Source organism: Nomascus leucogenys, chromosome 8, assembly GCF_006542625.1.
Source record: "Nomascus leucogenys isolate Asia chromosome 8, Asia_NLE_v1, whole genome shotgun sequence".
In the NCBI taxonomy this organism is placed as follows: Eukaryota; Metazoa; Chordata; class Mammalia; order Primates; family Hylobatidae; genus Nomascus; species Nomascus leucogenys.
The window spans coordinates 80,003,990-80,131,810 of NC_044388.1; the positions used below are offsets into that span (position 1 = coordinate 80,003,990).

Consider the following 127,821-nt stretch of genomic DNA (forward strand, 5'->3'; position numbering starts at 1 on the left):
CCTCGCAAATTTTTTGAACTAAAACTTTTTTCTGCTCTGCATATGTTTTGCCACCATTAGTTGCAACACAATTTAATAGATTCCACTTCTGGTTGTACTGAACTAGTGTTTTCTCAACTTCTTTGAAAATATTTTCACCTGTAATTGTTTCATGCAGACTATTCATAGAGGCTAATTTACTTACTTCATATTCATCATTGAATTGTTGAATAAAAAACAACTTAACAGTACTGGTAACATGCATTCATCAAGAGCAAAGAAATCCACTTCAAATCATTGCTTTTTTTTTTTTTTTTTTTTTTTTTTGAGATGGAGAGTCACTCACTCTATCACCTAAGCTGGAGTGCAATCGCAGGATCTCAGCTCACTGCAACCTCCACCTCCCGGGTTCAAGTGATTCTCCTGCCTCAGCCTCCTGAGTAGCTGGGATTACAGGTGCCCGCCACCATGCCCGGCTAATTTTTGTATTTTTAGTAGAGATGCGGTTTCACCATGTTGGCCAGGCTGGTCTTGCACTCCTGACCTCAAGTGATCCACCTGTCTCAGCCTCCCAAAGTGCTGGGATTACAGGTGACTTCTTTTTTTTTTGCACACAAAACAATAAACGTTTTATAAAAGTACATACAAACAAAAAGATGCATATCAAACATATTAGGAAGGTTGCACATGGGAAGACGGGGAATAGAAATGGGGGGTGGGAATTAAAGAAAATAAATGAGAGAGGGACTTTGTATGGATCAATGATAATAACTCAATCCTCTATTTGACAAAGAAGAAGGAGAAGGAAGAGGAAGAAAAAGAAAGTGGGATAAAGGATCAGAAAGGGAGGAAAATAGAAAAAATTAGAGTATGACTCCCGGGTAGACCTGTTTTGTTGTCGCTTGGTTGGTTGGTTGGTTTGTCAGTTGTATTTTTCATATGTTTCGTCATGTTGGCCAGGCTGGTCTCGAACTCAGCCTCAAGTGATCAACCTGCCTCGGCCTCCCAGAGTACTGGGACTACAGGCGTGAGCCACCACGTCCAGCCCCCACATTGCTTCTGGCCTCTGTGGTAGACCTCCCAGACGGGGCAGCCGGGCAGAGGCGCTCCCCACATCCCAGAGGGGACGGCCAGGCAGAGACGCTCCTCACTTCCTAGACGGGGTGGCGGCCAGGCAGAGGCGCTCCTCACATCCCAGACGGGGCGGCCGGGCAGAGGCGCTCCTTGCTTCCCAGACGGGACGGCCGGGCAGAGGTGCTCCTCACTTCTTCCCAGACTGGGAGGCCGGGCAGAGATGCTCCTCACTTCCTAGACGGGGTGGTGGCCGGGCAGAGGCGCTCCTCACATCCCAGACGATGGGTGGCTGGGCAGAGGCGCTCCTCACTTCCCAGACGGGGCGGCCGGGCGACTTCTTTTTTAATGGACTATTGTGTTGCTCTTGGGGAAATGAAATAATCCTGCTGCAAAAAGATTCCTCCCTGTCAATATAGATGAGTGAGTGATTACATGCATGTAAGGTAGCCTGAAAATGACTACAAGGTTAAGACAAAATTGCACATAACTTATACATCAAAGCAGAAGAAAAGAACAATATCTCCTCAAGGGACAAAGGACTGCGCCTCCTGAAAAATCTCCTGTGCGTCCTGCAAAAGACCCTTGTTTACATATCTAGAGGTCATTTGGCACACAACCTTGGAGTTATATCCGTATTGTAAAAACTGGAGTCTAGGCTTAATCCCTAGACAGATTCCAAATATTAGAGTAAGGACCCAAATTTATTTTATATCCAAGGAGTAACTCTAAGAACTCTAAGAGAGGAGGCTGGGTGCAGTGGCTCAGGCCTGTAATCCCAACACTTTGGGAGGCTGAGCCCAGGAGTTTGAGACCAGCCCTGGGCAACATGGTGAGACCCCATCTCTACAAATTTTTTTTTTTTTTTTGAGACCAAGTCTCGGTTTGTCGCCCAGGCTGGAGTGCAGTGGTGCGATCGCAGCTCAAGGCAATCTCTGCCTCCTGGGTTCAAGTAATTCCCCTGCCTCAGCCTCCCAAGTTGCTGGGATTACAGGCACGCACCATCATGCCCAGCTAATTTTTGTATTTTTAGTAGAGATGGGGTTTCACCGTGTTGGCCAGGCTGGTCTTAAACTCCTGATTTCAAGTGATCCGCCTGCCTTGGCCTCCCAAAGTGTTGGGATTACAGGCACGAGCCACTGCACCCAGCCAAAAAATAAATATATATTTTTTTAATTAGCTGGGCGTAGTGGTAGTGACACAGGGCTATCATCCCAGCTATTCAGGAAGCCTAGCCAAGTGGATCCCTTGAGCCTGGGAGGTTGAGGCTGCAGTGAGCCATGATTGTGCCACTGCACTCCAGTCTGGGTGACAGAGCAGGATGCTGACTCAAAAAAAAAAAAAAAAAAAGGAAAGAAAAGGAGAAAAAATGAAAGGAGAGAAGGGAAATGGTTTATTTGCCCTTTATAAATGAAGAAAATAACTTTTATTTATCCTTACACTCCCAACGTCCTCAGCTCTACAAGCAACTTTTATCACCAAAAGGCAAATTGTCTTAAGCAAGCTTATTTTCCTTGGACACATTTTGTTGGCTGCTACAATCAATAATATAGGCCGGGCGCGGTGGCTCACGCCTGTAATCCCAGCACTTTGGGAGGCCGAGGCAGGCGGATCACGAGGTCAGGAGATCCAGACCACGGTGAAACCCCGTCTCTGCTGAAAAAATACAAAAAAATTAGCTGGGCGCGGTGGCAGGCGCCTGTAGTCCCAGCTACTCTGGAGGCTGGGGCAGGAGAATGGTGTGAACCCTGGAGGCGGAGCTTGCAGCGAGCTGAGATTGCGCCACTGCACTCCAGCCTGAGCGACAGAGCAAGACTCCGTCTCAAAAAAAAATCAATAATGTATTTGGGGCTAGGGTACCAACAAACATTAAGATGGGATTCTTTAATTGCTCAAACCATTCTGGACGCTAAACTGGTGTTCACTGGCGTTTGGAATGAACAGATACAAAGGGTATGCTTGCACTTTGCAGCCTAGTACCTGTAGGCTAGTGGCCTGTAATTCCAAATCATGAGAGGGTGCAACAGGGCAGGTATCAAGTGTTCTTATGCCTTTTACAGCCTTTCCTGAGGCAAAATTGAGGCCTCTCCTTAGTGACATATATTTATAATTCTGCTCCATTTGAAATACAGCCTCCCAAGTAGATGGGACTACAGGTGCGTGCAACCATGCAGCTAATTTTTAAATTTTTTTTATAGAGATGAGGTCTCACTATATTGCCCAAGCTGGTCTCAAACTCCTGGGCTCAGGTAACCCTCCCACTTCAGCCTCCCAAAGTGCTGGGATTACAGTTGTCAACCATCCTGCCCAGCAAAAGTGACCCTTTTTGATATGCAAGTATAACTCCTAGAAGAAATGTGTGTGGAGAAATTACTTGGTGTGATTAAGTACTGGGAATAGAGAGATGTGGGTGAGAATAATAAGAAAAGGGGTAAAAAATATTAAAACCGCCTTTGCAAAATTATGACACACATTGAAAGAGACCGAACTTGGCCGGGCGCAGTGGCTCACGCTTGTAATCCCAGCACTTTGGGAGGCCGAGGCGGGCGGATCACGAGGTCAGGAGATCGAGATCACGGTGAAACCCTGTCTCTACTAAAAATACAAAAAAATTAGCCGGGCGTGGTGGCGGGCGCCTGTAGTCCCAGCTACTCGGAGAGGCTGAGGCAGGAGAATGGCGTGAACCCGGGAGGCGGAGCTTGCAGTGAGCCGAGATGGCGCCACTGCACTCCAGCCTGGGCGACAGCGAGACTCCTGTCTCAAAAAAAAAAAAGAGACCGAACTTAACCGACTCCATCTTGCTTCTAACCTCCAAGCTGTCCTTGTTCATTCCTGGGTGTAGGCTGAACTAACTTTGAGAGAAACTTAGTTTATAGTTTAAAACAAAGATGGTAACAGCCCTTTCCCAAAGCAGACCTCCTTCTTGCTTGGGGACTAGATTGCCTTTGTAGGACTAACATTAGCCACAAGATTAGAAATTATGGTTTAGGAGTCATGCAGCTGGAGATTAAAAGATTCTGACCCTCCCTAAACTGCTCCTAGTATCAGTGCTTGAGATATTTTGCAGACCGTGCACGTGATGGATCAGCTGGCACCACCCAGATGAATAAACTGGCTCATCTCATCTTGTGGCTCCACCCAGGAACTGACTCAGTGCAAGAAGTCAGCTTTGACTCCCTATGATTTCATGCCTGACCAATCAGCACACCCAGCTCACTGGCTTCCCCCTGCCCACCAAGTTGTCCTTAAAACTCTGCTCCCAGCCGGGCGCGGTGGCTCACGCCTGTAATCCCAGCACTTTGGGAGGCCGAGGCGGGCGGATCACAAGGTCAGGAGATAGAGACCATCCTGGCTAACATGGTGAAACCCCGTCTCTACTGAAAATACAAAAAAAATTAGCCAGGCATGGTGGCGGGCGCCTGTAGTCCCAGCTACTCGGGAGGCTGAGGCAAGAGAATGGCGTGAGCCCGGGAGGCGGAGTTTGCAGTGAGCCGAGGTCACGCCACTGCACTCCAGCCTGGGTGACAGAGCTAGACTCCGTCTCAAAAAAAAACAACAACAACAAAAAAAAAAACTGTGCTCCTAGAATGTCTGGGGAGACTGATTTGAGTAATAATAAAACTCGTTTCCCACACAGCTGGCTCTGTGTGAATTACTCTTTCTCTATTGCAGTTCCCCTGTTTTGAGAAATCCGCTCTGTCCAGGCAGCGGGCAAGGAGAACCTCTTGGGCAGTTATATTATGGGATGGCTGAAGGACTTTAAAAAATATTTAAAGAGACTGGGCACCGTGGCTCATGCCTATAATCCCAGCACTTTGGGAGGCCAAGGCAGGCGGATCACGAGGTCAGGAGTTCGAGACCAATCTGGCCAACATGGTGAAACCCTGTCTCTACTAAAAATACAAAAATTAGCTGGGCGTGGTGGCGGACACCTGTAATCCCAGCTACTTGGGAGGCTGAGGCAGGAGAATTGCTTGAACTCAGGAGGCAGAGGTTGCAGTGAGCCTAGATCGTGCCACTGCACTCCAGCCTGGGTGACAGAGCAAGACTGTCTCGGAAAACAAACAAACAAAGAAACAAATAAAATATATTTAAAGAATGGCCGGGTGCAGTGTCTCACGCCTGTAATCCTAGCACTTTGAGAGGTCTAGGTGGGTGGAACACTGAGGCCAGGAGTTCGAGACCAGCCTGGCCAACATGGCGAAACCCCATCTCTACTAAAAACACAAAAAATTAGCCGGGTGTGGTGGTGTGCACCTGTAATCCTATCTATTCAGGAGGCTGAGGCAGAAGAATCACTTGAACCCAGAAGGCGGGGGTTGCAGTGAGCTGGGATCACACCACTGTACTCCAACCTAGGCAACAGAGCGTGATTCTGTCTCAAAAAAAAAAGTATTATATATATACACATACACATATTTAAAGAACATTGATGTCCAAATATTCAATTTTGAGTTGTTTATATAGGTATGTTTTTTTCCTTATATTACCCCAAATATTTGGTAATGCCTGCTACTTATACAGATGCCTTCCATAAGAAGTTTGGGGAGGGTAGGAAATAAAGAAATAATTATATTTCTAGGCTAGAGAGAAAAAAAAAAGAAAGGGGCCAGGTGCAGTGGCTCACACCTGTCACCTCACCATTTAGGGAGGCAAAGGCAAGAAGATCATTTGAGGCCAGGAGTTCAAGACCAGCTTGGCCAATATAGTGAGGCCTCATTTTTACAAAAAAAAAACAGAAAAACTTAGCAGGGCAGGGTGGTACATGTCTGTTATCCCACCTAGTTGGGAGGTGGTGGTGGAGGATTACTTGAGCCCAGGAATTCAAGGCTGTGGTGAGCCATGATTGTGCCACTGCACTCCAGCCTTGGTGACAGAGCAAGACCCTGACTCAAAAAATCAAAAAGAAAGCGAGAAAGAACAGCTGCAGGGGGTGAAACCAGTGAATTGTAAATTCAGCAAGGGCCAGCAAGGATGGTCAACAGTCAAGAGGAATCAAGCTCCTTCTCAATCCTAGAATTCACAAAAGGATCTATGATGACACTGGACTTCCCATTTAATGTGAGGTAAAACATTATATGCAATTTTATTTAATCTCAAAAAGAAAGGGTAACCCCAACTGACATTTTAGTTAGAATATGTGAAAATAAGTAATTCAAAATCTAAGTGTCTCACGCGTCCGTGTGAAGAGACCACCAAACAGGCTTTGTGTGAGCAACAAGGCTGTTTATTTCACCTGGGTGCAGGCAGGCTGAGTCCAAAAAAGGAGTCAGCAAAGGGTGGTGGGATTATCATTAGTTCTTACAGGTTTTGCGATAGGTGGTGGAGTTAGGAGCAATGTTTTGCGGGCAGAGGGTGGATCTCACAAAGTACATTCTCAAGGGTGGGGAGAATTACAAAGAAACTTCTTAAGGGTGGGAGAGATTACAAAGTACATTGATCAGTTAGGGTGGGGCAGAAACAAATCACAATGGTGGAATGTCATCAGTTAAGGCTATTTTCACTTGTTTTGTGGATCTTCAGTTCCTTCAGGTGATCTGGAAGTATACGTGCAGGTCACAGGGGATATGATGGCTTAGCTTGGGCTCAGGCCTGACAGTAACAATCTCTTTGGGAAACATATTTGGAAAACAATCTCTTTCCAAACATATTTGGAAAACATACACATGACTAGTAGCTCAGCAATTCGATTCCTAGGTATATACCCAGTAGAAATACATGTACATCAATCATAGTTGTTGTTGTTTGTTTGTTTTTGTTTTGTTTTGTTTTGTTTTTGAGACGAAGTCTCGGTCTTGTCCACCAGGCTGGAGTGCGATGGCGTGATCTCGGCTCACTGCAACCTCCACCTCCCGGGTTCAAGCGATTCCCCTGCCTCGGCCCCCACTATGCCCAGTAGGTGGGATTACAGGTGCCTGCCACCACGCCAGGCTAATTTTTGTATTTATTTTAGTAGAGACGGGGTTTCACCATGTTGGCCAGGCTGGTCTAGAACTCCTGACCTCAGGTGATCCACCTGCCTCGGCCTCCCAAAGTGCTGGGATTATAGGCATAAGCCACCGTGACCGGCCTAGTTTTTTTTTAATAGGAAAAATAAATATCAATTTGGGATAGTAGTCAACTCTGGGAACAAAAGGTGAAGAGGGAGGAAGAGAAGGGAATGAGATTAGGGAGGAGTATGTGAGGGCTACAACTTTATTTGAAATACTAATTTCTTTAACACAGAATTTGAAGTAAATGTAAAATATTAACATTTGGTAAAGCTATGTGATAAAAATATGGTTTTTTTTTGTTTTTTTTTTTTTGGAAACAGGGTCTCGCTCTGTTACCTAGGCTGGAGTGCAGTGGAGCAATCTCTGCTCACAGCAATTTCTGCCTCCCAGGCTCAACCAATTCTCACACCTCAGCCTCCCGAGTAGCTGGGACTACAGGGATGTGCCACAACACCCAGCTAATTTTTGTATTTTTAGTAGAGACGGGGTTTCACCATGTTGGCCAGGCTGGTCTCGAACTCATGACCACAAGTGATCCACCTGCTTCAGCCTCCCAAAGTGTTGGGATTACAGGTGTGAGGCACCACACCTGGCCAGAATATGGGTATTTGTTATAATATTCTTTAGAGCTTCCTGTATGCCTCAAGTATTTCATAAAGAAGTTCTAAAAATCTTGTGGAAAAATAAAGACTCAGACTGCTTAGCTACCACTGTTGTTTTTTTTTTTTTTTTAAAGACTGCAATATGATGCCAGGTGCTCTGGCTCACAGTTGTAATCCCAGAACTTTGGGAAGCTGAGGCAGGAGGATAACTTGAGGCCAGGAGTTGTAGACCAGTATGGGCAACATAGCAAGCCCTATCTCTACAATAAAAGATTAAAGGACAGGCACTGGTGGCTCACGCCTATAATCCCAGCACTTTGGGAGGCCGAGGTAGGTGGATCACTTGAGGACAGGAGTTTGAGACCAGCCTGGCTGGTATGGTAAAACCCTGTCTCTACTAAATATTCAAAAATTAATTAGCCAGGTGTGATGGTTTACGCCTGTAATCCCACTACTCAGGAGGCTGAGGCAGGAGAATCACTTGAACCCGGGAGGCAGAGGTTGCAATGAGCTGAGATCGCACCATTGTACTCCAGCCTGAGTGACAGAGCGAGACTCCGTCTCAAATAAAATAAAATATAATAAAAAATTTTAAAAAAATTAAAATTTTTTTTCTTTTTTTGGTAGCATGTGTTTGTAGTCCTAGCTACTCTGGAGGCTGAGGCAGGAGTATCACTTGAGCCCAGGAGCTCAAAGTTATAAGGGCTATGATTGCACCACTGCACTTCAGCCTGGGTGACAGAATGAGACCCTGTCTCTTAAAAAACAAAACTAGGCCAGGAGTGGTGGCTCACGCCTGTAATCCCAGCACTTTGGAAGGCCAAGGCGGGCGGATCACCTGAGGTTGGGAGTTCGAGATCAGCCATGACCAACATGGAGAAACCCTCGTCTCTACAAAAAATACAAAATTAGCCAGGTGTGGTGGCACATGCCTGTAATCCCAGGTACTCGGAAGGCTGAGGCAGGAGAATTGCTTGAACCCGGGAGGCGGAGGTTGCAGTGAGCCAAGATTGCGCCATTGCACTCCAGCCTGGGCAACAAGAGCAAAACTCTCTCAAAAACAAAACAAAACAACAACGACAACAACAACCAAAAAAAAAAAACGGCCGGGCACAGTGGCTCATGCCTGTAATCCCAACAGTTTGGGAGGCTGAGGCGGGTGGGTCACGAGGTCAGGAGATCAAGACCATCCGGGGCAACATGGTGAAACCCTGTCTCTACTATAAATACAAAAATTAGCTGGGTGTGGTGGTATGCGCCTGTAGTCCCATCTACTCAGGAGGCTGAGGCAGGAGAATCGCTTGAATCCAGGAGGCAGAGATCGCAGTGAGCCGAGATCGTGCCACTGCACTCCAGCCTGGGCGAAAGAGCAAGACTCTGTCTCAAAATAAAACAAAACAAAAGCTGTTAAGGTCATCAAAAACAAAGAAGTTTGAGAAACTGTCACAGCCAAGAGGAGCCAAAGGAGACATGATGTCTAAATGTAATGTTCCAGCTTAGGTTAGATCTTGGCACAGAAAAAGGACATAAGGTAAAAACTAAGAAAATCAGAATAGGCCGGGCGTAGTGGCTCACACCTGTAATTCCAGCACTTTGAGAGGCCAAGGCAGGTGGATCACCTGAGGTTGGGAGTTCGAGATCAGCCTGACCAACATGGAGAAACCCTGTCTCTACTAAAAATACAAAATTAGCCAGGCGTGGTGGCACATGCCTGTAATCCCAGCTACTCGGGAGGCTGAGGCAGGACAATCTCTTGAAACCGGAAAGTGGAGGTTGCAGTGAGCCGAGATCACGCCACTGCACTCCAGCCTGGGTGAAAGAGCGACAACTCCGTCTCAAAAAAACAAAAAGAAAATCATAATAAAGTGTGGGTTTTAGTTATTGTTAATGTATCAATATTGGCTCATTAATTGTAATAAATGAACCATATAAGGAAAGATGTTAATAATAGGAGAAACTAGGTGTAGGGTATATATGAAAACTCTTTGCACTATTTTTACAAGTTTTCTGTAAATCTAAAATTGTTCTAAAATAAATTTTTTTAAGTCAAGTAATTTACCTAAATCTATACAGCTAGTAAATACTCAAAGGTATGAGACAAACTCATAAGTTGAACCCATAAGTTGAAGTTTGAAGTTGAAGTTGAAGAAGTTTAGATAACTTCAAACTCTGTGGTTTGCCCACTACACAAAACCTTTCTTAGTTTACCCTTCTGGGATTATGTAGGCATTTGTATCACTGTCTAAACAATAAGTCCCTTATGGGCAGAAAAAATACTTTTTTCTTTCTTTTATTTGCGCCTTCCACACCACTGACGTTGAGTAAACCAGTTTAAGTTAACTACTGACAAAGTCACAGAGCCTAAAGAATCGGAGATTTGGCCAGGTGCTGTGGCTCACGCCAGCAATCTCAGCACTTTGGGCAGCCGAGGCGGGCGGATCACTTGAGGTCAGGAATTTGAGACCAGCCTGGCCAACATAGTGAAACCTGTCTCTACCAAAAATACGAAAATTAGCCCGGCCTGGTGGCGCGCGCCTGTAATCCCAGCTACTCTGAAGGCTGAGGCAGGAGAATTGCTTGAACCCAGTAGGCGGAGGTTGCAGTGAGCCGAGATCGCACCACTGCACTCCAGTTTGGGCGAAAGAGCGAGACACCGTCTCAAAAAAATAAAAATAAAAAAGAATGTGACTTTTGTAGAACTTGATCAAATCAGACCCAAACGGTCCGCTCCTCGGAGAGGCCACAGATTGGCGCTGAGCTGGGCTCTCTCAGTTCTGCAAGTGTCCTGTGCTGCCATCTACCGGTGTCTGGGAAGCGTCGCCCTCCCTTATTTTATCTCCTGGGGAGAGGTTGGAGAGAAGAGACTCAAGCGCCACTTAAATTGCAGAACATATGTAACTGTCATGCAGTTCATTCGACACCTGTACAAGGGAAAGGCCCCACTTTTCTCCAGCAATTGCAGGCCCTCCTAACTCCATATCAACACTCATGTCGTAAAATTCACAGATCTCGCTGACCTGCCTCAATAGGTACAGATCTGACTCCTACTGTCCATCCCATCCCAGAACCCACACCTGCCTTCACAGCATAGGCTTCAGAAACTGCTCAACCTCGCAAACCTGAATCCCACCGCCCAGATTCCCTCATTTTCACAGACCCCTGAGATTCTCTGCACTACCTTGCAATCCCTACGTACCTCCCCTATTAGTGCAAATGCACGCGCCCACCCAGACATCCCTACAAAGAGGTTCGAGTTCCGGCGGCAGCTCACACCGGTGCAAAAGCAGCGAGATAGCCCCAACCCGGCTCAGAGCCCTCAGGCTTGTGGCTTTGGCCCTGGCTCCGTCTCCCAACCTCCGCCCTGATCCGCTCCGCTCAGGCTAGCAGCCTGCCGGCCGAGGCCCCGCCCCTCTAGACCTGTCATCACAGAAGCCGCACGTGGCCGGGGTGGGACCTCAGGCGACCTACGGCCATCACTTTGTCTCCTCCTTCATCCATTGGGGCCGCCACCGCCAATCAGAGCCAGCGGATCCTGGTTGGAGTGCGACCGCCCGGGTGAGACGTGAGGGAGAAGGGGCGGAAGGAGGAGGGGCTCTGAGATGGGAGGGGGATCGTGGTGGAAGAGGGCCTGGCGCGACTTCTGCCAGGCTGGAATCCGAGGGGGCGGGTCCTGATGAAAGGCGGAGAGACCGAGAGGAGGCGGGGATAGAGGGTGGGGCCTGGGAAAAGCTGAGGATCCTGGGGAAATGCAAAGAAAACGCGAAGGAGGTTCGGGGTTAGAGGGGGGCGGGGCCCAGGCTACAGGGGAGGAGCTCGAGAAATTAAAAGAGGAAAGGGACAAGTCCAGAGAAGGTGGAAGGTGGGACAAGGGAGAGGGTGGGCCCGGGCGTTGCGGGGGCGGGGCTCGGACCGAAGGGGCGAGGTTTGCAGGCCGAGGCTACAGCTAGGGCTGCTCAGTAACTGCCCCAACCACTACCACGTCCCCAAGTGCAACGGGACCCACGGAACTACAGGTGTGGGGCAGGGTGAGCGTGGAAGAAGGGACGCGGATGAGGGTGCGCTTTGCAGACAATCTGGAGACTGCTGTGTGTTGAGGGAAGATACGAAGTCGCGGGAGCAGTTGGGGACTCAATGTGTGGGCAACAAGGTGCATTCTCCAGTGGCCTGTATGGGGGAAGGGCGGGAGGGCTTTGTTGTGGGGGGGGTTGCGAGGTGCACTGTGAGGGGGCTGTCTCTGTCTGATGTGGGGGGTTGGAGGAGGTACATGAGGGGCAGGGGACATGGAGGCGCTTTGAAGGAAGGGGGACTGTTTAATGGAGAAGGAGTGTAGCGGCGTCGGAGGGTCTGCGGGCACTATCTAGGGGAAGGGGTTGTAGGCCCCAGTTGAGGCAGGAGAACAGAACCCCCAGTACTTTGAGAAAGTAACAGTTTAGGGCATTGTAGTAACTCCAGGAAGACACTTGTGTTCTGGGTTCTAAGAGCAAGGGTGTTGGGGTTAGAGGGGTGAAGAGGTCAATCTGTTGCACTCCTGTCTGCTCAGCTTTTAACTCCACCTTCTGGCCTGGGCACTCAGAGAGGAGTCAGACCCTGCTTGTCACTAGGCCTTGTGTGACTGTCTCCTCAGTCTATTTTGGATCTGTCCAGCTGAGACTGGGGTTTTTTCCCCAAGCTGAGGTCCCGGGGGACCCTTCCCCCACTGGGTTCCTGTCAACCCCCCATCCTAGTTCCTGTTCCTCCCAGAGCCGGCCTTGGTCTCTGTCTCCCCCCTCCCCCGCCCTGCCCTGCCCTTATGCTCTGGGTGTGCTCATTTCCCACTTCCTTCCTTGCCCCAGGGCCTGGCCTGGCCCTTGCCCATCTAGGAGCTGTGCCCTGCCCGGTACTTTGTATTCAATGACTAGAGACCCTGGTAACCAGCGGCAGGGCTCAGACCCCACCCCCACCACTATCACCCAGGTCTCTTGCATAGACCCGTAAGTGACTGGTAGCCACATTTAACCACTTGCCACAAACAGATTTTTCCCACCCTTATCCTTCTGGCTGGGGAACGCTAGGGCTTCTGTGGGACGGGGGAAGTGGTGAGGAGTATTGAGGGTCTTCTGTCTGTTTTGAGAGGTGGGCCACGACTGTAAGCTGAACCCAGTAAGGGTTGGGAGGTTCCAGCCTCAGCTAGGGGAGGAAGAGGGAGTGGCTCCCCACACTCCAGGCTTGGAAGCACTATCAGAACCAAGACTAGGACGTAGTTCTCTTGAGGGCTCCTCTGCTTCCCTGAGGGGATTTGATGGAGTGCTGGAGTTCTTTTTGCTCCTGGGCTCGCTGGGAGAGGGTGGGAAAGGCTTGAGTTCCACACAGTGGCTGAATGAGTGTGACAGTGTTGCTAAAAGGGGCCCCAAGCCAGCCTCTTCACACAACCACCCAGGAGCTGAGAGACTGGCTGGGGAGGGGGGTGGGTATGCTGAGGACAGACAAAGCCCTGGGGTAGGGTGGGGTAAAAAAGGGCAGGCTGAAGCCTTTTGAGGAGGAGCTGATTGCTATGGCAACACTGCTTCCCAGACAGTCTCTCAGAGAGGGCGGGCCTAGGGCAGACTCTCTCTAGCTTCCTCAGGACTGGGGCGGTTTGCGTGAGTGGGTGGGGCATGAAGAGAAAGGGCATCAGTTTGCTGTGCTGAGACTGGAGGATATAGCCTTTCTGCTTTGGTACAAGGCAGCAGAGCATTTGAATGCCTGGAGCTATCCTCTGATATGGATATGAGTGAACCACAGTCATTAGAATTGTAGAGCTGCAGAGGCCCTCAGCAGTCATTGTTTATACAACCACCTCATTTTACAGGTTTGGAAATTTATGGCTAAAGAGACTGTGATTCCCCAGACGTCACAGTGAAAGGGCAGAAGATAGGATCCAGATCGCCAGATTGCTGTTCACTCAGCCCAGTCCTGTTGTTTCCTTCAGTCGATGTTTATTGAACATTGCCAGGGACTAATGTTGGCTCTGGGAATATGAGCATGAACGAAACAAAGTTGCTGCTCTCATGGAGCTTCCATTCTAGTAAGGGGAGAAAGAAATTGTGGAAGGGGAGGGAGAAGTCAAGTAGTGATAACCGCTATATAAAAAAAAAATAAAGCAGGGTAAATTTAGGGCAGGAAGGTAAGGCCTATTTATTTATTTATTTATTTATTTTTGAGACGGAGTCTCACTCACTCTGTCGCCCAGGCTGGAGTGCAGTGGCGTGATCTCGGCTCACTGCAACCTCCGCCTCCTGGGTTCAAGTGATTCTCCACCCTCAGCCTCCTGAGTAGCTGGGATTACAGGTGTGCACCACCACACCCAGCTAATTTTTGTATTTTTAGTAGAGATGGGGTTTCACCATGTTAGTCAGGTTGGTCTCGAACTCCTGACCTTGTGATCTGCCCACTTTGGCCTCCCAAAGTGCTGGGATTACAGGCGTGAGCCACCGTGCCTGGTGGTAAGTCCTCTTGGTTGTACCCTGCTGCTTTCCCAGGGTACACTGAGGCCTGGAACATCTTTGGTCCTTCACCCTGAACTATTGTCCTCTGACCTTTGTAGGTAACCAAGGCCTGGCCTATGGTAGTGGCAGAAAGATAAAATAAGGTGGAGTTGCTAAGGGATTATTTTTTTCCTACAGTGTTCTATGTCTCTGTTTTCCTAGTAAGTTTTTATTAAGGCAAGTAGGCTCTTACGTTGATACACTGTAATTTTGACAAGGGCGTTGAAAATTTCCTTAATCCTGTTCCTTACACTAGGGAACCAGCAAGGAAGTCAGTCCAAGGGAACTGGGTTCTTATTCAGGGTTTTCCTCTTGAAAAGGGTGGTCTAGGGTGAGGTAGGGAGAAGGGAGCTTAGAGGGACTGTTACTTGCTTGTGTCTCCCAAGTCTAGGACTGAGGGACTAGGGGGAAGAGGAAGGAGCCTCTTTTTACTATCTACTGATATAACCTCAGGGCCCTGGGGGCTCCACAACACAGGCAAGGCAGAAACGAGGACCTTGGGCTCTCTGTGGCCTCTGAACTGTAGAATAATGGACTTTCCCTCTTTGGCTCTGGTGTTTGCCTCCTGCTTCTGTGAAGGACTGGGAGAAAAAGCCTCCTAAGTCCCAAATTGTCTGACTTGCTGACAAGTGCAGAGGGCAGGGTAGACGGGACTATTGATTTTCTTAGGTTACCTCTAGAGTGTCCTCTAGAAAGTGTCTTTGAATGCTCAATCCTTGCAAAGGTTTCCATCCTGGTCATTTAAAGAATAGGAGGACAAAGGTTAGGGATGCTGGTTCTGCTGCCATTTGATTTGACTGGGTCTGAACTGGGCTAGGGCCCAGTGACTCAGTGGGAGGGTGGATAGTTTTGAGGGAGCTGTGAGTCATGGGGTTGAGCTCCATCACAAGAGTTGGGCTTATTTCCCCCATTCTGGGCAGAAGCCCTCCTATCCTACTTCCCTGTATGCTCTGTCTCCTTGAACATGGGCCTGTGAGTAGAAAGAATGCTGGCAGAAGGGATGGGACAGCCTGATCTCAGAAAGGGAGTTCAGAGGCACAAAGAGTAATGCTGGTCCCTGAAATTAAAATGTATCCCTATCTTAGGAATCCGTGGGGCTCCTCTAAAGAAGGCAAAAGAACATCAATTTAAGAGTAAGAGAGGGAAAAGTACCACTTCTTAGCATGGAAGGAGATAAGGTCCCACCTCAGGCCTTTTTCTTCTCTGGCATGGAGGAAGCTTCCTGGGCTTCACTAGTTCTCCAGGTCTGAAGCTTTGGTTTGGAAGATGGGGAAAGACAAATGGAAGTGAGGTATTTGGGGTCTGAGGTCTGGTATAGACAGCAGGCAGACTTAGAGGGTTGTCAAACTAGCTTTAAAGCCCTCGTGCTTCCTATTAATCGGCCTGGAAGGAGGAAGGGTGGGGGAGTAGGGTGGAGGGGTAAGATGTGGAAGGCCTACGCCTTTGAAAGGGTTAAATGGCAGGGCAGGGTGTTGCTTTGGACTCCGGCAGCTGACGGGTTAAGGAGAAGGGCGGAGCGACCTTGGGTAGGCCTACCCCCCTTGTGGACCAATAGGCGTGTGCCTCTTGGAGGGGGCGTGCCTCGCACTTGAGGTCGCGGGGAGGTTGGCTTCCTATGGACCAATGAGCATGGTCGCTTTCCAGGGAGGGCGTAGCCTGGGGGGGGCGTGGCGGCCGTGGCCGCCGCGGCGCGGGTGGTGGGGCGCTGGGCGGGGCGGGCGGCCCCATCAGCTGGTAGGAAATGGCCTGTGAGTCAGAGGGGCAGCGGAGTCGGCGGCGCGGAGCCGGGGCGGCCCCGGGGAGGGACCGTCGCAGGGAGGGGCGCGGCAGCGGCTGGGGGGCTGCGGGCGCCAGGGCCCGCTAGTGTGGCACACGAAGCTGAACAGCGAAGAGCCTAGCAGAGCAGGGCTCAGCCTGAGCCACCCTTTGTCTGGGTTGGGGGCCCGTGGCAGGGAGGACCGGGGATCCACAGGGAGGGACCGGGACGGGACGGAAGGGCCCGGAGCAGCAGCCACCTCAGCGGAGCCAATTTGGGAGCGGGGTGAGTGTGCTAGAGGAAAAGAGCAAATCTCCGAAGCTCCAGTATAGTATGGGGCCTGTCCCAGGCTGTGGGGAGGAGAGGAGTGAGAAAGGACCTGGGAGGCTGCGCAGGGGGTAAGGGATCGTCCAGAACAAGGAGTCCAGGAGTCAGGAGAGCCTGCCCGGCTTAGTTTAAAGAGGCTGCTAAGGTCTGCTCCTCCCCTCTGAAGGTAGAGGGCTCTAGGCTGGGGGTCGAGGGGTTGGTAAGAGAGAAGAGGTCGACCTTCCCACCCACAGTGGTGGTCCGTGGGAACAGCCACCCTAGCTTGTGTGGATGTATGTAGGGACAAAATAGAGAGCAGCTGGCAGCAGTTCTCTCTGCACAGGATGAAGGTGGAAAGCACATGGATAGGAATTCTTCCTGTCACTCTCCTTGATCATGGTAGAAATGGAAATCTTTAATACTGAAGGGAAGGGGAGAATGAGCCTCGAAGCTGATACCTATACCAATACCCACCTCACCCACCTCCCAGGCCTCAAAAGTGTCTAAGGGTACAGACGTATTCTGGGACTTGTTGTTTTTGCTGGCCTTGCTCCCTTGGCATGTTGGGAGCTGTAGTCCTTGCCAGCCACAGCCTGGCACAGCTGTTTGATGCCAGCTGCTGCCCACCCCCTGCACGAAGAGTGAGGCTTGGCCTACTCTGCCCTGCCCCCCTCCCCTGCAGTCCTGCCCCATGAGTCAGCTTGAAGCCATGGTCTAGAGCCAGACTGGCTGGGTGGCAGGGGAGTGAATCTAAGAGCGTCTTGTTGACAGAGTGGGAACTGAGAGGGCTCTGGGGTTAATGAGCAGATGCCAGGTATGCTGGGGTCAAGTAGGGCATCATGTCATCCCCTGGCTTCCCCAGGGCAAGGGGTCAAGAGGGCAACTGGGATGACCAGGAAGTGGTGGTGCTAAGGAAAAGGCCCCTCCTGCATCTGTGTGGTTTGAGTGGAGGAAATAAGGGTAGAAATTAGTGCAGGTTGTACCTTCTGACAAGGTTGGTTGCAGGTAGGATAGTGCAGGTTGCCATTGGTGTTCTGCCCTTTCCAGCCATCCCGCCCACCATAGGGAACCAGGATTTTCTTAGGGATCCTAATTCTTAGGAGAATTTGGTGAAATAGGATAGTGGGGTACAATGATGGGAACTTGGTGTAGGAGAGCTTTTCAGTCCCTGGGTACAAATCTCTCCTTTCTGCGTGCTCCCTACCCCCACCTCTGTTCCTGATTCTCCCTTGTACAATTAATCTCTCTGCTTCTCTCATCTGGGAAATTTTTCTCTCCACTGTCAGGACTGCTGCCCAGATCTCTGGGACTTGCATTCTACTTTTTTTGAGCCCTGCTGTGTGCTTACCCCTGTACTTGGGGTGGGATGGAGGGGTGGGACACAGATCTGTCCTCAGGAACTCTGTGGTCAGTCTAGAAGATGCTTTACCCACAGGAGTGAGCAGAACTGTTAGTGAGCTTACAGGAAGTAGTAACACTGCCATTGGTGAGGTCTCAGAGAAGGGAGAGATGCTTATGGTCTGGGGTGGACAGAGCAGACTTTCTGGAGGAGATGGCATTTGACCTATCCAAGGAGGAAGAGTCTTGGGTAGGCATTCAAAGGGCACTCCTTAAAGGAGAAAGGGCACTGTGAATGTCAGACAGCAAAGGAGAAGGCTGACCCTGGGGGCAGTTGGCTTTCAACTGGACATTCCCCTCATCCTACTATGGGCTGGAATAGTTAGTGAAGACCATCTTATGCACCAGTGGTTTGGGGTTTTGGTGCTGGGTGTGTGAGCATTGGGGGAGGGGCATGGAGAGGTACTCCCTAGTTGCTTCCAGCTGACTGACTGCTGCGGCCTTATCTCTAGTTTGCAGGGCCTTGCGGGAGGGCCCTAGAAAGTGCCTTCTGGCAGTGACCCCTTCCCCTTCCCCTTCTTGTTTTTGGTCGGATTTGTTGCTTCTTGTTAAAAAGAGACAGGCTGCTGGAGGCAATTTGGAGTTCAGGGCTGAAGGGCCAGCTCTGAGCTGACTTGAGCTTTGTACCTCTGAGGACCGCTGATGGGGTGTAACTGTGTGTGAGACCTCTGCCCTTAGTGCCCTAGGATGGTAGTTGTCCCTTTGGAGACAGACATATAAGAAGGAGTTGTGCAATTTGGTGGCTTTGAGTAAGAGAGCTGAATTCTTCCCCGGCCGCCTCTCAGCTGGCATGGTCTCTTGGATCTTGGGGGTCTCTCATCCCTTCCTCCATGTAGGGCAGGAGTCCTCAAATGGTGGCCCTGACAAGTAGTTATTCTACCTCAACTCACTTGTCACATCCTTATTATACTGAGCCAAGACCTGCCTCTTTGACTCCTTAGGTAGCCCAACTCTGCCATATGGGCCCTGGACCCCAAGCCTACCCTTTCTGTTCCTGAAGAGCCTCTCACATGGGAGAAGGATGTCCTGGGGTGTACTATATTAGCCTATAATTGGTGACAGGCCTTACCGCTGGCTCCAGTGATCCTGGCTTATGTCTGTTCTTCTCTCCTCAGGGTCCTGCTGAGCTCAGGAGCTGCACGGAATGGTGGCAGTCACCTTGCCAGTGCAGCAGGCATGGATCAGACTGCAAGCTAGGGACACAAGGCATCAGTTGGGAAGAGGGGACGCACAGCTAGGCTTGAGGCCTCTTCATCGGGGTAAGTACCAGGGAGAAGGGGGGGAAGCGCGTCCAGTAAGAAGCCTGAGCTAAACCTGTCACCCTCTCAGGAGTTCTGAGAGTGGTCGCTATATTCCGTTAGTCCATCCAGGGATTTGTACACATTCATCCCTGGGAACCCATCAAAATCACCCCTTTAGGCAAGGAGAGGGTCTGAAACTCAGCTGGAAGGAAGAAGACTCATTGATTCCCCTGACCACCTTTTCTTCTCTTCTCTTACACAGATGTCCCCAGGCCCCCCAGCCCAGGCCCAGCATAAAGGCCGTGTTGGGGGGCCCCCCTGACCCAAGGGGGGCTTCATGCGCCACGTGCAGGCGGAGCCGTCTCCATCCTCAGAGCCGGAGGCTGGCCCTTCACAGCCTCCAGTCAGGCAGGGGGCCCTCCAGGGTGGCCTGCTCATGGGCTACAGCCCAGCAGGGGGGGCGACATCCCCCGGGGTCTACCAGGTATCCATCTTTTCCCCTCCGGCTGGTACCTCTGAGCCTCATAGGGCCCTGAAACGACAAGCCCCACCCACTGAGGGTCCCCGGGAGCTGAAGAGAGGCCCTGGGCTGGGGGCCAGAGAGGGACTACCCCCTGAAGAACCATCTACTGTGGGGCTCTTGGGCCCAGAGGGACTGGGGCTGGGACTAGGTGTGGCCAGCCAGCATTTCTCCCACCATGGCCTCTGTGTTGTGGAACAGAGAAGTAGTGTCACCTCATCTTGGACTTCAGGGGCCTGGAGTCCCCCCTGCCCCCCATCAAATGCTTCCTGCAATACTTTGCACACCAGAGACTGGGCCTCCCCAGGTCCAGGGGGACAGGGGTCCCTGGGGGAGTCCCCAGGGCCAGCCCCTCCAGGCCAGCTGCACACACTTGACACTGATTTGCACAGTCTTGCACAAATAGGGGGTAAGAGCCCAGTGGCTGGGGTGGGCAATGGGGGTAGCCTCTGGCCTAGGGAGTCCCCTGGCACTGCCAATGGGCACAGTCCCGAGCACACACCCCCTGGCCCTGGACCTCCAGGCCCCTGCCCCACCAAGCGAAGGCTGCTTCCTGCTGGAGAAGCCCCAGATGTCAGCTCTGAGGAAGAGGGGCCAGCCCCTCGGAGGCGCCGGGGATCCCTGGGCCACTCTACTGCTGCCAACAGTTCTGATGCCAAAGCCACACCCTTCTGGAGCCACCTGCTGCCTGGGCCCAAAGAGCCTGTTTTGGTAAGCCAATAAAGGACCTCATTTACTCTTTTTTTACTTTTTTTTTTTTTTTTTTGAGATGGGATCTCACTCCATCACTGCTGGAGTGCAGTGGCACAATCTCAGCTGACTGCAACCTCCTCTTCCCAGGCTCAAGCGATCCTCCAACCTCAGCCTCCCGAGTATCTGGGACCACAGGCACATGACATTGCACCTAGCTAATTTTTGGTATTTTTGGTAGAAATGGGGTTTTGCCATGTTGCCCAGGCTGGTCTCGAACTCCTGAGCTCAAACGATTGACCCACCTTGGCCTTCTAAAGTGTTGTGATTACAGGCGTGAGCCACTGCGCCTGTCCTTCATGTACTCTTAAGTGGATATTTGTGTGGATAAAGATGGAGGCCTGGGGGGTGGGGTGTTCCTTTGAGAGTTTGTGATGAGCTTCTGCCCCAAAACATACGTGGCCTTCACCCTGTCTCTTTTCCCAATCATTTTTCTCCATAGGACACAACAGACTGCGGTCCCATGGGGCGGAGGCTGAAAGGAGCCCGTCGCCTGAAGCTGTAAGTGACCAGCTTTTTCCTCTACCCTGTCCCTGAGAATGGGGGCAGAAGTCTGTAATCTTTCCAGCATCCGAGTAGGGGACTCCAGGGCAGAAGCCCTACATAGTGGCAGAGAGTGGAGTCCAAGGGCATAAGCGGGAATCCCAGAATACCTAAAGCCAACCCCCTGTGTTTCCCTTCCTCTACCAGGAGCCCCCTTCGAAGCCTCCGGAAGGGGCCAGGCCTGCTGAGCCCCCCCAGTGCCTCCCCTGTTCCTACCCCTGCTGTCAGCCGTACCCTGCTGGGCAACTTTGAGGTAGCTCCCCTTGGGCTTTGTGATTGCCGGGGTCCTGGGAGAGGTGGGATGGTGGAATGTGGCTTGGATGGATAAGGAAAAGAATTGGCATCTCTCTCATAATGTGTTTTCCCTACCCTAATCCCAGGAATCATTGCTGCGAGGACGTTTTGCACCATCTGGCCACATTGAGGGCTTCACAGCAGAAATTGGAGCTAGTGGGTCATACTGCCCCCAGCATGTCACGCTGCCTGTCACTGTCACATTCTTTGATGTTTCTGAGCAAAATGCCCCGGCTCCCTTCCTGGTATGCCTTGACTCCAACCCCAAAGTCAGCTCATCAGGAGGATGAGGATTTGGGGGTGGGGCCAGGGGGCAAGAGGTATTTCTTACTTATTCCTCACCTAGGAGTGAGTCAGGGCCAGGTGAGGAGAACTCTAGTGTAGGGCAGGGGCAGGTTCAGGGTGAGAGCCTGTAGAGAGGGACATGTATTTAGGGCTTGGGGTTTTCCTAGTCCCCACCTTGACTGATGGCTCCCTGGCCTTCCCAGGGCATCGTGGATCTGAACCCCTTGGGGAGGAAGGGTTACAGCGTGCCCAAGGTGGGCACCGTCCAAGTGGTGAGTTTGCCCTGAGGGAGTGGGAGTGGGGAGAGAGGAAAGCAGCCCTCAGGCCCTACCAACCTTGACTGTCCTGTCCCTAGACCTTATTTAACCCCAACCAGACTGTGGTAAAGATGTTCCTCGTGACCTTTGACTTCTCGGACATGCCTGCTGCCCACATGACCTTCCTGCGCCATCGCCTCTTTTTGGTGCCTGTGGGTGAGGAGGGAAATGCTAACCCCACCCACCGCCTCCTCTGCTACTTGCTGCACCTCAGGTGAGGAGAGGGCCCAGGGACGGCTGGGGAGGCCCAGGTATCCCTTCCCTGAAGAGGATCTCTCCTTCCTTCGATACTGTCTGGATTCTTGCTTAGTTTATTTTTAAATTTTTATGTATGTATGTATGTATGTATGTATGTATTTTTAGAGACGGGGTCTCGCTATGTTGCTTAGGCTGGTCTCCAACTCCTGGGCTCAAGCAGTCCTCCCACCTGGGCCTCCCAAAGCACTGGAATTACAGGCATGAACCACTGAACCCAGCCTGGATTCTTACTTTGATCACATTGTCCTTGTCCAGGTTCCGGAGCTCCCGCTCAGGCCGCTTAAGCCTGCATGGAGATATCCGCCTGCTTTTTTCCCGCCGGAGCCTGGAGCTGGACACAGGGCTCCCCTACGAACTGCAGGCTGTGACCGAGGCCCCTCATAATCCACGTTATTCACCTTTGCCCTGATTGCCAGCACTCTGAACCCATGCAGGCTAACGACCTGCCCATCCTGCTCCATCTTAGAGAACATATATGGAGAGACAGCAAGAGACCCTTCAGGCTTGAATTAAAGCCCTCACCATGCTCACGCCCAAATGGATTATTTGGGTGTTTAAAGCTTCTGATCCTTACTACACCCTGCCCTACTTCGGGTACTCCATGTGCCTGTCCCCTCCCTTGGGTTTCCTAGGCCAGCTTAGGTAGTAGGGAGGAACCGGAGCTACCCTGAGATTGTCTCAAGTTCCCAGGCAAGTTATGCCAGCGTTGCCTCCCTGTCCTGGGCAGGGGCCACTTATTATTTTATTTATTTTTAATTTATAATTTATTCAAATTGGATTGCCTTGGTAACCTCCCACACCTGATAATTGGCATCACTCCTCCCTGCTTCCCACTCTCAGATAGTGCTCCAACCTCAGGAGTTGAAGAGGCTTATGCGGGGGGCAGGAGGAGAACTGCTCTCCCTCAGCTGAGGGAAGAGGGGCTATTCCAGAGGGACTGAGTCAGTAGCCAAAGACTCAGCTTCCCCTGTCCTTCCCCCAGTCCCTTCACTTCCCCTACCCTCTGACCTATCTCTGAAAGCCAAGTTACTTGTATGTGTGTGTGCACAAGCTTGTCTTTGTGTGGTATGTGTGTGTGAGAGAGTGTGCATGTATGCACACACACAGGGGTTAACCACCCCTCACCTAGGGCTCCAGACTCCAGTTGTCCCTCTCCTCCTACCTGTGTCTCCTTGCTTTGGGGTCCTGACTGAAGAAGGTGTCCAGGGGGCAGAGTCAGGGCCAAGCACTGGGGTGCCTCCTCTCACCTGGCCAGACTCTGACCCACCTACCTCAGCTGGGGTGAGGGGCACCCCTCAAACTCAGTCATGTGGTTCCAAACTACCCCATTCCCCACTCCAGACTCTGACCCAGCCTCAGTCCTGACTCCTGGGGCTGGGCTGAGGGGAACAAGCATTTGCTGAAACTTGAAAACACAAAGCAAATCAAAAACAGGAAAAAATTGTACCTGGTACTTTTTTTTAGAAAAAAAAGATTAAAAAAGAAAGAATAAATTCTTGTTTGGAAACTTGAACTAAGCTCTACTTTTGTTGTTGTTGTTGTTGTTGGGGAAAGGGTGTGAAGGGGGATGGAGGGCCTTCCTGGAGCTGGGACTCAGCCCTTTCTACCAGAGAGGCAACAGGCCTGGGCCCATGAGGTCTTAGGCTAGTCCCTGCTGATTCCTGGGGCCTGGTTTTGCTCCTTTCGGAGGGGTTGGTGGGTAAAGTTCAGCCGTAGAAGCTGAACTCTGAATTGTAGATCAGGATTCTAATACTGGTTCTGTTAATGACTTTAGCCCCTCAGAACTTCAGTGCCCTCATATGTAAAATGGAGGTGACTACGGAGGTCTCTTGACTACTAGAGCATTAGGGATGTGTGCAAGGTGACATGCTCCAGACAAGGTTGAACGTTGAGGCTGTTGCTGGACTCTATTTAAGACCGGGCATAACCAACCTTGCTTGGGAAGACAGGAAAGGAGCTGTAGCGTCTTTGAGGAAAGAGGGGAGGGAAAATCTCGGCCCAATCGCCAGGCAATGTTAGGTCCAGTTTCCATGGCAACGGGATTGGGGTCAGTCCCCAGTGGGAGTCCTGGACACAACACAGCGGGACTACCAGAGAATAGCACTATGGCAACCATGGCAACGAGTCAGCTCCAATCCACTAGTCGCTACGGTGACAGATGGGGGCGATTCTACGCCCTGGTGGGCAAACTGAGTCTCGGGTGAGGGTGAAGAATTCAGTGCGTGGTGTCTGAGTGATAATGCACGCGAAAAATAGCCTCCATCAGGCCGGGGATCTTCGGCGTGAACAGCTAAACCCAGAACAACCGCAGTCTTCGCCCTTCTCTAGGTTTGCGTTTCCCAGGGAACAACTTGATGCTCCGTTCGACCAAGTAACGCTGATTGGGTGAGTGTTGAATTGGGGGAGGGGATTGCCGGAAGTACATCCGGGGGAGCGGAACTGCAAGAGGAAAGGCTCGGGTAGGCTTCTGGGAGCGACCGCTCCGCTCGTCTCGTTGGTTCCGGAGGTGGCTGCGGCGGTGGGAAATGCTGGCGCGCGCGGCGCGGGGCACTGGGGCCCTTTTGCTGAGGGTGAGAGCGAGGCAACCTTTCCAGAGGGTCGGGACAGAGATTACCTGGGTCCTCCGCTGGAAAAGAGTGACATTCCAACTTTTGGAGAGGACTGGGGTCAGAGGTCATGGTCCCCATGTGATTCTCTCTCCGAGGATCCTGAGGGTCGTGGTTTATGGAGATGCCTTCTGGACTGAGGGGCGGCGTGTCTGGCCAGATGGGATCTCTGCTCACCCTCTTCTTTCCTTCAGGGCCCTCTACTGGCTTCTGGCCGCGCTCCGCGCCGCTCCTCCTCTGGATTGCCCCGAAACACCGTGGTACTGTTTGTGCCGCAGCAGGAGGCCTGGGTGGTGGAGCGAATGGGCCGATTCCACCGGATCCTGGAGCCTGTGAGAAATCTCTTCTGCCCACCCTGGGCCAGCCAGATGACCAATCCCCTCACGACATGGAGCGTCGGGAGGACCTCCTTTGGGCCTGCCCGCACTGTTAGCTCCCGACTCTGTAGGCCAGACCTGACAGGGCCCAGGCTGCTGACCATCATCCCCATGTTACCACCTTTTCCTATGCATCTCACAGGCCCCATTCTTGGGAATCTCCCCTGCCCACTCTCTCAGCCCTACCTCTCAGTCTGCATAGAGATGGCTAGTCTGCTGGCTCCGATTCTCATGACTCTCCCCTCCATTCAGGGGCCTAGTCTTGCATTCCTATTCTCTTGGGTTTTCCTACCAGTGACACCTCAGCCTTCTGAGGACTTATTTCTTGGTAGGAGCTGCTGCTTTTCTGGGCATGTTGCATGTGTTGACTCCCTACGTACTCCAGGACTAGCTTAGGTCCCAACCCAATAGTTCCCAGCCTTCTGAGGACCCATGACTCCTCTTCCCAGGGTTTGAACGTACTCATCCCTGTGTTAGACCGGATCCGATATGTGCAGAGTCTCAAGGAAATTGTCATCAACGTGCCTGAGCAGTCGGCTGTGACTCTCGGTGAGGGGTTCAGAGTGACATGGGTGCTCTGAGGCTATTGGGATGAGGCTACTAAGATCCAGAGCTTAGTAGAAAGAACTGGTTGGGACCTAGAGTCCTGACTTTCCTCGTTTTCTCTCCCGGTTCTACAGACAATGTAACTCTGCAAATCGATGGAGTCCTTTACCTGCGCATCATGGACCCTTACAAGGTATCTGTCCCCTACTTTATCCAGTCTTTTCAGTTGCCCTCTTCACTAAAATCTTGTGCCCAAGCTTCTTACACTATCCGTGTCCATCTCAGGCAAGCTATGGTGTGGAGGACCCTGAGTATGCCGTCACCCAGCTAGCTCAAACAACCATGAGATCAGAGCTCGGCAAACTCTCTCTGGACAAAGTCTTCCGGGTAAGCAGATCTGAGCCAGAGTTAGGGTTTGAAGACACAAACCTGACGCTCTTAATCTTTTCTGAAGGTCAAGATCAGTCCCAGGCCCTTCTCAGTGTAGGCCCTTGATAGGTAGGTTGAGGCTGTGGGGCTTACACCTCTTTTTCCAGGAACGGGAGTCCCTGAATGCCAGCATTGTCGATGCCATCAACCAAGCTGCTGACTGCTGGGGTATCCGCTGCCTCCGTTATGAGATCAAGGATATCCATGTGCCACCCCGGGTGAAAGAGTCTATGCAGATGCAGGTGGGGGCCAAGGAGAGGTGGGAAAAGGACTTCAGGGTGCTCCAGTCCCAGGAGGATCCAGACTTCCCTCCTGTTGTGATGGGTAGAGTTGCATGTCTATATGAGTTTCCCTTGGCTTGTTGATTGGGATTGTTGTGGGCTTCCAGGTGGAGGCAGAGCGGCGGAAACGGGCCACAGTTCTAGAGTCTGAGGGGACCAGAGAGTCGGCCATCAATGTGGCAGAAGGGAAGAAACAGGCCCAGATCCTGGCCTCCGAAGCAGAAAAGGCTGAACAGATAAATCAGGCAGCAGGTCAGGAGAGGGTAGAGGCTGAGGGAGGAGCAAGGCATGGGCCTTTGAAGATTGGTGCTGGGGCAGGATCTTTGGGGTACATTGACTTCATGGGTCAAGCAAGCTCTGTCCCTTCTCTTGCAGGAGAGGCCAGTGCAGTTCTGGCCAAGGCCAAGGCTAAAGCTGAAGCTATTCGAATCCTGGCTGCAGCTCTGACACAACATGTGAGAGGCCCCTGGGTGGGAATGGGGACAGGAATTGACAGTGGAAGGGGTTCTCTTATCTACATTTGAGGAGAGTTCTGCCTCTGTGGGCTCTGTTGAGGCAGATTACATGGTCCTTTTTATTGTGAACTGCTTTCTTCATTCCCCATCCACCCCTTCTCCGTATCTGTGTTTTCTGATTTTTATCCCCCTGTGATCACAGAATGGAGATGCAGCAGCTTCACTGACTGTGGCCGAGCAGTATGTCAGCGCGTTCTCCAAACTGGCCAAGGACTCCAACACTATCCTACTGCCCTCCAATCCTGGCGATGTCACCAGCATGGTGGCTCAGGTTAGAGCTCTCTGAGGACCCAGCACAGAGCACTGGTGCCAGGGACCAAACTGAGACCCCCACCACCATCATCAACACTTACATACCATAAAGGTTTTCAGAGTGCCTTGGCCCTGGACCTCCATTCTTTGTAGAGGTGGAATCTAAGAATGAAACATCTCCACTCACTCCTGCAAATATGGAAGTTCTTGAGATACCTTTTTTTGGTAGATACTTGTGCTGGTATTCTGAGAGTCACTTTACTCTGATGGTTTGCAAGATTCCTAAAATCAACTCCAGAGCTTACAAGACAGGTTTGAGAGAGGGAGAAAGGAACACCAACTCACTGGCCCCCATGCCATCTTATCCCGTCTAGCCATTGGTAGGCTGGGCTGCACCTCTGTCAGGTGTCCTCATGGTATTCTCTCTGTTCCTCTCCTCAGGCCATGGGTGTATATGGAGCCCTCACCAAAGCCCCAGTGCCAGGGACTCCAGACTCGCTCTCCAGTGGGAGCAGCAGAGATGTCCAGGGTACAGATGCAAGTCTTGATGAGGAACTTGATCGCGTCAAGATGAGTTAGTGGAGCTAGGCTTGGCCAGGGAGTCTGGGGACAAGGAAGCAGATTTTCGCGATTCTGGCTCTAGCTTCCCTGCCAAGATTTTGGTTTTTATTTTTTTATTTGAACTTTAGTCGTGTAATAAACTCACCAGTGGCAAACCAGAAACTGTCCTCTTTGATTGGGGAATGAAGTTGGGAAAGTCACTAGCATTTTCCTTGGATCCAGTCCTGTCAGCATGATTCATGCCTCCATGAATAAGAGTGAACTTCTTGTAAAGTGAAACTATCATTTTTGTCTTCAAGAGAAACTGTGGGATAGGGTGGAAGAGTTAAACCATATGTTCACTGAACTGCTGGCTGGGAAGTGAAGTCCCCTTCCTGCTAAGTGTGGGGCTGTGTGTTTGAGGCAGGTGTTTGGGGGTTTTTTCATGGGAAAGAAGTACTTCCATGAGAAAGTACTACCCTGCACTGGCATACTTAAAGGGTTTTCAGGGACTGAGGGTGCTCCTCATTCATTTATTCAAAAACATTGAATGTCTACCAAGTGCCAAGCTCATTACTAGACACTGGATTACAAAAATACCTGAAACCCAGTGGTCCCTGCTTTCACAGAATACAAGGTCAGGTAGGGAAGACAGACAGGAAGCAGACAGTGATGTGATAGAAGGTGATAAATGTGGCCGGGCGCGGTGGCTCAACACCTGTAATCCCAGCACTTTGGGAGGCCGAGGTGGGCAGATCATGAGGTCAGGAGATTGAGATCATCCTGGCCAACATGGTGAAACCCCGTCTACTAAAAATACAAAAATTAGCTGGGCGTGGTAGCATGTGCCGGTAGTCCCAGTTGCTTGGGAGGCTGAGGCAGGAGAATTGCATGAACCTGGGAGGTGGAGGCTGCAGTGAGCCGAGATCACACCATTGCACTCCAGCCTGGTGACAGTGAGACTCTCTCCCTCTAAAGAAAAAAAAAAAAAAAAAGGGTGATAAATGCTGTGGTAGAGGAAAGTTCTGGCTGAGGGATCTTGGTGAGAGGAGCATATCAGCTTATTAGTAGCAGCGTTGCTGACTGCCACTGAACTCAGGCTGGAAAAGTTAGCAAGTTTTCACCAAGTCAGGCCCTGGACTAGAATAAACAAAGGCTCACTGCTTGAGAGAAGTTGGCTGAAGGGTATAGTGTTAAGGGGGATGTGACTACGTGGCAAGGGCCAAGTCACAAGGAGTGAGATTCTTGTTGAAGGGGTTGGACGTTATCCCTAGGGTAATAGGGTTTTTTGTTTGTTTGTTTGTTTGTTTGTTTGTTTGAGACAGTGTCTCCCTCTGTTGTCCAGGCTGGAGTGCGATGGCGTGATCTTGGCTCACTGCAACCTTCGCCTCCCGGGTTCAAGCAATTCTCCTGCCTCAGCCTCCTTAGCAGCTGGGATTACAGGCATGTGCCACCATGCCTGGCTAATTTTTTTGTTTTTTGTAGAGACGGGGTTTCATCATGTTGGTCAGGCTGATCTCGAACTCCAGACCTCGTGATCCGCCCGCCTGAGCCTCCCAAAGTGCTGGGATTACAGGCATGAGCCACTGCGCCCGGCCTATGAAGGGTTTTTTTTCCCTTCCCATGAAGAATTTTAAGATAAAACATCACATTGGCCAGGCACGGTGACTCATACCTGTGATCCCAGCACTTTGGGAGGCTGAGGCGGGAGGATCACTTGAGCCCAGGAGTTGGAGACCAGCCTGGGCAACATGGTAAGACCCTATCTCTACAAAAAAGAAAAAAAGAACAGTAATCACATTAATGTTTTAGTTAGAGTGGTCTTGCTGCAATGTGGAGAAGGGACAGTAGGGAGAGATACGAGGCTGGGAGGACAGCGAGAAGGCTGCCTCAGTGATCCTGGAGAAGGGATGAGGCCTGAACTGAGATAAGGGGCTGTGGGGAACAAGGTGGAAGAATAACTCAACTTTTTTTTTAAATTAACATATTCCTTTATTCGTTTGGTCAGTATGTGAACCTCAAATATATGCTAGGTGCTGAGGATATCATAATGAAGAAAACAAAATTCCCTGACCTCAGTGAGCTCACATTCTACTTGGAGGGGACAAACCATAAATACGTGTAGAATTTGAGATGCTGATGAGTTGTGCTATGGAAGAAATTAAGGAAGTGAGAAGGGAAATTTTTCCAGGGGATGTGGTGGGAGGTGCTGTACTAGTAAAGCAGGAGATTCCAGGAAGCCTCGCTGATGTTACAGTTGAGCTTCCGTATGAAGGTGATGGAGATCCATTTCGGCATCGGGAACTGAGGCTGACAGAGGAGATGGCAAATGCAAAGGTCCTGAGGCAGAACTGCTGTGGATGGAACACAGGGAAGCAAAGAAGTGGCAGCTAGATGAATCAGAAGGGGAAGAGGCAGATAGTGTGCAGGGCCATGTAGAGCCAATGCAAGAACTTTTACTCTCAGATGAGAAACCAGTGGACAGGTTTTCTTTCTTTTTGAGACAGAGTCTCACTCTGTCACCTAGGCTGGAGTGCAGTAGCACGATCTCAGCTCACTGTAGCCTCTGCCTCCTGGCTTCAAGCAATTCTCCGGTCTTAGCCTCCTGAGTAGCTGGGACTACAGGTACACATCACCACGCCTGGCTAAATTTTGTAATTTTTAGTAGACTTGGGGTTTCACCATGTTGGCCAGGCTGGTCTCCAATTCCTGACTTCAACTGATTCTCCAGCCTCAGCCTCCCAAAGTGCTGGGCTTACAGGTGTGAGTCATCATGCCTGGCTTTTTTTTTTTTTTTTGAGAGGGAGTCTTGCTCTGTCGCCCAGGCTAGAGTGCAGTGGTGCAATCTCGGCTCACTGCAACCTCCGCCTCCCGGGGTCGAGTGATTCTCCTGCCTCAGCCTCCCAGGTATCTGGGATCACAGGCGCCCGCCACCACTCCCGGGTAACTTTTGTATTTTCAGTAGAGATGGCGTCTCGTCATATTGGCCGGGCTGGTCTTGAACTCCTGACCTTAGGTGAGCCACCTGCCTTGACCTCCCAAAGTGCTGGGATTACAGGTGTGAGCCACCAGGCCCAGCCTCCCCTCCTCCACTCCGAAGGATTATTTGCTTAATTATTCAGTTGTAAGATTCAGTTAGAGGCTTTGAGAGGAGGAGTAATGAAATCTCAGTTGGACTCAGCTAAGCAAAAAGGGGAAAATAAGTATTGTCTCCATCTTACAGATGAGGTAATGCCTAATAATGACAATATGTGCGGCAGAGCTAGGATTCAAGTCAAGTTTGACTCCAGCAGCCGTGCTCTTAGTCGTAACCATGAATGGACAGTGGTTCCCTGAACTCTTCCTCCAGCTTGGTCCCCTGTCCCCAGTTTTCAATTACTAAATAATCCCATCAAACTGGGGCCAGCCCCACGCTCCTGGCCAAACTTCCACCGAGGTGCCGGCAGATGGCGATGGAGCCACGGGCGGGCCGCTCTGTCTGGCGCGCGCATCTCTGTGCTGCCAGGCAGCAGGCGCCGCCGCCGCCGCCGCACTTCCGGGTGCCATTGCAGGTGAGCAAGGGTCTCCCGAGAACCTTACCCCCCGATATTCCCCTCACCTTTAAGTAAGGGAGTCTCCCACTTTCCCTCAGCTCCCAACCAAGGTGCTCAGTACCGCAGCTAGGGTGCCCAGCGGGAGGCTGGGTAGCTACCGGAGGAGGCAGAGCCGGTCGCACGCCTGGGTCCCAGCGAGGCCCAGTCGACTCTCGACCCGCGCCCCAGCCTCCTTGCGTGGCGAAGGTCGTGCTTCAGGTCTCCTGGAGAACCTGGCCGCCCGGAAGCGGAGTGTGACTCCTCCCCTTCGTCCCCTTGGTGCCCGCCAGGCGGCGCCGTCGGCTGGGCCCGGATTCCCCTGCAGCTTCGATCCCTTTCCACCCTAGTGGGTATTGAGATTGGCGAGGGGAGAGGCGCAGAAACGGCCTGTAAGAGAGCCTGGCTACCAATTGGAATAAGTTTCCCTCGTGACTGTGTGTTTTCAGCATTAGCATTTCCTGCCTGTACATGTGAACATTCCTATGCTCTACCCCTCGAAGATCCTGATTGAGTAGATCTGGGGTGGGGCCTCATGAAACGGTGTCTCTGTTGTCCAGGCTGGAGTGCGGTGCTGCAATCTCGGCTCACTGCAACCTCCGCCTCCCCGATTCAAGCGATTCTCTTGCCTCAGCCTCCCCAGTAGCTGAGACTACAGGTGCCCGCCACCCATTTTTGTATTTTTAGTAGGGACGGGGTTACACCATGTTGGCCAGGCTGGTCTCGAACTCCTGACCTCAGGTGATCCGCCCGCCTCGGTCTCCCAAAGTGCTGGGATTACAGGCGTGAGCCACCACACCCAGCCTGGAAATAGGAGGAGAGTAATATTGCAAGGGGTTGGCTATGGGATGGTTTATCTCCAGGAAGGTTTCTGGAAGGAAGTGATTCTAGCTAGGCTTGTATTCAGGAACCAGAATATCCACTGGTTCGTTGCCCCACAGTAATGAATTTACTTCCCCACTCCTATCAGGATGCAGAAAGCCTCAGTGTTGCTCTTCCTGGCCTGGGTCTGCTTCCTCTTCTACGCTGGCATTGCCCTCTTCACCAGTGGCTTCCTGCTCACTCGTTTGGAGCTCACCAACCATAGCAGCTGCCAAGAGCCTCCAGGCCCTGGGTCCCTGCCATGGGGGAGCCAAGGGAAACCTGGGGCCTGCTGGATGGCTTCCCGATTTTCACGGGTTGTGTTGGTGCTGATAGATGCTCTGCGATTTGACTTCGCCCAGCCCCAGCACTCACACGTGCCTGGAGAGCCTCTTGTCTCCCTACCCTTCCTGGGCAAACTAAGCTCCTTGCAGAGGATCCTGGAGATTCAGCCCCACCATGCCCGGCTCTACCGATCTCAGGTTGACCCTCCTACCACCACCATGCAGCGCCTCAAGGCCCTCACCACTGGCTCACTCCCTACCTTTATTGATGCTGGTAGTAACTTCGCCAGCCACGCCATAGTGGAAGACAATCTCATTAAGCAGCTCACCAGTGCAGGTCAGTGTGGGCCACTTTGAAGGCCAGAAGTGCCTTGGCAAATTTCTTCTAAATTTGAAGTCAGGGAGTCAGACCTTTGGGTGCCCAGATGCACACTTGACTATGGTGTAGGGGGACAGAGGAGAAGAAAGAGGCCAGGGCCCTGCTGGTAGGGAGCTCAGTTTGGGGGACAGAGGAGAAGGGATCTGGGCTTTGTTCCTATGAAGCTTCTAATCTGAATGAAGTGTAAGTTTTATTCTTGGAGACCTCTCAGTAAAAGGGAGAAGGGAAGAAGAGAAGATGTGGATCTTGGCTTGCAAGTGTAGAGAAGCAAGCAGAGAAATACAGGCCCTGTTCATTCACTGACTTGGAAGAAGCAGGATACACCCAGGAAAAACAAATCAGTAGAGAAACCCAGAGACAGAACTAGGAGAGCATTTTGTAGGAAGGATAAGTGTGAGGTCTGGGTGGAGTATGGTTATCAGGGAAAGCTTCCTGGTGGAAAATGTTAGGCCCTGAAGGATAAGGATTGCTGTATGGAATTGCTATACTTTAGGTTGCATGGTTGGGACTTCTGATGGGTCTTTAAAGGGCCTCTTTTCCTCTTTTCTCCTAACTCTGATGTTTGCTCAGGCTCTGACCTCTCTTTCATGTCCCTGCAGGAAGGCGTGTAGTCTTCATGGGAGATGATACCTGGAAAGACCTTTTCCCTGGTGCTTTCTCCAAAGCTTTCTTCTTCCCATCCTTCAATGTCAGAGACCTAGACACAGTAGACAATGGCATCCTGGAACACCTCTACCCTACCAGTGAGCATGGGGCCACAGCACGTAGTTCTAAGACTGGGAGCTGGGGAGAACTGCTTTAGTCCACAAATTCTGAGCCACCCATGGGTGTAACAGCCTGGGCTTTTATCCCTGGACATAGAGGAGTGTCAAAGCCTGGCTGGGGTTGAGGAGTGGGTCTTAGTCTTCTGTGCTCAGTGTTCTCCCCTTCACAGTGGACAGTGGTGAATGGGACGTGCTGATTGCTCACTTCCTGGGTGTGGACCACTGTGGCCACAAGCATGGCCCTCACCACCCTGAAATGGCCAAGAAACTTAGCCAGATGGACCAGGTGATCCAGTGAGTGTGGGGTATTGGCTGGGGGAGTGGGTTTGTGTCTGAGAATCTCGAAGAAGCTCTTATCTTAGAGCTTCTTTCCTGGCTGAATTCTGTCTTCTCTAGGCCTTCTGCTGAAGCTAAAGGCTCCATCCATCTTGATTAACTCAGTGTGTAGCTTTGGACATCAGGATCATGGCTGAAGATATGTCTCTTTGCCAAAGGTCTAGGCCTTACTAACGGAGTTATAGCTGGGGATGAATAGGCCCCTGGAGAAAAATCTTTTTTCTTTTTGAGAAAAATATTTATCCGTTTCTACTCCTGACACATTTCTTGGCCCCCAGGGGACTTGTGGAGCGTCTGGAGAATGACACACTGCTGGTAGTGGCTGGGGACCATGGGATGACCACAAATGGAGACCATGGAGGGGACAGTGAGCTGGAGGTCTCAGCTGCTCTCTTTCTGTATAGCCCCACAGCACTCTTCCCCAGCACCCCACCAGAGGTGAGGCCTGGGATGTTCCTCATCTGTTCTCCCAGTAATCAGCCCATGTTACCATCACAGCATCCTCATGAATAGCTCTATTTTAGGCCCCCAAATCCGTGATCCTGGGTATCCTCCACTCTCGTTTCTTATCTAGGCCCCTATGTCTGCCATCCCAAACATTGACTTCAGCTTTGTGATGAACCTGTTGACCACTGTCATTTCCCTTTAGGAGCCAGATGTGATTCCTCAAGTTAGCCTTGTGCCCACGCTGGCCCTGCTGCTGGGCCTGCCCATCCCATTTGGGAATATCGGGGAAGTGATGACTGAGCTATTCTCAGGGGGTGAGGACTCCCAGCCCCACTCCTCTGCTTTAGCGCAAGCCTCAGCTCTCCATCTCAATGCTCGGCAGGTAGGTAAGCGGGCTGGGTTTCCAGGTGACAGAGCTAGGGTGGGCATGAAAGAAGCATAATGAATCACTCTATTGTTCTTTGACTAGTCTTAATCCCACCTTCCATACCTATCCCTCTTCCGTTATCCCTCCCTTCCCCGATCCCGGACAGTGTTTGGGTCCTTGACTTCCAGGTACCCCCTTTTGTAATACCTGTTCTTGCCTCTGCCCCAATTTATGTCTCTGACCTGTTCCCCTTGGCCTATGACCTTTTCTCTGCCAGGTGTCCCGATTTCTTCATACCTACTCAGCTGCTACTCAGGACCTTCAAGCTAAGGAGCTTCATCAGCTGCAGAACCTCTTCTCCAAGGCCTCTGCTGACTACCAGTGGCTTCTCCAGAGCCCCAAGGGGGCTGAGGCGACACTGCCGACTGTGATTGCTGAGCTGCAGCAGTTCCTACGGGGAGCTCGGGCCATGTGCATCGAGTCTTGGGCTCGTTTCTCTCTGGTCCGCATGGCGGGGGGTGCTGCGCTCTTGGCTGCTTCCTGCTTTATCTGCCTACTGGCATCTCAGTGGGCAATATCCCCAGGCTTTCCATTCCGTCCTCTACTCCTGATACCTGTGGCCTGGGGCCTGGTTGGGGCCATAGCGTATGCTGGACTCCTGGGAACTATTGAGCTGAAGCTAGATCTCGTGCTTCTAGGGGCTGTGGCTGCAGTGAGCTCCTTCCTGCCTTTTCTGTGGAAAGCCTGGGCCGGCTGGGGGTCCAAGAGGCCCTTGGCAACCCTGTTTCCCTTCCCTGGGCCCGTCCTGTTACTCCTGCTGTTTCGCTTGGCTGTGTTCTTCTCTGATAGTTTTGTTGTAGCTGAGGCCAGGGCCACCCCCTTCCTTTTGGGCTCATTCGTCCTGCTCCTGGTTGTCCAGCTTCACTGGGAGGGCCAGCTGCTTCCACCTAAGCTGCTCACAATGCCCCGACTTGGCACTTCAGCCACAACAAACCCCCCACGGCACAATGGTGCATATGCCCTGAGACTTGGAATTGGGTTGCTTTTATGTACAAGGCTAGCTGGGCTTTTTCATCGTTGCCCTGAAGAGACACCTGTTTGCCACTCCTCTCCCTGGCTGAGTCCTCTGGCATCCATGGTGGGTGGTCGAGCCAAGAATTTGTGGTATGGAACTTGTGTGGCGGCGCTGGTGGCCCTGTTAGCTGCCGTGCGCTTGTGGCTTCGCCGCTATGGTAATCTCAAGAGCCCCGAGCCACCCATGCTCTTTGTGCGCTGGGGACTGCCCCTAATGGCATTGGGTACTGCTGCCTACTGGGCATTGGCGTCGGGGGCAGATGAGGCTCCCCCCCGTCTCCGGGCCTTGGTCTCTGGGGCATCCATGGTGCTGCCTCGGGCTGTAGCAGGGCTGGCTGCTTCAGGGCTTGCGCTGCTGCTCTGGAAGCCTGTGACGGTGCTGGTGAAGGCTGGGGCAGGCGCTCCAAGGACCAGGACTGTCCTCACTCCCTTCTCAGGCCCCCCCACTTCTCAAGCTGACCTGGATTATGTGGTCCCTCAAATCTACCGACACATGCAGGAGGAGTTCCGGGGCCGGCTAGAGAGGACCAAATCTCAGGGTCCCCTGACTGTGGCTGCTTATCAGTTGGGTAGTGTCTACTCAGCTGCTATGGTCACAGCCCTCACCCTGTTGGCCTTCCCACTTCTGCTGTTGCATGCGGAGCGCATCAGCCTTGTGTTCCTGCTTCTGTTTCTGCAGAGCTTCCTTCTCCTACATCTGCTTGCTGCTGGGATACCCATCACCACCCCTGGTAAATATCTCAGCTCTGATTCACCTAAAGACAATAGTGATGGGAGTTCGGCTTCTCTTGTTTTCAAGGAGGTGTTGCTCCTCATGTTCCTGAGCTTGACAGAGGGTCCCATGCCCCACACAGCTAGGAAGGTCTTCTTGGTGTCCTCTCTCTTACCTGCAATAGCCAAGCAAATTGATCCCTCCTGTTGGTTCCCAGGGTTCATGGAGAGGGGAGACAAGGAGTCCTCTAAGACTCCTTGTGGAAATGCTGCATCCTCATGAGCACATTTCTTGATTTTCCAGTGATGGAAGTAGTAAATTGTGAATATATGATGGCACAGTGAGCTGTATGTGTTTGAGAGAAAGAGATTGGCCACAGCAGGATTCACATAAGCCTGATGGTGCTTTTGTACCACAAAGAGAATTAGAATAACAGAATGTTGACTGTAAGGAGGTTGGGCTGATGGGCATGTGAGTGTGTATGAGAATTGATACTGAAGTAGTAGGAGTATATGATTGTGGAGCAGTAGCCTATGGATTAGGGATTAAGAAGTGACTGTAAGTGGCGTATCTTTTCTTCCAGGTCCTTTTACTGTGCCATGGCAGGCAGTCTCGGCTTGGGCCCTCATGGCCACACAGACCTTCTACTCCACAGGCCACCAGCCTGTCTTTCCAGCCATCCATTGGCATGCAGCCTTTGTGGGATTCCCAGAGGGTCATGGCTCCTGTACTTGGCTGCCTGCTTTGCTAGTGGGAGCCAACACCTTTGCCTCCCATCTCCTCTTTGCAGGTACCCCCTCCTTCTTCACTTGCTTCCATTGTTTACTCTGGCTTTGTGGAAAGAAAGGAAACCCCTGGATTTGAATGGAGAGATGTGGGTTTGTTGGATCTTTGGCACCCCTTGGCCTAGGCTAATTGGAACCTGAGCCAGCCAGGGTGGCCTATTGATTCCAGCCATACCCTCTCCCGAGGCAGTAGGTTGCCCACTGCTCCTCCTCTGGCCTTTCCTGTGTGAGAGTCAAGGGCTGCGGAAGAGACAGCAGCCCCCAGGGAATGAAGCCGATGGCAGAGTCAGACCTGAGGAGGAAGAGGAGCCACTGATGGAGATGCGGCTCCGGGATGCGCCTCACCACTTCCATGCAGCGCTGCTGCAGCTGGGCCTCAAGTACCTCTTTATCCTTGGTATTCAGGTGGGTGTAGGAGAGAGATCAGGGAGTTGGTGTTTTTTCTCCACATGTGCATCACTTTCTTTCAGACCTTCAAAACCGTGGGAGAGAGCCTTGACTGAGGTACACATAAGTGAAGTGGCTGCCCAAGCCCAGTGGCCTCAAATGGCAGCTCTGAGACTTGAACCTGGGTCTCCTTAATCCTAGTCCTGGATCATTTCCCCTCTGCAGCCTAGATCTGGACCCTGCTAGTTGCATTTGAGAATTACTCTATCAGTGGACAGACTGGAAAAACTGAGGTGATAGCCAGGATTTTCTTCCCAAACTGTGTTCATGGATCCTCTTCCTTTCCTCCAGAGGCAGATGTGGCACTGATATCTTCCTCCATCCTGGGGGCAGAGCCTGAGTGTTAGCATTACAGATGGATAATGACTTGCCCAAAGTCACATAGTGAGTCAGTGCTTGCGGCAGGACAGGAAGTAGGTCTCCTAACTCCTAGCCCAGGACATGCAATATTTTTTCCACTGACATGCACTATTCTCCTGCTTCCATTTTTTACAGGGGCCTGTAGAAACTCTCCCTTTGCCCTGCTTCCTCCTCTCCTTCACAAGTAACGTGGCCCCTCCTCTCCTCTAGATTCTGGCCTGTGCCTTGGCAGCCTCCATCCTTCGCAGGCATCTCATGGTCTGGAAAGTGTTTGCCCCTAAGTGAGTAGACTTGCTTGAGAAGTAGAGGTGGTGGGGAGGGAGAAACTTGGAACAAAGTATGAAGATCCTAAACATCCAGGATGGCCAAGGTTTTGCCTCTACAGGGAAAAGGCAGTAGACCTACTCTGTTCCCTGAGATTCTCCACCTTTCTTTGCAGGTTCATTTTTGAGGCTGTGGGCTTCATTGTGAGCAGCGTGGGACTTCTCCTGGGCATAGCTTTGGTGATGAGAGTGGATGGTGCTGTGAGCTCCTGGTTCAGGCAGCTATTTCTGGCCCAGCAGAGGTAACCTAGGCTGTGGTTACTGGCACATGGCTACAGGGAGTGCTGGAGAACAGTGTAGCCTGGCCTGTACAGGTACTGGATGATCTGCAAGACAGGCTCAGCCATACCTCTTACTACCATGCAGCCAGGGGCTGCTGACTTCTAGGACTTCATTATTGTGTAATTCAGGACCACAGTGGAGTATGATCCCTAACTCCTGATTTGGATGTATCTGAGGGACAAAGGGGGTGGTCTCTGAAGTGGAATAAAATAGGCTGGGCATGGTGGCTTGCACCTGTAATCCCGGCACTTTGGGAGGCAGAGGCAGGAGGATTGCTTGGTCCCAGGAGTTCAAGACCAGCCTGTGGAACATAACAAGACCCCATCTCTACTATTTAAAAAAAAGTGGAATAAAATGATAATATAATTATGTGTGTCTGAGATGTGGGGGAGCCCCACTGTTCTATAGGTGTTGTGAGGAGGATCAGTCTCTCCTGCCACCAGGCACAGATGAGATCAGTCATCTTAGGCAAGAGGCTGCACCTGAGAACCTTTATGAAGTGGTTGGAGTTGTCTGAATTCACTGCCTCCACCTCTTCCCAAATCAATCCTATTATCCCACCGCTATTTTCCTTTGCCTTGCAACACATTTTGTTAAGTTCCTGTTCTTTGATAAAGAGAGAAGACTGAGAAGACAAGCCCAGGCATCATGCAGCATCGACTTTAACTGTCTGAAGCCCCAAATAGTTCTATGCCCTCGCTCCACTGGGCCTTTTCACTATAGAACGCCCTTTGCCCTTCCCTTCTGTGGAAGCCTCCCTTGTTTCCCAACCTGTGCCACTCTTTATCAGATCTACATGCCCATCTTATGTAGCATTCCACCTTGTCCCATTCATTATTCCTGACTTGAAGCCAAAATTGTGTGAATCCACTGGTTCTCTTCTCGTGTATGTTTTGTGCCCTCTGTTCACCCCAGCACTCCTGTCATGTTTGAAATGCTGGCATGAAATCCTCCTAGAGATGTCCATCAAAAGAGTTGGGAAGAGGCCCTGGAGAGAAGCATCAGGACTGGGATTTGAGGTTTGACAGTACCTAGAACAAGAGGAGCTGATACCACTGAAAAACAGAACAGATGTTAAAACCATGAGATAGCACCTACTTTTAGCTGGCACAAAGTAGAGAAGCTGAGTAGTAGTGGTTGTGAAGTATAAACGTTCACTGCTGTGGTAGGTAGCTAAGGGAAGAATTGAAATTATTTTTATTGTTATCATTTTAAAGACAGATTTTTGCTCTGTTGCCCAGGCTGGAGGACAGTGGTGCAATCATAGCTCCCTGTAGTTTCAAACTCCTGGGCTCAAGTGATCCATCTCAGCCTCCTCGGTATCTGGGACCATGCCTGGCTAATTTTTAAATTTCTGTACAGACAGTCTTGCTACATTGCCCAGGCTGTTTGTGAACTCCTGGCCTCAAGCGATCCTTCCACCTTGGCCTCTCAAAGCACTAGGATTACAGGTGTGAGCCATAGCACCTGGCTAAGTTCAAATTATTAATGGCCAGTGGTCCCTAGTGTTACAGATGCCAAACAGTAAGATGATGAAAAGTATGTTTCACTGGGCGTGGTGCCTTGTGCCTGTAATCCCAGCACTTTGGGAAGCCAAGGCAGGTGGATCACCTGAGGTCAGGAGTTTGAGACCAGCCTGGCCAACATGGCGAAACCCCATCTCTACTAAAAATACAAAAATTAGCTGGGTGTGGTGGTGTGCACCTGTAATTCCAGCTACTCAGGAGGCTGAGGCAGGAGAATCACTTGAACCTGGGAGGCAGAGGTTACAGTGAGCCAAGATCACACTACTGCACTGCAGCCTGGGTGACAGAGCCAGACTCTCTCTCTCAAAAAAAAGGATAAGTTGTTGTTAACCATGGTAGAAAGAGGTTTAATAATGCAAGGGGGTGAAGTTGGCCCCAGCTGGCCTGTAAGATGAATTAGAAAAACGCCTCTCCCCAAGTCTGGTGGACACAACTCCCAAGCATAGTTCGGTGAGCAAATAGTGTCTTTGTGAGAAAGGGGGAAAAAAAAAAAAAAAAAAAAAACCTTTCCTCCATCCCTAGCACCCATGGAAGGATTTTAGGCCCTAGTCCCTCCACTTCTCAGCCAGGTACCCTGCACTTTTTGCAGTAGCCTCCTTGCTGGGAGCCTAAGGCTAATTTGCTGATCTGCCAACCACTGTCTATTCTTTCTCCTGGTATATCTATAAGATTCTATTAGATAAAGACATTAGTACATTGATTTACACTATTAAAAATTATTTCTAGCCAGGCACTGTGGCATGTCCCTATAGTGCCAGCTACTTGGGAGGCAGAGGTGGGAGGATCACTTGAGGATAGCAAGACTCTGTCTCCACAAAAATAAAAAAATTAGCCAGGCGTAGTCCCAGCTATGTAGGAGGCTGAGGTGGATCACTTGAGCCCAGGAGTTTGAGGCTGTAGTGCCCAATGAACGCACCTGTGAGTAGCCACTGCACTCCAGCCTGGGCAACATAGACCCTGTCTCTCTTAAAAAGAAAAATTATTTCTTATCCCTCCCTTTTTCTTGAAATCAGAGTCCATTCCACACTAACTCAATGATTCTTTTTTTTTTTTTTTTTTTTTTTTTTGAGATGGAGTCTTGCTCTTTCATCCAGGCCAGAGTGCCGTGGCACGATCTTGGCTCACTGCAAGTTCCTCCTCCTGGGTTCACGCTATTCTCCTGCCTCAGCCTCCTGAGTAGCTGGGACTACAGGCACCCGCCACCGCGCCCGGCTAATTTTTTTTTTTTGTATTTTTAGTAGAGACGGGGTTTCACTGTGTTAGCCAGGATGGTCTCGATCTCCTGACCTCGTGATCCGCCCGCCTTGGCCTCCCAAAGTGCTGGGACTACAGGCGTGAGCCACTGCGCCCGGCCTTTTTTTTCTTTAATTTTTTGTAGAGATGGGGTCTTGCTGTCTTGCCTAGGCTGGTCTTGAACTCCTGGCCTCAAGCCATCCTCCTGCCTCAACCTCCTAAAGTGTTGAGATTACAAAGCCACTGCACCCAGCCCTGATTATTTTTTAAAAAAGCTTTATTGAAATACAGTTTACCATAAAATTTACCCATGTAAGGTGTAAGATTTAATGGTTTTTGTGTATTTACAGAATTGTACAGCTATCACCAGAATCAATTTTAGAACATTTTCACCAACCCCAAAAGAAAATCTACTGTTTAGATATCACCCTCCAATCCTCCCCAACCCCTGGCTAGCACTAATCTGCTTTCTGTTTCTCTATATATTTGCCCATTTTGGATATTTCACAGAAATGGGATCATAATAATATGTGGTCTTTTGTGACTGGCATCTTCCAGTTAGCCTAATGTTTTCCAGTTTCATCTATATAGCAGCACACAGCAGTACTTCATTGTTTTTCTTTTTTAAAATTGAAGTAAAATTCATATAAAATTCACCATTTTAAAGTGTATAATTTAGTGGCCATTAGTACATTCACAACGTTATACAATTATCATCACTATCAATTCCAGAATGTTTTCATTACCCCAAAAAGAAACCCTGTACCCTTAAGCAGTCATTCCTTCTCTTCTCCCCCTTAACTCCTGGTACCACTGATTTGTTTTCTGTCTCTATAGATTTGCCTGTTCTGGACATTTCATATAAATGGGCTCATACAGTAGTGCCTTTTTCTGTCTTATCTTCCTTTACTAAGCCTAATGTTTTCAGAGTTCATCTACGTTGTAGCACGTATTGGTACTTCATTCCTCTTTATGGCCAAATAATACTCCATTGCATGGGTATACCACAGTTTGTTTATCCATTCATCCATTGATAGCCATTTGGGGTTACACATTTTGGTTATTATGTAATGCTGCTATAAACATTTGTGTATAAGTTTTTGTTTGGACATATGTTTTAATTTCTCTTGAGTGTATACCTAGCTGTGCACTGAGCAACTACTGGGTCATAGGTAACTCTGTTTAATCTTTTAAGGAACTGCCAGTTTGTTTTCCAAAGTTGCTATATCGTTTTACAGTCCTACCAGAAGTATACATGGGTAACGATTTCTCCACATCCATGTCAACACTTGTTATCATCTGTCTTTGATTCTAACCATCCTAGTGGGTGTGAAGTAATATCTCATCGTGGTTTTGGTGTGCATTTCCTTAATGATTAGTGATGCTGAGCTGAGCATCTTTTCTTGTGCTTATTGGAGAAATGTCCATTCAGATTCTTTGACTATTTTTAATTGGATTATTGTTATTATTATTATTTTTGGACCAGGGTCTTGCTCTGTCACCCAGGCTATAGTGCAGTGGTGTGATCATGGCTCACTGAAGCCACAACCTCCTGGGTTCAAGCAATCCTCCTGTCTCAGCTTCCTGAGTAACTGGGACTACAGGTGTGCACCACCATGGCTGACTAATTTTTTATTTTTTTGTAGAGACAGGGCCCCACTATGTTGCCCAGGCTGGTCTTGAACTCCTGGGCTCAGGCAATCCTCCTGATTCAGCCTCCCAAAGTGCTTGGATTACAGGCATAAGCCACTGTGCCTGGCCAGCATTCTTTATACATGCTAGATACAGGTCCCTTAACAGATATATGATATGATATATGATTTACAAATGATATATGATTTACAAATATTTTCTCCACTCTGTGGGTTGTCTTTTAATTTTCTTGATAATATCCTTGAATGCACAAAAATTCTTTTTTTTTTTTTTTTTTGAGACGGAGTCTCGCTGTGTCACCAGGCTGGAGTGCAGTGGCACTATCTCGGCTCACTGCAACCTCCGCCTCCCAGGTTCAAGTGATTCTCCTGCCTCAGCCTCCCGAGTAGCTGGGACTACAGGCGCGCATCAACACACCCAGCTAATTTTTGTATTTTTAGTAGAGACGGGGTTTCCCCATGTTGGCCAGGATGGTCTCAATCTCTTGACCTTATGATCTGCCTGCCTTGGCCTCCCAAAGTGCTGGGATCACAGGCATGAGCCACTGCGCCTGGCCTACACAAAAATTCTTAATTTTGAGAAAGTCCAATTCATCCTGTTTTTTCTTTCATTGCTTGTGCTTTTGGTGTCATATGAAATAAATTATTGCAAAATGCCACAACTTAATTTTAGAACATTTCTATCACCCCCCCAAAATTCCCTACATTGACTTCCTAATCCCACCCCAGGCCAATAATCTGTTTTCAGTCTTTTATTTATTTATTTATTTGGAGACGGAGTTTCACTCTGTTGCCCAGGCTGGAGTGCAGTGGCATGATCTCTGCTCACTGCAGCCTCTGCCTCTTGGGTTCAAGTGGTTCTTCTGCCTCAGCCTCCCAAGTAGCTGGGACTATAGGCATGTGCCACCACGTCTGGCTAATTTTTTGTATTTTTAGTGGAGATGGGGTTTCACTATGTTAGCCAGGCTGGTCTCCTGCCTTCAGATGATCCGCCCGCCTCAGTCTCCCAAAGTGCTGGGATTACAGGCATGAGCCGCTACACCTGGCCTGTTTTCAATCTTTTTTTTTTTTTTGAGACAGAGTCTTGCTCTGTCGCCCAGGCTGGAGTGCAGTGGCGTGATCTCGGCTCACTGCAACCTCAGCCTCCTGGGTTCAATGGATTCTACTGCCTCAGCCTCCCAAGTAGCTGGGATTACAGGTGTGCACCACCACACCCAGCTAATTTTTGTATTTTTAGTAGACACAGGGTTTCACCATGTTGGCCAGGATGGTCTCAATCTCTTGACCTCATGATCCGCCCACCTTGGCCTCCCAAAGAGTTAGGATTACAGGCATGAGCCACCACGCCCAGCCTGTTTTCAGTCTTTGTAAGTTTGTAATCCTAGCACTTTGGAAGGCCGAAGCCAGTGGATTGCCTGAGCTCAGGAGTTCAAGACCAGCCTGGGCAACATGGTGAAACCCAGTCTCAACCAAAATACAAAAAAGTTAGCTGGGCGTGGTGGTGTGCGCCTGTAATCCCAGTTACTTGGGAGGCTGAGGTAGGAGAATTGCTTGAACCCAGGAGGTGGAGGTTGCAGTGAGCCGAGATCACACCACTGCACTCCAGCCTGGGCAACAGAGCAAGACTCTGTCTCAGAAAAAAAAGTTTGTTGGTGCACTGTTTTGCCCCTTTTCATTGCTAAATCATTGGCTTTGACCAACTGATGGACATTTTGATTGTTTTCAGTTTTTAGCTATTATGAACATTTTTAGCTACTATGAGTATTTGGAACAAATCTCAGTGTGGATGTATGTTTTCATTTCTCTTGGGAGTATTCTTTGGAGTGGAATTGCTGAGTCTTATGGTAAATTTATGATTGACTTTTTTTTTTTTTTTTTTTTTGAGGTGGAGTCTTGCTCTGTTGCCCAGGCTGGAGTGCAGTAGCGGGGTCTTGGCCCACTGCAAGCTCCGCTTCCTGGGTTCACGCCATTCTCCTGCCTCAGCCTGCCGAGTAGCTGGGACTACAGGTGTCCGCCACTACGCCCGGCTAATTTTTTGTATTTTAGTAGAGACGGGGTTTCACCATGTTAGCCAGGATGGTCTCAATCTCCTGACATCGTGATCCACCCGCCTTGGCCTCCCAAAGTGCTGGGATTATAGGAATGAGCCACTGTGCCCGGCCTATGATTAACTTTTTAAGAAACTGCCAAACTTTTCCAAAGTGAGTGTACTATTTTATATTCCCACCAGCAGTGTATGAGGGTTCCTTATACACATCCTCACCAACACTTGGTGTAATCTGTTTTTATTGTAGTCGTTTTATGTATGTATGTGTGTAGTGTTTTTATTTTTATTTTTGTTTATTTATTTTTGAGACAGAGTCTCACTCTGTCACCCAGGCTGGAGTGCAGTGGCATGGTCTCAGCTCACTGCAACCTCCGTTTCCCAGGTTCAAGTGATTCTCATGCCTCAGCCTCCCGAGTAGCTGGGATTACAGGTGTCTGCCACCATGCCCAGCTAATTTTTGTATTTTCAGTAGAGACAGGGTATTGCCCTGTTGGCTTGGCTGGTCTCTAACTCCTGGCCTCAAGTGATCCCCCTGCCTCAGCCTCCCAAAGTGCTGGGATTAAAGGTGTGAGCCACCATGCCTGGCTGTGTGTAGAGTTTTTTTGTTTGTTTTTTGAGACGAAGTCTTGCTGTGTCGCCCAGGCTAGAGTTCAATGGTGGGATCTCGGTTCACTGCAACCTCCACCTTCCAGGTTCAAGCCATTCTCCCACCTCAGCTTCCCAAGTAGCTGGGATTACAGGCATGCGCCACCACTCCTGGCTAATTTTTGTATTTTTAGTAGAGACAGGGTTTCACCATGTTGGCCATGCTGGTCTCGAACTCCTGATCTCAAGTGATCCATCCAACTCGGCCTCCCAAAGTGCTGGGATTACAGGCGTAACATGGCCCAGCCCTGGCCATGTTTTTAACTGTGTTTCTCTAATAGCTAATAATGCTGAGTATCTTTTTATGTGTTTCTTAGCCATTAGTAGATCTTTTTTGGTAAAATGTCTGTTTTTTTATTTTTATTTTTTGGTCCATCTTAAAATTGTTTTTTGTTTTGTTTTGAGACAGGGTCTCATTTTGTTGCCCACGCTGGAGTGCAGTGGCACAATCATGGCTCACTGCAGCTTTGACCTCCCTGGGCTCAGGTGATCCTCCCACCTCAGTTTCCCGAGTAGATGGGACTACAGGTGTGTGCCACCATGCCCAGCTAATTTTTGTATTTTTTTGTAGAGGTGGGTTTTTGCTATGTTGCCCAGGCTGGTCTTGAACTTCTGAGGCTCAAATGATCCTCCCAACTCAGCCTCCCAAAGTGCCGGGATAACAGGAGTGAACCACCACACCCAGCTAAAATTGTTTTTAAAAATCTTTTTCTTGAGTTTTGGGAGTTTTTATGTGTTAGGGATACCAGTCCCTTATGAGGTATATAATTAGCAAGTAGTTTCTCCCACTCTGTGACTGTGACCTTTCTTTTTTTGAGGCAGGGTCTCATTCTGTTACTCAGGCTGCAGTGCAGTGGTGTGATCATGGCTCACTGCAACCTGGAACTCCTAGGCTTAAGGGCTCCTCCCACCTCAGCCTCCCGAGTAGCTGGGTCTACAGGTGTGTTATTGTGCCAGGGTTAATGTTTTTTTTTTTTTTTTTTTTTTTTTTTTTTTCTTCTTGAGACGGAGTCTCGCTCTGTCGCCCAGGCTCAGGCTGGAGTGCAGTGGCGCAATCTCGGCTCACTGCAAGCTCTGCCTCCCGGGTTCACGCCATTCTCCTGTCTCAGCCTCTCCGAGTAGCTGGGACTACAGGCGCCCGCCACCACGCCCGGCTAATTTTTTGTATTTTTAGTAGAGACGGGGTTTCACCGTGGTCTCGATCTCCTGACCTCGTGATCCGCCCGCCTCGGCCTCCCAAAGTGCTGGGATTACAAGCGTGAGCCACCGCGCCCGGCCAGGGTTAATGTTTTAAATTTTTTGTAGAGATAATGTCTCTACAAAAGACACCATCTTTGTTGCCTAGGCTGGTCTTGAACTCCTGGCTTCAAGGAATCCTCCAGCCTTAGCCTCCCAAAGTGCTGGGATGACAGCATGAACCACATCCAGCCTATGACTTTTCTTAATGATGTCTTTGTAGTACAAGAGTTTTTAATTTTAATAAAGTTAACTTTTTTTTTAATTGTTCAAGCTTTTAGTGCTGTGTCTTAAGAACTTGTTGCCAAACCCAAGGTCATAAAGCTGTTCTCTTACGTTTTCTTTTCTTTTTTTTTTTTTTTGAGACGGAGTCTCACTCTGTCACCCAGGCTGGAGTGCAATGGCACGATCTCGGCTCACTGCAACCTCTGCCACCCGGGTTCAAGCGATTCTTCCGCCTCAGCCTCCCGGGTAGCTGGGATTACAGGCGCACGACACCACGCCCTGCTAATTTTTGTGTTTTTGTAGAGAAGGTTTCACCATGTTAGGCTGGTTTACGTTTTCTTTTAGAAGTTTTATATTTTTGGCTCTTATATTTAGTTTGTGATCCATTGAGTTGATTTTATGTATGTATGTATGGTCGCGTTTTCTTTCCTGTCTTTTTTGCATATGGATATTCAATTCTTCTAGCTCCATTTAATTTGAAATGATTGGGCAGGTACCTTTGAGCAGTGCCAAGTACAGAGCGGCACTGCCAGCAGACTACACGCGGTAGAAAGCCGACCTTGGTGAGCGTGTTGGTGCTCGACAGTAAGCAGAGAAAGGATGGACAATTACGGAGCGCCGTCGTGTCCAGTCACCGCTTTCTGGAAACACCGTCCGCCGGGGCGGAGCTGTTCCGCACCGGGGCGGTACTACGACTCCCAGCATGCACCTCGCAGCCGGCCCTCGGTGGAAGCGGGAAGCCAGGCGGACCTGGGGGTGTGGCAGCGAGGAAGGGTGGAGCCACGGACTGTAGGGCCGAAACTGGCTCCCGCCCACCCTTTCTCGAGGCTGTGGCCTCCGCGAGGGCCGAGCGGGCCGCACCGCCGGCCGTGCGACTGCCCCAGTCAGACACGGTCCCCGCTTCTAGCCCGCCTAAGCCTATCTGGGGTTGCTGACTCGTTTCCTCCCCGAGTTTCCCGCGGGAACTAACTTAAAGAGGACCAACCGCAGCCCAGAGCTTCGCAGGCCCGGCCAACCAGAGGCGAGGTTGAGAGCCGGGCGGGCCGCGGGGAGAGAGTGTCCCATCTGTCCTGGAAAGCCTGGGCGGGTGGATTGGGACCCCGAGGGAAGCAGGGGAGCTCGGCGGGGTGCGGAAGTGCCCAGGCCCCTTCCCGCTGGGGTTGGGAGTTTGGGCGGGCCAGCTTCATCCTTCCGAAGTCCGCCTCAGGTCTCCGGGCCCAGCCTCGGCCACCATGTCCCGCCAGACCACCTCTGTGGGCTCCAGCTGCCTAGACCTGTGGAGGGAAAAGAATGACCGGCTCGTTCGACAGGCCAAGGTAACACGGTTGCTGGCACCCTCGATTTGCAGCCCCAAGATCTCTGAAAACGGGTTTGCAGTGGATTTACCCCAACCGATGGGGAGGGGCTGAGCTTGACCAAAGAGCCAGAAATGGCTGGAGAATGCATCCCTTGCCACTGCTGCAAGGGGAGAAAAAAAGGATTGATCCTCAGTGACAACCCCTCCCTCATGTGGCAGGTAGCTCAGAACTCCGGTCTGATTCTGAGGCGACAGCAGTTGGCTCAGGATGCACTGGAAGGGCTCAGAGGGCTCCTCCATAGTCTGCAAGGTAGGCGGGTCCTCCCCAGGATGGTCAGTTCCCCTCTTCCATAGCCAGAGACTCATCCGCTCCTGCATTTCTGGGATCAATATAATTACTCAGGGGGCAGGGAGTCCTGTTTAAGGCACAGAGGAGACTGGAGTGGAATCATCTTTGTACAGGCAAATCCCTCTCTTCCTTACACACTCACAGAGTGGCATTTGAAAAATGGTTTCCAAGATGGTCTGATCTGGATAACTTTTTTGACCTTTCCAGACTCTCTGTCCAAAGTTGGGTTCTTTTTTTTAATCCTTAGCTAATCGGCTGGAGGGTGGGTTCTTTATTGTAGCTGTTTTGGTTGGAGTGGGGTTATCTCTGGGTTGGGATCTTATTTGGAGGATCTTCCATGGGGGAGCAGTCTGTAAAACCAACATTGCTGCTTCAGGGCTCCCTGCAGCTGTTTCTGTTCTTCCCTTGGAGCTGACTGTCACCTGCAACTTCATTATCCTGAGAGCAAGCTTGGCCCAGGGTTTCACAGAGGATCAGGCCCAGGATATCCAGCGGGGCCTAGAGAGAGGTGAGGGCCAGAGATTGTCCCTGATTCCTCTGCCAGCTTCAGTCTGGGTTTAAGTTATTGCAGGGAGATGGGAGGATCAACAACATCTGTCACCTCCATGGAGAGAGGTGCCCTTCTCTGTGCTCCTCAGACCAGGTTGAGGTATTATTATTGTGACCTTTGGGGTCCTGCAGGAGAGGAAAGCCAGAGTGTGTGGGGAGATGGAGGATGAGGTGCTACCTCAGCTGTGTGTGTGTCTATGTGTGTGTGTATACTCTACAGTGCTGGAGACACAGGAGCAGCGGGGGCCCAGGTTGGAACAGGGACTCAGGGAGCTGTGGGACTCTGTCCTTCGTGCTTCCTGCCTTCTGCCGGAGCTGCTGTCTGCCCTGCACCGCCTGGCTGGTCTGCAGGCTGCCCTCTGGTTGAGCGCTGACCGTCTTGGGGACCTGGCCTTGTTGCTAGAGACCCTGAATGGCAGCCAGGTAATAGGGAAAGTGATCTGAAGCTGAGGGTCTCCTACTTCCTTCCTCCTCCTTTCTCTCCAGCTGCAGTAGCATCATCATGTACTGGACAGGCGGCTGGGTTGGTGGTCCGAAAACCTGGATTCTCTCTGGGACTCTTGGGTGACCTTGCCCTGGTTGGTCTCTCATTGTGGGGATTCCCTTAGGAGTGTTTTTTAAAAATGAGACAGGCATGGTGGCTCATACCTGTAATCTCAACACTTTGGGAGGCTGAGGTAGGAGGATCACTTGAACCCAAGAGGTGGAGGCAACAGTGAGTTGTGAGCTATGATCACGCCACTGCACTCCAGCCCTGCAGCCTGGGTGACAGAGGGAGACACTGTCTCAAAAAAAAAATTTTTTTTTTTTTGGATAGGGATAGGGCTCTTGTGATCTTGCTGAAATCACCTCTCAGCCTTAGTCTCCTTACTGGTAACTCAAATAAGGTCCTTGCCCTGAGTGAGGAGGCACGCTAGAATAGATCATCACTGCCCCAGGTTTTTCTTCCTTTTTTTAATCCTTGCCTCATAGCTATCTATCTCTTAGAATTGGGGGAAACCACAGGCATTATGCATAGCTTCTTGCTTTGTAAGGGTAGCCGAGGCCTGTGTCCTCAAGGATCAAGAGGACCCTTGAGCTCAAGGTCTAGCCAGGATAGATGGAGATAGGAGAAGCTGGGGAGGTTGTACGCTTGGAGCTTCTGGTTGTCCTTTCCCCAGAGTGGAGCCTCTGAGGATCTGCTGTTACTTCTGAAAACTTGGAGTCCCCAAGCTGAGGAATTAGATGCTCCATTGACCCTGCAGGATGCCCAGGGATTGAAGGATGTCCTCTTAACAGCATTTGCCTACCGCCAAGGTCAGCTAGCAACCTGACTCATCTCTTCTTCCCTTAAGTGATCCTCCAGACTCATGCTCTCTCTCTTGTCCTATTCAGTTCCATGGGCTTCTTAGACCCTTGTTCCCCATCATGACCCCTGCTCTATAGGCTTCTCCAAGCTCACACCCTGATTGTCCTCAGGTCTCCAGGAGCTGATCACAGGGAACCCAGACAAGGCACTAAGCAGCCTTCATGAAGTGGTCTCAGGCCTGTGTCCACGGCCTGTGTTGGTCCAGGTGTACACAGCACTGGGGTCCTGTCACCGTAAGATGGTAAAGACAGTCCTAGGGTGGATTGGGGAAACCACAAGCATTATGTATAGCTTTTTGCTTTGTAAGGGTAGCTGAGGCCCGTGTCCTCCTATCCCTTTAGGGAAATCCACAGAGAGCACTGTTGTACTTGGTTGCAGCCCTGAAAGAGGGATCAGCCTGGGGTCCTCCACTTCTGGAGGCCTCTAGGCTCTATCAGCAACTGGGGGACACAACAGCAGAGCTGGAGAGTCTGGAGCTGCTAGTTGAGGTAGGGAACTGCCAGGTGAAGATGTGGGATGGAGGATTCCTGAGGTGCTTGTGTTGGGGTGACTTGACTAGTCAAGATCCAAGTATAAGGAAGTATAGCTCCCAAAGATCATAGATACAATTTTTTTCTTTCTCTTTTAGGCCTTGAATGTCCCCTGCAGTTCCAAAGCCCCACAGTTTCTCATTGAGGTAGAATTACTACTGCCACCACCTGACCTAGCCTCACCCCTTCATTGTGGCACTCAGAGCCAGACCAAGCACATACTAGCAAGCAGGTGCCTACAGACGGGGAGGTGAGGTTCCCCTTGCTCACCTGAGCTTCTCTTCCCACTTCTGATGCCTCCCCTGGGGTGTGGCCCTGCTTTTGTTCTTGTGACTTGGGGGATGAATGAGGCAGTGGCAGGACATAGGTCGCCACTCCCCAGCCTCCTACCTTGCTTCTAGACCTGAACTGAGGACTCTTCACTAAGACATTAACCTCCTCTATCTTTGACACTCTGAAGTCTCTTCCCCAGTCCATTCTGTAACTGGAGTAGATCCATACTGAGCCAGAATTGGAGCCCTAAGACCTTCCCTCCCCTTCTCCTCCTCAGGGCTCATGAGCATCCCTCTGTTAGCTAAGAGAGAACATTCTCACGACCCTTGCAGGTTCCCTGCTAGGGCCTAGGGTGAGGCTTATGGGCTCTTACTCCTTAGGACAGGAGACGCTGCAGAGCATTACTTGGACCTGCTGGCCCTGTTGCTGGATAGCTTGGAGCCAAGGGTGGGTGTGTCTTCAAGCTTCTCTGCAATGGGGTAGACGGGTTGGTGTCCCCTTTGGAATACAGCAAGACTGCAATTTTTTGTTGTTTCCTCTATTCTGTCTGTCCAGTCTGGGGTTCCAGGACTCTGCATGGTACCAGAGCCTGGTGAAGAGGTTGGGGATGGTGGCTCATGCCTTTCAAGACACTGCCTCTTCTTCCCACTCCAGTTCTCCCCACCCCCATCCCCTCCAGGGCCCTGTATGCCTGAGGTGTTTTTGGAGGCAGCGGTAGCACTGATCCAGGCAGGCAGAGCCCAAGATGCCTTGACTGTATGTGAGGAGTTGCTGAGCCGCACATCATCTCTGCTACCCAAGATGTCCCGGCTGTGGGAAGATGCCAGAAAAGGAACCAAGGAACTGCCATACTGCCCACTCTGGGTCTCTGCCACCCACCTGCTTCAGGGCCAGGCCTGGGTTCAACTGGGTGCCCAAAAAGTGGCAATTAGTGAATTTAGCAGGTGAGCCCAGGGTCCTAGAGGGGTCGTGGAGGGATGATTTTCTGATTGGGACCTGAGTTGGTGAGCTCCATGTTCACCTACTCACCCTAGAGTTTCTGAAATTGATTCCTCTTCACCCCTGTTCCATGTCCTACTTCAGGTGCCTCGAGCTGCTCTTCTGGGCCACACCTGAGGAAAAAGAACAAGGTGATCTAGACTTTCAGTTTTCCTCTTACCTCCTGGAAGTGGTAGTGGTGGAAGTGGGTTCCCTTTAATGTGTCCCAGCCCACCAGGAGACTTAAGAGAAAGGGACTGTGGACACAAGAAGAAATAGAGGAGGATTTGGGGTTTTGGTGACTGTGAGGCTGGGAAGACACTTCTTGACTTTGGGAGTGGTCCCCAGGGGCAGCTTTCAACTGTGAGCAGGGATGTAAGTCAGATGTGGCACTGCAGCAGCTTCGGGCAGCCGCCCTAATTAGTCGTGGACTGGAATGGGTGGCCAGCGGCCAGGATACCAAAGCCTTACAGGACTTCCTCCTCGGTGTGCAGATGTGCCCAGGTATGTATACTTGCATGACATTGGCTATGCATAGATGTGCAAGGACAGAGAGGCCCATGGGAAATACTTGGGTGTAAGTGTAAGAGTGATGTTCTCAGACAGGAGGGGTGATTGGGGTTGTGCTATATATGCCTAGGGATATATCCAGGTGTTCAAACATACAAAGTGTGTATGCAGGGCTCTCAAGAGTTCCCTGGTTTCCCCGATATCCTCAGACACAAAGACACATGACTGCTGTGGTGGGTTGCACAGGAGTAGGGGACAGATGATGGACACTGGGATGGGAATGGTTGTCAATGATCTGCCCCCGCTTCCATATGTGAGTGTAGGCAAGATACTTCCTCTCTCTAGGCATCAGTTTCCCTTTTTATAAAACAATGCCTGAGACTATGTCAAATTCTAAGACTGTACTCTGGGCTGGGGCTACAGGTAATCGAGACACTTACTTTCACCTGCTTCAGACTCTGAAGAGGCTAGATCGGAGGGATGAGGCCACTGCACTCTGGTGGAGGCTGGAGGCCCAAACTAAGGGGCCACAGGAAGATGCTATGTGGTGAGGCTCAGGCCTGCTGGCTTGGGGCTGAGGGGCAGTTGGTGTCCTAGAGTCCTTGGACCTATTGTGGGTGGTGAACACTGAAAGAGGGGGCATGGCTGCCCAGCTTTCTGCCAATCTTTCACCCTTAGGCATCATCCTTCTTGCTCTCCAGGTCTCTCCCCCTGTACCTAGAAAGCTATTTGAGCTGGATCCGTCCCTCTGATCGTGACGCCTTCCTTGAAGAATTTCGGACATCTCTGCCAAAGTCTTGTGACCTGTAGCTGCCACGTTTCGAAGAGCTTGAGCTGGGACCCCAGTGGGCTGTCTCTCTAGGGGGAGGGCTTTCTGCTTCACCATCATTAGGAATGTGACCATTCCTATATAATTCCTGGACTGGTGAGGTTGGTGGTAGGCCTGTGAAATTTGCCCTAGTTACTACCATTCTGGTTTTGGAGGAAACAATCTCTGCCACCACCAAGTCATTGACTTTGCTCGAGGCACCTTTTTTCCTGTTTCCCCTTTACTGTTGTCAAGTAAAATTTCATATTTATCTCTTGTCTACCTACTACATATACTTGTGTGGGAAGGCTCGTGACCGTCTAGTTCAGTGCTAGTTGTCTATGATGCCCTTTCCTGACATCGTCTACCTTAACGAACTTGGAAGTCTGGGTATGAGGAAAGGGCTACAGGAATCCTTACTTAGGAGGTAGTGGCTTTAGTCCTTCACATTGCCTGAATGCAGAGCCCCAAAGCCCAGGACAGTGACAATGAGTGGAGTTGGGTCTGAAGGGTGGTCTAGATAGGCCTCTCAGGACAAAGGCAGGTACCTGTTACTTAGAGACAGGCAGATTTCTCTCAGAGTGACTCTTCACTCCCTTCCTAATTCCAAATTCTAGAAATTCGACTCGTCTCAGTCAAATGTGTCTGTGTGGGTACAGGGTGAAAGGTGAATTGAGTCAGCATATCACCAACAGCTGCCTGTTGACTACTAACAGGGACCCCTGTTATTTGGGGCCCAAGGATTTTCAAGTCCCAGCATATGCAGTTTTCTTGCTAATTTGGGTTCTACTGAATTGGCTGTGTGTTCTGCGGTTGCCCTTTGACTTCTCTGGATTTGAGTGCCTTATTATAAGGTATTAATATTAATGACGGGAGGAAGAAAGGCACAAGCGCTGAGAAACTGCAAAGGCTGTGGGATTGGGGTTACCAGAGGGTGCATTGACAATGGGGTAGGAGTGGGGTGCTAGTTAGAAAGTTCAGAGTAGGGGTGGTTGGAGGCAGCGTTGGGAAGGAGCAAGAAGTGTCAGGGTGGTGATGGCGTCTTCGAAGATCTCCAGGTTTTGGGAGAAGATGGGTGTATGGGTTACCACAACAGGACTAGACTAATACAAGGGTTCAGTCTATTGTGCCACGTTCTTCCAGGAGGATAAACTCCGGAGCCAATTAACTGGAGCCAAGTGGGAGAGTCCGCCTCTAAGGGATTAAAGGGTCTCCTTTCACTAGTCGATCTCGCCCTATTCCTTTCGTCGATTGGCTGAGAATTCCAATCCGTCGAGGAAACGTAGCGTTGCGGCCAATTGACGTGGCGTTACTAGGCGTGTCGCATCACTGAGGCGGGAGCCAGGCCGCAAGCGAATTTCCTGATTGGCTCTGGTCTGCGGGTTGCTGGGGAGAGGCGCGGAGAGGCGGGCGAGAGTCCGCAGGGCAGGCGCTGATTGGCTGAGGTGGGAGCAGCTTCCCTTCCGATGATTCGGCTCTTCTCGGCTCAGTCTCAGCGAAGCGTCTGCGACCGTCGTTTGAGTCGTCGCTGCCGCTGCCGCTGCCGCAGCCGCTGCCGCTGCCACTGCCACCTCGCGGATCAGGAGCCAGCGTTGTTCGCCCGACGCCTCGCTGTCGGTGGGAGGAAGCGAGAGGGAAGCCGCTTGCGGGTTTGTCGCCGCTGCTCGCCCACCGCCTGGGAGAGCCGAGCCCCGGCCCAGTCGGTCGCTTGCCACCGCTCGTAGCCGTTACCCGCGGGCCGCCACAGCCGCCGGCCGGAAGAGGCGCGCGCCATGGCTTCTGGAGCCGAGTAAGTGTGCGCGCGCCGTTCGCTTGCTCCGGCGGCGCGCACCGGGACCAGCTTCGCTGGGTAGGCCCTGCGGGGCCTGGCCGTGGGCGCGTCAGAGAGGTGGAGACCAGGAAAGAGGGAAGGGGAGCTAGGGGGCGAGTGAGGGGCCGTGAACCCGGCAGGCCCGGCTGGGGCCAGCTGCGCACCCGCGCGCCCCCTAGGCGGGGCTTGCGTTGGGCCCGGGTCGGAGCCTGGGCCGGATCGTGCTGTGTCATGCAGGCCCCGGCCCGCCCGATTGGCTCCCTTGGAACGGACGTCTGGGCCTGGCCAGGTCTTCCGGCCCACACCGCCGGCGCGGAGCCCCAGGGCTTTGGGGCGCCAGTCTGCCTCCGGCCTACCACCCGCCGAAAGCCTTTGGTCCCCGGAGAGAGCAGGCCCCGCGAGCCCGAGGCCCCAGCCGGGCCCGGTGGGCGTGGACTTTGCGCCATGTGAAGGCCTCAGGAGCCCTGCCACCGAGGCGGAGGCCGGGGTCGGGGAAGGCCCGGCGAGCTCAGGGAGGCTCACAGCCGCCTTTTTGGAGCCGGGTCGGCCGGGCCGGAGGTGGGCATCCTCTGTGTGTGACCTGAGTAGTGAGGGACTGTTAGGGAGAGGGCGAGCCCTACCTTTCGCTTCTGGTCTTCTTACTTCAGGCCTGTTATTCATACTAGAAAGTTTGAGCCAGTTTTCCTTAATGTTATGACTCGTGGGTGGGGAGAAAGGAATTTTTCTTTAACATTTTAGGTTCTTGCTAAAGTTGGAATCTCAGTTCGTGTTTTGTGCGCCTTTCCAGATTTCCAGCTTTCGTGGTGTGCAGTTTAGAGTTGCACTAACTCTTCAAAAACACAAACGTGCGCGCACCCCTTTCCCCAACCAGCTATATTGCGAAATTATCCGGGCTCTGGGGCTTTCTGACCCCACCTCCATCCCTCAGGAAAGCGTTAGATAAAACTTGGCTACCTCAGCCCATTCAATTTAGAATAGAGAGCTTTTAGAGGCTGAAAAAAAAAACAACACACAGCCAGCCCAAGGAAACTCTATGCAAATTACCTTCCTTCCTTGAAGAGATTAGTTTTTTGAGGTGTGTTCCTTTTTCTCAAGTTTCTGAATTGGGATAAAGTATTACTCAGTTGCTTATTTAAAAGAGTCACTTATTCTGAAAGTATTCTTTTGGTTTATATGCAGTCAGCCTTTTATTTTCAAAAGTAAAAATCTAAAATTCTTGGAACCTGGCATCATCAGCTGTTTCTAACCTCATGGTCACCTTGATGACTCTTAGCTGAACCCCCTCCAAGTCCCGTGGAGTCCCCTGTGCAGTTCTGGAAAGGGATTGACTTATACAGAAGACAATGGAGGATGGCCCCAAAGAGTATCCAGAACTGCTGTTGGCCCATGGTCAGGCCAAATTCACTCTTTTAGAGATTACCATCTCTGATCTCAGTAGATAGATGGGGAATTAGAGGCTTTACCTTAAGAAAAGGGCATACCACTCATCTCCAGCGCTAGAGTCCGGGATGGCAGGCAGAATGGAGGTTTTCCTAGGATGCAGCTTTGAGATTAAAATACAAGCTATTGGCTGGGCACAGTGGCTCAGGCCTGTAATCCCACCATTTTGGGAGGCCGAGGCAGGCAGATCACTTGAGGTCAGGAGTTTGAGACCAGCCCGGGCAACATGGAGAAACCCCATCTCTATTAAAATGCAAAAATTATGCAGGCGGTGGTGGCGCACACCTGTAGTCCCAGCCACTCTGGAGGCTGAGGCAGGAGAATCACTTGAACCCAGGGAGGCAGAGATTGCAGTGAGGGAGATCGCGCCACTGCACTCCAGCCTGGGCAACAGAGGGAGACTCCTTTTCAAAAAATAAAAAACTATGATGACTAGGGGCATTTGGCATTTTATTTTTCTCCAGTCCCAGTTCTATAAGTCAAGCAAGAAGATGGGCAGCCCCTGAAAGAGTATTTTGATGGGACAGGAGTGGGAGAGCTCGTGGGTTTACATTGCTCTCAACTGTCACATTGAGCATGCCTGGCCTCCAGTGTGTTGATAAGCATTGGAAGTCTGCCTACTCAGCAGCATTGTGCCTAGAGTGGCACACTTTTGGAATGCGGGAAGCAAATTTGAGCAGAGGAAACTGTCGTTAGAAACTACTTTAGAGGCAGTGGTTAAAAATGCACCCTATGCGTGAGGGTTAGCAGAAGGCCTACCATTTTGTTAGATGAATGGGGTTTGTTTTTCTCTTGGGTGTATCAGGACCCAAAGATGTAAGAACCCCATGGCTTCCTAGCTGAGCACAGCATTTTTCTCTGTCTCTTGGACATTGTGAGGATATTTCCAATGGGAATACTATTTTGTCTTGTTTTGTTGACTTCAGTATCCCCAGCCCTTAGAACAATGCCTGGTACATAATAGACACTCATGAATTTGTTGATTGAAGAAATTCGTTTTAAAACTTTTCTTTGCTTCCTTCATTGTCTGGCCTTCCTACTTTGGTTAATGATTGTGTTTTCCTGAGCCTTACTAACACGAGGCCGCTCTTAAAAAGAGAGAGAGCACTGGGTGCCGTGGCTCACGCCTATAATCCCAGCACTTTGGGAGGCTGAGGTGGGCAGATCACCTGAGGTCAGGAGTTCGAGACCAGCCTGACCAGCATGGTGAAACCCCATCTCTAGTAAAAATGCAAAATTAGCCGGGCGTGGTGGCGTGTGCCTGTAATCCCAGCTACTGGGGAGGATGAGGCAGGAGAATCACTTGAACCTGGGAGGTGGAGGTTGCAGTTAGCTGAGATTGCGCCATTGCATTCCAGCCTGGACAACAAAAGTGAAACTCTGTCTCAAAAAAAAAAAAAGGAGAGGGAGCTCGCTGAGTCTAGTAAGTGACAGCTGGAAATGGGCTAGGTAATAAGTTGGTGTCACTGTCTGGTGAATGATCCTAGCTTCTAGGAAATAACAAACTGAGTGTAGACCCAGTCGACTTTGATTTGGGTGAGAGGGATTTGGATTTGCCCCATGTCTCAGCATTTCTTGGTTTTGATTTTTTGAGCCAACTATAGAATTGTGTACTTTTGCAGAAATCACTGTGAAGTTCCTTTTGACCTTGAGCCTCTTTCTGGCAGTTTCATGTCTGTTAGTGTTTTTTCCAAATATGATGGTCTTTATGCTTGGCATTCCTTTGGTACTATGGAATGCCCTGGCATCAGCAGGTTTAGCCTATAAGGAGGGTAGTGCCAATGATTCTGCTTCATTGTCCCCAGGCTTGCTTGGTAGAACTTGAGGCCTCCCTGAGCCTCAAGGGAAGTTGTCTGGCTTACTTCATTCCCTGGAAAGTTAGCCTATGCTTTACTCTATACTGTTAATCATGGTGACCATTAATACCATGCGCCGGGTATTATGTTAAGCATTTTACACTCATTATCTCCCTTAAGACAATAAACCTGTGAGATAAGTATTATATTCCCTCTTTTATAGAGGAGAACATCAAAGTTCAGAGGTTAGGTAACTTGCCTAAGATCACAATTAAGCAGTGGCAGAATTGGAATTCAGACCCAATGGGTCTGACTATAGAGTTCCTGTTCTTAATCACTCTTCTATAAGTCTAAGACTGTTTTTATTTCTCTAATAACTATTCAGCCTCCATTTCTATTATGTCTTCTTCTTAGGCCATCATTTTCTGACCCTGGGGCAGGATCACTCACTTGCATCACACTGATGCTCAGAATACCAGGAGCTGCTGGAATGGCTATTGTAATATGTATGCTAGATACTGCTCCTCGTGACCTTGGCTGCCTTTCCTTCATCTGAGCTTTCTGATCTAGGGACAGCTTCATGTATTCACTGTTGAGTTTTAGAGACTGGTGAGGCCTTTGGGGCAGGAGTATCTACTGACTCCATTTCCTCCTTCTAGTTCAAAAGGTGATGACCTATCAACAGCCATTCTCAAACAGAAGAACCGTCCCAATCGGTTAATTGTTGATGAAGCCATCAATGAGGACAACAGTGTGGTGTCCTTGTCGCAGGTAAGCTGTGGCCACAGACTAGTCCTTCCTTACTGCACTTACTTGAGGGATTTTCCCAGGTTTCTTTTCTCGTTTTTCTTGCAGTGACTGCAGATAGAATGGGGTTTACTGGGAATCCCAATCTCCGGGGCTTCTGCTTACTCCCCTTCTGCCCAATGACCCAAAGGCCTTAACTTTCTTTCCTCAGCCCAAGATGGATGAATTGCAGTTGTTCCGAGGTGACACAGTGTTGCTGAAAGGAAAGAAGAGACGAGAAGCTGTTTGCATCGTCCTTTCTGATGATACTTGTTCTGATGAGAAGATTCGGATGAATAGAGTTGTTCGGAATAACCTTCGTGTACGGCTAGGGGATGTCATCAGGTGTGTGTGGGGTTTTTGGCTTCACAGGGATGGGAGGCCAGAGATAGCCTGCATTACAGGCAGGACCCATGTATTACAGGCAGGACCAAGTTCTTGGCACCTGTCGATGTAGGAAGCCTCCTGGTCATGGGAAGACTTATGCTTCAGGGTTGTCTTTAGGTTTTGGTTCTGCCTTCCTGGGACTTCAAAATCCATTTCCGCAGGTCCCTTGAGACAAACTGGCGTTCCTGTAACTTTCTTGATGGCTTTATTTTTTCCTACTAGAGGTGTAATTTATCATACCTATAGCCTGGCTTAGGATACCACTCGAGGGTGTGTATGTATATGCCAAATAACCTCCTCACTGCTCTCACTAGTATGTCCAGTTAATGGCTTGTGTTGGGGTTGGAATGAGGTGGGGGTATGGGCATGGAAGGTGAGCTGCTAGCAGGTCTTTTAAGCCCGTAAGTTAACCCGGGAGAGAGGAATAGTTGGAGCCAGACCTAGGATAGCTCTCAATGTGAGTGATTTTGCTTGTTCTTGCATAATTTTAGGCAAGAGGTTACCCCATCTTGGAGTCATCTCTAGCCACTCCTACCCAACCAACCATCACCTGGCCAGGATCGTCTCAGGCTTTTGATTCTTTTTAATGGAGTCTAAGTTTCATGTAGCTTTCTTCTTGGGGGTGCTTAGTCACTTCCTCAAGGTGTTCTGACCACCTGGCTGAGATAATTTTGTTTTTTTTCACTTCTGTTTCACTGACCCTGATAATTGTTAGCTTAAGACCTTCCCTTGTAATATTGGGTCACCAATATTAGCTAGAAGGGGATCATCCTTGTATATCTCACTGAAGACCCTGCATGTCTTTGTGGGGTTTCTAAATGTGTGGCTCTTGATTTTGGCTCACTGATGAGGAGTGAGTGGGGCTGTTCCTTTGCCCTCACTTCCACCCTGTTCTCCTTCCTCTCCTCACCTAAAGCCATCCTGCCTTTTCTTTTTCACTTACTATCAGCTATCTGTGCCAGGCCCTTTTGGACACCCAGTGCTTGGGCCCGAAGTGTGGTTGGTAATATGGAGTCTGCTTGTCATCCTCAGCATCCAGCCATGCCCTGATGTGAAGTACGGCAAACGTATCCACGTGCTGCCCATTGATGACACGGTGGAAGGCATTACTGGTAATCTCTTTGAGGTATACCTTAAGCCGTACTTCCTGGAAGCTTATCGACCCATCCGGAAAGGTGAGAGCTAATTCTGAGCTTCAGGATTATTGACTGTAGGGAATAAACCTTGGAATATCTTCATCTCATTTTCTTTTTCTTTTTTTTTTTTTAATCTTTTATGCTTTTCATTTTTTAAGAGATGGGGTCAGCTGGGCACCGTGGCTCACACCTGTAATCCCAGCAATTTGGGAGGCTGAGGCGGGTGGATCACTTGAGGCCAGGAGTTCGAGACCAGCCTGGCCAACATGGCGAAACCCCATTGTGGGAACCTGTAATCCCAGCTACCTGGGAGGCTGAGGCATGAGAATTGCTTGAACCCAAGAGGTGGAGGTTGCAGTGAGCCAAGAGCGGGCCACAGTCCTCCAGCCTGGGTGACAGGGCAAGATTCTGTCTCAAAAAAAAAAAAAAAAGGACGGAGTCTCACTATGATGCCCAGGCTGGTCTCAAACTGCTGGGCTCAAGTGATCCACCTGCCATGGCCTCCTAAAGTGCTGGGTTTACAGGCATGAGCGATCATGCCTAGTCTCATTTTCCTTTCTTTTTCTGAGACGGAGTCTTGCTCTGTCCCCCAGGCTGGAGCACAATGGTGCAGTCTCGGTTCACTGCAACCTCCGCCTCCTGGGTTCAAGCAATTCTCCTGCCTCAGCCTCCCGAGTAGCTGGGATTACAGGCGTCTGCCACCACGTCCGGCTAATTTTTGTGTTTTTAGTAGAGACGGGGTTTTACCATGTTGGTCAAGCTGGTCTCGAACTCTTGACTTCAGGTGAGCCACTGCGCCTGGTTGCTAGACTCATTTTCATATATTTGTATACACACACATGCAAACCCTGCACACATATTCATATGTCTTACCCCCCTTCTTTCCTCCATGCTTCCCTTGCTCCATCTCTCCCCTTCTCTGTTCCAGGAGAGTAAGCTATCTTTATGGATCTCTGAAGGAGAAGGTGGTCCATTTTGGCTGGGTCAGGGTCCAGAGTGCACAGTTCTACCATTGGTGGTTGTAGTGAAAACTTGGGCTACTTATATGGCAGAAGTCAGAACTTGATGGGCTTCTGACGTGTCAGGTTTTGTTCACTGACCTCTTGAGTGTCAGAGGGACTCTTCACAGTTTACCTTTCTCCTCTTTCCTGCTGCTTATTAAGACAGGTGGGGTGCAGTTGGGGAGAGATAGGGTAATATCTAATGAAGGGCTCAATCTAATGAGCTTGGCATTTCGACCCCAGGGTCTGATGAGTTCTCACTTTGTCTTGTAGTTGACACCTCTAACTGTGCTTGTACTGTTTGCTCTCACAGGAGACATTTTTCTTGTCCGTGGTGGGATGCGTGCTGTGGAGTTCAAAGTGGTGGAAACAGATCCTAGCCCTTATTGCATTGTTGCTCCAGACACAGTAATCCACTGCGAAGGGGAGCCTATCAAACGAGAGGTGAGTTTTCTCCCTGATTCCAGTATCCAATTTCATGGTTACTCAGTGTGGCATCATGTGGTAACTGTCAAGACTGGGTGCTCGGCCGGCTGCGGTGGCTGACACCTGTAATCCTAGTACTTGGGGAGACCGAGGTGGGCAGATCACTTGAGGTCAGGTGTTCAAGACCAGCCTGGGCAACATGGTGAAACCCCGTGTCTATTAAAAATGCCAACATTAGCCAGGCCTGGTGGTGCACATCTGTAATCCCAGCTACTGAGGAGGCTGAGGCAGGAGAATCAGTTGAACCCAGGAGTCGGAGGTTGCAGTGAGCTGAGATTGTGCCACTGCACTCCAGCTTGGGTGACAGCGTGAGTCTCTGTCTCAAAAAAGAAAAAGACTGGGTGTTCTTTGGAGAACTAACCATCTTTCAGGGATGAGAAACCTGCCAGCTATTCATTTCTGGGCCTGATTGTTTCTTGGATTTACCTAATGCCAGGAATTTCAAAAATTAGACTGAACCCAAAATATATAAGTGATTGAAATCATTTTTGAAGTAAAGCTGATAGTGGCTTCAGGCCTCTGCCCATTCCCAGGGTTTCCAGCCTCAGATTTTAGAGACCCCTTCTCAGTAAGACTACGAGTAATGTGAGAGGCAAGGACTGTGCTAGAAATCTTTGCCTTGGGATTTTTGTAGTTGTTCTTTGAGGCCGGATCCCTTTAGAGGAGAATCTTTTTTAAATTTAATTTAATTTTTAATGAGATGGGGTCCTGCTGTATTGCCCAGGAGCTCCTGGACTCAAGCAGTCCTCCCACCTCTGCCTCCCAAAGTGCTGGGATTACAGATGTGAGCCACCATGCCGGGTTGAGAGTCTTCTTATACGGTAGGTTTTTGCACACTAGGTAGTGGAATGATTTAGAGAAACTCAGCTTTTGCTAATATAATATTCTTGCCTTCTCCTTTCTTTATCTCTTCCATATTCAGGATGAGGAAGAGTCCTTGAATGAAGTAGGGTATGATGACATTGGTGGCTGCAGGAAGCAGCTAGCTCAGATAAAGGAGATGGTGGAACTGCCCCTGAGACATCCTGCCCTCTTTAAGGCAATTGGTGTGAAGGTGAGCATCCTGGGCTCTGGGATCAAGTCTAAAGTGGTGATTAATACCCAATATCTAATCCTGGGACTATTTTCATGCATGGCTTTCATTACTGCCTTGGATTAGAGGGGCAATAATGTATCCTTTAGTTTACCTAAGGCTGTAAATTTATTAGAGCTGATGGTCTAAAACCAGAGTAGGCTAATTAAATTGTCTGTTGTGTGCATGTGTGCACAAAACACACACACATATATATATATGGGTTTTTCTTTACAACTCTTAGAATATAAAAGCCATTCTTGTATCAATGGACCCTGTAAAAACAAATCTCACCATAGTTTGCCAGCCTGTCTAGAGCAGTGTCACCCAGTAGAAGTAAGGAAGTTAAGGAAATTTTCAGAGTGTTAAAGGGTTCTGAGTCTAAAACATTTGAGAACTATTGGTCTAGAGTGTAGCTTCCCAATCTTTTCTGTATCATGGAACACACTGAAGATGAAGTTACTTATTTTCCTAGTGGGTGTCACACAAATAATTTTCATTTTACATGCTCTGCTTGTGGATGAGGCCATAGAAAGGGTAGTGTCGAAGAAGAAAAATGATTGTAAGAAACAGCATTCCAATGTGATAAATTCTGGAGGGCATGATTACTGGAGTGAGTGATCTTCTGGCAATGAAGAAAATAGACACTGCTCTCTTAAATGGCTTAGCTAGTCTGTGGCCCTTGGTCTGTCTAAAATTGATCCCTTAGTGTAATGGCCTCTTGCCTTTCCCCAGTCATGTATCTTCAAATGCATTTGGACTATGGTTTCTCTGCCCTTAGTCTCCTATGCAAGTTGCAATCATAAATATTGCCCACTTTCTAGCAGTATTTTCCCTGCTAGTAATAGAAATGAGTGTGGCCTAAAGTAAATCGTCTTCTTAGCATTTACTGCTGAGGGCTTATTCTTAATATCGTCAGGGTTGAAGCCTGATTCTCACCCTCTCTGGAGCCCTAGTCAAGCCATTTTAGGGTTTTGGAGAAGGTGGGAACCTAATCACACTGTATTGGTCCACAGCCTCCTAGAGGAATCCTGCTTTATGGACCTCCTGGAACAGGAAAGACCCTGATTGCTCGAGCTGTAGCAAATGAGACTGGAGCCTTCTTCTTCTTGATCAATGGTAAGATGTTTGGTTCATCTTGTGTCTAGCTAGACCCAATTTTGAGCTGGGCTTATGAGCTGGAGCACTTACGAACACATCCTTTTTGCATCCATGCCCTCTTTCACCTTTATAGCGTATTTCTTATGCTGGGGTATGTTACACACAGATGAGCAATAAAGGGAAGATATTTTACACTGGTGCTCCCTGTCCTGCCCCCTTTGAGAAAGATTGTGGACAGACTAAAGAGCAGAAGCAAGCTAGAATGAGAAATCAAAGGGTGAATGCTTAGTGATTTGAGAGGGTTTGGGGAAAATGAACTTCAATCACTGGCTCTTGGAGAATGCTATTTAGTGGTGTGCCATCTCTCTGCTGTGGCCAGAGGTCCTAGAGCATTTGCTGTAACCTTTACACTTCAACTGCGAGAAGAGTATACTGAGTCCCTGGGCTTCTCTGCAGCCTTGCCTGGTGGCTGTCCTGGGATAATGGCTAGTAGAGGATGTGAGAAGTAGGCAGAGGTTACCACCTTCTCACCCAGGACCTGTCTCCGGGCCAAACAAGCAAGATAACTGATTTTTGGAAGGATTTGGGAAAGACTATCATTTTGTTATTGTCTCCATTCTGTATCCTTTCAGGTCCTGAGATCATGAGCAAATTGGCTGGTGAGTCTGAGAGCAACCTTCGTAAAGCCTTTGAGGAGGCTGAGAAGAATGCTCCTGCTATCATCTTCATTGATGAGCTGGATGCCATCGCTCCCAAAAGAGAGAAAGTAGGAGCTTACCTGAGGGGATAGCGGGGGGTTGAAAGGCCCTGACTTCACTTCTGACCAGACATCCTGTTGTGGCAGACTCATGGCGAGGTGGAGCGGCGCATTGTATCACAGTTGTTGACCCTCATGGATGGCCTAAAGCAGAGAGCACATGTGATTGTCATGGCAGCAACCAACAGACCCAATAGTATTGACCCAGCTCTACGGCGATTTGGTAAGGACTCCAGATACTTTTGACCCTGTCCTTGCTTAGGTCCTACCTCTCTCCTTCATCTAAGTCACCTAATCCTCTTGAAGCCCTTAACAGTGATTGGGTCCAGGGGTCTTTTTTCTTTATCCTACATCCTGTCTAGAGTGACCAACCACCCTGGTTTTCTTGAGACTGAAAGGTTTCCCAGGGCTTGAGACTTTTTCAGTGCTGACATTAGGACAATCCTGTGCTGGCTGAGATGGTTGGTCACCCTAGGCCTGTTTCTTACCTCTGGACTAGAAATGAGCCCTGTTTATGTTTGTGCACTGTCCCACAGGTCGCTTTGACAGGGAGGTAGATATTGGAATTCCTGATGCTACAGGACGCTTAGAGATTCTTCAGATCCATACCAAGAACATGAAGCTGGCAGATGATGTGGACCTGGAACAGGTGAAGTGATGATGAGGGCTGACCAGGCATTACAATATCTCTAGGCAGTTGTTGGGAACTGGCTAGAGACATAAGGTTAAGATGTGAAGAGATGGGTTTTGACTTCTGGACAGGGGAAAGGACGTAATCTGAGATTGATTCCAGGAAATTGGAGTTGGCATTTTTCATAGTTGATGCTGCATTTAGAGTAAATCAATTGTTGGAGCAGCTTTATTTCTAGGTCCCAAGTCCAGAATTAAGTACTTAAAACCCAGCCCATAAAGGTATTGCTAGTATATATTCAAGGAAATGAGAGGACCTAGGGATAGCAGTCAGGGGAAGGATTCTATTGTCTCTGAGCCTTCTGCAGCAGCTGGGTCTTTGAGGCAGCATAGTAAGTAGATCTTTCTCTGCAGGTAGCCAATGAGACTCACGGGCATGTGGGTGCTGACTTAGCAGCCCTGTGCTCAGAGGCTGCTCTGCAAGCCATCCGCAAGAAGATGGATCTCATTGACCTAGAGGATGAGACCATAGATGCCGAGGTCATGAACTCTCTAGCAGTTACTATGGATGACTTCCGGGTAAGGACCACACCCGTGCCTCAGGTACACACGTACGTGCTTTGACCCCTCCCCTGTGAAGTCTCATCCCCAGTTTCCCTCCTTTTCTAGTGGGCCTTGAGCCAGAGTAACCCATCAGCACTGCGGGAAACCGTGGTAGAGGTGCCACAGGTAACCTGGGAAGACATCGGGGGCCTAGAGGATGTCAAACGTGAGCTTCAGGAGCTGGTCCAGGTAGGGTAACTTGGTCCAGGGTGAGTCACTGCCTCAGTACATTGTAATTGACCTGGGTGATCTCAGGGTGTCAACACATTTGCTGCAAGAGTTGTGAGAGCACGACTTAGGAACCTGCTGTTCTTAGGTTTGAGGCACTAAGGAGTCTGCTTCTAGAGAACCTGGATCTGATACCATTGGGTACACCATGAAATAATGGAGGGGATGCTTCTGTTTAGTTAGGTTTCCTTCAAAATGTGGAGGTAGCCTTGAGGTAGCCTTGAACCCTCTTTCCTTTTCCTCCTAGTATCCTGTGGAGCACCCAGACAAATTCCTGAAGTTTGGCATGACACCCTCCAAGGGAGTTCTGTTCTATGGACCTCCTGGCTGTGGGAAAACTTTGTTGGCCAAAGCCATTGCTAATGAATGCCAGGCCAACTTCATCTCCATCAAGGGTCCTGAGCTTCTCACCATGTGGTTTGGGGAGTCTGAGGCCAATGTCAGAGAAATCTTTGACAAGGTGAGCTACAGTAGGCTGAACTATGTATTGATTTGCCTGAGGGCAAGGAATAGAGGCTGTTTTTCTGTAAGAGGGTTGAAACATTCTTATTGCTGGCTGCTTAACTGCACAGTGAGTCACTTGATTTTCTTTCTGAGGTCTGAGAGACCTAGTGTTATTTTTTTTTTCTCTCTCTCTCTCGAGACAGGGTCTGGCTTGTTGCCCAGGTTGGAGGGCAGTGGTACAGTCATAGCTCACTATAACCTTGAAACCTGGGCTTAAGCAATTCTCCTACTTCAGCCTCCTGAGTAGCTGGGACTACAGGCGTGCGTCACCACATCTGGCTAATTTTTTATTTTTTGTAGAGATGAAGTCTCAGTATGTTGCCCATGCTGGTTTCGGATTTCTGGCCTCAAGTGATCCTCCCACCTTGGCCTCCCAAAGTGCTGGGAATACAGGTGTGAGCCATCACGTTTGGCCAGAGAGATCTAGTTTTGTTAGTGCTTGAATCAATCCATTCCTCCTACAGGCCCGCCAAGCTGCCCCCTGTGTGCTATTCTTTGATGAGCTGGATTCGATTGCCAAGGCTCGTGGAGGTAACATTGGAGATGGTGGTGGGGCTGCTGACCGAGTCATCAACCAGATCCTGACAGAAATGGATGGCATGTCCACAAAAAAAAATGTGTTTATCATTGGCGCTACCAACCGGCCTGACATCATTGATCCTGCCATCCTCAGACCTGGCCGTCTTGATCAGCTCATCTACATCCCACTTCCTGATGAGAAGTCCCGTGTTGCCATCCTCAAGGCTAACCTGCGCAAGTCCCCAGTTGCCAAGGCAGGTGCAAGATCATGGGCTATGGGAGACTTGTATGAGTCCTCAGGCTGGTACGGAGTGCTCTTTAGTTTCTGGACAAGATTCCATTGGGGTTAGGGTTGGTCTAAAGGGAAAGTAGAATTTTTGAGGATATCAAGATAATCTAGAATCAGGAATAAAATGGGGTGGCCAAAGAAGGGGTAAACTGTAGTTGGGAGTGCTTGGGTCGCCCAAAGATCTGTGTATCTTGAGAGGAGAGGCTAAATGCTAAGGTACCTCTGCTGCTGCTTTTAGGATGTGGACTTGGAGTTCCTGGCTAAAATGACTAATGGCTTCTCTGGAGCTGACCTGACAGAGATTTGCCAGCGTGCTTGCAAGCTGGCCATCCGTGAATCCATCGAGAGTGAGATTAGGCGAGAACGAGAGAGGCAGACAAACCCATCAGCCATGGTGAGTCTGCATCCTTTCCCCAGATGTGCCAATCATGGGGAGCCAGGCAACAGCCACCATCATGCCCTGGAGTTGAGAGTAGAAGCTATTGGAAAGATCATCTAACTGAGAAGAATTTTAATAGGGCATCAAAGATAAAGAATGCTGAGGTGAATCCATTCAATTTGGAATAAGGCCGAGAAGAGATGGGCAGGCTCCATTCTCAGTCTGAACCAAGCTCCATGAGGGAAATCAAAGTATGAGAGTGCACCAAACAGAGCAAGATTTTTTTGTCTTTTGTTTTTTGTTTTTTTTTTTGAGACTAAGTCTCGCTCTGTTTTCCCAGACTGGAGTGCAGTGGCATGATCTCGGCTCACTGCAACCTCCACCTCCCAGGTTCAAGCGATTCTCCTGCCTCAGCCTCCCGAGTAGCTGGGACTACAGGCGTATGCCACCATGTCCGGCTAGTTTTTTGTATTCTTTTTAGTAGAAACAGGGTTTCACCATGTTAGCCAGGATGGTCTCGATCTCCTGACCTTGTGATCTGCCCACCTCGGCCTCCCAAAGTGCTGGGATTACAGGCGTGAGCTGCAGAGCAAGGTTTTGAACTGAGATAAGACTCATATACCTATCCCTGATGGTTGGGGAAGGGATAGGGTCCACGGACCTCCCAAAATGAAAAGGTAAATTCATTGTGTGTGTAAGCTCCATAAAGGTAGGATCTCTGTCATCTCACTTGTTTTCCACTATGTCTTGTGTTACCCTTAATTAATTCATTAAGTTCCAAACATGGGATTTAATGAGCAAATAAATGGCTTTCTTTCCCTTTTGAAGGGTCTGTGACATCCCTTCTCTCTCCCATAAAAGCTTAAAAACTACTGATGAACTAATCCTAGGAAGCAGTCACATAAGTCACAGCAATTGGCTTCTCAATGGAAGAGATAGGTTTTGAGCTAGGCTGTGAAGAGAGTAGAATTTGAATAAAGGGAATAAGCAGCCCAAATAATGTGCTCTAGTAGTAGGATTGCAATCATTGGGAAACCCTGGGTAGATTCAAGAGTATATATGTCACTGGAAGTGAGACCGCTAGGTAGGTTGTAATCCAAATGTGGTAAGCACTGAAAGCCATTGGCATTTCCTTTTAAAGTATTAAGGTTTATTGAGGTATGATGTAAATACAATAAAATTCACTCTTTTTAGGTACCATTTCCATGCTTTTTGACAAATGTATGTAAGTTCTATAACTACGACAGTTGAGACTTAAAATTTCTACTCTCGCCGGGCACGGTGGCTCACGCCTGTAATCCCAGCACTTTGGGAGGCCGAGACGGGCGGATCACGAGGTCAGGAGATCGAGACCATCCTGGCTAACACGGTGAAACCCCGTCTCTACTAAAAATACAAAAAATTAGCCGGGCGCGGTGGCAGGCGCCTGTAGTCCCAGCTACTCGGGAGGCTGAGGCAGGAGAATGGTGTGAACCCGGGAGGCAGAGCTTGCAGTGAGCTGAGGTCGCGCCACTGCACTCCAGCCTGGGCGACAGAGCAAGACTCCGTCTCAAAAAAAAAAAAAAAAAAAAATTTCTATTCTCAAAGTTTCCTTAGCCACTTCAGTCAACATCTCCCCTCCTTAAGCCCCATCACTGATGTGATTTCTGTCCCTACAGTTTTCCCTTTTCCAGAGTGCATTGACAAATTTTTAAGCAGAGCAGTGGCTCAATTTTAGGAAGCATGGCCTAGCATCTTACCTCAGGTTGGATTGGAAGGGCAAGGAGACCAGTAAACTGCAGTAATGGGAGGCCAGGGATGAAATCCAGGCTGGGCTTTAACTAGCCCTAGTGATCTGTGTTTACCAACTGTAGGAGGTAGAAGAGGATGATCCAGTGCCTGAGATCCGTCGAGATCACTTTGAAGAAGCCATGCGCTTTGCGCGCCGTTCTGTCAGTGACAATGACATTCGGAAGTATGAGATGTTCGCCCAGACCCTTCAGCAGAGTCGGGGCTTTGGCAGCTTCAGGTAAGTTGGTTGGGAGCATTAGACAGTGCTTAAGTTACTTTGGGGACCTACACCAAAAGGGATGGGAGTCCTAAGGAAGCTAGAGGGGTAGTTGTGGAAATTTTACACAGGCCCTGTCCTAACCCTCTTTTTTGGCTTTGCTCTTGTACACAGATTCCCTTCAGGGAACCAGGGTGGAGCTGGCCCCAGTCAGGGCAGTGGAGGCGGCACAGGTGGCAGTGTATACACAGAAGACAATGATGATGACCTGTATGGCTAAGTGGTGGTGGCCAGCGTGCAGTGAGCTGGCCTGCCTGGACCTTGTTCCCTGGGGGTGGGGGCGCTTGCCCAGGAGAGGGACCAGGGGTGCGCCCACAGCCTGCTCCATTCTTCAGTCTGAACAGTTCAGCTACAGTCTGACTCTGGACAGGGGGTTTCTGTTGCAAAAATATAAAACAAAAGCGATAAAATAAAAGCGATTTTCATTTGGTAGGCGGAGAGTGAATTACCAACAGGGAATTGGGCCTTGGGCCTATGCCATTTCTGTTGTAGTTTGGGGCAGTGCAGGGGACCTGTGTGGGGTGTGAACCAAGGCACTACTGCCACCCGCCACAGTAAAGCATCTGCACTTGACTCAATGCTGCCCGAGCCCTCCCTTCCCCCTATCCAACCTGGGTAGGTGGGTAGGGGCCACAGTTGCTGGATGTTTATATAGAGAGTAGGTTGATTTATTTTACATGCTTTTGAGTTAATGTTGGAAAACTAATCACAAGCAGTTTCTAAACCAAAAAATGACATGTTGTAAAAGGACAATAAACGTTGGGTCAAAATGGAGCCTGAGTCCTGGGCCCTGTGCCTGCTTCTTTTCCTGGGAAGAGCCTTGGGCTACCCACCACTCCCAAGGCATTCTTCCAAATGTGAAATCCTGGAAGTAAGATTGCACCTTCTTCCTCTCCTGTTCAACATCAGTATGATGTCTCCTGTTGCCTCACCCTGTGTCTGCAGTATCACTGGATAGTACCGGTGGAAGGGGAGCAGCCTGACAGAGCTCCAAATGTGGAGAATATGGCATCCCTCCACCTATATTTGATGTGGACGGTAAGGCTAGGCCTGCAGGATCCCTTATCCTGACCAGAGACTGTTGGGGTGCCATTTGAAAATCGCAGGGTTGCAAAAGAATACAATCTTACTTGCAGGTGGATATTCTCTATACTTCCTTTTAATGCATCTAAAAATCCCAAACATCCCCTGGTTGGTGATCACTTACAGTTGTGTCCACCTTTATTTTATGTACTTTGTTTGATTAAAAAAAAAAAAGCTTTTTGTTAATACAAAATTTTAGTATTGAATTTTTTTTTTTTTCCAAACAGAAAATAGACTATCCTCTTCAACAGCAATCACTTAGTGCTTCTGGGGTCAGTACAATGATGCCTTACCCAGAGAGAGAGTAGTGCAGAGAAAATAAATTACTAAATTAAATATATGTTGATTGGATTTGGGACATAATCTCAAAAGACAGTCCTAAACACCATAATTTTGAATAAAAGACTGTAATCGCCAAAGATCAAAATCCTTAAAGTCTAAAATTCTGAAAATCACAATCCCAAAAGGTCAAAATCCCAAAATACAATTCTGGAAGAAATACTAAACATTCTTTGAAAATTTACTTACATTTTTAAAAGCGTATTTATTTGAGAAACAACACAACAGAACGTTTCATAGGTCATTTTACACAATAAAATAGGGAATAGTAACATTTTTGCAAGATAAAGACTCGTATACCAATGACAGTTGCACAGATATAACGGTGATGAGCAGATGAAACATTCATAAAGAAATAGGTCAAAAAGTGAAATGTGTAAATGCTTTGTCACTATGCTTGGTAATTGTGGGCACCTAGCTTTATAACTGGTCATCTGTAATACTGTGACAGAAAACCTAAGTCTTGATGAGATGGTTCAAAAACTGTTGCGTTAATCACTGCATTGTCTCCCAAAGAGACGAGGTCTTGAGAAATTTTATCCTTCACAAATGCACATGTACAAAAAACATGTCTCTTCATTTATGGAGGAACTTTCAACATTTTTATGCACACATATAATGCTTACACACAGAGTCAACATTGTGGTCATGGAGTCAAATTTCTAATGTCCAAGGCACCAGAAGAAAAATCTATCCTAGGCTGGGCGTGGTGGCTCATGCCTGTAATCCCAGCACTTTGGGAGGCTGAGGTGGGCAGATCACCTGAGGTCGGGAGCTCAAGACCAGCCTGACCAACATGGAGAAACCCCATCTCTACTAAAAAAATAGAAAAGTAGCCAGGCGTGGTGGCCCATGCCTGTACTCCCAGTTACTTAGGAGGCTGAGGCAGAGAATAGCTTGAACCCGGAAGGCGGAGGTTGTGGTGAGCTGAGACCGAGCCATTGCACTCCAGCCTGGGTAACAAGAGCAAAACTCCATCTTAAAAAAAAAAGAAAAATTGGCCGGGCACAGTGGCTCAAGCCTGTAATCCCAGGGCTTTGGGAGGCCGAGGCGGGTGGGTCACAAGGTCAGGAGATCGAGATCACCCTGGCTAACACGGTGAAACCCCGTCTCTACTAAAAATACAAAAAAATTAGCCAGGTGTGATGGCAGGTGCCTGTAGTCCCAGCTACTCGGGAGGCTGAGGCAGGAGAATGGCATGAACCCGGGAGGTGGAGCTTGCAGTGAGCTGAGATTGTGTCACTGCACTCCAGCCTGGGCGACAGTGCGAGACTCCGTCTCAAAAAAAAAAAAAGATCTATCCTAGCTTTTAGAGACCAGTTTGCCTTCTGTATTTGTTCTCTCTGGGCCTCCGTCTGTTGGATGGTACTCACCAACATTGAAGGCAGATCTTCCCCACTCAGTCCACTCAGACTTACAAACTAATCCCCAGAAATAACCTCACAGACACACCCAGATAATGCTTTACCAGGTTTCTAAATACTCCTTAATCCAGTAAAATGGATACCTAAAATTAAGTACACAATTCTGCTCATTGGCAGCTTGGCACCCTTATGTGTCTCTCTAAACCATACTTAATAACAAGGTAATAGTTCTGTATAACATGATGCAACTGTCTTGTTTACAACGAAAAACTTACTAATCCTTTCCCCAGAATTTGAAATTTTATTTTGTCCAGGTTGTGATTTTAAGGATTTTGATCTTTTGGGACTTCAACATTTGGGGTTATGGTGTTTGGGATTGTGTCCTTCAGGATTATGATCAACACTGGTATTAGTCATCCTAGACTTTATACTAGGCAAGACCAGGCTCCCTTTTGGTCTACATAGGTAATCTTCAAGGATGCATGATACTTAACACTGGTTGATTAAACTAGAGGAGCTCTGGAACTCATGCTGCGAAACGGATATTTTTGCACTTTTGGTATTTGTTATTTCAGTAGGTTTTTAGGGAACAGGTGGTGGTTGGTTACATGAATAAGTTCTTTAGTGGTGATTTCTAAGATTTTGGTGCACCTGTCATCTGAGTGGTGTCCACCGTATCCAGTGTGTAGTCTTTTATCCCTCACCCCTCCTCCCACCTTTTCCCTGAGTCCCCAAAGTCCGTTGTGTCATTCTTAACGCCTTTGCATTCTCATAGCTTAGCTCCCATTTACGAGTGAGAACATAAGATGTTTGGTTTTCCATTCCTGAGTTAGTTCACTTAGAATAATGGTGTTCCAGTTGCTGCATATGCCATTATTTCATTCCTTCTTATGGCTGAGTAGTATTCCCTGGTATGTATATATACCACAATTTCTTTCTTTCTTTTTTTTTTTTTTTGAGACGGAGTTTCCCTCTGTCACCCAGGCTGGAGTGCAGTGGCATGATCTCAGCTCACTGCAACCTCTGCCTCCCGAGTTCAAGCTGTTCTCCTGCCTCAGCCTCCCATGTAGCTGGGATTACAGGCACATGCCACCACGCCCAGCTAGTTTTTGTATTTTTAGTAGAGATGGGGCTTCGCCATATTGGCCAGGCTGGTCTTGAACTCCTGACCTCAGGTATACCACAATTTAATTTCTTTATCCACTCATTGATGGGCATTTGGGCTGGTTCCATTAGTTTTGCAATTGCAAATTGTGCTGCTATAAACGTGCATTTACAAGTATCTTTTTCATACAATGACTTCTTTTCCTCTGGGTAGATACCTAGTAGTGGGATTGCTGGATTAAATGGTAGTGCTACTTTTAGTTCTTTAAGGAATCTCCACACTGTTTTCCATAGTGGTTGTACTAGTTTACATTCCCACCAGCAGCGTAAAGTGTTCCTGATCACCACGTCCATGCCAACATCTTTTATTTTTTGATTTTTTGATTATGGCCATTCTTACAGGAGTAAGGTGTTATCACATTGTGGGTTTGATTTGCATTTCCGTGATCATTAGTGATGTTGAGCATTTTTCATATGTTTGTTGGCCATTTGTATATCTTCTTTTGAGAATTGTCTATTCATGTCCTAGAGCACTTTTTGATGGGACTGTTTTTTTCTTGCTGATTTGTTTGAGTTCCTTGTAGATCCTGGATGTTAGTCTTTTGTTGGGTGTATAGGTTGCAAAGATTTTCTCCCACTCCGTGGGTTGTCTTTTTACTCTGCTGACTGTTTCTTTTGCTGTGCAGAAGCTTTTTAATTTAATTAAGTTCCGTCTATTTATCTTTGTTTTTGTTGCATTTACTTTTGGGTTCTTGGGTCATGAAGTCTTTGCTTAAGCCAATGTCTAGAAGGGTTTTTCTGATGTTCTAGAATTTTTATGGTTTCAGGTTTTAGACTTAAGTCTTTGAACCATCTGGAGTTGATTTTTTTTTTTTTTTTTGAGATAGAATCTCTCTTTGTTGCCCAGGCTCAGAGTACTCCATCTCAGCTCAGTGCAACCTCTGCTTCCCGGGCTCAAGTGATTCTCCTGCTTCAAGCCTCCCAAGTAGCTGGGATTGCAGGCATGCACTACCACGCCTCTGGCTAATTTTTGTATTTTTAGTAGAGATGGAATTTCACCCATGTTGGCCAGGCTGGTCTCAAACTCCTGACCTCAGGTGATCCACCCACCTTGGCCTCCAAAGTGCTAGGATTTCAGGCATGAGCCGCTGCACCAGGCCTTGAATTGATTTTTGTATAAGGTAAGAGATGAGGATCCAGTTTCATTCTTCTACATGTGAGTTGCCAGTTATACCTGTATAGCTGTGAACAAGGTGATAGCTCTTTTGTGGCCTCAAGTTTCTTAGTCTGATAAAATGATTGAAAAATGCTTTCTAAACTGCAGAAACCTGCATACTTAAACCAAGAGGCAAATTGTATAGGCAGTCCATCTTTCCCCTCACATTATTCCTAGAAAGAAATTGGAATGTGATCTTACCGTAGCTGATCACTTTATATAGGGTAAACACTGCGATTAGAGGTTGGGTTTCTGACCAAGAATGTGGTATCAAATAGAGGACCAGCAGTATGCCACAGAGGCAAAAACAAAGATGGAACAACATATCTAATGTCTTAAACTATGTTTCTATCTGGCCAGGCGCAGTGGCTCACACTTGTAATCCCAGCACTTTGGGAGGCCGAGGCGGGCGGATCACGAGGTCGGAAGATCGAGACCATCCTGGCTAACACAGTGAAACCCTGTCGTCTCCACTAAAAATACAAAAAATTAGCTGGGTGTGGTGGCGGGCACCCGTAGTCCCAGCTACTCGGGAGGCTGAGGCAGGAGAATGGCATGAACCTGGGAGGCAGAGCTTGCCATGAGCCTGGGTGACAGATCGAGACTCCATCTCAAAAAAAAAAAAAAAAAAATCTGTCTATCTATATATATCTAGATCGATCGATCTAAGGTACTGATCCCACAAATTCCCCTGAAAGTCCAGTGGACACAATGCCCATGAAGGATGCAGGTCTTCCATTTCAGCTGAACTGTGGCAAGTGTCAAGTGGTTTGCTAACCCTTGCTCAGCCCTACAACCCACTAAGAGCATTAAAATACTTAATATGGGATTTGGATTTTTTTTTTATAAAGCTACTGAGATAAGTGTGGACTCACGTTCCCATGTAAAATGGAAATTCAGAATTGCGTTGTCTTTGGAGACCATAGTAGTGGGAGAGGGAAAAGTACCTTTAGTTCCACCCTTGGCCAGCAGGTGGTGAGTTTTGGACTCAGACCCTATTGACAGGTTTTGGCTAAATAAAGCTTTGGAACAGAACAGTGACACTAGTGAGAGGAATCAGGGAGGCAGCATGTACCTTCTGACTGGCTGATTCTCAACCAGATATACAGAGTAGAGGGAATATGATAGAGTGGAAAGAGCACTGGATTGAGAATTTGGGCTTGACCTCAGAGAACCTCATGTTAACGCCTTATTGTCAGGAAACAGGAGCTATCAACAAGGCACACAGTGTTAATGGGGCTGCAAGGAAGGCAATGCCATATAAAATACGGTTTCTAGGCCTTAAAGGAAGGTGGGAAACTTGACGTGGAGAAGTGGAGGAGAACAGTTTGAGGCACAGGTCAGAAAGTACAGCACTTGCTCATAAAGCTTAAAGTTAGACTAGCAACAGAGTCCTGGGGTGAATTTGGAGAGATCAGGAACCATGTTGTGAAGACCCTCAAATGCCAGGACTGAACTTTCCTACAGGTGTGGGTCATCTGGAGGATTCAGGCAAGAAAGTGACATAGACTTCAGCGTTAAACAATTCAATTTATTTCTTGTGGCAAAAAAAAAAAAATTCAAATAATTCATCCAACGGTTTCCAAGTGTACAGTACAATATTGTCAATCACATGCACGTGGTTATTCATAGACACTTTGTTTACATTAAATAACCTTTTACTTATTTATTTATTTATTTATTTTTTATGAGACCGAGTCTTGCTCTGTCGCCCAGGCTGGAGTGCAGTGGCGCAATCTCGGCTCACTGCAAGCTCCGCCTCCTGGGTTCATGCCATTCTCCTGCCTCAGCCTCTCCAAGTAGCTGGGACTACAGGCGCCCACCACCACGCCCGGCTAATTTTTTTTTTGTATTTTTAGTAGAGACGGGGTTTCACCGTGGTCTCGATCTCCTGACCTCGTGATCCGCCCGCCTCGGCCTCCCAAAGTGCTGGGATTACAAGCGTGAGCCACCGCGCCCGGCCCATAACCTTTTATTTTTATAGAAGCAGTAAAGTGCATTGTAGAAATTTAGAAAAATAGGCCAGGGCACGGTGGCTCACACTGGTAATCCCAGCATTTTGGGAGGCCGAGGCAAGCAGATCGCTTTAGCTCGGAAGTTTGAGACCAGACTGGGCAACTTGGTAAGACCTCATCTCTACAAAAAATACAAAAATTAGCTGGGTATGGTAGTGTGTGCTGGTAGTCCTAGCTACTTGGGAGGCTGAGGTGGGAAGATCACTTGAGCTTAGGAGGTAGAGGCCACAGTGAACAGTGATCTTACCACTGCACTCCAGCCTGGGTGACAGAATGAGACCCTAAGAAAGAAATTGGTAAAAATATAAGCAAAATTAAAAAAATATTTCCAATAACCAGAGGTCATCACTGTTTTAATAACTTTAGTGCATATGTTTCTGGATCTTTTTTGTATATGTGTGTGTGTCTATACGTGTGGTATTTTTAAACCCAAATTGAGATCATACTGCGTTATAACTTTTTGGTTTTGGTCAGTATCTTTTTTTTTTTTTTTTTTTTTTTTTTTTGAGATGGGATCTCACTGTGTCGCCCAGGCTGGAGTCCAGTGGCACGATCTTGGCTCACTGCAAGCTCCACCTCCTGGGTTCACACCATTCTCCTGCCTCAGCCTCCCGAGTAGCTAGGACTACAGGCACCCACCACCAAGCCCGGCTAATTTTTTTGTATTTTTAGTAGAGACAGGGTTTCACCATGTTAGCCAGGATGGTCTCGATCTCCTGACCTCGTGATCCACCCGCCTCGGCCTCCCAAAGTGCTGGGATTACAGGCGTGAGCCACTGTGCCCGGCCTTGGTCAGTATCTTTACCTTTCCCTTTATGTAAATGTTCTTGGTTGAGCGTGGTGATGGTGGCTCACGCCTATAATCCCAGCACTTTGGGAGGTTGAGGCAGGAGGATTGGTTGAGGCCAGGAGTTTGAGACCAGTCTGGGCAACAGAGTGAGTCCTCATTTCTACAAAAAATAAATTTTAAAAAAAAGTTCGCTGGGCATGGTGGTACACAGCTGTAGTCCTAGCTACTCAGGAGGCTGAGGTAGGAGGATCACTTAAGCCCAGGAGTTAGAGGCTGCAGTGAGCTGTGATCACACCACTGTACCCTAGCCTGGGTGACAGAGCATGACCCTGTCTCTAAAAGCAAAATTCTAGAGGTCAAGAACCAATCTAGATACCCATACCATATTCAGAGTTTCCCCCAAGTGACCCAAATGTTATTCACAGCTATTTGGACCAAATCAATATCCAACCTAGGTCCACAAGTTGGCATCTGTTAGGTTCCTTTATTCAAACTTTAAAAAATAAGAGACAGGGTTTCGTTCTGTTGCTCAGGCTAGAGTGTAGTGGCTATTTACGGGTGCTATACCACTACTGATCTGTGCAGGAATTTTATCTGCTGTGTTTCCTACCTGGGCCGGTTCACCCCTTCTTAGGCACTGGTGGTCCCCCACTTCTGGAAGGTCACCATATTGATGCCAAACTTAGCATCATTCGGTTCCCAATCGGCATAGCACACTACATCCTGGGCTCAAGGGATTCTCCTGCCTCAGCCTCCCAAGTAGCTGGGATTACAGGTGCACACCACCACACCCGGCTAATTTTTGTGTTTTTAGTAGAGATGGGGTATCACCCAGGCTGGTATCGATCTCCTGACCTCAAATGATCCTCCTACCTCGGCCTGCCGTAGTGCTGGGATTACAGGCATGAGCCACTGAGCCTGGCTGACAAGATTTGGTGATGGATTAGATCAGGGAGGAAGGAGGAGTCAGAGCTTAAGTATTTAGGTGGATGTCATGCATTTTGATAGGAATGGGCATGTTGGAGGAAAAAGTTAAAGGGAAAATACGTTTTTGGACAAGTCAAATATGAGATAATGTCTGGTATGCTGTTGGATATGGGGACCTGAAGCCTAGAGATGCTTAGAAATGACTCATGTTTGTATAATACACCATATTTAATGGAATGGGCTCAAAACATTCTATTTTTAAAAAATGGTATTGGTAAATTGGACATGATTTTGGGGAAGGTTAGATTATCACCTCATACCATAAAAATCGGTAATCTAAAACATAAATATGCAAAATTATCAAGGTGCCAGGAGAAAATGTTTTAGAAGTCATGAAGTAAAGTGTTGGTAGATTGAACTACATACAAAAATTTAACTTTGATACAGTAGAAGTCACCATAAAATTAGACAATAAGCTACAAATTGGAAGAAAATATTTGGAACATACATAACAGTTTGGGTCACTATCTCTGTAGGCAGGATCATGGCCCTCAGGATGCCCACATCATAATCCTTGGAACCTGTGTATGTATTATTTCACATGGAAAAAGGGGCATTAAGGTTCCAGATGGAATTAAGGTTGCTAATCCACTGACTTTATTCATTTAGAGACAGGGTCTTGTTCTGTCGCCAAGGCTGGAGTGCAGTGGCATGATCTTGACAACCTCCGCCTCCTGGGTTCAAGCGATTCTCCTGCCTCAACCTCTGGAGTAGCTGGGATTAGACGCACACACACCATGCCCAGCTAATTTTTGTATTTTTAGTAGAGATGGGGTTTTGCCATATTGGCCAGACTGGTCTTGAACTCCTGGCTGCAAACGATCCAGCTGCCTTGGCCTCCTGAAGTGCTGGGACTGTTGCAGGCATGAGCCACTGCTGCACCTGGCCATCAACTGACTTTAAATTGGAAGAGTGTCCTGGATTATTCAGCTTTGTCCAGTGTAATCATAAGGGTCCTTAAAAGTGGAAGAGGTAGGGTTGGGTGCGGTGGCTCATGCCTGTAATCCCAGCACTTTGGGAGGCCGAGGCAGGTGGATCACCTGAGGTCGGGAGTTTGAGACCAACCTGACCAACATGGAGAAACTCCATCTCTATTAAAAATACAAAATTAGCCAGGCGTGGTGGCACATGCCTGTAATCCCAGCTACTTGGGAGGCAGGAGAATCACTTGAATACAGGAGGTGGAGGTTGCAGTGAGCCAAGATTGTGCCATTGCACTGCAGCGTGGGTGATAAGAGTGAAACTCTGTCTCAGAAAAAAAAAAAAAAATGGTTCACACCTGTAATCCTAGCACTTTGGGAGGCCAAGGTCAGCGGATCATGAAGTTAGGAGTTCGAGACCATCCTGGCTAACACAGTGAAACCCTGTCTCTACTAAAAATACAAAAAAATTATCCCGGCGTAGGTGGTGCACACCTGTAGTCCCAGCTACTCGGGAGGCTGAGGCAGGAGAATGGCGTAAAACCTGGGAGGTGGAGCTTGTAGTGAGCCGAGATCTTGCCACTGCACTCCAGCCTGGGAGACAGAGCAAGACTCCGTCTCAAAAAAAAAAAAAAAAGTGGAAGAGGGAGGCAGAAGAGGTCAGAGTGATATAATTTGAGAAGAACTTGACGCCTTTGCTAGCTTTAAAGATAGAAGAAGGGGGTCAGTAACCAGGGAATGTGGGCAGCCTCTAGAAACTGGGAAAGGCAATGAGTTAATCCTACCCAGAGCCTAGAGAAAAGGATGCAGCCCTGCCAACCCCTTGATTTTAGCCCTTTGAGACGTGTCAGACTTTTTTTGCGGGGAGGAAACAGGGTCTCTGTTGCCCAGGCTGGCATGTAGTGGTGCAGTGGCTCACTGTAGCCTTGACCTCTCTGGTTCAGGTGATCCTCCCACCTCACCTTGCCGAGTAGCTGGGACTATAGGCATGCACCACCATGCCCAGCTAATTTTTGTATTTTTTTTTTTGTAGAGACAGAGTTTTGTCATGTTGCCCAGGTTGGTCTCAAACTCCTGGGCTCATGCTATCAACCCATCTCGGCCTCCCAAAGTGTTGGGATTACAGATGTAAGCCACTGCACCCAGGCTCTGTGTCAGACTTCTGACAAAGTAAATTTGTTTTGTGGTAATTTGTTATAGCAGCAGTAGAAAACTATAATACATTAACTAATACGATGTCCAACAAATAGTGCATTAGAAAATGGGTAGAGGATATGACCAGGTGATTATAGAAATCCAGATGGTTACTAGACGTATTAAAAGGCACTTGTTTTCATGGCATTGGAGATGGATGAGCTGACCCAGGGGGAGAAAAGAGCAGAGGGCTGAGAAGAAATGGTCAGAAAGATAGGTGGAGAACATATGGGTCAAGTGGATGAAGAAGAGAATAATACCCAGGACCAAGCACAGTTGCCTAGACTCAGACTACCTGTGCTCGTGCGAATGGATGTAGTTTTTTGTTCACATGCTGTGAAGTCATTCCCTCTCAAGGGCGGGTTTGGGCTATGCTGACCTGGCCCTGTAGCCTCACTCTGTAGAGTAGGGATGTGTGGACTCCAGATGTGATCATCTGTGAAGATCCACAAAAGAGAGTTAAGCCTGCAGAATCCTGAGTGCTCTATTTCTGGGACTTGAAACTGAGGGGATATGGCTGCAGCAGAATTGGGAATTGACATTTTCAGTACCCTAGATTCCAAAGAAGACATGAATGGGATTTGTCTAATTCAGCTAGTTTATTAGAATTTCCATTTCTTGTCTCCACATCCCCACCTTCCCCCTGGTTTGGCTTCAGGTCTTGGCATACCAAGTGCCAGTATTACCAGCCTTTTCTCTACTGACTAGATTTGGTGGGTAGGGGTCGATTGTTACCCAGGCATTTGGCTAACACCTTTTGCAAACCCCTGGTAAGGGAAGCCTTGAGGGTAGGGGGGGAGAGATGCTTCTCCATGTGGGCCCAAGGACAGTGGTTACAGTGGCGAGGGGTCAGGATGTCACTTGCTCTCCGCCCTGCCTCTGGCTGATCCTGGGGACCCAAAGCTTTGGGGAGAAGCAGCTGGGGAAGAGTAGTGTGTTGAGAGCTCTGGCCCCTGTGTTGAGACCTTTGGGGAAATGTGCTTACAGGGGCCTCTGCTAGGCTTCTGGCCTGGGCAGTGTGGTTCTTCCCTGTGACCGTGGATAACCCCAACCTTGCAGTCCCTCCTCTGTGGTCTCCTGCTTTGGGTTTTCTAGGGTGCTCTCTCTTTTTGGCTGAGGATGAGGCTGAAGCCTTGTCCTTTCTCTTGCCTGAGACCAGAACCTTAGAGGTTGAAGGTTCTCCTGGGCCTGGAGATGGATAGTTCACACCAGCCTGCATGTGTACACATGGCCCTTGGGATGGGACCTGGCTCACCATCTTCCCCTTCATTTTCTCCCCTCTCTGAGACCCTTGTTCTGTCCTGCCAGACTCCTGTGGCTGAAGCTGGGAAGAGGATTGGGAGTGATGACAGTGGGAGGACTGGACAGGCTGAGGTACTGTGCCCTGAACTTTTTGAGGATGAGAACTTAAAGAGTGGGGGCATGGATTTGGGGGATAAATCTGCTGTGGTGGGCAGGAAGGGAGTCCCCAGGAGTCTGGAATTGTGGAGCTCAGAATAGGGGAGCTGCAAAATGATTGACTTGGGCCAGGGGCTCTGGAGGCAGGGCTCTGCCGCAGTTTCTTCAGCCTGAGTTTCAGCTCTCTACTCCACTGCCAGGCATGGATCCCAGGATGGGTGAGCAACTCTGGGGCAGTCCATCTCTGGGAGAGTGGGGCCTCTGCCTTAACCCCTGGGCATGCCTCTCCCTTGGGTAGACCAGGATGAGTGCGTTCAATCTTCACAGCTTCAGCTAGGGTAGGAGGCCAGGGTACTGGGTGTAGGGGATCCACTGCCGGAGGGCTGGGGCCTTGGGGAACTTCTCTTTGTTGCACATTTCTCCGTACAAGTTCAAGGTCAGTGTGTGGCTCTGGTAGAGGAGTAGAGAGTGAGCTGGGGGCTGGGAGCTCAGTGGCCCAGTGGTTCATTCTTTGCTCCACTGCCTCCCCGTCAGGCTTATAGTTGCTTTGGTCTGCGATAGGCTCACTTATGTGGGACTTTGAAACAGAGTTTGAGGATGGGCTGGAGCCCCCACCTGGGAACACAGGAACACAGTTTTCTTTTTGCTCCATTTCCCCTACAATAGACTGAGAATCAGACAAGACTCCCAGAGGGCTGGCTCCATGCAGGTCTAGGGGTAAGTTACAAGCTGGGTGCTTAGAGGCCCAGGAGTTCTTTCTCTTTTGTATGTCCCCACATCTAGCTTCAGAATCAGACAGGACCCCCATGGATCTAACTCTGAGCGGCTCCGGTGCAAGAGCCGGGGGTGGACTGAGGGCCAGAGATGGAGACCTAGAAGCCCAGGAATTCCTGGAATGCTCAGTGTCCTTCCATGTAGCTTCTGATGTAGTGAGGCCTTCCCCAGGATTGATTCTGTGTGGTTCTGTAAGGGAGGTTGGAGGTGTGCTATGAACAGGGTCTGGGGAATCAGATGCCCAGAGGTTCTCTTTCTGCCCCATGGTCTCCCATAAAGCTTTGGATTCAGACAGGACTCCCTGGGGGCCCATTACTAGAGACTCCAGGAGAGGGACTGAGGGAAGGCTGGGAGGTGAAACTGGGTCTGCAGGGACCCAAATATTTTCTCTACTCTGCATGCCCTTCCATGGTGTCTCAGATGCTGGTGGGACACATTCAGGGCTGGTTCCAGAGAACCCTGGATTGAGGTCCAAGACCGGAGACTCAAAAGCCCAGAGGTTTCCTGAGTTTTCTCTGCATTCCCACTGGGGCTTATATCTGGATGGATCTTTCAGGGAACTCTCTCCCTGGAGTTCTGGCAGGGAGTCTAGGGGAGGGCAAGGGACTGGCATTGAAGACTCAGAGGCCTGAGGTTCCTCTCTGTATCCCATGGTTCCCAAGAAGTCCTTAGATATAGCAAGTCCTCCTTCAGGGCTAACTTTTTTGGGTTCTGACAGAGAAGCTGGGGATTGGCAGGGGGGTAGCATCAGAGGCTCAAAAGCTTGGGGTATCTTTTTGTGTCCTGTGGTTTCCAAATGAGTCTCATATCCAGGGAGAACTTCCAGGGGGCTAGTTCCAGGGGACTGTGTGGGTGCCTCAGCGCCAGATAAAACTCCCTTGTGGTCCACAGGGAAGGGCCTCAGATGGAGGGGTAGTGATGAGACAGAAGGAGAAGATGGAGGTGGAAGCAGCTGAGGATCGAGGGCCATCCTTTCTAGATCTTCCATAGTATGGGCCTCATGGGTAGAAAACTGGGCTGAGGAGTGATACTGGGGAAGAAACAGGTTGGACCTAGGTAGGAAGGCAAGCTTGTTGAAGAAGACAGAAGAACAAACAGACAACTTCAGAGGAGAGGGGCCATCTGAGCTCAGGAAGATGGCCTCCAAGGACTCGCTGTGCAGAGAGGGGAGACCCCAGAAGAGCTGGCTTTTTCTCTGCTGCCGGTGGTTCCCTGATGCTATCTTGTGCCTCACAGGAAAGTTGGTCAGAATCTGGAAAATGGGGAAGGATCTGGAAGCGCTCACGGGCTGCATGACTGTTTGCTCTGGTACGCCTATAGCCTTGAGGAGGCCCTCAGAACCACAGGATGGCTGGGGTGGGGCTGGAGTGGCTTGCTCTCCAGTGGGAGCTTCTTTGGTAGGAGAACATGGCTTCAGTGGATCCAGAGATGCCTCGTCTTCCCCCTCTTCCTCCTCTTCTTCCCCTTCTTCCTCCACTTCTGATTTCTGCTTACACAGGTGATCAAGGAAGGCCACATGGTGCAGAAGTGGTAGGTCCTGGGAAGCAGATAAAGATACTCTCAGGCATGAAGCCTTTTCAGATACCCAAGGTTTGTTATGAGGCACTCAGTCTGCTCCATATCCAGAGTGGACAGTTATTCACCTAATCCCACGTGTGTGGTCAGTCATCTACACAGCTCCTCATCTAGTATTAATGGTCATTACCTAGTCCTCATTTGGAGATCAGTATTCCCTCACATAGCCCTACATCTAGAATCCGTGGTCACTCACCTGGCTTCAAATCTAGTGTCAGTGGTTACTCACCCAGCCTCACATCTAGGGCTTATAGTCACTCACCTGGGCCCACATTCATACCAATGACCTCACATGTGGTGTCAGCGGTCATTCATCCAGCTGTACAGTCACAGGTCACCCACCTTGCCTTGCACCATATTCCCAGAGCACCAGGGATAAAGCTGTCGCAACCTCCCAAGCTGCCACCATCTCCGAATCTGCCAAACCATGAATAAGAATAGTGTCACCAGATTTCCTAGACTCTGGAAGCAGCTGCTGCCGCAGTGTCTGCAGGCTAGGGCATGGGTCAGTTGGCCCCAGAGAAGCCCCATATCCCCCTTAGCCCCAAGCAGGTCCTCCAGCAGCCATTCCATTTCCCTTAGCCTTGTGGCAGTTTACCCTGAGGTCATCACTGCATCACAGAACAAAGAACTCCCATCCCCCACAGAGGCCCTGGCTTAACAGCCTTCTCCCTGAATTTAGAACCCAAAAAAATTTCCTCCATCAGGCAATTCATGCTTCACACAGTGAAATGTGGGTGATCCCCTTTTGATTGCCCAGTTCAGAATTATGCTTCAGGCATTGTGGTTAAGTACATGGATTCTAGTACCGAACTGCCTTATTCAAATCATAGCTCTGTCATTTCCTACCTGTGAAAACTCAAACTACTTAATTTTTTCAGTGCCTCATTTTTCTTATCTACAAAATAAAGATACCATTATCTTTATTTTATAGATATTTATTGTTATTATTTTGAGACAGAATCTCACAGTGTCACCCAGGCTGGAGTGCAGTGGTGTGATCACAACTCACTGCAGCCTCAACCTCCTGGGCTCAAGTGCTTCTCCTGCCTCAGCCTCCTGAGTAGCTGGGACCACAGGCATGTGCCACCGTGACCAGCTAATTTTTATATTTTTTATTTTTGTAGAGACAGGATCTCTCTATATTGCCCAGGCTGGTCTCGACTCCTGAGCTCTAGGGATCCTCCCGCCTTGGCCTCCCAAAGTGGTGGGATTATAGGCGTGAGCCATCTTGCCTGGCATATTATTCTTAGAGGCAAGGTCTCATTGTATTGCCCCGGCTGGTCTTGACCTCCTGAGCTCAAGAGAGCCTCCCATCTCAGCCTCCGAGTAGCTGGGATTACAGGCATGGGCTACTGTAACCAGCACAATAATGTTATTACTTACTACATAGGGTTGTTTTGAGGATGTAAAAAGTAAAGTACAGGTTCCTCTTCAAAGACTTTCCTCTCCGTCTAATTAGGAATAAATAGTAACATCTCTTAGAAGCAAAATTTATTCAAAGACCTGTGCTAACATTCTTAAATATCTGCTAGCCATAATAAAGAAATCAATGTACTTTATGTTCTCAGCTTCCACAATTTAGCCTAAATATTTGCCCTGGCATGCTTATATTGGTCCAAGCAAGCATTAGGTCATAGCCTGTTCCTCTTCCTTATTTGAAGGTGTTTTTACCTTTCTCAGCATTCCACAAGTTAACTTCCTCCTTCCTTTGTTCTCCTCTGCCTTTCCCTCTTTTAAAAAGTTCTAAGTTGCTAGCCAATCAGGACAAATACAGAAAGTGAGGTCCCATTCCATCCAGTGGAAACCAGACACAGCAGTAGGGTGGATGCATCAGGCTATAAATGACCCTGCCTCCTTTGTTCGGTGTACTCTTCATGGCAAACCTCTGGCGAGTGTACCGTTTCTGCAGAAAGTAAAAATAGCCTTGCTGAGGAAATTAAATTTATGTTCAAGTGCTATTTCTTCACGGCACCGGGGAACAAGCATTTCTAACAAGGATTAAATGAATAAATGTATATGCTTAGAATAATATAATGTATGCTGTATTAAATTTCTATTTAAGGTTTCTAATTATAAGCTTCATTCTGTCTTTAATGGTTGGGGTCTATCCCCTCTTTTTTATGCTTGTGTCAGCTGTGAACTGCGAAGCATTCATGTTAAGGATGACAAATAAATGTGCTTTGCCATTCTCATTTCCTCCATTTCCCCCTAAAACCACCACTTTGTTCCATGTCGGCCCTTCCTTTCAGGGCCACACTTCAATCCCTGTCCTCATTAAAAGCTGATTTGTTCTGGTGGAAAGTGTGCTGAGCTGAAAGTGAGGAGACTTGGGTTCTCTAGCTCCATCACTGATCCACCACATGATCTTGAGAAACTCAAGAGAGGTTTCTCCATTGGTACCATGAGTTGGACTAGATTGATTGATCATTCATGCAACATTTGTTGAATGCCTATTATGGACCAGGTATTGTGCTCAATCTTGAAACTGCAGAAGTAAGATAGAGTCTCTGCAGTAAACTAGGTCCCATTTCATTGGATCAGTGAAGTAACAGATAATGAAAATAGAGATACACACAGAGTTTTATGGGGCCAGAGAACAGATACCCACCAGTCTGAAGAAAGAGGTTGATGGTGAGGGGTGCTTCCCAGAGGAGATGATTAATGCTTGATTTGAGGAACCAAGAAAGTGAGGATGTAGTGTAGGGAGTGAGAGAAGGACAATCCAGGCAGTAGGAACAGCCTGTGTAAATGTGCTAGGGCAGAGAAACTACGCCCCATTATGGAAATTGAAGGTATTTCGGTGTGGCTGTAGTTTTGGTTGGGGGCTGGGGAAGTGGTAGGAGATGAACCTAGAAAGACAAGATCACAAAGCCCCTGAACACCAGGCTAAAAAGTTGGAACTCTGTCACTTTTCAGTGTGAAACCATTGAAAAGTTTTAAACAGGGAAGTGACAAGATGAAGTTTGTGTCTTGGAAATAACATTCTAGTGAGGGTAAAGACACGAAAGGCAAGAGGTTAGGTGAGTCTTGCTTTAGTTAAAGAAAAACTAAAGTGAGGCCTGAACCATGGCAGTGTTGGTGGGCATGGGGAATATGGATTCAAGTAGAACTCCAGAGATAAAATTGATTAGACTTGTTTACCAATAGGATAGGTTGGGGGAGAGAGGAAGTTGAGGGTGACTCCAAGATTTCTGACTTGGGAAACTGGATGTTTGTTGGTGCAATTTCACTGAGATAAGAAACAAAGACCTGGGAACCAAGTTAGGGTGGTTGGGGGGCGGTGATGGGTTCCATTTTAGATATTTGAATTTGAGGTTCTGATGTCACCTCAAGGTAAAGCTAGGCAAGGGACAGATACATGGATCTGAAGCTTGGGAGAGCAGTCTATTGGGGGGATGTAGATCTGACATCTAGCAGCATATATGTAGCAGCTGGAACCATTGAAGGCATAAAGATGACCTACTTATGTGTAACATTTGGCCCAGACAGTGCTTTTTAACTGTGACCAACGGTGTTTTTTTGTTTGTTTGTTTTTGTTTTTGTTTTTTTGAGATGGAGTCTTGCTCCATTGCCCAGGCTGGAGTGCAGTGGCACGATCTTGGCTCACTGCAAACTCCGCCTCCTGGGTTCATGCCATTTTCCTGCCTCAGCTTCCTGAGTAGCTGGGACTACAGGCGCCTGCCACCACGCCAGGCTAATTTTTTTGTATTTTTAGTAGAGACGGGGTTTCACTGTGTTAGCCAGGATGGTCTCGATCTCCTGACCTCGTGATCCGCCTGCCTTGGCCTCCCAAAGTGCTGGGATTACAGGTGTGAGCTACCGCACCCGGCAGCCAATGGTTTTTTTTGTTTTTTTTTTTTTTAAACTTGAATGAGTAGCCAATAGTGTAAATCAGTAGATTGTACATAATAATATTTCCAACTTAAAATCTGGCAGCACTGGACTTATATTCCTACACAGTAAAGGCTATTTGGAGCTAAGTAGCAATTGCTCCCTTTGGAATAAACTTGTGCTCTCCAGTTTACTGCAGTTCTCACCCTGTTCTTAGAGTAAATGCCAAGACTGGGTATGGTGACTACTCACACCTGTAATCCCAGCACTTTGAAAGGCCAAGGCAAGAGGATTGCTTGAGACCAGGAGTTCAAGGCTGCAGTGAGCTATGATCATGCCACTGCACTCCAGTCAGGGCAACAGAGTGAGATCATGTCTCTTAAAGAAAAAAAAAAAAAAGTTTAATGCCAAGACTAAGGGCTTGTTGCTGTTGATCATTGTGCCTATGATTTTGTTTTCTTCCACTTGTCTATTTTTACTAATTTATATTATCTACATGGCATTTGAATTTGCAACCACTAGATGAAGAAGGTAAATTGAGCCCTGATGGAAGACAGAGAAGGTAATACTCAACACTTATTCTGTGCTTGTTAATTTACATTATGGCAAGATAATTTACCAGTTTCTGTCTCCTACTCCTTGCCAGATGGGATGACTAGTAGGATAAAAAGATAACTTGGCTCAATTTTCTTCCAAGAATACTGGATTTCTTGTCTCATGTGATTGTTTGTTTGTTTTTTTGGGAGAGGGTCTCACTTTGTCACCCAGGCTGGAATGCAGTGGCGTGATCTCAGCTCACTGCACCCTTGACCTCCCAGGCTCAAGTGATTCTCCCATCTCAGCCTCCCGAGTAGCTGGGACTGCAGGCACACGTACACCACACCTGGCTAATTTTTGTCTTTTTTTAAGAGACAGTGTTTTGCAGTGTTGCCCAGGCTGGTCTCGAACTCCTGGGCTTAATCGATCCACCTGCCTCAGCCTCCCAGTGTTGGAATTACAAGCATGAGCCACCACACCTGTCCTGTCTCATGGGATTGTTGGTGGATTTGTGTTTCCAAACAAAAAAAAACTACCCAGCTAAATTAAATTCCCCTCCACACAGAACCTGGATAAAGTTGTAGAACAGTGGGGCAATCTCAGCTCACTGCAAACTTCACCCACCGGGTTCAAGCGATTCTCCTGCTTCAGCCTCCCAAGTGTCTGGGATTACAGGTGCCTGCCAATATGCCTGGCTAATTTTTGTATTTTTATTAGAGATGGCATTTCACCATGTTGTCCAGGCTGGTCTCGAACTTCTGACCTCAGGTGATCCGCCCACCTCAGCCTCCCAAAGTGCTGGGATTACAGGCGTGAAGACACCATTCCTGGCCATGACTTCTGATAGGGAGTGCTGATTTAATGGCTTTGGAACTAAGCAGCTAGCACTCTGTCTTGGGAGCTGCAGAGATCTGGTGTGCATACTTGGCAGCGATGCTATGAATCTGCCTGCCTTTGAATGGACCATATGGATTTAGACAATGGTCATCCCAAGAGCAACCATGACAGACTGAAGACCAGAGTCTCTTTTTTTCTCTCTCTTTATTTTTTAGAAATGGGGTCTGTCTATGTTGCCCAGGCTGGTCTCCAACTCCTGGGCTCAAGTGATCCTCCTGCCTCAGCCTCCCAAAGTTCAGGGATTACAGGCCTGAGCCACTACACCTGGCCCAGAGGCTCTTTTCTAAGTTTTTTTTTTTTTGTCAGTGTACAACATGCTAAAGAAGGAAATGGGCCCCAATAAATGGTTGATGTTGGTTTTCTTTCCACCCTAGTAAATGGGGTTTTGAGCCAGACAATTTAATTTAGAAAAATTAAATAATGTGATTTTTTTTTTTGCTCCTCAGTGATGTGGAACACTTTTATACTCTAACATTTATTATCTCATTTAAACCTTTTTCTTCTTTCCTTTTTTTCTTTCTTCTTTCTTTCTGTTTTTTTTTTTTTTTTTTTTTTTTTTTTTGGCTTAACAAGTGTTGATTTCTCATAATTCTGGAGGCTAGGAAGTCCAAGATCACGGCCTCCTCAACTTCTTTTCCCCTCCACCCCCAGCAGCCAGCAGGTCTGAGGAACCAGAAGACATCAGATGCTAACTTTTCATCATTAAAAACCATTGCATCCGATCTACTTCTGTCCTGCTACTGTGGCTGGTGCCCGTCTAGAGACCTCCCTTGACTCTCCCAAGCAGGGATGAGTGCCCTTATCACTGCTTCCCCAACCCCCACACAGCGCTTTCCACACTAAGTTGTAACTTGTGGCTTAAATATGTCTTTTCAGACGGCAGGAACCTGGTACCCAGTTCACTGCTCTAACCTCAGCAACCGGCGCCTAGTATCTGGTTAGGACTCAGCACCCTCTGGATGAATGAACAAACCATGAGCGTGGTTTCTGGGAGAGGCCCCGCCCAGTCTGCTCCGGGACTGAGCCTATGATGGGGCAGGGCCGCCAGTGGGCGCTCTCAGGCTTCCTAGCAGCGGCCTCCCCGGGTATCTCCTCAGGAGGCTGAAGGCGCCTTCGCTTCCTTGATATGAGAGCTGGGCATTTAAGCTCACAACCGAGATTCGGGCGGAGGGCCAAAGAGGCCTTTCCGCTGCAGGACCCGCCCCACCTCCCGGGCTTTCGGGCTTGTGGGACCCGCGCCGGATCTCCAGCGTCGTGGTGGAGCATCGACGCGCAGCCATAGCCTCCATTGGAACTCGCGGGTTCTTCCTCTCCACCCTCCCCTCTGCCTTTCCCTTCTCCTGCTACTCCTCCCTCCTGTTCCGTCCTCTCCGTAGGGATGTAGTGTTAAGGGCCCGGCAGCAACCCAGCTCCAGTTGCCACCTGGACTTGGACGGTCTCATCGAGTGTCTGAGAGGCCCAGGACTGGTCAGGACAGTGAGATCTCACGGAGCCGCCCCTCCGTGAGGGGCTTGCGGGGCCGACGTCCGCTGGAGGGATAATGCCCACGGTCCTGGGGGAATTATTTCCCAGGGGATGAGGGAGTTGTGAGGCCGCAGTGCCCCTGGTGGGCCGGTGGGAATGGGGAGTAGGAGCCCCGAAAAGGCCCATGGGGCACAGTGTCAGTGGCCAGAGGTGAGATCGAGTCCCGAGGGGCAGAAGCTGAACCTAACCTGCCGGCCCAGGATGGCATCTCGGAGGCCGAGCCATGGTGAGGCTTCTGGCAGACAGGAGAGACTGCAGGCTTCTAGAAGGGAGGAGCCTCTACAGCAGCTGCCTTCACATCTAGGTATTGGCACATGACTGCGTTTTGTGAGGGGCTCCTATGTGTCAGGTCCTGTGTTTGATAGGAACTCTAGCTATGTCCCGATAGAGGTGGTAGGAAATGTTTGTTTTAAAGTTTTCTCCGTTATGATAATATTATATACTGAATTTGGAAGATGTGGAAAGGTAGAAGGAAGAATTTCATCAACCTCAAGTTTCTGTATTTGCTATTTCTATAGCAATTTGATGTATTTATTTCCAGACCTCGTTACTCTTTTTTTTTTTGAAACGGAGTCTCCCTCTATTGCCCAGGATGGAGTGCAATGGCGCAATCTCGGCTCACTGCAACCTCCGCCTCCCGGGTTCAAGTGATTTTCCTGCTGCAGCCTCCCTAAGAGCTGGGCGCGCCATCACGTCCGGCTAGTTTTTTTGTATTTTTAGTAGAGATGGGGTTTCACCATATTGGCCAGGCTGGTCTCGAACTCCTGACCTTGTGATCTGCCCGTCTCAGCCTCCCAAAGTGTTGGGATTACAGGCATGAGCCACTGCGCCCGGACTTTGTTACTCATATTTTTATATTGTTTAAATCATGTGTAGTGTTTATTTTCTTTTATTTTATTTTTGAGACAGAGTCTCGCTCTGTCGCCCAGGCTGGAGTGCAGTGGCGCAATCTTGGCTCACTGCAACCTCCGTCGCCAGGGTTCAAGTGATTCTCCTGCTTCAGCCTCCCAAGTAGCTGGGATTACAGGCACCCACCACTGCGCCTGGCTTTTTTTTTTTTTTTTTTTTTTTTTTTTGCTGCTGTGCAGTAGCACGATCTCAGCATACTGCAACCTCCGCCTCCCTGGTTCAAGCGATTCTCCTGCCTCAGCCTCCTGAGTAGCTGGGATTACAGGCGTGCGTCACCACACCCGGCTAATTTTTATATTTTTAGTAGAGACAGTGTTTCATCATGTTGGTCAGGCTGGTCTCAAACTCCTGACCTCATGATCTGCCCACCTCGGCCTCCCAAAGTGCTGGGATTACAGGCGTGAGCCACCGTGCCCAGCAACACCTGGCTAATTTTTGTATTTTTAGTAGAGACGAGGTTTCACCATCTTCACCAGGCTGGTCTCAAACTCTTGACCTCGTGATCCACCTGCCTCGGCCTCCCAGTGTTGAGAGGCCAGCCCATAGTGTTTTTTAAAGGTAGGAAAGCAGTTAACATTTCATTATAAACCTTTTCTACACTCTAAACTTCCTAAACTTTTTTTTTTTTTTTTTGAGACAGAGTCTTGCTCTGTTGCCCAGGCCGGAGTGCAATGGCGCAATCTTGGCTCACTGCAACCTTCGCCTCCCAGATTCAAGCAATTCTCCTGCCTCAGCCTCCTGAGTAGCTGGTATTACAGGCATGCACCACCAAGCCTGGCTAATTTTTTGTTTTGTTTTGTTTTAGGTGGAGTCTTGCTCTTGTCGCCCAGGCTGGAGTGCAGTGAGATGATCTCAGCTCACTGCAACCTCTGCCTCCTGGGTTCAAGCAACTTTCCTGCCTCTGCCTCCCAAATAGCTGGGATTACAGGTGTCCACCACCATGCCCGGCTAATTTTTGTATTTTTAGTAGAGACGGGGTTTTGCCATATTGTGCAGGCTGCTCTCGAACTCCTGACCTCAGGTGATCCAACTGCTTCGGCCTCCCAAAGTGCTGGGATTACAGGCTTGAGCCACCACACCCGGCCTAATTTTTATATTTTTAGTAGAGACAGGGTTTTCCATGTTGGCCAGGCTGGTCTCAAACTCCTGGGCTCAAGCAATCAGCACACCTCGGCCTCCCTAAGTGCTGGGATTACAGGTGTGAGCCACTGGCGCCTGGCCTAAACATCATTTTTAATGACTATGATATTTTTCCAAAGTGGATATACTGTAATAATTAACCATTCTATTTTTTTTTTACTTTTAGATGGTTTCCAATTTTTGATACTGTAAGACTTGCTTAATATCTATACATAATTATATTTTGCTTATGAGCATTTTTTAAAAACCTATAAAACTTGTCATGAATTTCAGATTATTTCCTAACCCTGAATTCCACACTTGGATCACTGTGCTTCTGTCTCTCCTTAGGTGAATTAGCCACTTTTGTAGTTAATTATTTCAGCATTGACTTCTCATATGAGCTTCAATCTCATAAATCCAGTTGCTTGATAAGCATCTCCAAGCTTGATTCGCCATAAGTACTCAGATCTAACATCTTCATTATTTAGGGCATTATCATCTGTCCCAACCTGGTCTTCCTGTTATATTCCCCAAATCAATTAATATCACCTAGTCACCCAAGCAAGAAACACAGGAGCCATTCTATGCTGCTTCCCCTTCATCCTTCCCAAAAGTAGTCACCAGCTTTTGCTAATTTTAGCTGCAGTTTCTCAAATCTGCCTCTCCTCCCACCCTTACAGACACTCTGGTAGTTCAGACCCTCATCATTTCTGCTATAACCTGTGCAGCAGTTGATCTGTAGCTGATCCTAGCTGATCTCTGTTCCTCCAGCTTTGCCCATCTTAAATCCTTTTCCCTCACTACTAACAAAGCAGTCTACATAAAACAAAACTGACCATGTTATTCCCCTCCTTAAAATCCTTCAGTGAGGCCATACTTCCTACGTATGGTATACAAAGCCCTCTATCTCCTGATATGCTACTTCTTCAGCTTCTCTTGCTCTTTCCTTCTCTGCATTTATTACTCTAGTAACAGAGGACACTTGAAATTTTCCCTGAGTCCCCCATGCTGTTCCGTGTGTCCATGTCTTTGCTTATGATTTTGATTTCTTGGTATGGAATGCCCTACCACTTTTTTCCACCTAATTCTTTTTTTTCCTTCATATCCTGATCGCATTATATCTTGACTAATTATTTTTATTTTTATTTTTTTGAGATTGAGTCTCACTCTGTTGCCCGGCCTGGAGTGCAGTGGTGCCATCACTGCAAGCTCCGCCTCCCGGGTTCACGCCATTCTCCCAACTCAGTCTCCCAAGTAGCTGGGACTACAGGCGCCCATCACCACGCCCAGCTAATTTTTTTTTTGTATTTTTAGTAGAGACAGGGGTTTCACCATGTTAGCCAGGATGGTCTCGATCTCCTGACCTCGTGATCCGCCCACCTCAGCCTCCCAAAGTGCTGGGATTCCAGGTGTGAGCCACTGCGCCCGGCCTATCTTGACTAATTCTTAATTGTCCTTCTAGCCCAACTCAAGCATCATATCCTCAGGGAACTTACCCTGAAGGTCCAGGTTGACCTAAATGTCCCTTCTTTCTGCTTGACATACTGCTTATCTCTGCCTTTCACTTAAAACACTTTAAACACATTTACTTCATATACTATTTTTTATAATTTTAATATCTGCAGTCTGTGTATGTCTTTTCAGTTTGTAGTCTTGACTCTGCTCATGGTTGTCTGTTTCCTTGTATGTTTGATATTTTATTAGGAATTCATATTTGGTTAAACTTCAACTTTGGGAATCCTGCGAGGTCTGGGTTGAGATGATTTGTCTTGGTTTCTTCTGTGTGCTAGGGAACACTATCTTTTATTTATTTATTTATTTATTTTTATTTTTATTTTTTGAGACAGAGTCTCCCTCTGTCACCCAGGCTAGAGTGCGGTGGCGCTATCTTGGCTCACTGCAGCCTCTGCCTCCTGAGTTCAAGCAATTCTCCTGCCTCAGCCTCCTGAGTTGCTGGGATTACAGGTGCCTGCCACCACATCCAGCTAATTTTTGTATTTTTAGTGGAGACAGGGTTTCACTCTGTTGCCCAAGCTGGTCTCAAATTCCTGACCTCAAGTGATCTGCCCACCTCGGCCTCCCGAAGTATAGGGATTACAGGCGTGGGCCACCGTGCCCAGCTGGGAACACTATCAACCTAGGACTGTATTTCTATTTATTTCTTGAATTGGGGTTTATCAGATTCTGAGTATGATGTACATTCAAATGCTGGAACTGCAAGAGACTAGGGCTATGATTATAAATGATTAGGGAAAATGATTAATGTTATTAGTCCTTTCCACCTAGTTTTGCCATTTTTGTTTATTTCTCAAATGTTTCTCTCCTCCCCATTCTTACTATTACCAGGGACAGACCGGTTTTCTTGTTGGTTCATGTTACCGGTATGCAAATTTTTCTCTTCGCCTCATCAACAGATGATATAGCCCATTTGGGTGCCTGGCTTTAAGTACAGTTCTTAGATTCAGCTCCTCTACTTTTATCAAGTCTAAAAACTATTCCTCAGTGATGCTGATAACCAGCAAAGTTTTAGTTTCTATGTTGGGCATATTTTTAGGGCAGACCTGTAAGGATGTGCTCCATGGTACAATGACTTCATGAGTGCAGGTCTTAAGTGGATCCTAAAATAGGATCTTGGATCCTAAAGATAGTTCAGAATATTTGCAGGAGAGCAGAGTCCCTCAACACCCATTCCTCAGTCACCTTCCCTTCTCCGGTGTCTGTGGGTCAAATGTTTCCTTTGTAGTTGAGCTAATCTGGAGAGCAATGCCAAAATGTTAGAGTCTAAGTAAGCTCTGTACCCGGGGGATAAAATCTTACTGGACAGAGCATACATGTATCTGTTGGAGTGAGATTCTTTGCTCTTTTCAGTAAGGGACTACTGACTCAAAATCAATTGAAGATCATATACAGGAAAACTTTGAGGTTTTTTTTTTTTCTTCCTCAAATCATGGGAGAGATTTTCAAAGAAGATAAAATAGAAAATATTTTAATGCACTTTAAAAATAAATTTCAGGTTTGTCTGCACCATCTGTCAGGTAAAAAAAAATGAATTTTAGGGAAAGAGCACAGACGTTTATTAATTCAATGTAGAAATTATATTACTGGCTGGGCCAGGTGTGGTGGCTCACGCCTGTAATCCCAGCACTTTGGGAGGCCTAGGTGGATGGATCATGAGGTCATTAGTTCAAGACTAGCCTGGCCAGGATGGTGAAACCCCATCTCTACTAAAAATACAAAAAATAGGTGGGCACGGTGGTGGGTGCCTGTAATCCCAGCTACTCAGGAGGCTGAGGCAGGAGAATCGCTTGAACCTGGGAAGTGGAAGTTGCAGTGAGCCAAGACTGCGCCATTGCACTCCAGCCTGGGTGACAGAGCAAGACTCTGTCTCAAAAAAAAAAAAAAAAAAAAAAGAAAGAAATTATATTACTGGCAGGGAGCAGTGGCTCACACCTATAGTCCCAGCACTCTGAGAGGCTCAGGCAGAGGATTGCTTGAGGCCAGGAGTTTGTTACCAGCCTGGGCAACATAGTGAGACCCTGTATCTACAAAAAAAATTAAAAGATTATCCAGGTGTGGTAGTGTGTGCCTGTAGTTCAGCTACTCAGGAGGCTGAGGCGGGAGGTGACATAGCAAGACCCTGCCAAAGAAAGAAACAGAGAGAGAGAGAGAGAAAGGAAGGAAGGAAGGATCATATTAATTTATTTATAATGAATGTCTGCCTTAGTTTATTTAGTGTTGCTATAAGGAATACCTGAGGCTGGGTATTTATAAGGAAAAGAGGTTTATTTGGCTCATGGTTCTGCAGCTTCTGCTTCTGGTGAAAGCTTCAGGCTGCTTCCACTGTGGTGGAAGGTGAAGTGGAGCTGGCATGTGCAGAGATCACGTGGTGAGAGAGGAAGCAACTGGGGAAGTGAGGTGCCAAGCTCTTTTTAATAACCAGCTCTCACTGGACTAATAGAGTAAGTTTCGTTACTTCAAGGATGGCACCAAGCCATTGGTAAGGGATCTGCCTCCATGATCCAAACAGCTCCCATTAAGCCCCACCTCCAAAACTGGGGATCAAATTTCAACATGAGGTTTGGGTAAAGGATGTTCCAGTAAAGGACTACTGACTAAAAATCAGTTGAGGATCACAAACAGCGACAGATTTGGATGTTTGGGACAAACAAGCATGCTGCCCCTGGCCTTCCAAATCTCATGTCCTTCCATACAAAATACAATCATTCCATCCCAATAGTCTGCAAAAGTCTTAACTTGTTCTAGCATCAACTTATAAGTCCAAAGTCTCACCTGAGACTTAAGGCAAGTTCCTTAAAGCTATGAGCCTTTAAAATAAAAATCAAGTTATTTACATACAACATATAATGATTGTACAGGCACTGGGTAAACATGTTCCCATTCCAAAAGGGAGAAATTGGCCCAAGAAAGGGGTAACAGGCCCAGGCATGGTGGCTCAACACCTGTAATCCCAACACTTTGGGAGGCTGAGGTGGGAGGATCACTTGAGGCAAGGAGTTGGAGACACGCCTGGGCAACATAATGAGACAGGTCTCTACAAACATTTAAAAAATTAGCTGGGTGTGGTGGTGTGCACCTGTAGTCTCAGCTACTTGGGAGGATGAGGTGGGAGGATTGCTTGTGCTCAGGAGTTTGATGATGTAGTAAGCTATAATGGTGCCACTGGACTCCAGCCTGGGAGACAGAATGAACTATGATCGTGCTACTGCACCTGTATATATAGGTGTGTGTGTGTGTAATGGACCTTATGCAAATCCAAAACCCAGCAGAGCAGACATTAAATCTTAAAGTTCCAAAACAATCTCCTTTGACTTCATTATCTGCATCCTAGGCACACTGGTGTGAGGGGTGGACCTCAAAGGCCTCAGGCAGCCCCATTCCCATGGCTTTGCTCAGTCCATGTGGCTGCTCTCATGGGTTAGGTTGAATGCCTGCAGCTTTTCCAGGCTGAGGTTGCACACTGCCAGTGGCTCTATAATTCTGGGATCTGGAGGACAATGGCCCTGCTTCCACAGCTCCACTGGGCATTGCTCTAATACAGGTCTCTATGGGGGCTGCAATCTCACATTCCTGATTGTCATTACCTTAGCAGAGGCTCTCTTTGGTAGCTCTGCCCCTTCAGCAGGCTTCTGCCTGGACACCTAGGCTTTCTGATGCATCCTCTGAAATCTAGGTGGAAGCCACCAAGACTTCTCCACAACTCTTGCATTCTGGGTGCCTGTAGACTTAACACCATGTGATAGCTGATAAGACTTACGGCTTGTGCACTCCAGAGCAGCATCCCGAGCAGTACCTGAGGTTCTTTGAGCTGTGGCTGGAGCCAGAGTGGCTAGGATGTGGGAGCAGCATTTCTAGGCAGCACAGGGCACAGAGCCCTAAGCCTGTCCTCCAAAAACCATTCTGTCCTCCTGGACCTCTCGGCTTGTGATCGGAGAGACTACCTATTTTCTGAAATGCCTTTGGGAACTTTTCCCCATTGCCTTAACTATCAGCATGATTAACTTTTAGTCATGCTCTCTTGCAAGTCATCTCTCTTGCAAATGGTTGCTCCACAGCACCCTTGGATTCCTCTCCTGAAAATGCTTTTTCCTGTTCTATTACATGGCCAGACTACAAATTTTTCAAATTTTTATATCTGCATCCCTTTTAATTATAAATTCCACCTTCAGATCTGTGAAAGGTAAATAAATCTCAGACCTCAAAATCACTAATCCAAGGGGAAAGTCAAGCTAGGAACTATGTCAGGAAAACCTGCCTCTCATTTTATTTGTAAAGAAGATAGCTACAAAGATTAAAAAAAAAAAAGCTACATACCTCCCTCACAATTTTCCCACAGCAATTTCTTGTGGGCCTCAAGATCTTTACTCTAAAACAGTTCTGTTGAATTTCACCCTGGCAATGTAAACTGATAGCTTCTTTTCACAGGTGTGGGACAGGAAGTCATCCCTCTGAGACAAATGCATATCTGATTGCTTCCTCAGCCCTATTGCTTATGTAAAAATGCAGATTCACTGAGCCAGACTAAATTGTGTATTCAGTGAAAGGCTGATCAAGGACTCAATGAAATCTTTTGTTTCTTATCTACCTATGACCTGGAAGCCCCCACTCCCCCGACTTCGAGTTGTCCTGGCTTTCCAGACTGAACCAATGTGCATCTTACACATATTGATTGATGTCTCGTGTCTCCCTAAAATGTATAAAATCAAGCTGTACCCCAACTCCCTTGGGTACATGTCATCCAGTCTTCCTGAGGCTATGTTATGGGTGTGTCCTTAACTTTGGCAAAATAAACTAGAAAAATTGATTGAGACCTGTCTCAGATATTTTAGGTTCACAGTTTGGTAACCATGAAGGGATTCTGAGTGGAAGTGCCCCTGACTTTTGACAATCTCCTTTTGGTGCTTGGTACTAGCTTGAGCTATCCTTATGACTCAAACCAATAGAACAATTTGCTGATGCCTGGGAGCTCCCTTCCCTCCAGAGAATCCCTGGTCTCTCCAAATTTGTTTGAGATCTAATGTTTATTTTGCTGTACAACTTTTCTGGAGTTTTACTTGCTTCCAACAAGGAAGGCAAGTTTTCCTGCTTCCATGCTGATGATGGGCAGGTAACTCCTTTCTGGAGTTTCAGCTCTCTTCCAAGAGGGAGGGTGAGTTTGAGCTTTTTCCTGCTTCTAGGATGATAGAGGGCAGTCTTCACTTTGAGTCCCATTCCTTGGTAAGTAGCTGAATTGGGTTTTTGTCTTGGCTAAAGTTAAGATTAACAACCAGCTAGTCTTAATTTCTCCTTATTATTAGAGTGCTCAGTAATTGTATAAATTGTGCGATCATTTGTTTGTTTTGCTTAACTGTTTTTTGTTTTGTTTTTTTTTGTTTCTGTTTTTGTTGTTGTTTCGGTCTCTTTTTGTGGAGTCCTAATTAGGGAAGAGGAGTCAAGCTGGCGAGATCAGGGGAAAGCAAAGAGATAAAGCAGATAAGCTGTAATAGGTCTGCCTTTCTTTGTGGCCCAGGACATATAGCCCTCCTGTGCAGATAATGTACAACTCACACTCTTCCTGCTTATCATCAGATGGTTCCATTTATCATCAAACACCTTGGCTGACAGAAAAATTGCAAGTTAGCTCCTCTGCAACCTTGTCATTATCAGTACTACGTGTAGCACTCTGCAGCCCAAGAACCAGCTTATAAAATCTCCAGCAAGCCTTTGTTTTCTTGCAGTCACTTCCTCTCTTGCTGATTCTCTTACTGGAAAGGGGTCCCAATCCAAAGCCCAAGAGAGGGTTATTGGATCTCATGCAAGAAAGAATTCAGGGCAAGTCCATAAAGTGAAAACAAGTTTATCAGCAAAGTAAAGGAAGAAAGAATGGCTACTTTACAGGCAGAGCAGCCCTGAGGGCTGCTGGTTGCCCATTTTTATGGTTATTTCTTGATTATATGCTAAAAAAAAAGGGGTAGATTATTCATGCCTCCCCTTTTTAGACCATATAGGGTAACTTCTTGATGTTGCCATGGCATTTTTAAACTGCCATGGCCCTGGTGGTAGTAGAGCAGTGAGGACGACCAGAGGTCACTCTCGTGTCCATCTTGGTTTTGGTGGGTTTTGGCCGGCTTCAGCTTCTTTACGCAACCTGTTTTATCAGCAAGGTCTTTATGACCTTGTGCTGACCTCCTATCTTATCCCGTGACTAATGCCTTAATCATCTGGGAATGCAGCCCGGTAGATCTCAGCTTCATTTTACCCAGCCCCTATTCAAGATGGAGTTGCTCTGATTCACACACCTCTGATAATTCTGCCCATTGCTTTTTTGAAACGTATTTTAATACTTTCTCTAATAAATATGCCTTTCTTTACCTACAACTGTCTTGGTAAATTTTTTGTTTTGTTTTGTTTTGTTTTTTGAGACAGAGTCTCACTCTGTCACCCAGGCTGGAGTGCAGTGGCATGATCTTGGCTCACTGCAACCTCTGCCTCCTGGGTTCAAGTGATTCTCTTGCCTCAGCCTCCCGAGTAGCTGGAATTACAGGCATGTGCCACCATGCCCAACTCATTTTCGTATGTTTAGTAGAGACGGGGTTTCACCATGTTGGCCAGGCTGGTCTCAAACTGCTGACCTCAAGTGATCTGCCTGCCTAGGCCTCCCTAAGTGCTGGGATTACAGGCATGAGCCACCATGCCCAGCCAATTTTTTTTTTTTTAAAGGAGCTCAATGTTTACAAGTCAGCTTAATTAAAAGCTAATATTCAAGGGGTGTGTGTGTGTGTGTGTGTGTGTACTTAAAAGGCCTTTGTGGTTTTCTTTTTTCTCCTAGGACCTTGTTTTGTTTTTTTCTTTCTTTTTTTTTTTTGAGAAAAAGGTTTTTTTTTTTTTTCTTCTTAGTCAACTGAATTCTGTTTTCTTCATTTACTTCTGCTGTCTCTCCTTTCTCTTGCCACCCTCTGCTTCATGAGGAACCTAAAATAGTTTCTAACAGCCTGAGATTCCTTAAAGAAAACAGAGAAGGTGCCAGACTCCCTTTTGGGAAGAAATCTCTGTTTTTCCTTATGGAACCCCAAGAGTGTAAACAGACAAGTTCATCTCAGATCTCAAACTGCTTGCTTTTGTATTGTGTTACCTGATTTTTTTTGACTAAAATAGTTATTACAACAGAGGTTACTCTTGGGTGTTTAAATCAAGGAAGGGTTTGGTTTAGACACTTAGAGAAATGTCTTTGTTAAAAAAAAAGTGCACTGTAAAAGCATCACATGGTCTAGCCTCATAATAATTGTCAGGCCTCTGAGCCCAAGCTAAGCCATCATATCCCCTGTGACCTGCACGTATACATCCAGATGGCCTGAAGCACTTGAAGATCCACAAAAGAAGCGAAAATAGCCTTAACTGATGGCATTCCACCATTGTGATTTGTTTCTGCCCTACCCTAACTGATCAATGTACTTTGTAATCTCCCCCACCCTTAAGAAGGTTCTTTGTAATCTCCCCCACCCTTAAGAAGGTTCTTTGTAATTCTCCCTATCCTTGAGAATGTACTTTGTGAGATCCACCCCCTGCCCGCAAAACATTGCTCCAAACTCCACTGCCTATCCCAAAGCCTGTAAGAACTAATGATAATCCCACCACCCTTTGCTGACTCTCTTTTTGGACTCAGCCCGCCTGCACCCAGGTGAAATAAACAGCCTTGCTGCTCACACGAAGCCTGTTTGGTGGTCTCTTCACGTGGACGTGACAGACATTTGGTGCCGAAGACCGGGATCAGAGGGACTTCTTCGGGAGACCAGTCCCCTGTCCTCACCCTCACTCCATGAAGAGATCGACCTACGACCCGGGTCCTCAGACCAACCAGCCCAAGGAACATCTCACCAATTTCAAATCGAGTAAGTGGTCTTTTCACTCTCTTATCCAGCCTCTGTCGCTACCCTTCAATCTCCCTGTCTTTCTAATTCCAGTTCTTTTTCCTCTCTAGTAGAGACAAAGGAGGCACATTTTATCCATGGACCCAAAACTCCGGTGCCAGTCATGGACTCAGGAAGACAGCCTTCCCTTGGTGTTTAATCACTGTGGGGACGCCTGCCTGATTATTCACCCACACTCCATTGGTGTCTGATCACTGTGGGGACACCTGCCTTGGTCATTCACCCACATTCCCTTGGTGGCAAGTTAATTGTGGGAATGCCTGCTTTGGCTGCTCACCCACATGCAGCCCAGGGCTGCTCCCCACCCTCCTTCTCCATGTCTCTACCTTTCTCTTTAAACTCACCTCCTTCACTATGGGCAACCCTCCACCCTCCATTCCCCCTTCTTCTCCCTTAGCCTGTGTTCTCAAGAACTTAAAACCTCTTCAACTCACACCTGCCCTAAAACTTAATGCCTTATTTTCTTCTGCAATACCGCTTGGCCGCAGTACAAACTCAACAGTAGTTCCAAGTGGCCAGAGAGTGGCACTTTTGATATGTCTATCCTACAAGATCTGGATAATTTTTGTTGAAAAATAGGCAAATGGTCTGAGGTGCCTGACGTCCAGGCAATCTTCTACACATTGGTCCCTCCGTAGTCTCTGCTCCCAACGTGACTCATCCCAAATCCTTCTTCTTTCTCTCCTGTCTGTTCCTTCAGTCTCCACCCCAAGCTCTGAGTTCTTTGGATCCTTCTTTTCTACAGATCCATCTGACCTCTCCCCTCCTCCCCAGGCTGCTCCTCGTCAGGCTGAGCCAGGTCCCAGTTCTTCCTCAGCCGCTGCTCCCCCCCCATAATCCTTTTATCACTTCCTCTCCTCACACCCGGTCTGGCTTACAGTTTGCTTCTGCGACTAGCTCTCCCCCACCTGCCCAACAATTTCCTCTTAGAGAAGTGGCTGGAGCTGAAGGCATAGTCTGGGTATATGCGCCTTTTTCTCTATCAGACTTTTCCCAAATCAGCCAGTGTTTAGGCTCTTTCTCATCAGACCCTACTAAATATATACAGGAATTCTGATATCTAACTCTGTCCTACAATTTAACCTGGAGTGACTTAAATGTCATCCTAACTTCTACCTTCTCCCCAGATGAATGGGAAAGAGTTTTTTCTCTAGCCCAATCTCACACTGATAACCGCTGACTTCATGAGCCAGACCTCCATGAAGGCATTAGAGCAGTTTCCCGAGAAGATCCCCATTGGAACTATCAGGCAGATTCCCCAGGTATAGCTAGGTGAGATTACGTGATTTCCTGCTTAGTTGAAGGGCTTTAAGGGAGCTTACAAAGCTTTTAATTATGACAAACTTAAAAAACTACCCAAGGTAAAGATGAAAACCCAGCCCAGTTCATGGCCCACTTAGCAGCAACCTTTAGATGCTTTACCGCCCTAGACCCAGAGGGGCTGGAAGGCTGTCTTATTCTCAATATGCATTTTATTACCCAATCCACTCCCGACATTAGAAAAACCTCCAAAAATTATATTCCAGCCCTCAAACCCCACAACAGGACCTAATTAACCTCACTTTCAAGCTCTACAATAATAAAGAGTTGCAGTTACTTGCCTCTGCTCTGAGAGAAACCCCAGCCATATCTCCAGCGCACAAGAACTTCAAAATGCCTAAGCCACAGCAGTCAGGCATTCCTTCAGGAATTCCTCCCCCAGGATCTTGCTTCAAGTGCTGGAAATCTGGCCACTAGGCCAAGGAATGCCCACAGCCCGGGATTCCTCCCAAGCCGTGTCCCATTTCTGCGGGACCCCACTGGAAATTGGACTGTCTGACTGGCCCAAGGCTCTGACTGACTCCTTCCCAGATCTTCTCGGCTTAGCGGCTGAAGACTGACGTTGCCCGATCACCTCGGAAGCCTCCTGGACCTTCACAGATGCTTTGGGTAACTCTTACAGTGGAAGGTAAGTATGTCCCTTTCTTAATCAATACGGAGGCTACGCACTTCACATTACCTTCTTTTCAGGGGCCTGTTTCCCTTGCTTCCATAACCATTGTGGGTATTGATGGCCAGGCTGCTAAACCTCTTAAAACTCCCCAACTCTGGTGCCAACTTGGACAACATTCTTTAATGCACTCATTTTTAGTTATCCCCACCTGCCCAGCTCCATTATTAGGTGGAGACATTTTAACTAAATTATCTGCTTCCCTGACTATTCCTGGGCTACAGCCACACCTCTTTGCTGCCTTTTCCCCCAGTTCAAAGCCTCCTTCACATCCTCTCTTTGTATCTCCCCACCTTAATCCACAAGTATAGGACACCTCTACTCCCTCCTTGGCGATGAATGATGTACCCCTTACCATCCCATTAAAACCTAATCACCCTTACCCCGCTCAACACCAGTATCCCATCCCACAGCAGGCTTTCAAAGCATTAAAGCCTGTTATCACTCGCCTGTTACAGTATGGCCTTTTAAAGCCTGTAAGCTCTCCTTACAATTCTCCCATTTTACCTGTCCAAAAACCGGACAAGTCTTACAGGTTAGTTCAGGATCTGTGCCTTATCAACCAAATTGTCTTGCCTACCCACCCCGTGGTGCCAAACCCATAGACTCTCCTATCCTCAATACCTCCCTCCACAACCCATTCTGTTCTAGATAAACCTAGCTGACCCCATAAATCCTAAATCCTTTCCCCACTCCCCTTTCCATTTCTTAAAAAACAGCCCTAAAAGCTGCTCCCACACTAGCTCTCCCTAACTCATCCCAGCCTTTTTCATTACACACAGCCAAAGTGCAGGGCTGTGCGGTCAAAATTCTTACACAAGGACTGGGACCATGCCCTGTGGCCTTTTTATCCAAACAACTTGACCTTAACTGTTTTAGCCTAGCCCTCATGTCTGTGTGCGGCAGCTGCCACTGCCTTAATACTTTTAGAGGCCCTCAAAATCACAAACTATTCTCAACTCACTCTCTACAGTTCTCATAACTTCCAAAATCTATTTTCTTCCTCATACCTGATGCATATACTTTCTGCCCCCTTCCACTACCTCTCAGCAAGTCAAACTCATTGCCTTAACTCAAGCCCTCCCCCTTGCAAAGGGACTACGTGTCAATATTTATACTGACTCTAAATATGCCTTCCATATCCTGCACCACCATGCTGTTATATGGGCTGAAAGAGGTTTCCTCACTACGCAAGGGTCCTCCATCATTAATGCCTCTTTAATAAAAACTCTTCTCAAGGCCACTTTACTTCCAAAGGAAGCTGGAGTCGTTCACTGCAAGGGCCATCAAAAGGCGTCAGATCCCATCACTCAGGGCAACACTTATGCTGATAAGGTAGCTTAAAAAAGCAGCTAGCGTCCCAACTTCTGTCCCTCATGGCCAGTTTTTCTCCTTCTCATTGGTCACTCCCACCTACTCCCCCACTGAAACTTCCACCTATCAATCTCTTCCCACACAAGGCAAATGGTTCTTAGACCAAGGAAAATATCTCCTTCCAGCCTCACAGGCCCATTGTATTTTGTCATCATTTCATAACCTCTTCCATGTAGGTTACAAGCTGCTAGCCCACCTCTTAGAACCTCTCATTTCCTTTCCATCATGAAAATCTATCCTCAAGGAAATCATTTCTCAGTGTTCCATCTGCTATTCTACTTCTCCTCAGGGATTGTTCAGGCCCCCTCCCTTCTCTACACATCAAGCTCGGGGACTTGCCCCTGCCAAGGACTGGCAAATTTACTCACATGCCCCAAGTCAGAAAACTAAAATACTTCTTGGTCTAGGTAGACACTTTCACTGGATGGGTAGAGGCCTTTCCCACAGGGTCTGAGAAGGCCACCATGGTCATTTCTTCCCTTCTGTCAGACAATTCCTCGGTTTGGCCTTCCCACCTCTATATAGTCTGATAATGGACCAGCCTTTAGTAGTCAAATCACCCAAGCAGTTTCTCAGGCTCTTCGTATTCAGTGAAACCTTCATACCCCTTACCATCCTCAATCTTCAGGAAAGGTAGAACAGACTAATGGTCTTTTAAAAACACACCTCACCAAGCTCAGCCTCCAACTTAAAAAGGAGGACTCTCTGAAGGATAGAGCCCCAAAACTCACCAATCAAGCAAGTAATTACACTGAACCCCCTTGAGCACTCTCTAATTGGATGTCCAGGGTCCTCCCAATTCTTAGTCATTTAATACCTGTTTTTCTCCTTCTCTTAATTCAGACCTTGTGTCTTCCATTTAGTTTCTCAATTCATACAAAACCATATCCAGGCCATCACCAGTCATTCCATATGACAAATGCTATTTTTAACAACCCCACAATATCACCCCTTACCACAAAATCTTCCTTTAGCTTAATCTCTCCTACTCTAGGTTCCCATGCCACCCCTAATCCTGCTTAAACCAGCCCTGAGAAACTTCACCCATTATCTCTCCATACCAGTCCCCCCAAATTTTTGCTGCCTCAACACTATTTTATATTATTTTTCTTATTAATATAAGAAGATACGAATGTCAGGCCTCTGAGCCCAAGCTAAGCCATCATATCCCCTGTGACCTGCATGTATACATCCAGATGGCCTGAAGCAACTAAAGATCCACAAAAGAAGTGAAAATAGCCTTAACTGATGACATTCCACCATTGTGATTTGTTTCTGCCCCACCCTAACTGATCAATGTACTTTGTAATCTCCCCCACCCTTAAGAAGGTTCTTTGTAATTCTCCCCACCCTTGAGAATATACTTTATGAGATCCTCCCCCTGCCCGAAAAGCATTGCTCCTGACTCCACCGCCTATCCCAAACCTGTAAGAACTAATGATAATCCCACCACCCTTTGCTGACTCCTTTTTCAGACTCAGCCTGCCTGCACCCAGGTGAAATAAACAGCCTTGTTGCTCACACAAAGCCTATTTGGTGGTCTCTTCACACGGATGGACTCGTGCGACAAAGACCATCTGTGATCCAGTTGTTCCGGTACACTAGGGCAAGAACCCCTGGGGATAGAGAAAGCTCTTTGTCCTTGTGATAAGGCTGAGGGTCTAATTGAGCTGATTAACACAAGTCAGCCGGCGGACAGCTAAGCTGAAACAGCACACTGTAACACATGCCCACTGGGGCTTTGGGACCTGTAAACACTCAACCCTAGACATTGCCATAGGGTTGGAGCCCATGCTCCCCACAGCCTGCCTGTCGGCATGCTCCCCCTGGGGGTTTGAGCATGGGGGCACTGAAGAAGCAAGCCACACCCCCATTGCACACCCTGCAAGGGGGATAAGGGAAAAGTCCTCCCATTTCACTACCACTTGGCTAGCCCTGTGATTATTAAATTCTTAATTTGCTGCCAAAAGAAAGAAAAAGAAAATAAAGGAATTTGGAAGTCTAAAATAGGAAAAAAGAGGTCTTATGAATCTATGAGATCTACTTCTACCTGCGTGTCTAATACATCTACATATTTATGTGTCATGTATATGATGTTTCATTACTAAAAATATATAAAAGAGCTTTAATTGGCTTAAAGAAAAAAGCACTTAAATCGAATACTTTATTAGAAAACATTGAGACTTTAAACCAAGTGCTTTTTCAAGTTCAAGTGACTTAAGTAAATCTTTTTTTTTTTTTTTTGAGACGGGGTCTCACTCTGTCACCCAGGCTGGAGTGCAGTGGCACCATCTCGGCTTACTGCAAGCTTCACCTCCCGGGTTTACTTATGCCATTCTTCTGCCTCAGCCTCCTGAGTAGCTGGGACTACAGAGGCCCACCACCACACCAGGCTAATTTTTTTTTTTGTATTTTTAGTAGAGATGGGGTTTCACCGTGTTAGCCAGGATGGTCTCGATCTCCTGACCTTGTAATCCGCCTGCTTCGGCCTCCCAAAGTGTTGGGATTACAGGCGTGAGCCACCACACCCAGCCTCGACTTAAGTAAATCTTTAATAAATAAGCTGGTTTTAAAAATACTGGTGAAGTAGAATTAGAAATGGCTTCAGAATTGTCAACATACATTATTGTTTAGATTTATTGGTCAAGTGGTTTTATATTTATCTCTGCTAGATGTCAACATTTGGCATGAAGGTTGTAAAGCTATGAGTGTAGCCCAAAAGAGAATTGTTTATGTAAAATTTGATATATAAGGCCTTTAATATTGTTTAGTTAATGAAAACAGCTAAATCCTGAATTTTTGGTAAACAAAACACCATTTATCTAATCTTAAGTTTCTTACCTAGGAAAATCTGAAATTCACAGATTATAAAAATGGTTAACCATATGAAAAAAAGGTCAACATCACTGATCATTAGAGAAATGCAAATCAAAACCACAGTGAGGCCAGGAGCAGTGTCTCATGCCTGTAATCCCAGTACCTTGGGGGCCGATGTGGGTGGATCACTGGAGGTCAGGAATTCGGGACCAGCCTGGCCAACATGGTGAAACCTCATCTCTACCAAAAATACAAAAATTAGCTGGGCATGGTAGTGCGTGCCTGAAATCCCAACTACTCAGGAGGCTGAGGCAGGAGAATTGCTTGAACCCAGTAGGTGGAGGTTGCTGTGAGTCGAGATCGTGTACTGCACTCCAGCCTGGGCAATAAAGCAAGACTCTGCCTCAAAACAAACAAAACCCCCAGAAAACCCACAGTGAGATACCATCTCATGCCAGTCAGAATGGCGATTACTAAAAAGTCCAGAAACAACAGATGCTGTCGAGGTTGCAGAGAAAAAGGAACGTTTTTACACTGTTGGTGGGAGTGTAAATTGTGGAAGACAGTGTGGAAATTCCTCAAAGATCTAGAGGCAGAAATACCATTTGACCCAGCAATCCCATTACTGGGTATATACCCAAAGGAATATAAATCATTCTGTAATAAAGATACGTGGATGTGTATGTTCATTGCAGCACTACTCGCAATACCAAAGACATGGAATCAACCCAAATGCCCATAAATAATAGACTGGATAAAGAAAACATGGTACATACACACCATGGAATACTATGCAGCCATAAGAAGGAATGAGATCATGTCCTTTGCAGGGACATAGATGGAGCTGGAAGCTGTTATCCTCAGCAAACTAATGCAGGAACAGAAAACCAAGCACTGCATGTTCTCACTTATAAGTGGGAGCTGAACGATGAAAACACATGGACACATGAGAGGAACAACACACACTGGGGCTTCTCAGTGGGAGGGAGAGCATCAGGAAGAATAGCTAATGGATGCCGGACTTAATACCAAGGCGATGGGTTGATCTGTGAAGCAAACCACCATGGCACACATTTAGCTATATAATAAACCTGCACATCCTGCACTTGTACTTCAGAACTTAAAAGTCGAAGGAAAACAAAAACAAATAGTTAACAAGAAAATAAGTTTATTTTTGTTACTTTTTGTTTGTTTCTTTGTTTGTGATAAAGTCTCGCTCTGTCACCCAGGCTGGAGTGCAGTGGCATGATCACGGCTCACTGCAACCTGCAACCTCTGCCTCCCAGGTTCAAGTGATTCTTGTGCCTCAGCCTCCCAAGTAGCTGGGATTACAGGCATGCACCACTATGGCCTAGCTCATTTTTGTGTTTTTAGTAGAGGTGGTGTTTTGCCATGTTGGCCAGGCTGGTCTCGAACTCCTGGCCTCAAGCGATTCTCTCGCCTCAGCCTCCCAAAGTGCTGGGATTACAGGCATGAGCCACTGGGCTGGCCATCAGGGAAATAACTTCAAATGATAGCTATCACAGTTTTCATAAGTAATCTGGGTAAACTATTTTTAAAAATTAATTAGGTAAATGTAATGGAATAAATGCTTATAAATAATCTTATATAATTTAAAATCTAAAGTTATATTAAGTTAAATAATAGATATTCATTAAATGTCTGGGTCATTTCCTTTTAAAAAAATTATAGGAAAACATTTTTCTAAAAAAAGAAATGTGTTCTTATTTAAAGGAAAATAATTTTTGACTAATTCCAAGGTAATTTAAAAGTTATTTATGAAACAAAATAAAGGTAGTCAGTAAATACGAGCAATGTAAAGAAAGTTACAAATATAAAGAGTTGTTTTTGGCAAGAAAGGTTAAAAGGAAAATAATTTTATGTAAGAAAGACTCTCGTGAGGTAAAATTTTGTCCCAAAATAAAATGACTGGTTATTTAAGAAAGAGGGATGTCTAGGATAAAACAGGAAGTCCAAGCATGTTGTAAATGATTTGTATCAAGTTGTCTGTAATTAAAGGGAAACTATTTATAATTCTTCTTCTAGAGAAGAATTCTAAAGAATTGGTTAGAACAGCAAACTTTTCTTAAAGTATTGATTTACTCTTAATAAAATTACAAGAGATTGTAATTGTTTTTTTAGCCCAAAGTTCAACTTTTATTGCCTTTTGCTGTTTTCAGCTTTCTCTCCCCTTTTAAAATGACTGAAATAATAACTCTCCTTCAACTCATTTTCAGCTCCTATAAGTTTTTTCCCCCTCAGGTTCTAATTATTTGTTGTGGCCTGATGCCAAAAATGTTTTATCTTAAAGGTCTAAAGGAAATGTTTTCTTCTAACATAGTATCCTGTGCTCTTGGCTTTAAATTGTTCTATGAATCTGAAAATTTTTACTTGCGACCCAGGAAACATTCTTCCTATGTCTAATTCAAGTACTATTTTCATTAGTTTTGACTTTCAGATTATCTAAATGGATTTCCCATAGGGAACAGAAATTGCACGGCAGAAGGTCTTTGCTTTTGCCTTTTGGTAACTGGCCTAACAAACAGATTTTATGTTTTATTGAAATAATTCCTATATCATTATTATAAAGTTTTGGTTTGCTTAGAAAAAACTGAAATTAAAAAACATTCTAAATTAAGGTTATTGCATCTGTGTAACTTTCTGTATGTGCTTTTCAAGTTTTTGTGCCATTCAGTTACAGGGTTTGACTCTTGAGTCTAAAAAGGACACTAAGTCCTTCTCAATCTTAAATACTGACAGCAGTTAAAGCCTCATCTTCAGACCTGGTGGAAGATGCCAATCAACATAAACTGCTTTCATGAGACACAGGGCCAGAAGTTAAAAGTATTCGACCTCCTAAGGCTCAGGGACTATTGTGGAAGAGGTGGGTGCATGAGATTGTAAGGGCTGATGTTGAGAGATTAAATTAGTTCAGTTCTCTATAAACCTAACCATTAATGTCAAAGTCACACTGATGCAAAACCAGCATATGGCTGGTCTTTGAGCATTTTCTTAGAGCATTAGCACACTCCTTAATAAAAGGTTATACAGGTTATAGAAACGTTTATGGAAATTATACCTTATGGTCAAGATGACTAAAATTTAGTAGATTTTGTTTATAATTTTTTTTTTTGAGATAGAGCCTTGCTCTGCTGCCCAGGTTGGAGTGCAGTGGCATGATATCAACTCACTGCAACCTCTGCCTCCTGGGTTCAAGCAATTCTTCTGCCTCAGCCTCCCAAGTAGCTGGGACTACAGGCACATGCCACCACGCCTGGGTAATTTTTGTATTTTTAGTGGAGACAGGGTTTCACTATGTTGGCCAGGCTGGTCTCTAACTCCTGACCTCAAGTGATCCACCTGCCTTGGCATCCCAAAGTGTTGGAATTACAGGCATGAGCCACCATGCCAGGCCTGTTTATGAAATTTTGAGAGATTTAGTTGTTCTTATGCTGTCTTTATTAGGGTTTATTGTTTAGGAAAGTAAGTCTCTTTTCTCAAAGAATAACATTTTTTTTCCTTTTTGAAATCTTTGAGTTATCATTTTGGCTAAAAAAATGAATTATTTTATAATATTTTACAATGATCCTATTTTGTGATATCAAGTGTTATATTTGGCAAACTTTCCAAAATCAAATTCTAACTTTGCTTCTCATTAATTTTTTTGATATTAGGTCCCCTGAAGTGCAAAAAAGACATATTTGGCTTATTTGATATAATAAAATCATATAGGAAGTTTTGTCAAATATGAAATGGTGTTTACCATTCTTCAGATTCCTGTGATTGGGATTAGTCTTTTTTTTTTTTTTTTTTTTTTTTGAGATGGAGTCTCGTCCTGTTGCCCAGGCTGGAGTGCAGTGGCACAATCTTGGCTCACTGCAACCTCTGTCTCCTGGATTCAAGTGATTCTTCTGCCCCAGCCTCCCGAGTAGCTGGGATTACAGGCACACGCCACCATGCCTGGCTAATTTTTGTGTTTTTAGTAGAGATGGGGTTTCACCATGTTGGTCAGGCTGGTCTTGAACTCCTGACCTTGTGATCCACCCACCTCAGCCTCCCAAAGTGCTGGGATTACAGGCCTGAGCCACCACGCCCAGCCTCGGATGAGTCTTAGTATATGTTGTCAGTAGTAATTATGCTTATCATGTAAATTGTTGTATGCCACAGAAGTAACTAAATTTCCTTGTCAATCATGTCTAACTATGACTGTTCTAAGAGTTTTGTCATCCACAGTTGTTTTACTTTTATCCTTTTTTTTTTTTCTGAGAAAGAATCATACTCTGTCACCCAGGCTGGAGTGCAGTGGTGCAATCTTGGCTCAATGCAACCTCCACCTCCCGAATTCAAGTGATTCTCCCACCTCAGCCTCCCAAGTAGCTGGGATTACAGGTGCATGCCACCATGCCCGGCTAATTTTTGTATTTTTTGTAAAGACAGGGTTTTGCCATGTTGGCCAGGGTAATCTCAAACTCCTGACCTCAAGTGATCCACCCACCTCAGCTTTCCAAAGTGCTGGGATTATAGACATGAGCCACTGCACCCAGCCTACTTTTATCCTTTTCAAAAGGTGATTTTATAAATAGCTATATGACTCTGACAGGTGCTTTTGAATGCAGGTTTCTAATAACTTGGGAGATTGTGACACTAGAATAGAGGAGAAACATCTAAGACTCCCGTAGACAGTTAATGTGTTCATAAACATTGAGCAGAACTGGAGTTAATTACACGGACTAAATGAATGGAAAACTGAAATAATCTTTTTATGACTTTGTTTGAAACATTGGTAATTCTTTTGTTTCTGAGTCCAGAAAACCCTTTTTGAGTGATTTACAGCTTTTAACAATTGGGTAAACTAAATTCCCGTGAGCAAAATCTGAAGCATATTCCTCTACCTGATTTCTCCAGAATTTGAAAACTATTTGTAAGTATACTTAACTTATGGCAGTCTAGTTATTTGCATAAGTTCAGTAAGCATCTGTTTTCTTTTGTAACAGGATACAATTGAAGACACTGGTTATTTTACCAAGGCTTTGATTGGAATGGCATACTTTCAGATATAAATCAACTGCTTTAAGGAATCAAAGTTGACTTACAGAGTCATAAAATCCCCTTGGGAAAGCTGGCCTCATGCCTTGTCCACACAGTTCCTGTACAGTTTCCTGACCTGTGGTAAGTAAAGCATGTCAGTTTCTGGGCCAGGTGTGGTTCCTCATGCCTGTAATCCCAGCACTTTGGGAGGCCAAGGTGGGTGGATCACTTAAGGTCAGAAGTTTGAGACCAGTTGGCCAACAGGCCAACAGAGCAAAACCCCATCTCTACTAAACATTAAAAAATGAGCTGGGCATGGTGGCATGTGCATTTAATTCCAGCTATTTGGGAGGCTGAGGCACGAGAATCACTTGAACCTGGGTGGCAGAGGTTGCAGTGAGCCGATATTGCACCATTGCACTCCAGCCTGGGTGGCAGAGTGAGACTTTGTCTCAAAAAAAAAAAAAAAGAGTCACTTTCTGATAGGCCCAGGAGACTCAAATTAACTTCGGAATTCACCCAATGAATACAGGTATCTGCAGGCACAGGCTAGACTCAAGGCATTGAAGTCTAATCTGAAATTTCTTATGGAATAAAGTTCCAGCAAAGCCAGTTTTTTTTTTTTTTTTAAAGAGCCTATATGGCAAATAATTTTTTCTTTTTTGAGACAGAATCTTGCTCTGTTGCCCAGGCTGGAGTACAGTGGCACGATCTGGGCTCACTGCAACCTCTGCCTCTGAGATTCAAGTGATTCTCATGCCTCAGCCTCCTGAATAGTTGGACTACAGGCATGTGCCACCATGCCTGGCTAGTTTTTGTATTTTTAGTGGAGATGGGGTTTCTCCCTGTTGCCCAGGCTGGTCTTGAACTTCTGGCCTCAAGTGAGCCACCTGTTTCAGCCTCCCAAAGTGCTGGGATTACAGGTGTGAGCCACTGTGCCCAGCCAGCACATAATTATTCTTGCTGACTTCATGCAAATACACAGGCCAAATGTAATAAGACTAACACTTATTTTATGCATAAATTTGTCCTGTGATTTGTGTTTAGTGAAAATGGGGACTGGAGAGAGAAAAATTATTTTTCAAAGTGAACTATAGTGCACCTGTTATTAGATTCTAGTCTTGCCTAATATTTTTCAATTTTTATTATTTTCTAGTTTGGACGAATTTAAAAATTTTGGGGAGGTACATATATTCAAAATAATATTTTCAATTTTTTCTTCTTTCCTTCCTTTTTTTCCATTTTTTGTGATTTGAAATCACTAAAAATTATGCTGTGCTTTCTTAAAACCCTGTGAACTGAAGCTACACAACTTAAACTTCAGAAGAAAATAACAGCAACCTATATGCCAGCCTACTGATGTATGAACTTCAGAGAAAAATGGCTCTATCTTTTCATTTGTTTGTTGTTTTCTTTCTTTCTTTCCCTATTTTCTCTTTATAGAACATGATACTTTACAACCTGCTAAAAATGAGCTTTTCTAATAATGTGAGACCTACCTGTCTAGAATAAATCATCCTAGCTATAAGTGATCAGAAAAACCTGAGACTGGAGACTCATTTTCTTCTAAAATGCTCTTTCTGAAAGATTTTAAAAAGAAACAGAAAAAATGTGAAAGGAAAATAAATCTCGGATTCCAAAATCACTAAGCCAAGGGAAAAGTCAAGCTGGGAACTATGTCAGGCAAAACTGCCTGCCATTTTATTCCTAAATAAGACAGCTACAAAGATAAAAAAAAAAAAAAATCTCCCGCACAATTTGCCCACAAGGAAATTTCTTGTGGGCCTCAAGATTTTTACCCGAAAACAGTTCTGTTGAATTTCACCCTGGCAATGTAAACTGATAGCTTATTTTCACAGATGTGGGACAGGAAGTCATCCCTCTGCTCACCTGAGACAATTGCATATCCGATTGCCTCCTGTGCCCTATTGTTTATGTAAAAATGCAGATACACTGAGACAGACTAAACTTTTCTTTTCTTTTTTTTTTTTTTTTTTGAGTCAGAGTCTCACCCTGTCACCCAGGCTGGAGTGCAGTGGTGCAATCTCAGCTCACTGCAACCCTTGCCTCCCAGATTCAAGTGATTCTCCTGCCTCAGCCTTCTATATAGCTGGGACTACAGGCACACACCATCATGCCCGGCTAATTTTTGTATTTTTAGCATAGGGGTTTCTGTATGTTGGCCAAGGCTGGTCTCAAACTCCTGAGAGTGAGAGGTCCTGAAAGACCTCGAGTGATCCACCCACCTCAGCCTCCCAATGTGCTGGGATTACAGGTGTGAGCTACCACGCCTGGCTCAGACTAAATTGTGTATTCAGTGAAAGGCTGATCAAGGACTCAAAAGAATGCAATCTTTTGTCTTTTATCTACCTATAACCTGGAAGCCCACCCGCACCCCCATCCCACCTTTGAGTTGTCCCACCTTTCCTAACTGAACCAATATACATCTTACACATACTAATTTATGCCTCATGTCCCCCTAAAATGTATAAAACCAAGCTGTACCCCAACCACCTTGGGCACATGTCATCAGGACCTCTTGAGGCTGTGTCATGGGTGTGTCCTTAACCTTGGCAAATTAAACTTTCTAAATTGTTTGAGACCTGTCTCAGATATTTTGGGTTCATAGGTGATTCTTTTCCTGCTGGAACTGATTGTAGGCTGGTAAAATCAGCCATGCCACTTCTTGAAGGCTTTGCTGCTTAGAAATTTCTTCCACCAGATGCCCTAGGTCTTTACTCTTAAGTTTGACCTTCTACAGAGTCCTAGAGCATGGAGACAATGCAGCCAGTTCTTTGTTTATACTAACAAGGTTTGGTCCAGTTCCTAATAAGTTCTTAATTTGTATCTGAGACGTCAGCGTGGCCTTTACTGTCTGTATTTCTATGAACATTTTGATCACAACCACTTAATCTCTAAGAAGTTCCAAACTTTCCCTCAGGAAAAGTTTGCCTCAGCTGGTTTTGAACTCCTGGCTTCAAGTAATCCTCCCACCTTGGCCTCTCAAAGTACTGGGATGAGAGGCATGAGCCACCATTCTTAGCTGATGCCTTCTATTACTTGTTCTTGTTGAATAGCTCTGGTTAGAACTTCCATTACAATATTGAATAGCAGGGCATCCTTTTCTTGTTCCTGATATTAGGGGGGAAACTTTCACTATTTCATCATTGATATCCTGCTAGCTGTGGCTTTCTCATAAATACTTTGTATCATGTTGGGAAATGGTCTCTTTATTCCTAGTTTTCTTAATTTTTATCATTAAAAGGTTAGATTTTGTTAAATACTTTTTCTGTGTCAACTGAAATGATCATTTGGTTTTTCCTCTTCATTCTATTAATATGATGTGTTACATGGATTGATTTTCTTATGTTTAATCACCCCTGCATTCTTGGAATAAATTCCACTTGGTTATGGTGAATGATCCTTTTAATTTGCTGTTGAGTTCAACCTGCTAATATTTTATTGAGGAGTTTATCATCTATATTTATAAAGGATATTGGTCTGTAATTTTCTTTTCTAATGATGTCTTTATCTGCTTTTGGTATCAGGGTGATGCTAACCTCATAGAATTAGTTAGAAAGTTTTTCTCTGCTTCATTTTTTTGGAAGAGTTTAAGAAGGATTGTTGTTAAGTCTTTAAATGTTTAGTAGTTGATATCTGCATCATCATCCTAAGGGTGTCTCCAGCTATATTCATCTCATTTTTCAATTTGCTTTTCTGTCCTATCAATTTTCTCTGTGGAAGGCACATATGTTCCATGAAGAAGGCTGTTGGATGTTGTGTAGAACTCCTCTCCATATTTTTCTCTTAGTTTTTAATATATTTCTATGTCAGGTTTGATCTGCTTGGTCAACAAATGATACTGGTGTAACTGGGAAGTGGCATAATGTAAAAATCCCAGATTGGAGTTTTTCCTCTTCTTTTTCCTCTCCCATCTTTCTGTATCTTTTCTCATAGTCTTTGTCTGAACATTCTTTTTTTTTCTCCTTCTTCCTGCAATTCCCATTTGAAACAAGCCTTATTAGCTTCCCAGTTTGCAGGTAGTTTTAAGTCCTTTATCATCCTCCACAACTTCTTGGTGATTTAATTTTCAAGCTTCAGTCTGCTTCAGGTTCAGCTCCCAGAATTTGTGCAGTCTTAGTTCACGCTTCTGAGTGGTCAGCTCCTCAGCTGCTGCAAGAGCCTCCTTCTCCATGCTGAACACTGACATCTTCTCAGCCATAGTCTCAGCCATCCTATGGCAGTGCTTTTCTCCATACTCTTCCCCCCACCTCCCCATTTTGATACACAGTTTTGCTGGGCATAGACTTTTTTCTCTTGTACTCTTAGTATGCCCATCCCCTGCCTTCTCGATGGCTCCTGATGACAAATCAGCTGTTAATCTTATTGAGGATCCCTTGTATGTGACAAGTCATTTTTCTCTTGCTTCTTTCAAGATGCTATTTTTGTCTTTGTCTTTGACAGTTTGATTATGTTGTGTTTAGGTGTGGATCTCTTGCTGTTTATCCTGCTTGGAGCTCATTGAGCTTTTTGGGTGTGTAGATTAATCTAATTTGGGAAGTTTTCAAACATTATTTCTTCAAATGTTTATGCCTTCTCTTTCCCTTCTCTTTCTCAGGTTATTGTTATTTATTTTTATGTTCTTATACTTGAGGGTGTTCTACAGGTTTTTAGGTTTTGTTCATTTTTCATCACTCTTTTTTCTTTCTGTTTCTCATATTGGATAATTTCAGTTTCTCAAATTGGATAATCAGTGAACCTTCAAGTTCACTGATTTTTGTTCTGCCTTCTCAACTCTGCTCTTGAGCTCCTATCAAATTTTTCATTTCAGTTATTATACTTTTCAACCCCAGGGTTTCTATTTGGTTATTAAAAAAATAATTTCTACCTCCTTATTGATAAGTTCTATTGAGTGAGCCATTATTTCCACACTTCTCTTAAGTTTTTCAGTCTTTTTTTTTTTTTTTTTTTTTTTTGACAACAGGTTCTCTCTTTGTCATCCAGGCTGGAGCACAGTGGTGTGAACATGGCTCATGGCTCATTGCAGCCTCAACCTCCTAGGCTCAAGCCATCTTCCCATCTTAGACTCCTGTGTAGCTGGGACCACAGGCAGGTACCACCATTCCCTGCTAATTATTTCATTCTATTTGTAGAGATGGGGTCTTGCCATGTTACCCAGGCTGGTCTTGAAATCCTGGCCTCAAGCAATTCACCTGCCTCAGCCTCCCAAAGCACCAGGATTACAGAGTGAGCCACTGCTTGGCCTAGACAAAGTTTTTCTTCGTTTTTTTTTTTTTTTTTTTTTTTTTTTTAACATATTTTAAATAGTAGATTTAACTAGGCACAGTGGCTCACACCTGTAATCCTAGCACTTTGGGACCTTGAGGTGGGGGGATTGCTTGAAGCCAGGACTTTGAGAACAACCTGGGCAACATAGTGAGACTTTGCCTCTATAAATTTTTTTTTCAAAGCTGACTTATAGTCTTTTTAGTAAGTCTAATGTTTAGGCTTCCCCAGAGTCACTTTTTGTTGATTGCTTTTTTCCCCTCATGTGTGTATATAGGCCATTCTCTTTTTTTCTTTGCATGTCTTATAGTTGTTGAAAACTGGACATTTAAAACAGTATTTTCTTTCGCATCCGTGTGAAGAGACCACCAAACAGGCTTTGTGTGAGCAACAATGCTGTTTATTTCACCTGGGTGCAGGTAGGCTGAGTCCGAAAAGAGAGTCAGCCAAGGGAGATAGGGGTGGGGCCATTTTATAAGATTTGGGTAGGTAAAGGAAAATTACAGTCAAAGAGGGGTTGTTCTCTGGCTGGCAGGAGTGGGGGTCACACGGTGCTCAGTAGGGGAGCTTTTGAGCCAGCACGAGCCAGGAGAAGGAATTTCACAAGATAATGTCATCAGTTAGGGCAGGAACAGGCCATTTTCATTTCTTTTGTGGTGGAATGTCATCAGTTGAGGCAGGAACCGGCCATCTGGATGTGTACATGCAGGTCACAGGGGATATGATGGCTTAGCTTGGGCTCAGAGGCCTGACATTCCTGTCTTCTTATATTAATAAGAAAAATAAAACGAAATAGTGGTAAAGTGTTGGGATGGCAAAAATTTTGGGGGGTGGTATGGAGAGATAATGGGCAATGTTTCTCAGGGCTGCTTCGAGCGGGATTAGGGGTGGCATGGGAACCTAGAGTGGGAGAGATTAAGCTGAAGATTTTGTGGTAAGGGGTGATATCATGGGATTGTTAGAAGAAACATTTAGAATTATTGGTGATGGCCTGGATACGGTTTTGTATGAATTGAAAAACTAAACGGAATAAGAGAAGGAGAAAAACAGGTATTAAAGGTCTAAGAATTGGGAGGACTTAGGACATCTAATTAGAGAGTGCCTAAGGAGATTCAGCATAGTCCTGCCAGCAAAGATTATTTATTTACTTTAAGAGTTAAAAGTGGCAGTTTGGGGATAGCACCAATATCAGCTGTGATGGCTTGGAGAAACAGTGTAAACTGGCAGTGTAAATGAGCAGGGCATATATGAGTAGTTGAGAATGGTGAATAGGAGTATGACTAGACAGAAGATAGTAGGGATGACAAGTTTTTTTGGGCACAGTCCAAGTTGGTCTGGTGTCTGGAATGAGACTGGGGCTTAATAAAAAGGAGCATCTATACAAGAGCTCAAATGGGCTGTACCCTGTAGTATTCTGAGGACAGGCCTGAATTTTGAGAAGGGAGAGTGGTAAAAGTATTGTCCAGTCCTTTTTAAGTTGGTGGCTGAGCTTGGTGAGGTTTTAAAAGACCATTAGTCCATTCTACCTTTCCTGAAGACTGAGTACTGTAAGGGATATAAAGGTTTCACTGAATACTAAGAGCCTGAAAAAATGCTTGGCTGATTTGACTAATAAAGGCCAGTCTGCTGTCAGACTATATAGAGGTGGGAAGGCCAAACCGAGGAATTATGTCTGACAGAAGGGAAGAAATGACAGTGGTGGCCTTCTCAGACCTTGTAAGAAAGGCCTTTACTTATCCAGTGAAAGTGTCTACTTAGACTAAGAGGTATTTTTGTTTTCTGACTCAGGGCATGTTGAGTAAAGCCAATTTGCCAGTCCTGGGTGGGGGCAAATCTCCGAGCTTGATGTGTAGAGAAGGGAGGGGACCTGAATAATCCTTGAGGAGTAGTGGAATAGCAGATGGAACACTGAGAAGTTATTTCCTTGAGGATAGATTTCCACGATGGAAAGGAAATGAGAGGTTCTAAGAGGCGGGCTAGTGGCTTGTACTATAGCATAGCCTGCCTTTGCTGGTGTGTGGCCATTAGGCCTGGTGGAACTGCCATCAATAAACCAAGTGTGATCAGGTGAGGAACAGGAAAGAAGGAAATATGGGGAAATGGGGTGAATGTCAGGTGGATTAGAGAGATAGTCATAGGGGTCAGGTGTGGTATCAGGAATAATGTGGGAGGCCGGACTGAAGTCCAGGCCAGGAACAATGGTAATTGTGGGAGACTTAACAAAGAGTGAGTACAGCTGAAGGAGCCAGGGAGCAGAAGGTATATGTGTCAGATGTGAGGAAGAAAATAGATTTTGGAAGTTATGAGAACTGTAGAGAGTGAGTTGAGAATAGTTTGTTATTTTAAGGGCCTCTAAAGTATTAGGACAGCAGCAGCCACTGCACGGAGACATGATGGCCAGCCTAAAACAGTAAGGTCAAGTTGTTTGGACAAAAAGGCTACAGCGCATGATCCTGGTCCTTGTATAAGAATTCTGACTGCACAGCCCTGCACTTCAGCTGTGGGTAATGAAAAGGGTTGGGATGAGTCAGGGAGAGCTAGGGTGGGGGCAGTCTCTAAAGCTGTCTTCAAGAAATGGAAAGAGGAGTGGGAAAAGGATTTAGGATCTATGGGGTCAGCTAGGTTTCTTTTTGTGAGTTTATTATAATTGTTTTGTTAGGATGGCAAAACCAGGTATCTAAAGTCAAAAGTATCTAACTATGCCTATGAAGGAAAGGAGTTGTTTTGTAGAAGGTGTTGGGGTTTGAGAGATCAGCTGGACATGATCGGCAGGGAGAGCACGTGTGTTTTTATGAGAATTACGCTGAGATAGGTAACAGATGAGGAAGAAATTTGGGCTTGACTGAAGTAATGGGGGCTGTCTGTGAAGCTCTGTGGCAGCAGCCCAGGTAATTTGCTGAGCCTGATGGGTGTCAGTGTCAGTCCAAGTGAAAGCAAAGAGAGGCTGGGATGGAGGGTGCAAAGGAATAGTAAATAAAGCATGTCTGAGATCTACAACAGAATAATGGGTTGTAGAGGGAGGTATTGAGGATAGGAGAGTATATGGGTTTGGCACCACGGGGTGGATAGGCAAAACAATTTGGTTGATAAGGTGCAGATCCTGAACTAACCTGTAAGGCTTGTCTGGTTTTTGGACAGGTAAGATGGGGGAATTGTAAGGAGAGTTTATAGGCTTTAAAAGGCCATGCTGTAACAGGCGAGTGATAACAGGCTTTAATCCTTTTAAAGTGTTCTGTGGGATGGGATATTGGCATTGAGTGGGGTAAGAGTGATTAGGTTTTAATGAGATGGTAAAGGGTGGATGATCAGTCACCAAGGAGGGAGTAGAGGTGTCTTATACTTGTGGGTTAAGGTGGGGAGATACAAGGGGAGGATGTGAAGGAGGCTTTGAACTGGGGGAAAAGGTAACAATGAGGTGTGGCTGTAGCCTAGGAACAGTCAGGGAAGCAGATAATTTAGTTAAAGTGTCTCGGCCTAATAAGGGAACTGGGCAGGTGGGGATAAATAAAAAGGAGTGCTTAAAAGAGTATTGTCTAAGTTGGCAGCAGAGTTGGGGAGTTTTGAGAGGTTTAGAAGCCTGGCCATCAATACCCACAACAGTTATGGAGGCAAGGGAAACAGGCCCTTGAAAAGAAGGTAATTTGGAGTGGGTAGCCTCCGTATTGATTAAGAAGGGGACTGACTTACCTTCCACTGTGAGAGTTACCTAGAGCATCTGTGATGGTCCTGTAGGCTTCTCAGGTGATTGGGCAGTGTCAGTCTTCAGCTACTAAGCCGAGAAGATCTGGGAAGGAGTCAGTCAGAGAGCCTTGGGCCAGAGTTCTAGGGGCTCTGGGACTGGTTGCCAGGTGAGTTGAACAGTCCGATTTTCAGTGGGCTTCTGCACAGATGGGACACGGCTTAGGAGGAATCGTGGGCTGTGGGCATTCCTTGGCCTGGTGGCCAGATTTCTGGCACTTGTAGCAAGCCCCTGGGGGAGGCATGCCTGGAGGAATGCCTGGCCACTGCGGTTTAGGCGTTTGGAAGTTCTTTTGTGCTGGAGATGTGGCTGGGGTTTGTCTCACAGTGGAGGCAAGGAATTGCAACTCAGAAATATGTTGCTACTTGGCTGCCTCTACTCTATTATTGTACACCTTGAAGGCGAGGTTAATTAAGTCCGGTTGTGGGGTTTGAGGGCTGGAATTTAATTTTTGGAGTTTTATTTAATGTCGGGAGCAGATTGGGTAATAAAATAAAATGCATATTGAGAGTAAGATGGCCTTCTGACCTTTCAGGGTCTAGGGCTGTAAAGCATCTCAGGGTTGCTGCCAAACAAGCCATGAACTGGGCTGGGTTTTTATATTTGATGAAAAAGAGCCTAAATGCTAATGGATTTTGGGAGAGGTCGGATAAAGAAAAAGGAGCATTAACCTTGACTATGCCTTTAGCTCCAGCCACCTTTTTAAGAGGAAATTGCTGGGCAGGTGGGGGAAGGCTAGTCATGGAATGAAACTGTAAGCTGGACTGGGTGTGAGGAGGGGAGGTGATAAAAGGATTATAGGGTGGGGGAGCAGACGCTGAGGAAGAATTGGGGCCTGGCTCAGCCTGGCGAGGAGGGGAGAGGTCAGATGGGTCTGTAGAAAAGGAAGATTAGAAAGACTCAGCGACGCTTGGGGTTGGGACTGAGGGGACAGGTGGGAGGGAAAGAAGGAAGATTTGGGACTAGTTGCATTGGGAACAGAGACTAGGGAGGGACCTATGTGTAAAAGAATGCCTGGACATCAGGCACCTCAGACCATTTGCCTAATTTACGACAAGAATTATTTAGATCTTGTAGGATGGAAAAATTAAAAGTGCTATTTTCTGGCTATTTGGAACTACTGTCGAGTTTGTATTGGGGTCAAGCAACATTGCAGAAGAAAATAAGATGCTTAGATTTTAGGTCAGGTGAGAGTTGAAGAGGTTTTAAGTTCTTAAGAAAACAGGCTAAGGGAGAAGAAGGAGGAATGGAGGGTGGAAGGTTGCCCATAGTGAAGGAAGCAAGCCCAGAGAAAAGAGTAGAGACATGGAGGGAAGGGGTTTGGGGGTTCTTACCTTCCAGAAAAGTGGGAAAGGGGTCGGGGTGCAGAAATAAGGGGTTGGGGCACAGAGATAAGAGGTCAGGGTGTGGAAATAAGGGATTGGGGTGTGGAAATAAGGGATCGGGATGCAGAGATAAGAGGTGGGGAGTGGAAATAAGGGATCAGGGCACAGAGATAAGAGGTCGGGGCATGGAAATAAGGGATTGGGGCGCAGAGATAAGAGGTCGGGGCATGGAAATAAGGGATCAGGGTGCAGAGATAAGGGGTCAGGGCACAGAAATAAGGGATGGGGCACAGAGATAAGAGGTTGGGGCATGGAAATAAGGGATCGGGGCACAGAGATAAGAGTTCAGGGCACGGAAATAAGGGATCGGGGTTCTTGCCCCCAGAAAAGCAGAGAAGGGGTAGAGACACGGAGAGAAGGGGTTGGGGGGGTTCTTGCCCCCCAGAAAAGCAGAGAAGGGGTAGAGACATGGGGAGAAGGGGTTGGGGGGTTCTTGCCCCCTAGAAAAGCGGTACTTGCTGCTAAGGGTGAAGGACCAAGGCAGGCATCCTCGCGTGGTCAGACACCTCTGAAACGTGGGTGAAAAATCAGAGAGGCGTCCCTGCAATGATTAAACACCAAGGGAAGGCTGCCTTCCTTAGTCTGCGACTGGCGCCGGAGTTTTGGGTCCATGGATAAAATGTGTCTCCTTTGTCTCTACCAGAAAATGAAAGGAATTGAAATTAAGAGAGGGAGAGATTGAAGGGTGGCGCCAAGATTGAAAGGAGAAAGTGGTTGAGGGATAGTGAGAGAGGTTGGAGAAGGGAATAAGAAGAGGCCGCTTACCCGATTTAAAATTGGTGAGATGTTCCTTGGGCTGGTGGGTCTGAGGACCCAAGGTCGTAGGTGGATCTTTTTCACGGAGCAAAGAGCAGGAGGACAGGGGATTGATCTCCCAAGGGAGGTGCTCTGATCCGAGTCACAGCACCAAATTTCATGCATGTCCGTGTGAAGAGACCACCAAACAGGCTTTATGTGAGCAACAATGCTGTTTATTTCACCTGGGTGCAGGTGGGCTGAGTCCGAAAAGAGAGTCAGCCAAGGGAGATAGGGGTGGGGCTGTTTTATAAGATTTGGGTAGGCAAAGGAAAATTACAGTCAAAGGGGGGTTGTTCTCTGGCTGGCAGGAGTGGGGGTCACAAGGTGCTCAGTAGGGGAGCTTTTGAGCCAGGACGAGCCAGGAGAAGGAATTTCACAAGATAATGTCATCAGTTAGGGCAGGAACAGGCCATTTTCATTTCTTTTGTGGTGGAATGTCATCAGTTGAGGCAAGAACCGGCCATCTGGATGTGTACTTGCAGGTCACAGGGGATATGGGCTCAGAGGTCTGACAAGTATAATGTGGCATTTTTGGAAATCAGATTCCCCCCTCCCTCCAAATTTTGTTGTTGCTATTTGCCGTTGTTGTTTGCTTGTGTAGTGACTTTACTAATTCTGTAAATTCTGTATTTTTTTTGTTGTGTGTGGCCACTGAAGTGTCTGCTTGGCTAGCTTAGCCAAAGACTGGACAGAGATTTCATTAAATGATTGCACCCAATGAGCCTCCCAGTCTTTGCTGGAGGGGTATATACATAAATTTTTCTGTAACTATTTTAGAGTCACTTGCTGGCATACAGGACAACATAGGCTCCCAACCACTGTGGAGCACCAAAGACAAACCAGAGCAGCTGCACATCCTCAGCAGCTCCCAAATTCCAAAATCTTGGGGGATGGAACCATCTCTCCTGGAATCTCACCTCTGCACAGTGAGGCCCTGGTAGCTACTGTCCTGACTTCTGGTGATTATTTTGCACTGGAGTCTCTCTTTGTTTTAGTCAGTAGAATCTCTAATGCCTACTTTCACTTTCTGGTTTAAATACAGGCTAAAGGTTCCCCACTGCTCCTCCAACCCCAAACTCTGTTTCATCCCAGCACCTACATTGGGCCCACCTTCAATCCTCATTCCTGCTCCTATTACTTTCTTCTGCACCCCAGATTAAGTCTTCTGGGGTATCCTTTCCTAGGACCCAGAATGAGGTATAGTCTGTCACCCCAACTGAAGCTCAACATTTGTTGAAAATTTCTAGTTTTTACTCTCTGTAATTCAGAGATCTTAGGAAGAATTTTGTCTTCCAGCTTCCAACCTTGTTCAGTACAGCCTGGCCTCCCAGGACTATATGCCATTTTCTATTCTTCCTAGAGAATTTCCTATAAGCAATAATATTTGGAACCAACTAGAGCACTGCTTTTGAAAGAGCCTCATGTAGCACTAGTGGGTCCTGGCCTAGAGGATCCAAGAGCTTTTGGTGCCAATGCAGCCTCAGGGCAAATAACAGACACATGTCAGCTAAGGAACAATCATAGATTCTTACAGCCCTCAAGGTATTTATGGGTCAAGGCCGCAAGGGTCTAAGGAAGAATTGATTGGGCACCCAAGAAGCTTCCATATGAGAAGCCCCCGCCAAGTTTCAGAATGACCTAGGGAAGGGTCTGAGGCATAGCCTGAGAAAGAGTCCCAAAGGTAACCTATCAAGGCATTCAGGAAGCTACCCAGTAGGGGTTTGGGGGGCTGATTCATCAGAGGAGACAAAAAAAAATGACTTGTTGAGTCACTCAAGGAATGGGTCAGGAAACGACTTATAAATGCATTCAAGAGAGAACCTAGACTGGAAGCAACTGGAAAACACCCTGAAAGTTCACTTGGGCAG

General features: G+C 47.4%; 6 protein-coding genes and 1 pseudogene across 25 annotated transcripts; 5 read left to right on the forward strand and 2 right to left on the reverse strand.

Moving 5' to 3' along the window:
* Positions 1-11,369: 11,369 nt before the first annotated feature.
* FAM214B (family with sequence similarity 214 member B) lies at positions 11,370-23,329 on the forward strand. 9 transcript variants are annotated; one of them, XM_030817520.1, is made up of 9 exons: positions 11,370-11,413; positions 18,724-18,867; positions 19,112-20,080; positions 20,562-20,620; positions 20,810-20,915; positions 21,043-21,201; positions 21,445-21,513; positions 21,597-21,772; positions 22,072-23,329. In XM_030817520.1, the coding sequence occupies exons 3-9, from the start codon at positions 19,187-19,189 to the stop codon at positions 22,223-22,225; spliced, it is 1,617 nt and encodes a 538-aa protein (XP_030673380.1). In that variant the 5' UTR covers positions 11,370-11,413; positions 18,724-18,867; positions 19,112-19,186; the 3' UTR covers positions 22,226-23,329. The 9 variants fall into 9 exon arrangements, with proteins under 9 accessions (XP_030673380.1, XP_030673381.1, XP_030673378.1 ...); XM_030817521.1 differs by lacking the exon at positions 11,370-11,413 and adding an exon at positions 11,461-11,504; XM_030817518.1 differs by lacking the exon at positions 11,370-11,413 and adding an exon at positions 11,485-11,658.
* A 919-nt stretch (positions 23,330-24,248) lies between these two features.
* STOML2 (stomatin like 2) lies at positions 24,249-27,545 on the forward strand. The gene is made up of 10 exons (XM_003263373.4): positions 24,249-24,386; positions 24,617-24,754; positions 25,249-25,348; positions 25,480-25,538; positions 25,631-25,732; positions 25,882-26,016; positions 26,163-26,307; positions 26,431-26,510; positions 26,713-26,841; positions 27,264-27,545. The coding sequence occupies exons 1-10, from the start codon at positions 24,342-24,344 to the stop codon at positions 27,399-27,401; spliced, it is 1,071 nt and encodes a 356-aa protein (XP_003263421.1). The 5' UTR covers positions 24,249-24,341; the 3' UTR covers positions 27,402-27,545.
* Positions 27,546-30,853: 3,308 nt separating this feature from the next.
* PIGO (phosphatidylinositol glycan anchor biosynthesis class O) lies at positions 30,854-38,721 on the forward strand. 3 transcript variants are annotated; one of them, XM_003263375.4, is made up of 12 exons: positions 30,854-30,913; positions 31,902-32,413; positions 33,055-33,198; positions 33,390-33,513; positions 33,834-33,993; positions 34,205-34,384; positions 34,647-34,871; positions 36,123-36,174; positions 36,739-36,945; positions 37,131-37,345; positions 37,958-38,028; positions 38,187-38,721. In XM_003263375.4, exons 2-12 carry the CDS (start codon positions 31,903-31,905, stop codon positions 38,314-38,316), a joined length of 2,019 nt encoding a protein of 672 aa, XP_003263423.1. In that variant the 5' UTR covers positions 30,854-30,913; position 31,902; the 3' UTR covers positions 38,317-38,721. The 3 variants fall into 3 exon arrangements, 2 of the variants coding, with proteins under 2 accessions (XP_003263423.1, XP_012364385.1); XR_004031395.1 differs by having other exon boundaries at positions 34,647-36,174; positions 37,127-37,345; XM_012508931.2 differs by having other exon boundaries at positions 34,647-36,174.
* A 6,215-nt stretch (positions 38,722-44,936) lies between these two features.
* Positions 44,937-53,834, forward strand: FANCG (FA complementation group G). 6 transcript variants are annotated; one of them, XM_003263376.4, is made up of 15 exons: positions 44,937-44,964; positions 47,410-48,232; positions 48,433-48,523; positions 48,939-49,070; positions 49,332-49,534; positions 50,272-50,407; positions 50,570-50,700; positions 50,801-50,947; positions 51,088-51,239; positions 51,643-51,709; positions 51,917-52,206; positions 52,346-52,392; positions 52,589-52,744; positions 53,174-53,297; positions 53,452-53,833. In XM_003263376.4, the coding sequence occupies exons 2-15, from the start codon at positions 48,149-48,151 to the stop codon at positions 53,558-53,560; spliced, it is 1,869 nt and encodes a 622-aa protein (XP_003263424.2). In that variant the 5' UTR covers positions 44,937-44,964; positions 47,410-48,148; the 3' UTR covers positions 53,561-53,833. The 6 variants fall into 6 exon arrangements, 4 of the variants coding, with proteins under 4 accessions (XP_003263424.2, XP_030673385.1, XP_030673386.1 ...); XM_030817525.1 differs by lacking the exon at positions 44,937-44,964 and adding an exon at positions 46,378-46,395; XR_004031396.1 differs by lacking the exon at positions 44,937-44,964 and having other exon boundaries at positions 47,207-48,232; positions 53,206-53,297; positions 53,452-53,834.
* Positions 53,835-54,813: 979 nt separating this feature from the next.
* Positions 54,814-71,770, forward strand: VCP (valosin containing protein). The gene is made up of 17 exons (XM_030817528.1): positions 54,814-55,347; positions 59,264-59,375; positions 59,563-59,735; positions 60,810-60,952; positions 62,228-62,358; positions 63,323-63,454; positions 64,489-64,591; positions 65,206-65,339; positions 65,418-65,553; positions 65,867-65,979; positions 66,375-66,539; positions 66,630-66,752; positions 67,039-67,251; positions 67,760-68,068; positions 68,342-68,497; positions 70,336-70,490; positions 70,644-71,770. The coding sequence occupies exons 1-17, from the start codon at positions 55,331-55,333 to the stop codon at positions 70,747-70,749; spliced, it is 2,421 nt and encodes an 806-aa protein (XP_030673388.1). The 5' UTR covers positions 54,814-55,330; the 3' UTR covers positions 70,750-71,770.
* Positions 71,771-81,484: 9,714 nt separating this feature from the next.
* C8H9orf131 (chromosome 8 C9orf131 homolog) lies at positions 81,485-87,261 on the reverse strand. Of its 5 annotated transcripts, XM_003263380.2 has the most exons (3): positions 86,963-87,261; positions 85,631-85,705; positions 82,117-85,250 (listed from the first exon to the last, which is right to left on the reverse strand). In XM_003263380.2, exons 1-3 carry the CDS (start codon positions 86,972-86,974, stop codon positions 82,239-82,241), a joined length of 3,099 nt encoding a protein of 1,032 aa, XP_003263428.1. In that variant the 5' UTR covers positions 86,975-87,261; the 3' UTR covers positions 82,117-82,238. The 5 variants fall into 5 exon arrangements, with proteins under 5 accessions (XP_003263427.1, XP_012364386.1, XP_003263428.1 ...); XM_003263379.3 differs by lacking the exons at positions 85,631-85,705; positions 86,963-87,261 and adding an exon at positions 85,736-86,167 and having other exon boundaries at positions 81,485-85,250; XM_012508932.2 differs by lacking the exon at positions 86,963-87,261 and having other exon boundaries at positions 81,485-85,250; positions 85,551-85,874.
* Positions 87,262-118,388: 31,127 nt separating this feature from the next.
* Positions 118,389-118,979, reverse strand: LOC100585603 (annotated as a pseudogene).
* Between the last annotated feature and the right edge of the window lie 8,842 nt (positions 118,980-127,821).

Bases quoted from the DNA above. Each gene is read 5' to 3' on its own strand.
- FANCG (XM_003263376.4), top strand. From the start codon at position 48,149: ATGTCCCGCCAGACCACCTCTGTGGGCTCCAGCTGCCTAGACCTGTGG. The intron at 50,701-50,800 runs GTAAAGACAGTC...CTATCCCTTTAG, and splicing joins GGTCCTGTCACCGTAAGATG to GGAAATCCACAGAGAGCACT. The intron at 50,948-51,087 runs GTAGGGAACTGC...TTTCTCTTTTAG, and splicing joins GTCTGGAGCTGCTAGTTGAG to GCCTTGAATGTCCCCTGCAG.
- FAM214B (XM_030817520.1), top strand. From the start codon at position 19,187: ATGCGCCACGTGCAGGCGGAGCCGTCTCCATCCTCAGAGCCGGAGGCT. The intron at 21,202-21,444 runs GTATGCCTTGAC...TGGCCTTCCCAG, and splicing joins ATGCCCCGGCTCCCTTCCTG to GGCATCGTGGATCTGAACCC. The intron at 21,514-21,596 runs GTGAGTTTGCCC...TCCTGTCCCTAG, and splicing joins AGGTGGGCACCGTCCAAGTG to ACCTTATTTAACCCCAACCA.
- PIGO (XM_012508931.2), top strand. From the start codon at position 31,903: ATGCAGAAAGCCTCAGTGTTGCTCTTCCTGGCCTGGGTCTGCTTCCTC. The intron at 33,199-33,389 runs GTGAGCATGGGG...TCCCCTTCACAG, and splicing joins GGAACACCTCTACCCTACCA to TGGACAGTGGTGAATGGGAC. The intron at 36,175-36,738 runs GTAAATATCTCA...CTTTTCTTCCAG, and splicing joins GATACCCATCACCACCCCTG to GTCCTTTTACTGTGCCATGG.
- VCP (XM_030817528.1), top strand. The intron at 66,753-67,038 runs GTAGGGTAACTT...TTTTCCTCCTAG, and splicing joins AGCTTCAGGAGCTGGTCCAG to TATCCTGTGGAGCACCCAGA. The intron at 70,491-70,643 runs GTAAGTTGGTTG...TCTTGTACACAG, and splicing joins CGGGGCTTTGGCAGCTTCAG to ATTCCCTTCAGGGAACCAGG.
- STOML2 (XM_003263373.4), top strand. From the start codon at position 24,342: ATGCTGGCGCGCGCGGCGCGGGGCACTGGGGCCCTTTTGCTGAGG. The intron at 26,308-26,430 runs GTCAGGAGAGGG...CTTCTCTTGCAG, and splicing joins ACAGATAAATCAGGCAGCAG to GAGAGGCCAGTGCAGTTCTG. The intron at 26,511-26,712 runs GTGAGAGGCCCC...CTGTGATCACAG, and splicing joins CTGCAGCTCTGACACAACAT to AATGGAGATGCAGCAGCTTC.
- C8H9orf131 (XM_003263377.3), bottom strand. From the start codon at position 85,861: ATGGAATGGCTGCTGGAGGACCTGCTTGGGGCTAAGGGGGATATGGGG. The intron at 85,251-85,630 runs GTGGGTGACCTG...TCTGCTTCCCAG, and splicing joins GGAATATGGTGCAAGGCAAG to GACCTACCACTTCTGCACCA.